The 144,179-nt window shown below is 38.7% G+C and overlaps 4 protein-coding genes and 1 long non-coding RNA gene across 12 annotated transcripts; all 5 read left to right on the forward strand.

Moving 5' to 3' along the window:
* Nucleotides 1-1,299: 1,299 nt before the first annotated feature.
* LOC141349807 (galectin-8-like) lies at nucleotides 1,300-3,329 on the forward strand. Its single transcript, XM_073853977.1, has 6 exons — nucleotides 1,300-1,783; nucleotides 1,893-1,991; nucleotides 2,479-2,567; nucleotides 2,658-2,856; nucleotides 2,943-3,056; nucleotides 3,165-3,329. Exons 1-6 carry the CDS (start codon nucleotides 1,463-1,465, stop codon nucleotides 3,327-3,329), a joined length of 987 nt encoding a protein of 328 aa, XP_073710078.1. The 5' UTR covers nucleotides 1,300-1,462.
* A 116-nt stretch (nucleotides 3,330-3,445) lies between these two features.
* Nucleotides 3,446-10,275, forward strand: LOC141349780 (uncharacterized). Its single transcript, XM_073853955.1, has 4 exons — nucleotides 3,446-3,528; nucleotides 5,000-5,198; nucleotides 8,867-8,980; nucleotides 9,149-10,275. Exons 1-4 carry the CDS (start codon nucleotides 3,452-3,454, stop codon nucleotides 9,878-9,880), a joined length of 1,122 nt encoding a protein of 373 aa, XP_073710056.1. The 5' UTR covers nucleotides 3,446-3,451; the 3' UTR covers nucleotides 9,881-10,275.
* Nucleotides 10,276-34,371: 24,096 nt separating this feature from the next.
* On the forward strand, nucleotides 34,372-117,493 carry lgals4 (galectin 4). Of its 8 annotated transcripts, none has more exons than XM_073853450.1 (81): nucleotides 34,372-34,511; nucleotides 34,686-34,774; nucleotides 34,857-35,055; nucleotides 35,149-35,262; nucleotides 37,644-37,853; nucleotides 37,976-38,064; nucleotides 40,310-40,506; nucleotides 40,593-40,708; nucleotides 40,831-40,944; nucleotides 41,150-41,238; nucleotides 41,579-41,777; nucleotides 41,854-41,967; nucleotides 42,096-42,386; nucleotides 42,738-42,826; nucleotides 46,366-46,559; nucleotides 46,649-46,767; nucleotides 46,881-46,958; nucleotides 47,178-47,266; nucleotides 48,462-48,660; nucleotides 48,751-48,864; nucleotides 48,990-49,088; nucleotides 49,520-49,608; nucleotides 50,096-50,294; nucleotides 50,384-50,497; nucleotides 50,611-50,688; nucleotides 50,916-51,004; nucleotides 51,236-51,434; nucleotides 51,525-51,638; nucleotides 51,764-51,862; nucleotides 52,300-52,388; nucleotides 52,876-53,074; nucleotides 53,164-53,277; nucleotides 53,391-53,468; nucleotides 53,886-53,974; nucleotides 54,208-54,406; nucleotides 54,497-54,610; nucleotides 54,736-54,834; nucleotides 55,276-55,364; nucleotides 55,848-56,046; nucleotides 56,136-56,249; nucleotides 56,363-56,440; nucleotides 58,000-58,088; nucleotides 58,331-58,529; nucleotides 58,619-58,732; nucleotides 58,859-58,957; nucleotides 59,788-59,876; nucleotides 60,355-60,553; nucleotides 60,643-60,756; nucleotides 60,870-60,947; nucleotides 61,175-61,263; nucleotides 61,506-61,704; nucleotides 61,795-61,908; nucleotides 62,036-62,134; nucleotides 62,573-62,661; nucleotides 63,148-63,346; nucleotides 63,436-63,549; nucleotides 63,664-63,741; nucleotides 63,955-64,043; nucleotides 64,275-64,473; nucleotides 64,564-64,677; nucleotides 64,803-64,901; nucleotides 65,325-65,413; nucleotides 65,899-66,097; nucleotides 66,187-66,300; nucleotides 66,415-66,492; nucleotides 66,714-66,802; nucleotides 67,038-67,236; nucleotides 67,327-67,440; nucleotides 67,567-67,665; nucleotides 68,103-68,191; nucleotides 68,545-68,741; nucleotides 68,831-68,949; nucleotides 69,054-69,131; nucleotides 69,353-69,441; nucleotides 70,801-70,999; nucleotides 71,080-71,193; nucleotides 71,302-71,400; nucleotides 71,581-71,669; nucleotides 115,953-116,151; nucleotides 116,885-116,998; nucleotides 117,123-117,493. In XM_073853450.1, the coding sequence occupies exons 1-81, from the start codon at nucleotides 34,467-34,469 to the stop codon at nucleotides 117,483-117,485; spliced, it is 10,482 nt and encodes a 3,493-aa protein (XP_073709551.1). In that variant the 5' UTR covers nucleotides 34,372-34,466; the 3' UTR covers nucleotides 117,486-117,493. The 8 variants fall into 8 exon arrangements, with proteins under 8 accessions (XP_073709551.1, XP_073709552.1, XP_073709553.1 ...); XM_073853451.1 differs by lacking the exons at nucleotides 115,953-116,151; nucleotides 116,885-116,998; nucleotides 117,123-117,493 and adding exons at nucleotides 73,677-73,872; nucleotides 74,259-74,372; nucleotides 74,571-74,910; XM_073853452.1 differs by lacking the exons at nucleotides 46,649-46,767; nucleotides 46,881-46,958; nucleotides 47,178-47,266; ... (3 more) ...; nucleotides 49,520-49,608; nucleotides 50,096-50,294 and having other exon boundaries at nucleotides 46,366-46,564.
* Nucleotides 117,494-125,929: 8,436 nt separating this feature from the next.
* LOC129419718 (uncharacterized) lies at nucleotides 125,930-127,277 on the forward strand. The gene is made up of 2 exons (XR_008636634.2): nucleotides 125,930-126,456; nucleotides 126,722-127,277. It is a non-coding gene; the product is annotated as an uncharacterized lncRNA (long non-coding RNA).
* Nucleotides 127,278-138,884: 11,607 nt separating this feature from the next.
* p2ry1 (purinergic receptor P2Y1) lies at nucleotides 138,885-142,925 on the forward strand. Its single transcript, XM_055174636.2, has 2 exons — nucleotides 138,885-139,103; nucleotides 139,222-142,925. Exon 2 carries the CDS (start codon nucleotides 139,365-139,367, stop codon nucleotides 140,430-140,432), a length of 1,068 nt encoding a protein of 355 aa, XP_055030611.2. The 5' UTR covers nucleotides 138,885-139,103; nucleotides 139,222-139,364; the 3' UTR covers nucleotides 140,433-142,925.
* Nucleotides 142,926-144,179: the final 1,254 nt, after the last annotated feature.

Raw genomic sequence — 144,179 nt, forward strand, 5'->3', positions numbered from 1 at the left:
AGTGTTATATGTAATGACTGTGCACAAGAAGTCCTATAGAACATGAATGTGTACGTAGAACGTAGTCAGGGAAAGATGCCACGCATCAACACAGTGGAACAGTGAACCATTTATGGTTTGAAGTGTTGTAGTTTCAGGCGGTAGGAATACATCATGAAACTTAAAAGTTTGAAAAAAACAACAAAGTTCTAGTCATTCGGAGTTAGTTGATTTGACACGCGTTAACTTCTCGGCAGGTTTGCAATAAACTTCAAGACTGGGCAGTCTGACAGTGATGACATTGCTTTCCACTTCAACCCGCGACACAACTCGAACGTGGTCATGAACACCTTCAGAAATGGAGAATGGGAGGCCGAGGAATTTGGCTCTGACAACCCCTTCAAAATGGGAGAAGCATTTGAGATGATTGTTGTGTTCAAATCTGAAGGATACCTGGTATGTGACTCGTGACACGAAATTCACGGAATGCCTAAAACATAGTAATGAAGTTGTCTTCTTGGTTTCGATTCATCAGGTATACGTGAATGGCAAGGAGCACTACCTGTTCCAACACCGTATTCCGCTGGAAAAAGTGTCCGTTCTGAATATCTCTGGTGATGTTGTCGTGAACGTTGCTGGCTTCATACAAGTATGTCAAAAACGCTTCCGGATGCTACGATAATATTGAAGTGTGAAAAATCCTGTTTCACAATCCAATGAGAACAACGTGGAGAGTAAAGATCGTTGTAAATAAACCTTTTTTTCCCCCTCTTTAGAACTGGTATAGTCTTGGCTTTTTGCGATGGGGCCTTTCCACCATACAGTCAGAGTTCTCACTTCCGGTCCAAAATCCTGTGAGTCACGCATGATTTTCTAAAACTTCACACCTTACAATAACATGCAAGCACTTCAAATAACAGTTGTGCCCGACAACGGCATTTTAACAAAGAAGCCATAGTCACATCGCAGTGTCCGATGCCTAAAGAAATTCTGAATTTCCCATGTCAATGACTTGAAAACCTGCCACAAGGTTCTGTTTGACATAGGACTAATGCCTATTTATTCTGCTTACTGCAGTCTCTTCCCTATGTGGGCAAAATTCCAGAGGGTCTGAAACCAGGACTGGCCTTGTACTTTCAGGGAGTGGCTGGCACCACAGGTGACCGGTAAGTAGTACTTTTGGTAGCTGGGTATCTGTGATCATATCGACAGTGCATGTAATCCTGAAATGTAGTCAGGATAACACTGTATCCTTCAACACACACAGAATTTTAAACTAGTTGTGATCTAAGGTGAAGTGCTTGTGGGATGTAAGAATTCATCATGGGCCTTGAAAGATTGATAAAGCCTTTTGTCGTTTATATGTAGATGCCTTAATGTGTTCCAACTTTCATGCAGGTTTGCAATAAACTTCAAGACTGGGCCATCTGACAAGGATGACGTTGCTTTTCACTTCAATCCACGATACAACTCGAATGTAGCTATGAACAGCTTCAGAAATGGAGGATGGGAAGATGAGGAATCCGGCCCCGACAACCCCTTCAATGTGGGACAAGCTTTTGAGATGTTCATTGTCATCAAGTCTGAAGGATATCAGGTACACGCTTTGTCACCCAAATTAAAATCAAAACTGCTCAAGAGACAGCTGAGAGCTTTTCTTCACACTGACCTTTTGGCTTCGATTCATCAGGTGTACGTGAATGGCAAGGAGCACTACCTCTTCAAACACCGCATACCGCTGGAAAAAGTGTCAGTGATAAACATTGAAGGACATGTTGCTGTGAACCTGTTTGCTTTCATACAAGTAATTAAAATGTTTTTGACAGTTCTGGAAACATTGAAATATGAATGATGTTCGTGACAAGCCAGTGGCAATCATGTGTTGAGTAAAAAATACCCTCTTTTCCCTCTAGAACTGGGACAAATCCTCATTTGCCAAGCATCTGAATGTCTTTTTGCAGTCTGCCTCATCTAACATAATCTCAGAACTCTCACTGCCAGTCAAAAATCCTGTGAGTGAACCTGCAGATCCTGTGTAATAAGTTCTTTGAGACGTTTCACATTTTGCATAATTTTTGCACGTACAAATACGTTATTTTGAATGTACAGTACTGTGCAAAAGTCTTACGCCACCATGCTACCAAGATGTGTTGTTTTTACAATTGTATAGTGATCACATATATATTTATTTCTCTGTCTCGTTATTAAAATACAACCATAAAATACAGGAAATAAGTATGTAGTATTAAAAACAGTATAAAAGTATAAGCTGAAGTTTCAAGTATTTAGGGTAAACTCCTGTTCCACTTGAGCAATAGCAGGCAGCTGCAAGATTCAGTATTTCAGGTTTTAGACGCAAAATGTGAACCGCCCCTTAGTGTGCAATAAAGTGGTAGCACCTAAAGATGTTTTTTAATATGATATTGTAAAAAATAAAAAATCTTATTCAGATTCTAATTTTAGCTATTATAGATCTGATGTTTGTTTGTTTTATGACAGTCCCTTCCATATGTGGGCCCGATTTCTGGGGGATTAAGACCAGGCATGGCCATGTACTTGCAGGGTGTTGTTGGTAGTGAAACTGACCCGTAAGTGAATCTTATCATATATACAATTAATATTTTTCAAGAATTTATCAAATTACAAACGGTTTGTCATAATTTTTAACGTCACTGTAGATTTGCAATAAACCTCAAGACTGGGCAGTCAGACAAGGATGACATTGCTTTTCACTTTCACTTCCAAAATAACGTCAAGGCGGTCATGAATAGCTTCAGGGGAGAAAAATGGGAAGCTGAAGAATTTGCTCCTGTTCCCCCCTTCAAAATGGGAGAACCTTTGGAGTTAATAATTGTTATCAAAACTGAAGGATATCAGGTATGTGCCTTGTGACATGAAACAAGACATCTAAAAAATAGCCAAGAACTTGTCATTATATAAATCATTTAATTCTGATTCATCAGGTTTCTGTAAATGGCTACGAGATTTACTTGTTCAGGCACCGTATACCTGTGGAAAAAGTTTCAGCTTTGAATATTGTTGGAAATGTTGCTGTAAATCTTTGTGGCTTCATTCAAGTGAGTAAAACATTTTTATCATTATTTTATCAGTTGCAAAATCCAGTAAGAATTAAGTGGAAGATAAAAACTTTTATGAACTTTTCTGTCTTTATTTTGCCTTAATAGAACTGGAGCCAGAGTTCATTTGCTGTGAAAGGCATGCAAATCTTAGATGTGGGCAGCCTGCAGTGTGAACTTCCCAGCATACAATCAGACCTCTTGCTTCCAGTTCAAAATCCTATAAGTTACATACAGTACAGGTTGAAGCGGTTGGTTCTTTCAAGAGGTTGAAAGAAACATGAGTCATTATAGAAATTTAAGATTTTCTACAGTAATAAGTTTTAAACCCACCATAACCTTCTAGATGACATAGGGCTGATAGCTGTTTGTTTTTACTGCAGATAATTCCCTATATGGGCCCAATTCCTGGGGGAGTGAAACCAGGCATGTCCTTGTTTATGCATGGAATTGTTGCTAGTAATGCTGACTGGTAAGCATTTATTTAGATGGATGTGTGTTTGCAACTATATACAATGCATTATTACAATTATTTATCTAATATGCACAGAATTGAGGTTGTTTAGCTTATTATACAATGCACTGCTAGATTTAGTTATTCATTTAATGGCACTGAAAAGGTATCAGTACAGTAATTGAAATGTCTTGTTTACAAAAATGTAACTTTAATCATTTCATTGATATTTAAAGTCCCCTTGTAGGGAAAATCAGGGTTTTATTGTTGATTATATTTCTATGTGGTGTTTTTAATAAGCTTTAAGACATGTCGTGTGCAAATTTATCATTCAACATCATTGCTAAGTACTTTCTCCATAGAATTGCAAGTCTCATTCCAGCGGTTTAAAATTGCTTTGTTTTCTATTGTCACAAACATGTAAGCAATCTTAACAATTGAATGCTTGGATCAGTTGTTCGAGTTAATGATTGCAGCAAAGCTGCTTTACTTCTGCTTCTGTGATGTTCACACCTGTTAACATCAGTGCTAAAAAATTAGTGCTGCAAACGTGTAGTTCACGTATACATTGGGTGAAACCAAACTTAGCAGTTACTTATCTGAAACTGCCAAATGTAGCATCTATGCGAAAGAGCTCGGACCATAGGTTTGAATATGCGGATTAGTCCCCACCACCACTGTGTTATTGAGTAGAGACAAATTCACACATTCATAGATTACTGGGACAGGTAAAACTTTTATATGTGCAAATATGATGTTCAAAGATGAGTTTTAACTGATATAACTATTGACTACAGGGAGACTTTAACAAATTTGAGTGTTTTGATGCAAAACCACATGTTCTTTTTTTTGCAAAAAACTCAACTTCTTTGGACAAGACGTAGTAAGCAGTTGCAAATCACTAAAGGTGCAGCTGAAAACATTGAAAAATAATTCAGAATGTAAAAATAAAGAAACTGAACCATACATTAGGGGGCGCTGTGATCCATGTGACTACCACATTTGATATTCAGGTCAATGTATTCACAAGGGACCCAATTTTGAATCGTATCCTTTTGCATGCTGACATTGATCCAGTTAATCTTCTGTGCACTTAATAGATTCTGCCAAGAAACCACTATTTCTAAATGGCCATAGGCTGAGATTAAGCTGATTTAAGGCGAAGGTATTTGATGAACGTATAGTACGTGCCGAGAGCATTTGGTCAACATCTTTATCTCATATTTGATCGAGGTGTCATTCAGTGGCTTTTGCATCTGAGCTCCTCATGTATTGCACAGTATATGTACAATGCTTTATAGAGAATTTATGTTCCTAGAATCTAGTCTGAAAAGAAACAATCCATCAATACACACGGACTAATTAAACATTAGTGATTTGAGGTGTAGTAGTTTTAGGCTTTTGGAATTCAATATGGAACTTAAAAAATTTACACTGTTGTCATTTGCATTTACTGTAGTTACTTTGACACGTCTCAACTTCCATTCAGGTTTTCTATAAACTTCTTGAGTGGGCAGTCTGACAAGGATGACATTGCTTTCCAGTTGAAGCCGCAACTGAACTCGAAGGTAGTCATGAACACGCGTAGAAATGGAGAATGGGAGACTGAGGAATATGCTTCAATCAACCCCTTTAAACAGGGAGAAGCTTTTGAGTTGTTTATTTTCTTCACACCCCATGGATACCAGGTGTGTTACCTATGTCAATATAAACAAATGTATAAGTGGTCTGTGTGCTGTGTGCCTAATAGAATATGTCTGTATAAAAAATAAATATATCAAATATTTTTGAAATCAATACCAAGATGATAAATGTAACCATTAAAATATATATATATATATTTTATAATAGGTTTTGTAGCAAGGGCACCACCACCTTGTAGTACCACAACCTTTACAAGGTTGTCTTGCCTGAGTTCAACAGATACAATGATAGACAAACCATTAAAACAGACATTGGAAGACAGGGAAGATGGGAATGTTTTAGCTTTGTTTTTGTTTTAGCTTTTACTTAGATTAAGTAATCTTATGTGATCCCTCCCGGCAAATTGAGTCGGAATGAACAAATAAAAAAAATTTTTTTTACAGTCTGTATTTTGAAAAACCTTAAAAATTATGTATGATTTCTTTGAATCTAGCAAAATCTTTCAATTTTGAGAACAATTGAGTTTAAGTTTTTTTAAAGGTTCTGAAACAAAATTACTGCTATTACTTATAGGTTTGGCACACATAGGGTGGGTTGCACCAACAAGAATTAGGTATACATTTGGTTTAAATCAAAGCTTATTTAATAATTCTGTTGCACCAAACTTTAACCCTGTTTAAAAATAATCTGGGTTACATTTAAACTGTCATTTTGATCCAGTTTTAAATTTTACAGTAAAACTAGATTATCTTTAATTACCGTAAAACTTCAAATAATAGCCCGGGCTTTTATTTTCCCAAACCTATCATCACACCAGGCGTCTAAAAGAGACAGGCGTCTATAAGAGACAGGCTTTTAATTTAATTGTTCCAGCATGACAGCAGGAGGTTACCACATATTACGTTTTATTTTTAATTTGAATGTGTTTAACAAATTAGTTAGTGTAATAACAACAGTCTTAAATTATTGGCAGTATAAATAAAGCAAACAAGGATATGCTTTTTATTGGTTGTTGCGTGAAATCTTACCCAGATACAACAGTGCTATTTTCTGATTGGCTATTGTGTAGCCTCTTTCTCTTTTTTTGTATTGGCTCGCTCGACTAGAACTCTAGGGAAGACGGGCTTGATAGAGAGAGAGAGCAGTGCGGCCAGATACATTTTAGGCGCTGCAGCATATTAAATATGATAAATAGTGTTTCCGCGCGGGAAATACAATGTGTGGCGGGAGTGCATGCATGACAAAAGACTGAAAGCCCGTCTATTATCAGCTGCCTCAAAACACTACCGGCCCACGGGGAAAAGTCCCGACTCTCTCAATTGCCACTTCGCTACTGTCATCATCACTTCAATCCTGCGACGAAGCTTGTTGTGTTGTCATAGTGATGAGTAACGGAATGACTGTGTCTGTCACGTGACATCTACCGGTAAGCAAAAAAAAAAACTTTAGCGTGTTCAATCTGCACCATAGAACTGTCTTAAACAGACTATCTGACGGGTTTTAGAAGATTAAATACAACCCGAAACTAAAAAACAGACCAGGCCTTTATTTAAGACAGGCGTTTATTTACCCAAACCTGTCGTCACACCAGGCGTCTAAAAGAGACAGGCGTCTATTTGGGACTCGGCTATTATTTGAAGTTTTACGGTATGTTGCTCCATTACTTTAAACTCTGTTTAGGGATTTAGGGATCTCAGATAGGGATTAACTTTAAACTTGCATATGAGGAGGTTTAAATTTTTTTTTTACAATTAAATGTGTGGCTAAATCATCAGAAACCGACACCGCAAACATTGTGGCGCTATTCAAAGATGCGTTTATTATAACATCTCAACAGAGTAAGTTTGGCGGCTTAAAAAGATTAACAGCACCGGTGACAGCTATCGATGCTCGTATGCGCTTCTCCTCTGTCACGCACTCCAGTTAGAAACTTAAGGGCAGTGAATGAACAGACACATGGCGGTGCCTTATGGCAAATGCTTCAGCACATGTTGTTTATTATATCACAATATCTGAGCTTCGCAATATTTCCTGCCAATTGCTCCGTTAAATCTATACAATAGATTGTTTTAAAAGATCGTCAAATGTTTTTATTTAAATAAAATCTTTAGATTACCCATGTATGTAGGTAGGGATTTCTAATCACTGATCTATATTAATGACTGGATTGCACATAGAATGCTTAATGTAGCAGCGTGAGGTGAAGCCAGCACATAGATATATACACTAGATGTCGCCTTGGGGTTCTGAGCATGCGTCACAACCGCCACCATCTTGGAATAGGGGTCTTGTCATAGGACGTAGCAAGGTAAAGCTGCTATCCCCGCCTTTACTTCGAATACATGGATGCCAGACATTTGTGCTGCCTATGGATGTAAGGCCTACTAGCACTATGCATTATAGTTAGAAAAAGTAGATTTTCATATTATCAAAACTTTAATTTTTTTCTGGACATGGCTAAATACATGTCTGACTGTTGAAACGAACCAAAAGAAAACCTAGAAAATCGCATTCATGACGATTTATTGTGATTTTTTACACCATTGTCTACAATGACGCTGATGGCGGCTCTATTTGACGCATTAGGTTCAATAAACTGCTGTAGCCAAGGCGACATCTGGTGTACATTTCTATGAAGCCAGCACAGAGTTTGAGTAGCCATTTTGGTATGCCCAACCTGCAGTAGGCGTCATTGACTTACATTAAAAAGCATGATCTATCTTTCGGTTTACAGCGTATCAATCACACAAGATTAGTTTTATGTGTATGTAAATTAATTGTTACTTTTGATGTTATTTGCAATGTTTATGTTTTAATCGGGCAGTATAAGGGATTTATAAAAACTGTTAAGGTGAGTGTGTCTGCATTCTGTTAATAACACGGTATAAATACAGTTTTTCGACATTTAGCTACACAGTCAGTGTTGTTTCTCTGAATAAGTTTAGGTAACTTGTATAGGTAACATAATTACAAAACCAGCAAATTATTGAAAAACAGAGACTAGTAAAGTGATATTTTATCATTAAAATCTGATGACGTCCATTGATTTAAAAGAATGTTTGGGCATACCAATATGGCGTCGCAGTGGCTTCAGAATTGTGACATCATGAACAATCTAGTCATTTATATAGATCAGTGTTTATAATACAAAAATTACAATACCTTTGCCAGCATAAACTGTTAATTTCCTTTTTGAATGACAACGGACATCATGGCGGACAAAACAAATTGCAGATGTAGGGTTTAATACAGGTTCAAGTTTTAATCTAAGATTTGTTAATCTGTGTTTAAATTTAAGTGGTGCTACACAACTCGAATTAAAATTAAACTGAGATCAACAAACCATAGATAAGCTCTAAACTCTGCTTAATTTAATCCTTGTTGGTGCAACCCACCCATAAAGTCAAAACCAATATCTATATGAAATATATGTTCATCTTTTGTCTTTCTTTTATTGTTTGATTATTGTGTTGGCACTTTTACTACTAGTCTCTGAACTGTTGTATTTTGTCATATACTGCAGACTTTGCAGACACTTCCGCAACACATGCAACCACAAAAAATATCAGTGGGGATAATTGCTCATCTTACCGACAATAGTTATTTGTGCCATTTAAAAACAAACCAACCTCAAAATAATATAAACTCCTAGCCCGACCAGGCTTGCCCTAAAAATGTTTACTTTTATTATTCTTTAAACTTGTTCTTGTAGGTACATGTGAAAGGCCAAGAACTCTTCATGTACAAGCACCGCATGCCTTTGGACAAAGTAACTGCACTTTTTATTGAAGGTGGAGTCTCTGTCGGCATCTTTAGTTTTATGATGGTGAGTAATAAAGAAAAATGTCGACAATATGTTAAATATTCTTAAAGTGTACATCCACTACCTTTAAAGTTTAAACAGTTACCATACTCTTCACAAATGCTGTTAAATATATTGCTCATAAACATATACAAAATTCAGACCACCTCTTTTGGTTATGCTTTTTTACAGGGTATGGAAGTCAGTTTCGTTTCTCCTCCAACTGTTCATTACACTCATCATGGTATGGGAGGTGGTTTTATTTCTCTTCCCAAAGTTCGTCACACTCATCATGGTATGGAAGGTGGTCTTATTTCTCTTCCCACTGTTCATCACACTCGTTTGGAAGGTGGTCTTATTTCTTCTCCCACTGTTCATCACACTCGTATGGAAGGCGGTCTTATTTCTCTTCCCACTGTTCGGCACACTCATCATAGTATGGAAGGTGGTCTTATTTCTTCTTCCACTGTTCATCATACTCGTATGGAAGGTGGTCTTATTTCTTCTCCCACTGTTCATCACACTCGTATGGAAGGTGGTCTTATTTCTCTTCCCACTGTTCAGCACACTCATCATAGTATGGAAGGTGGTCTTATTTCTTCTTCCACTGTTCATCATACTCGTATGGAAGGTGGTCTTATTTCTTCTTCCACTGTTCAGCACACTCATCATAGTATGGAAGGTGGTCTTATTTCTTCTCCCACTGTTCATCACACTCGTATGGAAGGTGGTCTTATTCCTCCTTCCACTGGTCATCACCATCGTCATGGTATGGAAGGTGGTCGTATTCCTCCTTCCACTGGTCATCACCATCGTCATGGTATGGAAGGTGGTCGTATTCCTCCTACTGCTCATCACCCTCATCATGGAAGAGGAGGCGGTTGCATCCCTCCTCCTCATGGTCAAACTCATAAAAAGTGCTAAAGTTTACAAAAGTTGTGCATCCCTCCTCCATGCATATAAATATTCACACATTAAGCATGATGATGGTCGTAGTCTAAGTCCATGACATCACTGTTATTGATGTTATTACAGTCAAATAAAAAAACACATCTGAGTTCTGAGTTTTGTTCCACAGCACACACCTGTATACTGGTACTGCCACTATAAAGCTATATAGAAACTGTTATACAATGTTCATTACAGAAATTGAGAAGTTCAGATGCAAAACTCTCTTGTTTTTACTTATTGGGTTATAAAACATCTTACCAAAGTATTGCAGTTAAAAATTAGCTAGCTGGCTAACACTGGCACATTTACAGTACTGTCGATTAATGTGTATTGTGCTAATAAATAAAATAAACAAACAAACAAAAAAGCCCTCTAAGTGTGTCTGACATGTTTTCAGTAATTTAGGTTCAGTAATTTCACTTTAATGTCAATAAAAATGTTATTAGACAGTAAAATGCACAAATCTCAATTTAGTTGTTTCATTGGTACAGTATTTAACCATATTGACTGCCTTTAGCTGCAAAACCCTCTAAGTACATGCAAAAAATATCTAGTCTCTCTTCGCTGTCCTTTCTAAATAAAGGTAAAAGGCTCAAAAATTTTGTCAATATCCTAATATATTTGGTAAACCTCCTTTTACCTGGTGAAAAGCTCTTGCATCGTTTATCCAATTCTTCTACCGTGCACACAGAAGACAGAAGAAATTGTCATAGCATTTAACTGATTCTGCCAACAAAGCGATATTTCTGAATGGCCTGAGGCCAGAATTAAGTGAATTTAAATCGAAAGTTTTTGATGAATGTTTAATACACAAACAAAATTCGATTCATATCATTATCTAATTTTTGATGGAGGTAGCGTTTAGCGGCTTTTGCATCTGTGCTCCCCAATTGTGAAAGTGGTTTAAAGACATATAAAAAATTTATTTATGTATTTATTTCCTAATGATGGTTGCTCCTAGCCTAACGTTGTCATACTCAATTCTAGTCAGAATTTGAGTCTGATATCGCTCCATTGAGCTATAATTATGAGGCGTGTCTCAACCGAAAAATGCATCTGCACTCAATTGGATAGACCTACGACCAATCAGAGAAACGGAGTGTGTGACGTATGTTGAAATGACGTCTTTGCAGCCTGACCAAACTGCTAGTTATTTCGCTACAATGACACTAACATTGTGATTATACTGAGTTAGCGAATGTACATCAACACCTACTATGTTTACAACATTTCGTTTATATCACAACATGAAGTGTTTACTAAGTCATAGAGTAAGACTATCTCTTACCATTTGTACGTTAGGTGAACTTCATCCACGACGATACACATTACGTTGGCTTGAAAATATTGGAGCCTAGCATGTCCCTCCACTTATTCAGCAACCATGATTCCGGGCTTCCGAAAAGAAGCTGGCAACGACCGCTGATTATATCCATCTCGTCATGCACGCTGAGTCGCATCGCCGTGATAACGTTACCCATTTCAGTTGCGACCAACTTTTGCCGAATAGGAAGGACGGCAAAAACATCAACAAATGCTCGCGTTTCTCTGTTGCTCTTTTAAAATCAATGCTCTGTCGATATCTTTTAGAACAGACTCAATGTCAGAATCCACACAGCTGAACTCTACAGCGGCAGCCATTCAACACACGCGCTCTTTGGTGACGTGGTTCATTACGTTACTGTTGATTATCTGTCCATCATCGTATAAAGCCCGCCCTGACAATTTGATTGGTTCGACCAGCATTTGTCCAAGCATAGTAGCTCCTCTACGGAGAAACCCCAGACCGATATTCCCGTTTTCAAAATCTTGTGGCCGGGGGTAAGATCGGCTGGCACCCAGGCTAGGTTGCTCCTAGCACAACAAATATCAGATGAAGTGAGTCATACTGTTTTAAGTTTGGTGTTGTAAATATGGAAAAGCTGATGTGTTTATGTGATTCTGCACATGCCTTTTTTTCTCCAAAAATTTTACTTTACTTGCTTTTTTTCCACGTGTTTCGGGTTTTTGTTGCCATTTTAAAGCATTCAAGATAAAGTTTTCTTAAATGTGTTGCATTTATATATTTTCCCCTTTCAGATTAACTTTTTAATCAAATTGCGTTGATCCTCTGTTTGGAACTGATTAAACTTAACACTGCTATTATTTTGATCATGTCACTTTTAATAAATGAGTCAATAACTCAGAACAAGTAGTCGGGATATCATTACCAATGGTCTATTGGATTATTCTATTTAAAACCTTTTCACGCAAAATTATGTATTTCTTTTACTCCTGAGAATTCTGCTGATTGAACAAACCATTTGAATACCAAATCTGCCCTCTGGCTTCTTTAAAAAACGAAACAGGTTTAGTTTTAATTGCACAACATTCTAAAATTACATGTCACACTGTTCTGACAATGTTACAGTGGCTGCATGAATAAACATTACAATACTATACACTCTTGAAGGGGGATTCATTTAAACAGGAGAGATTGATATTTCTGTGCATTGCAGGAACATTGACAACAATTCTGACAAGTAAAAGAAAATGATCCCTGCTTTGGCTGGTTAATTTTACTATTAAACAAAAATAAAGATAAGCCTCAAAAAATAGTTAGTATTTTTTAAATATATTCACCGTTGGAATCTGTTTTGCATCAACATTTACATTTAGCAGAGACTTTAATCCAAAGTGACTTACAATAGCAAGTAAGGGTGCTTTCACACATACACTGGCCGGCCCAAATGACGTTTTGGTCCGAGTACGGTTTGTTTGGGTCAGTGTGAACACAACAGCCGCACTGTGGTGCGCACTAAACGGCATCTGCCCCCTTGGTTTTTTCGAGCCAATGGATTTTGCATCCAACCTCAAAATCCAATAAGCGTCCATGAATCTGTTATTTGACTTTTAATCTGTTTAATATGCACAATATTATACATTCTGTGCTGCATCCTTGTCACTTTTCGGAGATTTTCGCCGTTTTGATAGTGTTTTGATCATGTTACATTACTTTTATTCTGGCGGCAGCTGGCGCTGCAGTCAGAGCAGTCGCAGACGTCATCAGTGTCTGGGCGCGCTCAAGAGCTCTCTGCTGTTGCTGGCTTGCTGCTGCATTTGGCTATCTGAGGAATTAAAACGTGTTAGAAACGCTCACAACATTTCCAAACCCCAGTACGGTAATGTGCAGTTAACCTCCTCTGTGTAGAAAATGTATGGTTTTAAATGTGACCGTCTCAACGCCATTAGTAGAGACTCATCTTCTTGGCACAACGCCAAAGTTCGCCAGAGTTCACGCGTGCGCGGAATCTCACATGCTCACATGAGGTAAAATTTAATGCAAAAATCCGTTCCTCTAATAATTTTATCTAAACATATTTTTTAAAATCATTATTGAACATTAAAATCAATCACGTGGCTATAGCTTGTGTCATTTTCGTTGTTTATATACTTTATGGATTTAAAATTACATTAATTTTATATGATAATGTAGTTGTTGTGCAAAATGCATTAATGACACAATTAAACAAGCCATTAAGACTTAAATAAAACATGCAGTTTCAGATGTAAATATGACAACCCAGGCTCATTGGAAATACGTTACTCTGCCTACATTTTTGCAAAACCTACCGTGTGTCTCAATCAGCTCCCTTGTTCAGTAGTCAGGGCACTGATCAGGGAGTCGGCCATTTTAAGGGATGTCTCAATCGCAAAATCCGTTCAGTGCACTGGAACGTTCGTTCCCTAAAAATTCCCACAATGCACCGCAAAAACCAGTGAGCATCAATGTTCCCTATGTTCCCTAACTGGAAATCACGTGACCTTTTCTGAAGCTCGCCAACCGAACATCACGTGATCCAACTCAATAAACTGTATGAAATGTTACAGAACTTTTATAAAGACAAACGTTTGTTTTAGTTGTAAATATAAACACACATTGCTACACAGTAAGGAACCACAATCTACTGAATATTTAAAATAATAATATTTATTTAAAATTGTAAATATATTTATTACATTTAAAATGTAATTATATGCCTCCAATTTTATGCACAGATATGTAAGAGAATAATGACAGCGTTTTTCACAATGTACTGTTTTTAAAATTAAGTCAGAGAGATGTTGGGTTTGCCGGTTGTTGATGAGTAACAGCTGTGAGTGATTACAATGCGCTTATAGCCACGTGACAGAAAAATAAGTGAACATTGTCCCAATGTGAAGTGAGCTAGGGTCCTTACCAGTGCCCAAACCTGTGTACACGATATACTGATTCACGACCTCGGGAGCTAGGGAACGAATTGAGACACACGGCTAAAATACGTAGCTGAAAGTACATTTCCCTGTGAAACGTCCACTAGAGGCGCTATGTGGTAGGCTATACAGCGAGTCATACTTGGCCCGTATCAGATGCATGTTTATTAACGTTTATAAAAGGGACAATATTAATAAAGGATGTTCAGACTTGTCAGCATACACTCATTTTGACATCAATTAGTAATTATTTCCATGTTTTTGAGGTGCCAAGAGCACATATCTTCTGGATCACACTTCCTCGAGGTCATCGCACTTACTCGAAGTAAGTTACCGAAAGAGTATGATATTGCCTCGCAAACGGAACAATTTATAATAAAAATGCATTTGTATGTTTTCGTTTTTTGTGTTTTGATGAAATTAAACGGCAGGGAATCGCACAATAATCATATCGCGTTGATTTCGTAATACGTACCAAACCGCACAAAACTAACGTTATATGGCAAACTATTCTTGAACAGCCAGACCAAATATTTTACATGGGTCTACGTGTCTCACTACCGAGCCTCGAGTAGGCTATGAGTTGTAACTGTTAATCCGAATAGATAATATCAAAAGATAATAAAGTTTTGCCAGAACGTAACGATATGTACGTTTCAGTCAGGTGATTGTTTTATGTACTCGGTGAAACGTACAGCAAGTTAGTGAGCAGTGGACACCCGGCTTATGGTATTGCCTCGCAAACGGAACAATTTATAATAAAAATGCATTTGTATGTTTTCGTTTTTTGTACAGAGACTCGAGTAGGCTATGGGTTAACTGTAACTGTTAATCCGAATAGATAATATCAAAAGATAATAAAGTTTTGCCAGAACGTAACGATATGTACGTTTCAGTCATGTGATTGTTTTATGTACTCGGTGAAACGTACAGCAAGTTAGTGAGCAGTGGACACCCGGCTTCAATTACCCTGGTACAAAAAATATATTTAATTGACCCCCATAATCTCAATTGATCTGTTCTTTTATGACCCGGATCATATTTATCTGGCCATTCAACTGGGTTTTAAATATTAATATTCCCTCGCAGTCTGATCTCAAATCAGCTAGCGCGGTCTGCGGTGAGTTAAAGAACGCTGCAGGTTCAGTAACATTCAGCGGTGAGTTTACGCTCAAATGCGGGTAAAACAACATTCAGAGAGGAGTTTTATTAAAACAGCGATCATCTGCAGGTAAAACAACACTCAGAAGTGACTTTAACAACGCTCCACGGCGCGTGAGAGTAGCATTTTAAGCGTTTTCTGCTCATCTAACTGTTAGCTTTGATTACCATGCTGGATGGTAAATAATTTTTATCAGAGGCTCGTTGATGTTAACAAATATAGATATAAATATACATTTTACTATACTTCGATTGTGTTTGATTAATTTATGTTTTATATGATTATTAATTAGTTTATTTAAAATCCTGTAATTTAATAACTCTGACGTCATCGAACGTCATTTTTTTTTATCGTAGTTGACCTTTGCATTGAGTATGAAAGTTAACTTAAGGGGCAGTCTGATGTCTACTCTACTGCTAAAAACTACTAAGACCAGCATAAGCTGGTTTTAGCTGGTCTCCCAGCTTAGTTTTAGCTGGTATTGCTGGTGTAGCAAGCTGTGTTTTGGTCACCTTGACCAGCTGATCCACCAGCTTGTAGGTTTGGACTGGGAGGACCAGCTTAAACCACCTTAAACCAGCTACCAGCTTATGGTGGTCTTAGCTGGCTTTTCCGGTAGGGAATATCAAAATTAGATAACTTAATTCAATAAATTGTGTCGTGTAAAAGGTAATCCTGCAGCAAGATACAGGGAAATGCAAGATTTTCAGTAGTGATATACCTATATTACACTAGCTCGCAACTAAGTTATTATGTTGACTTGTGTGCGTGAGTGCGTGTGTGTATTATTAGTTATTTATTTATTTTCTGTTTATGTCCTTCAAATTTGCAAGCTTCAAACTCTTTATACCCCCACCACCACAAACAAACCAAAAACAAAGGCACTTTTAATAGTCACATGTGTTTTGTTAAACTGTACTTGTCAGTCTCACTGTAGCACTCTCTGTTTACATTTATATTTGTTTTATCTGTTGTTCTCTTTGTTGTGAGTCTTTCTGTCTGTTTATGTTTCTGCCCATCAACATGTCCATCCATTCAGAGCTCCAATATCATCTTATGATCTTGGATAACTTGGTTGATGGTCAAGAACTGAAGGATGAGCTCCAAAGTCCTGATGACACTCTTGGTGAGCTGCAAGAAGAGGAAGCAGCAGCGCCAGTGAAGACACCTGAGCCGAGGGTGCATTAGAGAAAAGAGACATTGATGGGAAATATTGTCCATGCAAGGTCAAGCAGTAATCAACCAAGGAAAGGTCAGTATTGTTTACATTTTAAAATATATTTTTAGGATCTACACTGTTTGGGTACTTGCAGGTGTATAAAATTAATGAATACTTCTACTTCTAAGGGGCCAATCACACCAAAGGTGTTTATGGCAGTTGTAGACGCATTTTTTGAATGATATTCTATGGGCAGTGGGCGTTATGCACACTGTTTATTTGCGCCGAACGCCTTGCGTTTTTTGCTGCTGGCCGCAGCACGTGCTGTTTGAAGGAGCTGAGAGCGGAAAAGCGTCCGACGTCATTCGCATCTTTCCATTCTCCAATCGAATAAGGGGAGAGGCGGGCCTTCCGTTGTAGGTACGGGGTCACTCACTATCTCCTGCATGTTTGTGCACTTTCACCCCGCATCAAGGCCAGAGCAAGTGCCCTCTTTGTAAAGTTTCTGCTAATATCTGTCATAACAGCAAAAGAGCACTCACGCTTCAATATTTGATTGACATGAGAGTTGCATCTGTGGTTGCCTAGCAATTTGCGCCCTTGCGTTTCCACACATTTAAAACGCGTTTGGTGTGATTGACCCCTAAGGCTATTGTCAATAGCCAATCAGATGCTTTCTTTATAATCGGTTCTATTTGAGCATTCTTATTTGCTGTCATCATCTGCATGACGCATAGATATCCATACAGTTATTGGACTGTTAACATAAGGGTTTGGGAAAATAAAGTGTTCTAGTTTTTCTCTCAAGCTATAATGTTAAACAGTGAGCTTGCACCATTACAGACTGTAACCAGACTATGCCACTAGCCTTGGGACAAGTTGGAATTTGTAAATATGTATATTATATTGTATGTTATATATAAATGTTGCTTTGTGTTGTGTTAATCCTCTTAAGCAGATCACATTCGGAACACTGATCCTCCCAATGTTCTTGACATTCATTGTGAGCTGGGCTTTGCTCCAGAGACTGTTGGTGTACTTCAGTGTGTTTAAATGATCATTTATATCTGTACATATACAGAATATGACAGTGGGTTATAATGTAAATAAATACATAGTTTATTTTCTTAAATTAGCTTGAATACTGGACCTTTTACACATGAAGTACAATTAGATGCTGTAAATATATATGTATAAAGAGAAATATAAAAGTATTGTTTTTGTATACTATTTTAACTATTTTAGTGTTTTCTACAAGATCACTGAACAATTTCTCAGAGGCATCACCTCCTGGAACCCCAAGAGATCCTCTTCTGGCTTCCTCAAACTGGAGCACACGTCAAAGTCTCTTTTCAGAGAGGTGGAGGGCATAGAGACCCCGTCTGCTGAACACGGCTGTGGCACAAGAAAATGTTTGTGGGAGAAGTCCAGCTGTTATCCAGTGTTGTGACTGTCGACCTCGCCCCTTCTTCTGTGCTGAATGTGACGTCATCATGCACACCAGACATGTCCTCCATAGCATAGATGCCATGACTGCTGAATTCTTCCAGCCATTGCCTTTAACAACTGTTGTGGTGGATACGGCTCTTTCCCATTGTGGTAAGTTTTGTGTACGTACATCATATATCATTTTCAGAATAGTTAAGCTACAGTAACATGCTTTACTATCTCAATTATACCTTTTTGTTTTATGTTAAATGTATGTGGATACTCCGTGTCAGTCAGCATTTTAAACATGTACATTCTCATGTACTTTTTCAACTATGTGCTTCACCACTATTGATCCATTACAATCTTATGTTACTCAGTCAAAAGAAATGATCTTAATTGTCCTCTACTGTATGATGTTTTTCAGTGCGGCTTGTACCTGTGGAAATGCCTGACAAGATTTGTGGTTGTTCACCAGAGTCATTAAGGGTCTGTCCAGGAAAGACAATTGCTGTGGTCACAATTAATGGTAAGAATGTACAGAACTTTGTTTTGTCCTGTTAAAGCAGAATCTTAAATATCTTTTCATACCTAATTCCCAACAATTTAGCATAGATGTGAGCTCCAACACCTTCTTAACATTCATTTCCTTTTAGTATTTCATACCAAAGCCAATGATTTTAAATGTGAGGTAAGGAAAAGTTGCTGTGTGATAGAAAATAAATTAAACATCTGGTTCTTTCTTTCTTTCCTAATTTTTAACCAGGTGAAATGGAGTATGGCATATCAGGATGTTGCTGGATTAACACTAGGAGAGGAGGTGGAACAGTGCAATGCCTTCCTCTCTAGGATCACAGTGACCACAAAACCCAAGTCAAAAGCAAGTAAAACAACTGCACTAGCAGGTGCAATACTGCACTAGTTATATAATCATATAATAAATAGGGGGAATAATATGGTGACAAAATATTTTCTGTGTTTGCAGGATGCTCAGACCTGCCGACCCTTATGGCCATGAGCTGGAATCAGCAAAAGTTTGACAATTTGGCCATCTCACTGATATCAGAAGGTAATGACATCAGTAGAGTTTGTGGTAGATGTTTTGAATTGTGTGTTAGTAGTGTTTGAAGCTGTGCATTAAAGATTTGGTTTTGTTTCTTGCTATCTGTGATTGTTTGTCATTGTAGACCAAAAAAGCTCTGCAAAACCAGTTACAAAACCTAGAGGCCATGAAAACCCAATGACTTAAGACTTTCTCATAATTGCATTCCAGACTCTGTCGATCTAAGGACTGAGGAGGAGCAGAAGATTCTTGTTGCAGAGATGGACCATCATTGGAAATCTCTTTCAGCTTGTGCTGATGCCCTCGGAGAGCTGCCCTGCTTGTTTTCTAATGAGACAATGAAAAGTATGCATTTGTAATATATGGCATAATGGCAATGGGTATTTTTATTTTGTTGTTAGTAAGAGTATAACCTATTAACTAAAATCTGCTAAAGTGCACATTCACATAACTAACTATATATAGGACATGTCCTCTCTAATCATTGAAGTAACAAGTAGTAAAAACACAGTAAAATATTACAATTTCCTTTAATAAAATAGTAATATTTTACTATGCTCTTACCTTAACTTGGACAAATTAATACGCACATATCTTCTAAGTTGGGATCTAAGGGATTTTTTACCAATAATTAATACCTCTGTTTTGTCAGAATGTATCATATTAGGATGATACTGTAATTTGGTCTAGTAGAGGAGAACAATGATGTTTTCCTTTAAGTACAAGTACCTCAAAGTTGTACTATGTTTTCTAATGACATTATCTGCACTTTGATATTACAGTGGCAAAACCTGTGATGACACCTGGGAGCCTGCCCGCGAATTCCAGCACAAGTCCCCACATCCCAACCAGCTTTCAGCATGACTGCCTACACCTGTACATTATCAAGCACCCTTCAATTGTTTATTTTTGTCTTTGCTTGCTGTTCTTTATTAAAGTTTTTGCACAGTACCCAGTCTCTTTTAGTGTTTTTTTTTTATTTTGTATTTTTTAAAACCCTGTATTTGTCATGAACTACACAGCAGACAAGAAGTGTCCCATGCAAGATCATAAGGTAGAGAGTTAGTGCTGTTTGCCATTATGAAATTCCCAAAGGCATTACATTTAAAGATTTTTGGAGCACTGGTTTAATATAGGTAAGTCTACTTAAACTATGTGGAATGCCAGACATGAATAATACCGCACATATGTTCAATTACAATATTAGATAAGAGTTACTTTAACGTTTATAATTGTTATTAAAAATAATAATAATTTACTTATATTCAGAGTAAAATAATGAAAATGTATTAGTTCATATTTAAAACAGTAATTCAAACATATTTTATTTTTGGATGTTTCTTTAAAGGACAGAAAATATATTTTTGATAGCAGCCTGCATGCTGCAATAACTTTATTTAATATTGTAAGCAAAAATTAAACATTTGGAAATATTGTATTATTTATTTCACATACAGTACATCTGCAACAAGTTACCTTTAGGCTTATACTATTTAAATAAATATTTGCTTAGATTACTGAGAAAACTTTTCTGTTTCAGTTAAGTCTGTGTTTGTGATATAAATAAACATTAAAAATGTACCTATAGCGATTTACAGCCGTGCTGATCATTTACATTCAGGAAGAACGTGCACGTGATAACCATAGACACGTGTGACGTTTCCTTGCCGTACACGCTGTGATTGGACTAACTTTATTCAAAAATAATAAGTGATCCGTTTTGCAAACTTTGTTTTGCCGTTGTTGTGACCTTAATAATACTGTCAGTTATTGCTAGGTATTGCTATGTTAAAAGAAATTACCCGTTTATCGAGATCCCAACCCTAACCCTATAATGTAACTACAGGCTTCAATGAACTACAATTAACAGCGCCATGTTTCCCCGTCCCATCGACAGAATGACAATGGCTTATGGGCAATGTAGTTTTAAAACGTTTAGTAATGGAATTAAATAAATACAATCTTTAATGAACAAAATGGCATGTAAATATGTTCATTGTACAAAAATCTATGACATATTTAAGAGTTAGAATGAAATTTGATATTTTACTGTGAGTACTTTTTAAAATGCTTTTTTAACAGCTTTCCATGTATGTCAGAAATCTCTGTTCAACATTATTTAGTAAACATACCATAAATAGTTGTCCTACCAATTTTCTCTTTAATAAACTAATCAGACTTTGCTATACAGCCATTTGAAATGTGCATTATTTTTGCATTTCCATGGGTTGTTACATGGGCCCCTGGGAGATGAAGGACAGTAAAACCTACACAGATGTACGCTCTTCATCATGGATAACAATCTGTGCTGAGTGACATTTTTATCTGAACAATATTTTTATTTCCCAACTTTTCCAAATTCATATCTTGATTGTGTTAGGTTTTGCTCATATTGTGAGACTATGTAATCAGAATTCAGAACTACAGTAACAGTTGAAGAGAAACCTCTTTTATAAATATTTATTTATAACAAATAAATGCTTGAACATGACATGATTTTTTCATGCAAAGGACAAATGATCAGCAAATTAGTTGCCAATTCATTTATTTTTGCCAATCAATTGTTTCTTTTGAGACTTTTTGTTTATAACAATATTTTATAAGCTCTCGCATGTGATGCCAAGTAATCTAAATGGCAGTGGAATATAAATAGAAAATCAGATGAAAAAAATGAGATACCTAAAATATCTACTACAAAATAGTGGGTGAGAGTGGGGCACAACGCTTTTTGGCTTTGGCTCTATCATTCAAAAAATATTTAAGTTAGATGAATCATTTTTTACACAATCAACACACACACCTCTGCTACAAATGAACACTTAAAGTTTGTTTGTGAGACCTACCATTATCATACAATTACACCGAAAATTACAGGAGGGCAAACATTACCCCCTAGGTGGGGTTCATTGTTACAAACAGAGGGTTTGTTGTAACACCTGCTAAATTTTTTTTTAAAATTCAATAAAATTCTGTCTATATACTAAAGGTGGATATTGTTTATATATCTGCCTATAATAGATATCCACACATTCATCCATCCATCATCCTTCATCTAACCATCCTTGTATTATGCATTAATAAATAGAAATATATATATTTCAAAAGGGCTGCACAATTAAGACAAATTAATCATAATAGTGAGTTATTTCCTCTGATATTGTATTAACAGTTATCATTTTGATGAATAGTATTTACATTGTTTTCATTTCATTATCATCGTATACCTGAGGCTTCATTGTAACACTGTGTGAAAACTAACCCAGCTTTGTAAAATGTTTTTAATCCCAGCTATCAGTTACTAGGACTTGCTGACATGTTTCAAATGCTGTTTTAGGTAAGACGACAGTGATTCAAGTAATATAAGGTTGGATTTGGTGACTTACACACCCAACTCAGAAATGGAAAAAAACTTCCATGCTTCCAAAATCTTAACCAAAACACATCAAATTGGGAATTTCATAATGGCAAACAGCACTAACTCTCTACCTTATGATCTTGCATGGGACACTTCTTGTCTGCTGTGTAGTTCATGACAAATACAGGGTTTTAAAAAATACAAAATAAAAAAAAAACACTAAAAGAGACTGGGTACTGTGCAAAAACTTTAATAAAGAACAGCAAGCAAAGACAAAAATAAACAATTGAAGGGTGCTTGATAATGTACAGGTGTAGGCAGTCATGCTGAAAGCTGGTTGGGATGTGGGGACTTGTGCTGGAATTCGCGGGCAGGCTCCCAGGTGTCATCACAGGTTTTGCCACTGTAATATCAAAGTGCAGATAATGTCATTAGAAAACATAGTACAACTTTGAGGTACTTGTACTTAAAGGAAAACATCATTGTTCTCCTCTACTAGACCAAATTACAGTATCATCCTAATATGATACATTCTGACAAAACAGAGGTATTAATTATTGGTAAAAAATCCCTTAGATCCCAACTTAGAAGATATGTGCGTATTAATTTGTCCAAGTTAAGGTAAGAGCATAGTAAAATATTACTATTTTATTAAAGGAAATTGTAATATTTTACTGTGTTTTTACTACTTGTTACTTCAATGATTAGAGAGGACATGTCCTATATATAGTTAGTTATGTGAATGTGCACTTTAGCAGATTTTAGTTAATAGGTTATACTCTTACTAACAACAAAATAAAAATACCCATTGCCATTATGCCATATATTACAAATGCATACTTTTCATTGTCTCATTAGAAAACAAGCAGGGCAGCTCTCCGAGGGCATCAGCACAAGCTGAAAGAGATTTCCAATGATGGTCCATCTCTGCAACAAGAATCTTCTGCTCCTCCTCAGTCCTTAGATCGACAGAGTCTGGAATGCAATTATGAGAAAGTCTTAAGTCATTGGGTTTTCATGGCCTCTAGGTTTTGTAACTGGTTTTGCAGAGCTTTTTTGGTCTACAATGACAAACAATCACAGATAGCAAGAAACAAAACCAAATCTTTAATGCACAGCTTCAAACACTACTAACACACAATTCAAAACATCTACCACAAACTCTACTGATGTCATTACCTTCTGATATCAGTGAGATGGCCAAATTGTCAAACTTTTGCTGATTCCAGCTCATGGCCATAAGGGTCGGCAGGTCTGAGCATCCTGCAAACACAGAAAATATTTTGTCACCATATTATTCCCCCTATTTATTATATGATTATATAACTAGTGCAGTATTGCACCTGCTAGTGCAGTTGTTTTACTTGCTTTTGACTTGGGTTTTGTGGTCACTGTGATCCTAGAGAGGAAGGCATTGCACTGTTCCACCTCCTCTCCTAGTGTTAATCCAGCAACATCCTGATATGCCATACTCCATTTCACCTGGTTAAAAATTAGGAAAGAAAGAAAGAACCAGATGTTTAATTTATTTTCTATCACACAGCAACTTTTCCTTACCTCACATTTAAAATCATTGGCTTTGGTATGAAATACTAAAAGGAAATGAATGTTAAGAAGGTGTTGGAGCTCACATCTATGCTAAATTGTTGGGAATTAGGTATGAAAAGATATTTAAGATTCTGCTTTAACAGGACAAAACAAAGTTCTGTACATTCTTACCATTAATTGTGACCACAGCAATTGTCTTTCCTGGACAGACCCTTAATGACTCTGGTGAACAACCACAAATCTTGTCAGGCATTTCCACAGGTACAAGCCGCACTGAAAAACATCATACAGTAGAGGACAATTAAGATCATTTCTTTTGACTGAGTAACATAAGATTGTAATGGATCAATAGTGGTGAAGCACATAGTTGAAAAAGTACATGAGAATGTACATGTTTAAAATGCTGACTGACACGGAGTATCCACATACATTTAACATAAAACAAAAAGGTATAATTGAGATAGTAAAGCATGTTACTGTAGCTTAACTATTCTGAAAATGATATATGATGTACGTACACAAAACTTACCACAATGGGAAAGAGCCGTATCCACCACAACAGTTGTTAAAGGCAATGGCTGGAAGAATTCAGCAGTCATGGCATCTATGCTATGGAGGACATGTCTGGTGTGCATGATGACGTCACATTCAGCACAGAAGAAGGGGCGAGGTCGACAGTCACAACACTGGATAACAGCTGGACTTCTCCCACAAACATTTTCTTGTGCCACAGCCGTGTTCAGCAGACGGGGTCTCTATGCCCTCCACCTCTCTGAAAAGAGACTTTGACGTGTGCTCCAGTTTGAGGAAGCCAGAAGAGGATCTCTTGGGGTTCCAGGAGGTGATGCCTCTGAGAAATTGTTCAGTGATCTTGTAGAAAACACTAAAATAGTTAAAATAGTATACAAAAACAATACTTTTATATTTCTCTTTATACATATATATTTACAGCATCTAATTGTACTTGATGTGTAAAAGGTCCAGTATTCAAGCTAATTTAAGAAAATAAACTATGTATTTATTTACATTATAACCCACTGTCATATTCTGTATATGTACAGATATAAATGATCATTTAAACACACTGAAGTACACCAACAGTCTCTGGAGCAAAGCCCAGCTCACAATGAATGTCAAGAACATTGGGAGGATCAGTGTTCCGAATGTGATCTGCTTAAGAGGATTAAAACAACACAAAGCAACATTTATATATAACATACAATATAATATACATATTTACAAATTCCAACTTGTCCCAAGGCTAGTGGCACAGTCTGGTTACAGTCTGTAATGGTGCAAGCTCACTGTTTAACATTATAGCTTGAGAGAAAAACTAGAACACTTTATTTTCCCAAACCCTTATGTTAACAGTCCAATAACTGTATGGATATCTATGCGTCATGCAGATGATGACAGCAAATAAGAATGCTCAAATAGAACCGATTATAAAGAAAGCATCTGATTGGCTATTGACAATAGCCTTAGGGGTCAATCACACCAAACGCGTTTTAAATGTGTGGAAACGCAAGGGCGCAAATTGCTAGGCAACCACAGATGCAACTCTCATGTCAATCAAATATTGAAGCGTGAGCGCTCTTTTGCTGTTATGACAGATATTAGCAGAAACTTTACAAAGAGGGCACTTGCTCTGGCCTTGATGCGGGGTGAGAGTGCACAAACATGCAGGAGATAGTGAGTGACCCCGTACCTACAACGGAAGAGAATGGAAGATTGGAGAATGGAAAGATGCGAATGACGTCGGACGCTTTTCCGCTCTCAGCTCCTTCAAACAGCACGTGCTGCGGCCAGCAGCAAAAAACGCAAGGCGTTCGGCGCAAATAAACACTGTGCATAACGCTCACTGCCCATAGAATATCATTCAAAAAATGCGTCTACAACTGCCATAAACACGTTTGGTGTGATTGGCCCCTTAGAAGTCGAAGTATTCATTAATTTTATACACCTGCAAGTACCCAAACAGTGTAGATCCTAAAAATATATTTTAAAATGTAAACAATACTGACCTTTCCTTGGTTGATTACTGCTTGACCTTGCATGGACAATATTTCCCATCAATGTCTCTTTTCTCTAATGCACCCTCGGCTCAGGTGTCTTCACTGGCGCTGCTGCTTCCTCTTCTTGCAGCTCACCAAGAGTGTCATCAGGACTTTGGAGCTCATCCTTCAGTTCTTGACCATCAACCAAGTTATCCAAGATCATGAGATGATATTGGAGCTCTGAATGGATGGACATGTTGATGGGCAGAAACATAAACAGACAGAAAGACTCACAACAAAGAGAACAACAGATAAAACAAATATAAATGTAAACAGAGAGTGCTACAGTGAGACTGACAAGTACAGTTTAACAAAACACATGTGACTATTAAAAGTGCCTTTGTTTTTGGTTTGTTTGTGGTGGTGGGGGTATAAAGAGTTTGAAGCTTGCAAATTTGAAGGACATAAACAGAAAATAAATAAATAACTAATAATACACACACGCACTCACGCACACAAGTCAACATAATAACTTAGTTGCGAGCTAGTGTAATATAGGTATATCACTACTGAAAATCTTGCATTTCCCTGTATCTTGCTGCAGGATTACCTTTTACACGACACAATTTATTGAATTAAGTTATCTAATTTTGATATTCCCTACCGGAAAAGCCAGCTAAGACCACCATAAGCTGGTAGCTGGTTTAAGGTGGTTTAAGCTGGTCCTCCCAGCCTGGCAAACCTACAAGCTGGTGGATCAGCTGGTCAAGGTGACCAAAACACAGCTTGCTACACCAGCAATACCAGCTAAAACTAAGCTGGGAGACCAGCTAAAACCAGCTAATGCTGGTCTTAGTAGTTTTTAGCAGTAGAGTAGACATCAGACTGCCCCTTAACTTTCATACTCAATGCAAAGGTCAACTACGATAAAAAAAATGACGTTCAATGACGTCAGAGTTATTAAATTACAGGATTTTAAATAAACAAATTAATAATCATATAAAACATAAATTAATCAAACACAATCGAAGTATAGTAAAATGTATATTTATATCTATATTTGTTAACATCAACGATAAAAATTATTTACCATCCAGCATGGTAATCAAAGCTAACAGTTAGATGAGCAGAAAACGCTTAAAATGCTACTCTCACGCGCCGTGGAGCGTTGTTAAAGTCACTTCTGAGTGTTGTTTTACCTGCAGATGATCGCTGTTTTAATAAAACTCCTCTCTGAATGTTGTTTTACCCGCATTTGAGCGTAAACTCACCGCTGAATGTTACTGAACCTGCAGCGTTCTTTAACTCACCGCAGACCGCGCTAGCTGATTTGAGATCAGACTGCGAGGGAATATTAATATTTAAAACCCAGTTGAATGGCCAGATAAATATGATCCGGGTCATAAAAGAACAGATCAATTGAGATTATGGGGGTCAATTAAATATATTTTTTGTACCAGGGTAATTGAAGCCGGGTGTCCACTGCTCACTAACTTGCTGTACGTTTCACCGAGTACATAAAACAATCACATGACTGAAACGTACATATCGTTACGTTCTGGCAAAACTTTATTATCTTTTGATATTATCTATTCGGATTAACAGTTACAGTTAACCCATAGCCTACTCGAGTCTCTGTACAAAAAACGAAAACATACAAATGCATTTTTATTATAAATTGTTCCGTTTGCGAGGCAATACCATAAGCCGGGTGTCCACTGCTCACTAACTTGCTGTACGTTTCACCGAGTACATAAAACAATCACCTGACTGAAACGTACATATCGTTACGTTCTGGCAAAACTTTATTATCTTTTGATATTATCTATTCGGATTAACAGTTACAACTCATAGCCTACTCGAGGCTCGGTAGTGAGACACGTAGACCCATGTAAAATATTTGGTCTGGCTGTTCAAGAATAGTTTGCCATATAACGTTAGTTTTGTGCGGTTTGGTACGTATTACGAAATCAACGCGATATCATTATTGTGCGATTCCCTGCCGTTTAATTTCATCAAAACACAAAAAACGAAAACATACAAATGCATTTTTATTATAAATTGTTCCGTTTGCGAGGCAATACCATACTCTTTCGGTAACTTACTTCGAGTAAGTGCGATGACCTCGAGGAAGTGTGATCCAGAAGATATGTGCTCTTGGCACCTCAAAAACATGGAAAAATTACTAATTGATTTCAAAATGAGTGTATGATGACAAGTCTGAACATCCTTTATTAATATTGTCCCTGTTATAAACGTTTATAAACATGCATCTGATACGGGCCAAGTATGACTCGCTGTATACCACATAGCGCCTCTAGTGGACGTTTCACAGGGAAATGTACTTTCAGCTACGTATTTTAGGTTTTGCAAAAATGTAGGCAGAGTAACGTATTTCCAATGAGCCTGGGTTGAAATATGATGCAAATGTGTAATTATTCCGATTGAATAGTATTTGATTTTAAAGTTAGTCATCACTCTTATTTTGGAGGTTTTTGCATGAAAGCAGGGGTTTTCAGATTGTTAGAAATGTTAGTGCCATGGAAAAGACTGAAAGCTCTATAATATTTCGTTTGATGTCTGTGTATGCACAAATTTCTGTGAGCTGTTGACACTGTGCCCCCTTAAAAAAAATTGGTGCATGACGCCCCTGCTCGGAGTGGCTGTAGCCGAACTCTGGTGGGACCCATCTGTGGTGTGAAAGCTGCTCGGCCTCGAGCCGAACCAAATACAGGAAGTTCTCCACAAGTTTGAGCCACTGGGCTTCCGTCGTGATGTGAGCCGGGTGTTTTAACAACAAACAGGGCAATCTTGGTCCGTTGCAGAGATTCGCTGTCTCGTGGACGTTTGAGCTGATGATTTTATAAATGCATAGCTGTCCTCCACACACACAAATAGTGACATTACAGGATTTTTAACAAACGTCTCTGTGAGAAGGAATAGAACAGTTGTGTCATTAATAGAACAGTTGTGCAATTTCACATTAAAGCAGAGAAACTTCTCAAAGATGGCATCATTTATTTTCATTTTTTGCTAGCTTCGCTCTTACTGTCAGGCTGGTTGTCATGGAAACATGGGGGGTGGTCATGAGATGGTAAGAGCTGCCAGAGACCAATGACATCGCTGACTGTTGTCACATGGTGTACGATGCGACATTTCGAGTATGGTAAAAACAACATATGTGAACACGGACCACACTAACTGAAAAATTATTCAATGTAATTTGGTGCGCTTCGGAGCCGCACCATGGTACGCACCAACATGTGTGAAAAACAAACTAAAAAAAAGTAAGTGAATGATGTTAGTTTTAAAAAAAATTGTGACAACACTGCATGATATCTAATTAATCATGCTGTGTAGACTATGCCAGTAATTAAGATTTTATTTTAAATTAGATTATTTGAAACCTACATTAAACATTTAACAATGCTTTGTGCAAGTGTGATTGTGGCTTTGGGCTAAACTGTTATAAAACATGCAAATAATTTAATTAGGTTTTCATGCTTTAAAATTGCCTATGGGTTGCTAAGCAAAATCTAGTCCACACAATTTAAATTTGGATTACATTTATTTCATAATTGCACCTACATCCTCTGAAAAGATTCACTTTAGGGTAACAAAATTGGGAAAAACTAAAATTACTAGGGATGCACCGATAGGATTTTTTTGGGCCGATACCGATACCGATTTAAACAGACAACTTCTGGCCGATACCGATGCCGATACCGATATTAAACACTTGTATACAATACTATACAGTTCGTCTATTAGCTAGTTTATTTCTGCATAAAATTATTTTTACTGAACATGGATTGGATCTAATTAACATTCAACTGACCAACATAATAAGAGTGGCACAAATTAAGCTAAAACAAATATAATAAGACAGCATGACAACCTTCAAAGGTGGTTTTAGCTATTCAGCATTTATTTTATTAACAACATTAACTAATTTTTTACATATAATTTATGCAGTTAATTAATAAACAATCGGTATCGGCCTTTCACGTGCTATTGCCGATATGCCGATGGTTTCAAATTCATCAAATATCGGCCGATTAATATCGGCGGCCGATACATCGGTGCATCACTAAAAATTACTAAAATTTTGTGTTTGTGTGTTATAAGTGGTAAAATTGCTATGTATGGTTATTATTTGTAGCAATCTTTTTTGCAGAATTTATTAATCTTTATGTTTAACGTGTGATGTGTTTTTTATTATTTTATGTTTTCTGAGGTGTACTTATAATATTTGTTGCTGAAAAACACAGAAATTTAAGTAATTTATTACAATTTCTAACCTGTTTTTCACCCTCTGATTGAAACAGTCTGATTTGTGTACTACCCCTTTAAGAGCATTCCGCCTGGCTCATTATCCCAATTTTATGATTGTCAGCCTACATGATGCTAGCTGATACAGCTTCATTGTTAGTAATAAAGCTTCTCAAACTGCCTTTTAAACACATTTGTGTTTATTTGTGTTGCAGACACCCTAAAAATATCACATATTTTTTACTTCTGTACGATGTACGATCAATAAAGGAAAAATCCCATAATGTACAATAATTTCCAGGAGAACTTGATGCAAATCAGTTCCAATTACACTTATACATTTCAAAAGATTTGTCCATTCCACAGAATTCACACAATATTGTCTAGCGAGCTTATTGTTCTCTATTTATAATGCTAATAGCACCTGTACCCCCCACCCCACATTACAAAACATTATCACCTGACCCTCATGCAGCAAACAGATATTTTGGCAAACACAGCCAAGACAAGAAAACAGGACCAGCTAAGTATATTTTATGAATAATAAGATACAGATAGTTTCAAATATTGCTACACAAATACTTTCAAATTCTCAAATAATGAATTTCCTAAAAACGTATTTAATCATCTTAAAACGTTGATTAAAACTTAAAATAGTATCAAAGATATTTAAAATCAATATTATATTTTGTTGCCAAAGTAGATTTTTAACAGATTAGAAAGACAGTAAATTCATGTAATGTGCAAGGTGCACAGGTACATTTTGGTAACCTTCAGACCAAACGTTGTAAAATTACAACATTGACATAACAAGCTCAAAATCTAATATAATCAAAACATTTGGCTGTATATTTATATGTATTGTAGGCATTTTACTTTATTGTTGATTAATTTATTCTAGTAAAAAAGGTCATGTTCTTTAAGGCAGGTTTGCAGGTTTTGTAAGTTTATGGCCAGGAAAACAAACCTATTTACAAAGTCTACCATTCAAAATCATTGCAGGGTTAAACAATAGGATATTTTACTTGTGTGAATGTGGTTTTAAAGAGAAAACAACATATATGGGTATATTTAATTACACCTTAAACTGATTGGCTTTACAGGTTAAGAGGAAGATCTAGTTTTATAACTTTTCCAACCCAGTCCAGCTTTTTCTTATTTCTCAGTAACGCTCAGTGGAAATGTTTGCCTCTCTGGTGGCTTCCCATTGCCCACTTTAGTACCTGCTGTCTATGGTTTCCCTCTGCATGTATGCCCTTGTGCACAGATGGCCGTGGGATCTGCCGAGGACTTAGTGGGTCTATAACTGGCTGTTACAGACACCATTGGTCAGACTAATGCTACCTATAGCCGGCACTAAGCCTTAAAATATTTTGCTTTTTTGCTTTCTCTTTAATTTTCCCTTTAAATTTATATTTTTAGATCAACATCTGTCTCCCTCCACCCTCAAGGTTTACATGGTGACTATTGCTGCTCACCGATTACTCTCACATTATCCTGAGACAATTGCCTGACAACTCTTTACAGATTCTAGTGGTGAACCTGCAATAGCTTAAATATGGGAAGATATGGTATGGGGACCATTTTGTGCCTGTGTTCAGTACACACCCTTCGTTTATACAGGGAGTTTGGATGTTGTAATATAAATGTTGCATTAGCAAAATGTACTTTTGGAGTAAGTTATAATGACATGTAGGGGCAGTTTCCCGGACAGGGATTAGACTAGTCCTAAACTAAAATAAACATAACTTTATTTTAAAGATTAAAAGAGTCCAAAATGAAACTTATATCTTAAAATACATCAGTGCCCTTTGTTTTGCACGACAAAGCACACAAGTAATGTTTTTAGTAAGGCATGTTTGTTAAAACATTAGTTATATTTCCTAATTAAACTAAGGCCTTGTCCTGGTTTAAGCTAACCCCTGTCCAGGAAATCACCCCCTAAATATTGCAACCATTTAACCTTAATGGCATTGTTAATATGAGTTTGAAACCATTAAATGTGCTGGGGCGTCGGACTGGGGATAAAACCAGTACTGATTACCAGGGCCCCAAAGGAAGAGAGGGCCCTTGAAAAGTCTAAAATATATTATAGGGTGGGGCATGGGGGCCCATCAGGACTGCCTATGCATAGGGCCCGAGATCTTGTCCAACGCCCCTGTTAATGTGTAATGTTGAATGTTTTTTTCCTCTTGAGAATTCTGCTGACTGCACAAAATATTTGGATATCAAAGTAAAAGCTCTGGCTCCCATAAAATAAATCAAGAACAGGTATTTTTACTTTTAATTGCATAACATACCAAAATTACCTTACATGTCACACTGCTGCTTCTGAAAATAGCTTCTTTTACACAGTAATTTTGATAAATTACCATGAATTTATCAGAATGAAAATACAAAAATCTGCTGTTCATACACTAAGGGGGCATGCACACCAAAGCTTTTACGCCCGCGGCCGGCGCATGTTTTTAATTGTTTTCAATGGAAGCTCTGCTTTTTTCAAATAAGCCAGCAGCGAGCGGTTTTCTTCTGCGCTGAAAACTGGCGCTCAGCGTTTTTTCCGCACTCAGTGCTGAGCGCCGAGAGTTAAAAAATATTCAACTTTGAGTGAAAAGCTCCGCTCGTCAATGTCAGTTCTCACGCGGCCGTCCAATCACAGTGGAGGAGGGGCGGGACAAGTATCACAGCAACCAACCTTCTGACAGCTGACGTATCAGAGCTACCAAAGTGCTTAGCTGAAGAAAGCTGTCACTCAGCTGAAAAACAGCTGGCATTTGGCGTTGTCCAGGCATTTTCAGCCACATTTAAAAGTTTTGGTGTGCACAATCCATCAGTGATGTTTTGCCTTTTTACCAGTAAGATTCACACATCAGTAACAAAATACTGGTAAACTCTGTGAGATGTATATTTAGGTGTCACTTCTAATCTTTTATTGTCTAAAGGTGTTTTAATCATCGTATACCACTGGAAAGGTCAGTGATGTATTCGTAAACAATGGTGGTATGTATGACAACATCATATCCATGGTCACACAGTCACGCAGTTGCTTGTGACCAAACATCACTTTTCTCAGTACTCAAAGGGTATGAACAGGGGAACCTCCTCAACCACCACCAATGTGCAGCATCCACCTGGATGATGCGACGGCAGCCTTATTGCACCAGAACACCCACTACACACCAGCTTATTAGTGGAGAGGAGAGTGATATAGCCAATTAGTATGAGGGGATGATTAGTAGGCCAATGAACAAGTTTGGCCAGGATGCCGGGGCACATTCCCTACTCTTTTTCGAAGGACATCCTGGGATTTTTAATGACCACAGAGAGTAAGGACCTCGGTTTAACATCTCATCCTAAGGACGGTGCTTTTTTGACAGTATAGTGTCCCCGTCACTATACTGGGGTGTTAGGACCCACACAGACCACAGGGTGAGCACCCCTTGCTCGTCTCACTAATACCACTACCAGCAGCAACCTGGTTTTCCCAGGTGGTCTCCCATCCAAGTACTGACCAGGCTTAGCCCTGCTTAGCTTCAGTGGGCAAGCTATCTTGGGCTACAGGGTGATATGGCTGCACTTTGATGAACATTTTTAAACAGTCTTGGCTATGTATTAATCAACAGGAGAGATCAATCTTGGGGATTGCAGCAATATTGGCTCCTAAGAGAAAAAACTGGTCACTGCTTTAGCTGAACAACTTTACAGTAAAAACAAATACTGATATTAAAAATATTAAAAATAAATAGATCCTACAGTTCAATTCACAAAGCAGTTAGAATCTTTATTATATTTACATCTTTGCATTTAACAGACGCTTTTATCCAAAGTGACATACAACAGTGATGACTGTTGAGAAAAGCAAAATTATCTTTGTATAGCACTCCATATATTATTGTCTACCTAAGTTATAACAATTTTTAGAGGTAACACTGCATGATATCAAATTATGCAGTGTAGACTACGGCAATAATTGAGCTAGTTTCATTTTGCATTTGATTATTTTTTAAATTTAATTTGCTTTTAAACCTAGCAGTGTTTAGTGAACCTTATAATTGTGGATTTGGGCTAAACTGTTATAAGAATGCAAATGATTTAATTCGGTTTATTAAAACTTAAAATTTTGCCTGTGGGTTGCTAAGCAAAATCTACTCCACAGAAAGTAAAACCCCTTGAAACTCCAAAATATTTAAACTATATAAAATCCCTTTTGGCTAAAGTACCCTGGGGTCTGGACCACACCCACTCATCAAAACTATAAAACTAAGATTGTCAAACCACAAAGTTCATTCAGATTCTAGGATCTACCCGTCCATCAAGACACTTTTTCTGAGTGATCGACAACATGAGCAGTGTTGTGTTTCAGACAGGCTTCCAGGCCACCAGCTTTGTGAGTTACTTTGCCTTTCGCTCCTCACCAATATTCATGTCTATAATATTTCTTGTCAGAATTGTTGTGTTAAAAGTTTGTCAAGCCATTTGAACATTGTCAACATTTATGTGCATCAAAACACTATTAGACATCTGAAAATGTGCAGCTTCTGTTGATATTTTTACTATGCAGACTGTCCCATATGTCAGTCCCATCGCTGAAGGACTACAAGCTGGAAAAGCCATTTTCATTCAGGGAGCTATTCCCCTTGAGTCTGATAGGTAAATACTTTCTATTCAATATGTTAAACTTAAAATGCAGATGTCACCGATTCATTCTTTAACATGTCTTTTATTTCTTTAGCTTTGTGGTAAATCTGAAGTGTGGGGAGGCTGATGGAGACGACATTGCCTTTCAGCTCAAGCCTGTGTTCAGCAGCAACAGCTTGGTCCTTAACAGCCGCCAAAAAGGATCATGGGGGAAAGAGGAGAAACTGCCCTTACCCGTACAAAAAGGGGGCAGCTTTGATCTGATTATTGCTGTCCATTCTGAAAACTATCAGGTGTGTTTCAAAGATGTACTGAACTATGCAACATTGAAAAATATAATTTGTATGTATATTTATGTGTCACTTCTAATCTTTTATTGTCTAAAGGTTTTTCTGAGTGGAGGAGAGGTTGGGAAATTTAATCATCGTATACCACTGGAAAAGGTCACTGTTCTTGATATTGGAGGACAGGTTACATTAACAAACGTAGTGTTCATTGGGGTGAGTGATGCATTCTATTAAATTCAACCACATTCCTGTTTATTTTTACTTTAAACTCTTAAAAATAGATCTAGCTTATAAACCATTTAGCACCAGAAGCACTTCCTGTTGTTTTTAGATTTTTTAGTTCACATTTATTTAACATTTTTATTCACTTCTAAATTGTCTGTTGGTTGTATTTTGTTCTAATATTAATTAAGATTAATATTTTGTTAAGTGTTAAAAAACTTTAACAGGAAGTGCTTCTGGACCAGTGTTGTTTATATCCTGCAAAATGGTCTTTTGGAATAATTAATTTCTTACCTTTTTATTTACCAGTACCACTTTAGTAAAACTGTGACCCTCTGTGACCACAAATTGTATTCATAAGTGAGCAACAGACAAAAAATATACATTTGACTTAAAATGCACATCATGGGCCCTATTTTAATGATCTAAGCGCATTGTCTAAAGCGCACAGCGCAACGTCTAAATGGGCGTGTCCGAATCTTTTGCTAATTTAACGACGGAAAAATGGTTTGTGCGCCGAGCGCATGGTCGAAAAGGGTTAGTCCTATTTTTTAATGATTAATGGGAGTATTTTGGGCGTAATGTGCAATAAACCAATGAGAGTCACAGCTCTCATCCCCTTTAAAAGCCAGTTGCGCTGGCGCTATGTCTAATCCCTATTTAGATGACGGACTTTGTAAACTGAAAAACTAAGCAGAGGACGAAGACCACCAGTTTAAGATTAATGTTAAATAATTGTGTTGTTTTTCACTTGTATTGAAATTGTTATTTTTTCATTAAAAAAGAATTTACAAGTATGTAAGAAAAGGTTTGCACTGTAAAAATACTTTATTTGTAACAAACAGGAGATACAGAATTTACAAACGGCTCTCCGCAAAGTTCAGCACTTGGACAGCGTCAGTTTTTTTTAAGCATTACTTAAAATTGTTTCTCATCTCACCATATCCACAGGTACAGAGTCATCATATACAATAAATCCGTAAATCCATTTAAAAACAGATGCATTTGTTTAAAGCAAAGCATTTATTTACTTACCAGGCTGCAGGTGAAGCAGCTCTTTGCGCCTTCTAACGTCTCATAATTAGTCCTCATTTATGTCCAAGAGACTCAATAATAATCTTTTACATTCAATGCTTTAATCTTTCATATTTAAAAGTGTTTTTGTGCTGCTGCGCATTCATGTATGTGTTAAGCAAACCCGCGTTGTCATCCCGTTTAGGCGCATATTACTAATGCGCTCTTTAAATAACAAAAAAAAACATATTGCGCCATTGACTTTAGACTTTAGCCCAGGTTTTTGTTGGTCAATGGCGTAGTCTATTTTAGTTGCCTCAAAATAGCAATGCGCCTGAACACACCTCGTTTTCAGACCAGAACGCCCATGGGCGCAAAAGGGGGCGCAAATGCATTTGCTATTTAAACAACGCGGCGCTACACGTGAAAATTATATTTGCGCCGGGTGGAAACTAGCAAAAGACACTTGCGGCGCGCATTGCGCTGCATTGTGCTGGGTGTAAGATAGAGCCCCATGTGTCACTTGTTTCTTAAGTTGACATCTTAGGTTTTTGCCGGGCACACATCCATCTTAATAAACATGCCTTGCTGTGTCTTTAACAGTTATTGGTTGAAATATTTTAAGTAATTTTTATTAACGCAAGTCTGTATTTATCAGATTCCATCCAGTTATCATTCAAATGTCAATAAGACATGTATATAGAGATGGATGTGCATCAGGGGAATACAAATCAAATGGAGCATGAAGTGCCTTTTAAAATGTGGCAACAATGAAAACATTGCCTCAAAAAAAACTAAACAAAATTTAACAAACCGATTAACTGGCGGTGTTTACGTTTTTATTCACACCTGATGTCTGTCAAAAACTGACATAATCGAGCATTTTTCAAAACTTTAAATAGCCCCAATTTTAAAAAAAAAATTATACTTTCAAGACCTTGTATAAACGCTGACACTGCAAGTATTTTAGTTTTTAGTATTTTGCAAGCATGATTAATGTGTGCTTAAATCATTTCACTGATTCATCTTTTTATGAACTTAACAAATTAGGGGCTGGACAAAAAAATCAAATCTACAGATAAAAAACAGAACAGTGTGTACACTGAATATTCAGGCTCAAACAATATTTACTTACCAACAGTGCAATTGTTTGTAGGCTAACAATATTCAGTGTGAGGACATTTTTTCTCTTTTTCAGCCATAATTTAAATAACACATTAAATATTCAAAATGGGTTAAATTAGGGAACACCTTAAAATAGCGAGGACAAATAAGTAACTGAAATTGGGGACATTTTGATTGTGTGTGTGTGTAAAACTTTTACAGTATTTGTAAAGTCTGTTTAACTACTTTTACAGAGCTGGGCTGGCTCTAACATCTTTGGGCAGGGCACAATGACACAGGAGGGCATGACGTTTGTACAAGGTCCAGTTGAAATGAATCAATCCTGGTCTTTTGGGGGTGGGATTGGAACACCACAGACAACACAAGTGATTGAAACCCAATGGAATGTACAACCTGTTCAAGGAGAATTTGAATTTTCAATCCTCAATCCAGTACAAAACCCTGTGAGTAATAATTTTTTTATCATATTTCACAAAGTACAAAATATTTCACAAAATGTACTTTTATAAAGCAACATAAACAACATTCCAAATTTCCCGAGCCTTTTCTGTTGCACTCTTTACAGACCCTTCCGTATACGGCCCCAATTGATGGGGGACTGAAAGCAGGAAAGGCCTTGTTCTTGCAGGGCAGTGTTGCTAGCAATGCTGACAAGTAAGCAATTATTTTGTAGGCCCTGAATATGCAATGTATATGAATAATATATACACAATTGGTCTCATTCATGAAATAATCGTAAATATATGAGTAAATATGTAAATGATTTGCGCGTAAACAGACCTTTCCGAAAACTCTCCTCCTGATTCACAAATACTTTGTTAACGTAAGATTTGATAGTGAAATGTGGTTAATGAATTCCAATTATTCGTAAACAGGACGCGGATGCACACTCATTCACAATTGATCTATGGCTAAGCCACGCCCCTCCACTCACTCGGACAAACAATCAACATTCGGTGACAGGGGCTATAGCAGCTGTCACAGGAGGAGACATTTCACAGGAGGCAATTGATGATTTTTTGAGACAGAAAGACTATATATGAAGAGTTTCGTTGCAAAACGAGATAACTCAGTTCAGAAATTGTTCAGAAATCGTATTTTTTGGTTGTGCATTCAAATTAATATCAATTCAACTGCAGTTGGTTTGTTTTGATTTTAACCTTCATAACTTAAAAAATACAGCTAAGTAGCACCATAAAACAAAATAATAACATGATAAAATAATAATAAACATGTTTTGACAAAAATGTTAAAAAATGGATTTATCTCGTTTTGCAACTAAACTCTTCATATCATCTCAAAGTCACCAAAACGGAATTAACTATGCATTTGAGGGTTATCCCTGATAGCACACAAACATCTCGAAGACGTCTATTTGATGTCTGCGTTTACATCTGCAAGACGTATTATTTAGATTGTTTGCTCATCTGCAATACGTCTCTGAGACGTTTCCTAAAAGATGTCATATAGACATATTGAAGACATCTGCAAGACGTTTTTGATTTAGAATGTATGTAAAGCAGATCTTTCTAAGACCTTTATAAGACGTTTTTACACACCAGATGTATTCCAGATCTCCAGATCTTTACCAGACATCTTGCAGACGTACCTGTGCTATCTGGGATATTAATTTTATTATTGAGAAAGTCGATGAAAAGCTTCAGCTCCACGCAAAAATTTACAGGTCACAGTGTAAACATGATAAATCGAATCTCGTTGCCATCATGATCAAATTTAATATGTACAGGTCAAAGCTGCATGCATTTTCAGGTCAAGCCTTTTTACCATCATTACCAAGAGTACCTATTCGTTAGTTTGTTGCTACAGTATTTACATGAATCATTCAGCACAACATTGCTATTACAAATAACATATTGGTTATTTACAGATACGTTAATGAAGCTAAGTGACATGATGTACAACGCAGCTAGAAGCTAACGTTATTGTTTTCTAATGTTAGGCTAACGTTACGTTAGAGATGTTAAAGATAACGTTCAAATACATTGTTGACTTAGCTTAGAACAGATGTAGACATCCTTGTTTAATTTATCCACGTTTAGTTGGTATTGTGGTTTACCACATAACTTAATCCAGAGCAAACACCTATTTCGGTTAAGATGTGGCTTGGAAAGGGGTAAAAAATACACAACATCACCCAGTATCTCGGATACGTAGTGTCAGAGTTGCATGTACACATGCACGACCATTTTAAACTTAAAATTAAACATATAAAAATTAACTATGCATACTGCAATGCACTTCAATGGACATGAAAGCAGAAAATGTCCAAGTGTATTGGGATAGCTAGCACACTGTGATTGGCTCATCACGTTTGGGGGCATGGTTTAGCCATTGGTCAATTAGCACTGCACGTTTTTTGGAGATGCATTTGTTGCTTTGATTTGGAATATCCACAACATGTTACTAGTATCTTATTTTAAACAATATTACTGAATATCGAAATGCAGTACCAAGTAATATTAACTTCTCCATTGTTGAGTTGTACAAGTATGTTTGGATGGCTGTGTAAAAAAGGACAGTGATGAACTCTTAAGTTTTTCCAAAGTTAAAGAGTAAAAAAGACTTGTGACATGTCATTATGATACATAGTTCATCAACATGTCTAATTAGTTTGTCTAAAAGAATTGTTAATGGTGGAATTTTAGGTAGCATTAACACGTGGTGAGAAGCCGGTGTAAATTTCTTTCATACCAACTAACATCTTGAAAATACAAACATTTTCATAAATCTGAAAATTTACACCAGAACGACTTTACGAACGATTTACACAGAAATTCTTTCTGCTCGTGTTTTATGAATGAGACTCTTTGTAAATAAATGAATCTGTAAAAGTAAATGAACTTTGCATTCAGATAGACATGTCTAAACTTCCACACAGGTTTACAATAAATTTCAAGACGGGGCAGTCAGACAAGGATGACATTGCTTTTAGCTTCACACCCACAATGAAGGGGAAAGTGGTCATGAACAGCTTTAGGGCTGGAAAATGGGAAACTGAGGAATATGGCCCTGATAATCCTTTTAAAATGGGAGAACCTATTCAACTGTTCATTGTCACCAAATCTGAGGGTTATGAGTTATATGTTAACACAAAGGTAAGAGCATCATTGAAACAAAACTAAGATTTTGTCTTTACATTTACCTTTTTACTTTGGTTCCTCAGTTATATGTTAATGGAAGACAATTTTACACATTCAAGCATCGTATCCCGCTGGACAAAGTTACAGCGTTGAATATTGATGGAAACGTTAATGTGAACATTCTTGGCTTCATAGAAGTAAGTCAAAAATATTTAATCAGTTATAGTACTGTTAAAGTGTAAATGTTATTTTATCAGACTCCAGTAAGGTTCATATTGAGAGTAAAAATCTTACACACTCACCCTTTTCTCCTTATAAGAACTGGACCACATTTTCACTATCTCCGCAATTCACATCAATAACCGGTGGGATCAGCTGCTTTGGTCCTCCTACCATAATACAAACAGAGCTCTTACTTCCACTACAAAAACCTGTGAGTGACATTAACTTTCCATTGAAACCTCTGTGATTAATGAAGTGCAAGTCATAAAAAGTAGTGCAAAAAACAGTTTTAACCAAGACGTAATTCCCACGGCAAAGTGTAATAAATAATATTCTACCAGACATTTCTGTAAAAAAATCTGTATTAAGGTTTTGGTTAAGATAGGACTGATGCTTATTTCTGGTGCTAATTGCAGGCCCTTCCCTATGTGGGCCCAATATCTGGAGGACTAAAAGCCGGCATGGCCTTTTACGTGCAGGGAGTTGCTGGTACTACAGGTGACCGGTAAGCAATGCTTTGTAATCATTTACATTTAGCAGACATTTTTATCCAAAGCGACTTACAAAGATAAGGAAAAAAATCAAGCGATTTGTCATAAGGAGACAATAAAACAAGAGGTACTCATATATCAACTTACAAGTGTTCACAATTCCGAAACAATACCTGAAGTGTATTCAAACATTGTGAATGTTTTGTGCAGTGTGGTTGATAGCATTTACAAGCACTAAATAATAAATAGTTTATAATTCTATGTTAGGACGTTACAGGACAAAATAATTCATAATGGGACTGAAAAGAAAATGGAGGCATTTACTTGCTTTAACATGTCTTATCTTCCATGCAGGTTTTCAATAAACTTCAAGACTGGGAAGGGTGACAATGATGACATTGCTTTCCATTTCAACCCCCGATACAACTCAAATGTGGTCATGAACACATTCAGAAATGGAGTATGGGAGGCTGAGGAATTTGGCCCTGACAACCCCTTCCAGATGGGACAAGCTTTTGAGATATTCTTTGTAATGAAACCTGAAGGATATCAAGTAGGTGCTTTGTGACACAAAATTCACAAGTCTCCTCAGTTGTCTTCACGCTAACCCTTTGGCTTTGGTTCATTAGGTATATGTGAATGGCAAGGAGTACTACCTGTTCAAACACCGTATGCCACTGGACAAAGTGTCAACTTTATATCTTATAGGAGATGTTGCTTTTAACATTGGTGGCTTTATACAAGTATGTAAAATATTTAAAGTTTTGTTTATATTGGTGTTATTGAAGCATAATTTACACTGTGTCAGACTCCAGTGAGACTCATCTATATTAGAATTTGATTTTTAATACACTCTCTTTACCCTCATTAGTCCTGGAGCACATCTTCATTTGCTGCAAACATCCAGACTACACCAGTCATCCAGACTACAACAATCATACAGCCTACACCCACAATCCAGCCTACACCCACAATCCAGCCTACACCCACAATCCAGCCTACACCCACAATCCAGCCTACACCCACAATCCAGCCTACACCCACCATCCAGCCTACACCCACCATCCAACCTACACCAACCATCACAAAGACCAGTCTGGATTTTTCAACCTGGTCTCCTTCCACTATACATTCACAACTCTTGACTCCAGTCCAAAATCCTGTAAGTGACAGAGTACCGTAAGATATATTAAAATTATTGAAAATATCACAAATGTCCATATCACAATATGCATATACCAATTGCTTGCAATAATTGAAAAAAAATATCACCACATATTTTGCATATAAAATTTAAAGTCTAAAAATATTATAATTTTATTTGATTTTACAAACTTGCATTATCATATTGCATATCACAGTATTAGCAAGTTATCACATATTGCATGTTTTTTACACATAAAATGTGATACCCCCCTGCCCCAAAATAGAAATTGCTATTTCAATAAGTTTCAATAACCATTTACAAGGTTTTGGTTAACATATGACTGCTTTTTCTTTCTGCTCACTGCAGGCTCTTCCCTATGTGGGCCCAATTTCTGGGGGGTTGAAAGCGGGACTTGCATTGTACTTGAAGGGAGTTGCAGGTACTAAAGGTGATAGGTAAGCAATACTTGTATGCAATCTACTGTACATTTAATCATTTAAAAAGTTATATATTACTAGAAAAAATTTACTAAAATTAAGTCAATGAACTAACTTTTCCACTGGTACGACCAACTTTTTTAGTTGGTCGCACCAGCACATGGAATTAGTCAGTGCATGCTGATAAATAGTTGTCTTATTCTTGCATCCCCCAGTGGTAAAACAGATGGACAGTGACACATGACCTCATGCTGGCAAAATTTTTTAATCTTTAAATATCAACAGAAAATGTGGTAAAACATTAGGACACATAACAGCTCTTAAAACGACATATTGTGATACAGAAAGAGTGATCTTTTAAGTATGTGGTTTTCTGCTCAGTTGACGTTGAGGCGAAATACATTCTAATTATGTTAAATATTGGCCGCTACGAAGTCCCCAGCACTTTTTTAGTGCTTCATGTGCTTTAACTTCATGAATGCTATTAAAACCAACCCAATTCATATGCTTGATAACTAAATAGATCTGCAGTGCATTAAGAAACAAATATTGTATGAATCCACTCATGTTACCTTCAGTTTTATTCTTTACAAAATTAAAGGAATAGTCTACTCATTTTCAATATTAAAATATGTTATTACCTTAACCTAGAATTGTTGATACATCCCTCTATCATCGGTGTGCGTGCACGTAAGCGCTGGAGCGCGCTGCGACGCTTCGATAGCATTTAGCTTAGCCCCATTCATTCAATGGTACCATTTAGAGATAAAGTTAGAAGTGACCAAACACATCAATGTTTACCATTACATTTAAACAACATTTCCTATTTAAGACGAGTAGTTATACGAGCAAGTTTGGTGGTACAAAATAAAACGTAGCGCTTTTCTAAGCGAATTTAAAAGAGGAACTATATTTTTGGCGTAATAGCACTTTTGGGAGTACTTCGACTCGGCGCAGTAACACCCTCCCTCTCCCATTATGAGAGTGAGAAGGGGAGCAGACTTTTCAGGCGAGTCGAAGCACTCCCAAAAGTGCCATCACGCCATAAAATATAGTTCCTCTTTTAAATCCGCTTAGAAAAGCCCTACGTTTTATTTTGTACCACCAAACTTGCTCGTATAACTTCTTGTCTTAAATAGGAAAAACGTTGATGTGTTTGGTCACTTCTAACTTTATCTCTAAATGGTACCATTGAATGAATGGGGCCAAGCCAAATGCCATCGAAGCGTCGCAGCGCGCTCCAGCGCCTACGTGCACGCACACAGATGATAGAGGGATGTATCAACAATTCCCAGCCAAAGTAACAACATATTTTAATATTGAAAATGAGTAGACTATTCCTTTAACAATTAAACAATATATGTTTTTATTGAGATTTAAGTATGTATTTTTATTTGGCAATTCAGCTTAGTGCAACATTATAGTACAAGTACTAAAGTGTACAAAACATAAACAACAGAAATCTCCATCATAGCCCGTTTCTACATATTGAAGTAGTAGCATAGTACATAGTACATAAGCATAGTAAAACCTGAAAACAACCTACAATGGCCACGGCTTTAAGGTAACTATTTATTTCAGGAGTGCTTGTGCAAAAAATGCAGAAGAGAGACAACGCAATATGCCACAATATTTCATGAACAAATATGGGAAAACATGAGAAACAGAGCTTAGAATTATGAGAGAATTCAGGAAAATGATGTGAGACAGAAGTTTACTTTAATATTTTCAGTATAAAACTGTTCGACAGTCTTACATTTACATTTCTTCATTTATTGAAAAGTGACTTAAAAGTGATAGGCTAGAGCAATTAACTTTTCTAAATGTTGAAAGGCTCTCCTAAAAAAACAAAAACAATAGACGCGATACCTGTTTCATATCCACAAATACACTTATAAACGTATAAACATTATGAATCAAAACAAAATAGCACCGAAGTTTAAAGTCATTTTCATGCTGTTAAAAGGAGTAAGGTTAATTTTTTATGTGATATCACAGGATCATCATCCCCGAAAGATCAATCACTCTACCGCAGATTCACATGTTTGTAGATCTACACCAAATGCAATGTATTTTTATATCCAGTCAGGGTTGCCAGAGTTAAAATATCCTTTGCACCAATTAGGATGAAAACCAGTTTTTATTATTTCATGTCTAAATGTAACAATCTAAATGTTATTTAGGTTTTTGATGTTTTCATAACTTTAATAATATTATCTCATTATAAAGGCAAAACTAAAACACTAAAACACGGATTGAAAAAAAAACCTGTCAGGGACTACACTACAAAAAGGTGCTAAATAGCACAAAAAGTGGTTCATTGGCTCGTAATCATAGGGGGACCATTTTTAGTGCCAAAAATCACCTATGCAGAACCTGTGTACCACTTGCGAATCATATTGTTCTATGTTGAACCATAAGTTGTGCTATAGTTGTGCTTTTCCATTGCATAGTACCCCATGGGTCAAGTCAGTTCACTTTTGGGGGCTTTTCCACTGGGTCAGAATTGAGCCCAAACTTTGTAACTATGCAGATCTATGTAATACATGCACAAACAGCTAAATAACCCACTATATAAAAAAATCAAACATGAAATCGTATTATTTGATGCTCATAAACGTATACTGATGAAAGGTGTCAGAGATCATTATCAAGTGTCGTGACTCGTGATCAGCACTGCTGCTGTTGCCGCTTGTGGCACCACAAGGACTGACAGTGGATGATAGCTAATTACCGCAAAAACATTTCGATAGTGCCACTTCTGTATGATTTTTTGAATCCCTCACATGGGATTTTGATGTTATCTGTGTCTTGGTTGTGGCACCACATGAAGTCGAACATGCCTGTTGTATCAGTCACTGGTTAGATTATTTTAACAGTAAAAAAAAAACAGGCCGTGGGACAGTTGGCAACCCTAAGTGTGGCTTATGAATATTATTAAGTTATAAATTTGATACCTCAGATAAACAGTCTGTTATGTACTGTGTTAATACTGTCGTACTAAGTCCAGGGGTTGGTTTTATAAACATATCCATGAAGTTAAGATTGTGTCTTAAGGACTAGTTTGACCAACCAACAATTAGTTTGGGCTAATCACTCTTTGGATTTAAATTAATTCTACTTTTTTCAGGTGACATACTTAAAACTGTTACAATCAGTCATGAAAAAAAACATGAGTAACTTTTATCAGTTATTTGTAATTTACTTAGAGGTTAAAGACCTCTTACTTTGGTCTCTGGTTTGCTGTGTTTTCGTGTCAGAGGTCTCTCTGTATATAAGCCCATCAGGTATCCCCCATTAGGTACACGCATCTTGAATGGTTTAAGTATTCTTGTGTCTGATGTTATCAGCTATCATTGTTGGTTGTCATTCTGTTTTCCAAATTAAATATAATGCATTTATTCTTTTTGTCATCTTTTTAAACACATGCTTGACAAAATGGATGCCTAAAATTTAAACTTTGATAAATTAAAATGGTCTGTTAGGTATTAACTGAAAAGATCTGTGCCTTTTAATCATGCATTCACATTATTTAATATGCAATAACTCTTATGCAGGTTTTCAGTAAACTTCAAAACTGGACAGGGTGACAATGATGACATTGCTTTCCATTTCAACCCCCGATACAACTCGAATGTGGTCATGAACACCTTCAGAAGTGGAGGATGGGAGGCTGAGGAATTTGGCCCTAACAACCCCTTCAAAATGGGAGAACCTTTTGAGATTTTTTTTGTGTTCAAGCCTGAAGGATATCTGGTACGTTCTTTGTGACCCAAACTTACAAGATGCCTCAAACACAGGTTATAAATTCTCTTCACAATGACCCCTTGGTTTCAATCCATCTGGTATATGTGAATGGCAGGGAGTACTTCCTGTTCAAACATCGTATTCCATTGGAAAAAGTGTCAGTGTTGAATATTGTTGGAGATGTTGTGGTGAACCTTGCAGGCTTCATACAAGTATGTCAAAAACTTCCAGAAGCTATGATTATGAAGTGTAAACAATAATTTTTCACAAGTACAATGTGGAGAGTAATGATTCTTCTTAAAATACTGTTTTCCCTCCTCCTTAGAACTGGTATAGTCTTGGCTTTTTGCGCTGGGGCCTTTCCACCATACAGTCAGAGTTCTCACTTCCAGTCCAAAATCCTGTGAGTCACACATGCTTTTTAAAAACGTCTAACTGTGTAAACAATTAAAGTAATGGTTGTGTATGTCAGCGCCATTCAGACAAAAAGCCATAGTCATATGAAAGTGTCTGAAATCTAATGTGTAAAGAAATTCCAAATTTCCCATGTCAGTTATTTTAAAACCTACCACAAGGTTCTGTATGATATATGACAGATGCCTATTTAATTTGCTTACTGCAGTCCCTTCCCTATGTGGGTGCAATTCCTGAAGGGCTGAAAGCAGGACTGGCCTTGTACTTTCATGGAGTTGTTGGCACTACAGGTGACCGGTAAGGAGAACTTTTGAAAGCTGTGTATATGAAATTCTATCAACAGTGTATGTACTCCTGGAGGCGTATTACAGAAACTCTCTATGTTAGGTCTTAACTTAAGATATGATGTTTTAAATTAAGATTTTTCACAAATTCATATTACAGAAGCAAATCTTAAGTTGATTTAGGATTCTCATCTCATCTCACCAAATCTTATCTCATCTCTAGTTAGGAAATCCTAAATCGCTTAATCATGTTCGGCTATCAACTGTCAGGTCTGTTACCAAGCAACCAGCAATGTGTGAGCTGCTGCTACAGTAAACAAAAGATTTGTCCTTTTAATTTCAATGGGACAGAAAAATAAATTGTATTAAATTCATTGTATTCATAGTCTGTGTTTTTTTATTAGTGTTTTAGCACATCTTCTGTGAGTTACCATTACATTTAACCATTAAGCAAATGTGACTTACAAAAATGAGAAAACTATTCTTCCTTAGTGGTAGGATGCTACTGTACATTTCAACATTTGATAGAGACATGAGAAGAAATAGATACTGAGTCAAGTGTGTACTGTATTCACTATAATCCCATCAAGTGTTCACGGATAAGATAACTGTTTTTTAATAAGATGACAGAAATTGAAAGATCGCTCCACTAGTGAGAAACATTGTGATTATGTGAATGTGTGAAGGTAAATATATTCAAAGAGTAATCCAAAAACAAACATTGCTGCACTTTGTTAAAAAATTTAATGTCATTCTCCCGCAGTTCTATCATAATGTGATTGTTTCAGCTGGCTCTCATTAAAGGCTTAAGTTAGGACACCTGTGAGGTTACCCTAAAGTTAAGATCGTTTTTAGGATGTTTGTCAAGTTAAGATGCTTCTGTAATACCACTTTCCTATCTGCAGTTAAGATAAGATAATGCATTTAGGAACATCATTCTGTAATAGCTTTTGTCTTAAATGAGGTCCTAACTGAAATTACCATGGTTACCAAACAGTTAAGATAAGATTTTAAAGTTAGGACTTTTCTGTAATATGCCCCCTGGAATTTAGTCAAGGAAACACTGTATGCCTTCAACACACAAACATAATATTAAACGATTTGTGATCTAAGATGAGAATAGAAATTTATCAAGGGACATGAAAAAATATAAACCACCTGTTGCTATTTAAAAACAGATGCCTTAACTTGCCTCGACTTTGGTGCAGGTTTGCAATAAACTTCAAGACTGGGCGGACTGACAAGGATGACATCGCTTTTCACTTCAATCCACGACACAACTCGATTGTAGCTCTGAATAGCTTTAAAAATGGAGGATGGGAGGCTGAGGAATCTGTCCCTGACAACCCATTTAAAGTGGGACAAGCTTTTGAGATGTTCATTGTCATCCAGCCTGAAGGATATCAGGTACACGCTGTGTCACACAAAACTCACAAAGTGCCTTAAAAACAGCTAACAGCTTATCCTCACTTTGACCTTATGGCTTTGATTTACCAGGTATATGTAAATGGCAAGGAGTTCTACCTGTTCAAACACCGTATACCTCTGGAAAAAGTGTCAGTGATAAACATTGAAGGAGATGTTACAATGAACCTGTTTGCCTTCATACAAGTAATTAAAATGTTTTTCACAGTTCTGATAATATCGAAGCATGAATGATACTGTGTGAGAAGCCAGTGACAATCATGGTGAGTAACGATTTTTCAAAATACACCTTTTCTTTTTATCCTCATTAGAAGTGGAGCACATCTTTATTTGCCACGCAACTAAGGGGCTTCTTGCGCTGGTCTCCTTCCACCATACAGTCGGAGCTCTCGCTTCCCGTCCAAAATCCTGTGAGTGATACAATAGATGTTCTCAAGTGACTGTTCTGTATGCAATTTAAAGTAAACATTAAACGCAACTGTGGTGCATACAAAATCTTGTTTTTACCAAAAAGTCAATTGCATATGGTAGAGCAGGTGTGCCCAACCGTATTGCTGTCAATCGACTATCCTGCAGTGTCCAAATCTCATCCAACACACCTGCTTTTCATTTTTAAGCAACCTTGAAGAAATTAATAAGCTGCTTCAAATACATTTGATTGGGGTGGTGCTAAACTTTTCAGGAGAGTCCATACCCAGGAGTATGGAAGGGCAGGCCTGCAGGAGGGTCATTTGGGATGATGCCTCAAAAAATTCCAAGTGTGCCATTTCAGTTGGTTCAAAACTTGCCGCTATAATCTGCTTAACAAAGAATTGATTCCTATTTTCTGTGCTCACTGCAGGCCCTTCCTTATGTGGGTCCGATTTCCGGGGGACTGAGAGTAGGGACGGCCTTGTACTTAAAGGGAGTTGCTGGTACTACAGGTGATCGGTAAGCAGTATAATAAATGACTGTGAACAAGTAATTTTACTAAAAAAATTTTGTTGCTAGAACATAGTCAGGGAAGGTCGCCATTTGTTAACACATAGTGGAGATTGAACCATTAGTGGTTAAAAGTGTTGTACTTTTAGGCTGGGGGAATACATATGAAGCTTAAAAGAAATGTAAACATAAAAGATAGTATTTGCATTGTGCACTGGGGCTTTTCTAACATACAGTTCGATTTTTAAAGTCCAGTCCAAAATCCTTTGAGTCACACATGCTTTTCTAAAACTTTTCACTTTACAAATATGTGCAAGTACTTAGTAACAGATGTGCATAACAACGGTATTTTAACACATAAGCCATAGTCACATTGCAGTGTCAAAAGCGCAATCCCAAAAGAAATTCTAAATAACATCATGAAACTTAAAAGATTGAAAAACCGTTTGTCATAATTTTCAGTAAGTTGCTTTGATACACCTCGACTTTCATGCAGGTTTTCAGTAAACTTCAAGACTGGGCAGGGTGACAATGATGACATTGCTTTCCACTTCAATCCCCGATACAACTCGAATGTGGTCATGAACACTTTCAGAAATGGAGGATGGGAGGCTGAGGAATTTGGCCCTAACAATCCCTTCAAAATGGGAGAAGCTTTTGAGATTTTTTTTGTGTTCAAACCTGAAGGATATCTGGTACATTTTTTGTGACTCAAACTTACAAGATGCCTCAAACACAGTTAAGAAATTCTCTTCACAATAACCCCTTGGTTTCAATCCATCAGGTATATGTGAATGGCAGGGAGTACTATCTGTTCAAACACCGTATTCCATTGGAAAAAGTGTCAGTGTTGAATATTGATGGAGATGTTGTGGTGAACCTTGCAGGCTTCATACAAGTATGTCAAAAACATCCAGAAGCTATGATTATGAAGTGTAAACAATTATTTTCCACAAGTACAATGTGGAGAGTAATGATTCTTCTTAAAATACTGTTTTCCGTCCTCCTTAGAACTGGTATAGTCTTGGCTTTTTGCGCTGGGGCCTTTCCACCATACAGTCAGAGTTCTCACTTCCAGTTCAAAATCCTGTAAGTCACACATGCTTTTCTAAAACTTCTAATTATCAATAATGTGCAAACATTTAAAGTAAGTTTGTGTATGCCAAGGGCATTTAATCAAAAAGCCATAGTCTAATGAAAGTGTCTGAAACGTAATGCGTAAATAAATTCCAAATTTCCCATGTCAGTGATTTTAAACCCTACCACAAGGTTCTGTATGACATATGACTGATGCCCATTTATTTTGCTTACTGCAGTCCCTTCCCTATGTGGGTGCAATTCCTGAGGGGCTGAAAGCAGGACTGGCCTTATACTTTCAGGGAGTTGTTGGTACTACAGGTGACCGGTAAGCAGTACTTTTGGAAGCTGTGTATATGGAATTCTATCAACAGTGTATGTGCTCCTGGAATTTAGTCAGGGAAAGACTGTATCCTTAACACACACATAATATTAAACCATTTGTGATCTAAGATGAAAGGCTAGTAGGATGTACAAATTTATCACGGGACATGAAGTATATAAACAGCCTGTTGCTTTTTAAATACAGATGCCTTAACTTGCCTTCACTTTGGTGCAGGTTTGCAATAAACTTCAAGACTGGGCGGTCTGACAAGGATGACATCGCTTTTCACTTCAATCCACGACACAACTCGATTGTAGCTCTGAACAGCTTTAAAAATGGAGGATGGGAGGCTGAGGAATCTCCCTCTGACAACCCATTTAATGTGGGACAAGCTTTTGAGATGTTTATTGTCATCAAGCCTGAAGGATATCAGGTACACGCTGTGTCACACAAAACTCACAAAATGCCTTAAAGACAGCTAACAGCTTAACCTAACCTTGACCTTATGGCTTCGATTTACCAGGTATACGTGAATGGCAAGGAGTACTACCTGTTCAAACACCGTATACCTCTGGAAAAAGTGTCAGTGATAAACATTGAAGGAGATGTTACAATGAACCTGTTTGCCTTCATACAAGTAATTTAAATGTTTTTTACATTTCTGATAATATCGAAACATGAATGATACTGTGTGAGAAGCCAGTGACAATCGTGATGAGTAAAGATCTTTCAAAGTACACATTTTCTCTTTATCTTCATTAGAAGTGGAGCACATCTTTATTTGCCACGCAACTAAGGGGCTTATTGCGCTGGTCTCCTTCCACCATACAGTCGGAGCTCTCGCTTCCCGTCCAAAATCCTGTGAGTGATACAGTAGATGTTCTCCAGTGACTGTTATGTGTTCAATGAAAAGGAAACATTAAATGAAACTGTGGTGCATAAAAAATCATGTTTTTACCCAAAAGTCAATTGCATTCGGTAGAGCAGGTCTGCCCAACCGTATTCCTGTCAATCGACTGTCCTGCCATGTTCAGGCCCAACCCTAATCCAACACACCTGCTATTAATTTTCAAGCGCCCCTGAAGAAATTGATAATCTGCTTCAGATAAATTTGATTGGGCTGGAGCTATACTTTGAAGGACAGTCCATACCCAGGAGTATTGAAGGGCCCGCATGCAGTAGGGTCATTTGGGATGATACCCCAAAATATTCCAAGTGTTCCATTTCAGTCGGTTCAAAACCTGCCACTATATTCTGGTTAGCAAAGGATCGAATCCTATTTTCTGTGCTCACTGCAGGCCCTTCCTTATGTGGGTCCGATTTCCGGGGGACTGAGAGCAGGGACGGCCTTGTACTTAAAGGGAGTTGCTGGTACTACAGGTGATCGGTAAGCAGTATAATAAATGACTGTGAACAAGTAGTTTTACTAAAAAAATTTTGTTGCTAGAACATAGTCAGGGAAGGTCGCCATATGTTAACACACAGTGGAGATTGAACCATTAGTGGTTAAAAGTGTTGTACTTTTAGGCTGGGGGAATACATATGAAGCTTAAAAGAAATGTAAACATAAAAGATTGTCTTTGCTTTTTGCACTGGGGCTTTTTTAACATACAGTTTGATTTTTAAAGTCCAGTCCAAAATCCTTTGAGTCACTCATGCTTTTCTAAAACTTTATACTTTACAAATATGTGCAAGTACTTAGTAACAGATGTGCATAACAACGGTATTTTAACACATAAGCCATAGTCACATTGCAGTGTCAAAAGCGCAATCCCAAAAGAAATTCTAAATATCATCATGAAACTTAAAAGATTGAAAAACCGTTTGTCATAATTTTCAGTAAGTTGCTTTGATACACCTCGACTTTCATGCAGGTTTTCAGTAAACTTCAAAACTGGACAGGGTGACAATGATGACATTGCTTTCCACTTCAATCCTCGCCACAACTCGAATGTGGTCATGAACACTTTCAGAAATGGAGGATGGGAGGCTGAGGAATTTGGCCCTAACAATCCCTTCAAAATGGGAGAAGCTTTTGAGATTTTTTTTGTGTTCAAACCTGAAGGATATCTGGTACGTTCTTTGTGACCCAAACTTACAAAATGCCTCAAACAAAGTAAAAAAATTATCTTCACAATAACCCCTTGGTTTCAATCCATCAGGTATATGTGAATGGCAGGGAGTACTATCTGTTCAAACACCGTATTCCACTAGAAAAAGTGTCAGTGTTGAATATTGAGGGAGATGTTGTGGTGAACCTTGCAGGCTTCATACAAGTATGTCAAAAACATCCAGAAGCTATGCTTATGAAGTGTAAACAATTATTTTCCACAAGTACAATGTGGAGAGTAATGATTCTTCTTAAAATACTGTTTTCTCTCCTCCTTAGAACTGGTATAGTCTTGGCTTTTTGCGCTGGGGCCTTTCCACCATACAGTCAGAGTTCTCACTTCCAGTCCAAAATCCTGTAAGTCACACATGCTTTTCTAAAACTTCTAATTTTCAATAATGTGCAAACATTTAAAGTAAGTTTGTGTATGCCAGTGGTTCTCAATCCTGGTCCTGGAGGCCCACTGCTCTGCACATTTTCTATGTCTCTCTTATCTGACGGACAATGAGATCTCTGCTAATGAGCTGATGATTTGAATCAGCTGTGTTAAACAAGGGAGACATACAAAATGTGCAGAGCAGTGGGCCACCAGGACCAGGATTGAGAACCACTGGTGTATGCCAAGGGCATTTAATCAAAAAGCCATTGTCTAATGAAAGTGTCTGAAACATAATGCGTAAATAAATTCCAAATTTCCCATGTCATTGATTTTAAACCCTACCACAAGGTTCTGTTTGACATATGACTGATGCCCATTTATTTTGCTTACTGCAGTCCCTTCCCTATGTGGGTGCAATTCCTGAGGGGCTGAAAGCAGGACTGGCCTTATACTTTCAGGGAGTTGTTGGCACTACAGGTGACCGGTAAGCAGTACTTTTGGAAGCTTTGTATATGGAATTCTACCAACAGTGTATGTGCTCCTGGAATTTAGTCAGGGAAAGACTGTATCCTTTCAACACACACATAATATTAAACCATTTGTGATCAAAGATGAAAGGCTTCTAGGATGTACAAATTTATCATAGGACATGAAGTATATAAACAGCCTGTTGCTTTTTAAATACAGATGCCTTAACTTGCCTTCACTTTGGTGCAGGTTTGCAATAAACTTCAAGACTGGGCGGTCTGACAAGGATGACATCGCTTTTCACTTCAATCCACGACACAACTCGATTGTAGCTCTGAATAGCTTTAAAAATGGAGGATGGGAGGCTGAGGAATCTCCCTCTGACAACCCATTTAAAGTGGGACAAGCTTTTGAGATGTTTATTGTCATCAAGCCTGAAGGATATCAGGTACACGCTGTGTCACACAAAATTCACAAAATGCCTTAAAGACAGCTAACAGCTGAACCTCACCTTGACCTTATGGCTTCGATTTACCAGGTATACGTGAATGGAAAGGAGTACTACCTGTTCAAACACCGTATACCTCTGGAAAAAGTGTCAGTGATAAACATTGAAGGAGATGTTACAATGAACCTGTTTGCCTTCATACAAGTAATTAAAATGTTTTTCACAGTTCTGATAATATCGAAGCATGAATGATACTCTGTGAGAAGCCAGTGACAATCGTGATGAGTAAAGATCTTTCAAAGTACACATTTTCTCTTCTTCCTCATTAGAAGTGGAGCACATCTTTATTTGCCACGCAACTAAGGGGCTTATTGCGCTGGTCTCCTTCCACCATACAGTCGGAGCTCTCGCTTCCCGTCCAAAATCCTGTGAGTGATACAATAGATGTTCTCCAGTGACTGTTATGTGTGCAATGAAAAGGAAACATTAGATGAAACTGTGGTGCGCAAAAAAAATCATGTTTTTACCCAAAAGTCAATTGCATACGGTAGAGCAAGTCTGCCCAACCGTATTGCTGTCAATCAACTGTCCTGCAGTGTTCAGGCCCAACCCTAATCCAACACACCTGCTATTAATTTTCAAGCGCCCCTGAAGAAATTGATAATCTGCTTCAGATAAATTTGACTGGGCTGGAGCTATACTTTGCAGGACAGTCCATACCCAGGAGTATGGAATGGCCCGCATGCAGTAGGGTCAGATTTGGGATGATACCCCAAAAAATTCCAAGTGTTCCATTTCAGTCAGATCAAAACCTGCCACTATATTCTGGTTAACAAAGGATCGAATCCTATTTTCTGTGCTCACTGCAGGCCCTTCCTTATGTGGGTCCGATTACCGGGGGACTGAGAGCAGGAACGGCCTTGTACTTAAAGGGAGTTGCTGGTACTACAGGTGATCGGTAAGCAGTATATTATATGACTGTGAAAAACTAGTTTTACTAAAAATCTGTGTTACTAAAACATAGTCAGGGAAGGTTGCCATATGTTAACACACAGGGGAGATTGAATCATTAGTGATTAAAGTGTTGTACTTTTAGGCTGTGGGAATTCATCTGAAGCTTTCAGAAATGTAAACGTAAAATATAGTTTTTGCTTTTTGCACTGGGGTTTTTCTAAAATAAAGTTAGAGTTTTGAAGTCCAATCCAAAATCATTTGAGTCACTTATGCTTTTCTAAAACTTCTCACTTTACAAATATGTGCAAGTACTTAGTAACAGCTGTGCATAACAACAGTTATTTAACACATAAGCCATAGTCACATTGCAGTGTCCAAAGCGTAATCCCAAAGAAAATCTACATTTCATAGTGAAACTTAAAAAAATGAAAAACCGTTTTTCATAATTTGCGTTCAGTTGCTTTGATCCATCTTGACTTTCATGCAGGTTTTCAGTAAACTTCAAGACTGGGCAGGGTGACAATGATGACATTGCTTTCCACTTCAATCCCCGATACAACTCGAATGTGGTCATGAACACTTTCAGAAATGGAGGATGGGAGGCTGAGGAATTTGGCCCTAACAATCCCTTCAACATGGGAGAAGCTTTTGAGATTTTTTTTGTGTTCAAACCTGAAGGATATCTGGTACGTTCTTTGTGACCCAAACTTACAAGATTCCTCAAACACAGTTAAGAAATTCTCTTCACAATGACCCCTTGGTTTCAATCCATCAGGTATATGTGAATGGCAGGGAGTACTTCCTGTTCAAACACCGTATTCCATTGGAAAAAGTGTCAGTGTTGAATATTGATGGAGATGTTGTGGTGAACCTTGCAGGCTTCATACAAGTATGTCAAAAACATCCAGAAGCTATGATTATGAAGTGTAAACAATTATTTTTCACAAGTACAATGTGGAGAGTAATGATTCTTCTTAAAATACTGTTTTCCCTCCTCCTTAGAACTGGTATAGTCTTGGCTTTTTGCGCTGGGGCCTTTCCACCATACAGTCAGAGTTCTCACTTCCAGTCCAAAATCCTGTGAGTCACAAATGCATTTCTAAGACTTCTAACTTTTAATAATGTGCAAACACTTAAAGTAACGGTTAGAGATGAGTACGTTTCAGCCGAGTATCCGGTACGGATAAAGCACTTCTGCCGAGTACGAGTATTATACGAGTAATACGAGTCAATATCTGTGCTCGGATTAAATGAAAATCATCATTGGATAGCTGATTGTGTCAGCGTTCTGTGATAGGCTAGTAGTAACAGCGCCGCCCCTCCCCTACACAAATACAGATGTATTGTGTTGCTGTGTGTCCCGCTGCTCATTCACACACAGAAAAGCTCTCTGTCTCTCTCCCTCAGTCACTCGGGTTCGCGGTTCTTTTCCGTTAACGTTTAGGGTTTCTTTAGCTTTTTACTTCGGGTTGTAACGTTCAAATACGTACTAACCAGCAGAGTTCTGGTAAACGTGGGTTCGTTCAGACGTGAATGCGACGCGCATCGCGTCTCTGCTTGTCGGAGAATTTTTTTCTTTTTTTAAACCTTCAGCTGGGAGCTGTCTGTGTCCCGCTCTGCACACTCACACACAGAACAACTTTCTTTCTCTCTCTTCCTCAGTCACTCGGGTTCACGGTTCTTTTCCATTAACGTTTAGGGTTTCTTCAGCTTTTTACTTCGGGTTGTAACGTTCAAATACGTACTAACCAGCAGAGTTCTGGTAAACATGGGTTCGTTCAGACGTGAATGCAACTTGCATCGCGTCTCTACCTGTCGGAGAATTTTTTTATTTTTTAAACCTTCAGCTGTCTCTAACCAGTAACCAGACACTGAGTGTCTGGCACGTTTTTGCTGTATTTCATACAAAAATAAAGGTATTAAGCTAGTGTACTCTCTCTCGCTATCTCTCTCTCTCTCTCGTCAGTTTTTTCTCTCTGACACTTTTTTGCTGTATTTCATAAAAAGTAAAGGCAGTAAGTTAGTGTTATAAATATTATAAATTAATTAAGCTACACACACTCTCCCTCTCTCTGCCAGTCATCTGAGTTTTTTTTCGTTTTAACCATCAGCTGGCTCTAACCAGTTTTTTTTAAGTGTCTGACACTTTTTGCTGTATTTCATAAAATATAAAGGTAGTAGTGGTATAAATAATACATAATATTACAAATTAAGCTACACACACAAACAAACACTCCCTCTCTCCCTCTTATGATCAGTGATACAGAAATATAACAATTTCTGATCAACCCATATATTAACTGCATGCTTAAAATAACATACAGGTTAAAGCCCCGCCCATTCCAAGACAACCCCCGCCTACTTCTGGGTTAGGCCACACCCACTCCGAGTACAGATACAGATACAGATAATTCATATGGTTAACAGATACAGATACAGATACAGATAATGCTGTACTCGCTCATCCCTAGTAACGGTTGTGTATGCCAATGGCATTTAGACAAAAAGCCATAATCTCATGAAAGTGTATTAAACGTAATGTGTAAAGAAATTCCAAATTTCCCATGTCAGTGATTTTAAAACCTACCACAAGTTTCTGTTTGACATATGACTGATGCCCATTTATTTGCTTACTGCAGTCCCTTCCCTATGTGGGTGCAATTCCTGAGGGGCTGAAAGCAGGACTGGCCTTGTACTTTCAGGGAATTGTTGGCACTACAGGTGACAGGTAAGCAGTACTTTTGGAAGCTGTGTATATGGAATTCTATCAACAGTGTATGTACTCCTGGAATTTTGTCAGGGAAAGACTGTATCCCTTCAACACACACATAATATTAATATTAAATCATTTGTGATCTAACATAAAAAAGGCTTGAAGGATGTACAAATTCATCAAGGGACATGAAAGAATATAAACAGTATGTTGCTATTTAAATTCAGATGCCTTATCTTGCCTCGACTTTGGTCCAGGTTTGCAATAAATTTCAAGACTGGGCGATCTGACAAGGATGACATAGCTTTTCACTTCAATCCACGACACAACTCGATTGTAGCTCTGAATAGCTTTAAAAATGGAGGATGGGAGGCTGAGGAATCAGTCCCTGACAACCCATTTATAGTGGGACAAGCTTTTGAGATGTTTATTGTCATCAAGCCTGAAGGATATCAGGTACATGCTGTGTCACACAAACTCACAAAATGCCTTAAAAACAGTTAACAGCTTATCCTCACCTTGACCTTATGGCTTTGATTTACCAGGTATACGTGAATGGCAAGGAGTTCTACCTGTTCAAACACCGTATACCTCTGGAAAAAGTGTCAGTGATAAACATTGAAGGAGATGTTACAATGAACATGTTTGCCTTCATACAAGTAATTTAAATGTTTTTTCACAGTTCTGATAATATCGAAGCATGAATGATACTGTGTGAGAAGCCAGTGACAATCGTGGCGAGTAAAGATCTTTTAAAATACACCTTTTCTCTTCTTCCTCGTTAGAAGTGGAGCACATCTTTATTTGCCACCCAACTAAGGGGCTTCTTGCGCTGGTCTCCTTCCACCATACAGTCAGAGCTCTCGCTTCCCGTCCAAAATCCTGTGAGTGATACAATAGATGTTCTCAAGTGACTGTTATATGTGCAATGAAAAGGAAACATTAAATGAAACTGTGGTGCATAAAAAAATAATGTTTTTACCCAAAAGTCAATTGCATACAGTAGAACAGGTCTGCCCAATCATATTGCTGTCAACTGACTGTCCTGCAGTGTTCAGGCCCAACTCTAAAGGGGATCGCACACCGGCCGCGCAGCTCAGCGACGCACAGTGCCGTGCCATTCTAAAAAAATCGAACACATTGTTTTCTATGAGTATACGCACACCGGCGCCGCCAGGTGGAGCCTGTCCGCGCCGCCCAGCTGTGACTCAGGAAGTTGTTCAAATCCCTGACGCGCCACAGAGCGCCAATCACATAGTTTAACATTAAATAACATCATATTTGTCCCACATCATTAATGATTAACATTGGCTTCTAACGTATTTTTTACATTTTGAAGTAGACGCTATCTGACGAAGCTCGCGCTATTTAATGTGCACTTCCCGATTTACAATACCTCCGAGTTCTCCTAGGCGCGACGCGATGCGGCGCGGCGCTGAGCGGCCGGTGTGCGATCCCCTTAATCCAACACACCTGCTTTTAATTTTCAAGCGCCCCGGAAGAAATTGATAAGCTGCTTCAGATAAATTTGATTGGGCTGGAGCTAAATTTTGCAGGACAGTCCATACGCAGGAGTATGGAAGGGCCCGCATGCAGTAGGGTCATTTGGAATGATGCCCCAAAAAATTCCAAGTGTTCCATTTCAGTCGGTTCAAAATCTGCCATTATATTCTGGTTAACAAAGGATCAAACCTATTTTCTGTGCTCACTGCAGGCCCTTCCTTATGTGGGTCCGATTACCGGTGGACTCAGAGCAGGGACGGCCTTGTACTTAAAGGGAGTTGCTGGTACTACAGGTGATCGGTAAGCAGTATATTGAATGACTGTGAAAAAAATAGTTTTACTAAAAATTTGTGTTGCTAAAACATAGTCAGGGAAGGTTGCCATATGTTAACACACAGGGGAGATTGAATCATTAGTGATTAAAGTGTTGTACTTTTAGGCTGTGGGAATTCATCTGAAGCTTTTAGAAATGTAAATGTAAAAGATAGTCTTTGCTTTTTGCACTGGGGCTTTTCTAACATACAGTTAGAGTTTTGAAGTCCAGTCCAAAATCCTTTGAGTCACTCATGCTTTTCTAAAACATCTCACTTTACAAATATGTGCAAGTACTTAGCTGTGCATAACAACGGTATTTGAACACATAACCCATCATCACAATACAGTCTCCAAAAGCGTAATGCCAAAAGAAATTCCACATTTCATTGTGAAACTTAAAAGATTGAAAAAAGTTTGTCCTAATTTGCATTAAGTTGCTTTGATACACCTCGACTTTCTTCAGGTTTTCAGTAAACTTCAAGACTGGCCAGGGTGACAATGATGATATTGCTTTCCACTTCAATCCCCGATACAACTCAAATGTGGTCATGAACACCTTCAGAAATGGAGGATGGGAGGCTGAGGAATTTGGCCCTAACAACCCCTTCAAAATGGGAGAAGCTTTTGAGATTTTTTTTGTGTTCAAACCTGAAGGATATCTGGTACGTTTTTTGTGACTCAAACTTACAAGATGCCTCAAACACAGTTAAAAAATTCTCTTCACAATGACCCCTTGGTTTCAATCCATCAGGTATATGTGAATGGCAAAGAGCACTATCTGTTCAAACACCGTATTCCATTGGAAAAAGTCTCAGTGTTGAATATTGTTGGAGATGTTGTGGTGAACCTTGCAGGCTTCATACAAGTATGTCAAAAACTTCCAGAAGCTATGATAATGAAGTGTAAATAATTATTTTTCACAAGTACAATGTGGAGAGAAATGATTCTTCTTAAAATACTGTTTTCCCTCCTCCTTAGAACTGGTATAGTCTTGGCTTTTTGCGCTGGGGCCTTTCCACCATACAGTCAGAGTTCTCGCTTCCAGTCCAAAATCCTGTGAGTCACACATGCTTTTTTACCACTTCTAACTTTTAATAATGTGCAAACACTTGAAATAATGGTTGTGTATGCCAATGGCATGTAGACAAAAAGCCATAGTCTCATGAAAGTGTATGAAAAGTAATGCGTAAAGAAATTCCAAATTTCCCATGTCAGTGATTTTAAAACCTACCACAAGGTTCTGTTTGACATATGACTGATGCCCATTTATTTGCTTACTGCAGTCCCTTCCCTATGTGGGTGCAATTCCTGAGGGGCTGAAAGCAGGACTGGCCTTGTACTTTCAGGGAATTGTTGGCACTATAGGTGACAGGTAAGCAGTACTTTTGGAAGCTTTGTATATGGAATTCTATCAACAGTGTATGTACTCCTGGAATTTTGTCAGGGAAAGACTGTATCCCTTCAACACACACATAATATTAATATTAAATCATTTGTGTTCTAACATAAAAAAGGCTTGAAGGATGTACAAATTCATCAAGGGACATGAAAGAATATAAACAGTCTGTTGCTATTTAAATTCAGATGCCTTAACTTGCCTCGACTTTGGTCCAGGTTTGCAATAAATTTCAAGACTGGGCGATCTGACAAGGATGACATCGCTTTTCACTTCAATCCAAGACACAACTCGATTGTAGCTCTGAATAGCTTTAAAAATGGAGGATGGGAGGCTGAGGAATCTCCCTCTGACAACCCATTTAATGTGGGACAAGCTTTTGAGATGTTTATTGTCATCAAGCCTGAAGGATATCAGGTACACGCTGTGTCACACAAAACTCACAAAATGCCTTCAAGACAGCTAACAGCTTATCCTCACCTTGACCTTATGGCTTCGATTTACCAGGTATACGTGAATGGCAAGGAGTACTACCTGTTCAAACACCGTATACCTCTGGAAAAAGTGTCAGTGATAAACATTGAAGGAGATGTTACAATGAACATGTTTGCCTTCATACAAGTAATTTAAATGTTTTTTTCACAGTTCTGATAATATCGAAGCATGAATGATACTGTGTGAGAAGCCAGTGACAAACGTAGCGAGTAAAGATCTTTTCAAATACACCTTTTCTCTTCTTCCTTGTTAGAAGTGGAGCACATCTTTATTTGCCACCCAACTAAGGGGCTTCTTGCGCTGGTCTCCTTCCACCATACAGTCAGAGCTCTCGCTTCCCGTCCAAAATCCTGTGAGTGATACAATAGATGTTCTCCAGCGACTGTTATATGTGCAATGAAAAGGAAACATTAAATGAAACTGTGGTGCATACAAAATCATGTTTTTACCCAAAAGTCAATTGCATATGGTAGAGCAGGTCTGCCCAACCGTATTGCTGTCAATCGACTGTCCTGCAGTGTTCAAGTCCAACTCTATTCCAACACACCTGTTTTTAATTTTCAAGCAACCCCGAAGACATTGATAAGGTGCTTCAGATACATTTGATTGGACTTGAGCTAAACTTTGCGGGACAGTCCATACACAGGAGTATGGAAGGGCCGGCCTGTGGTAGGGTCATTTGGGGTGATGCATCAAAAAAATTCCAAGTGTGCCATTTCAGTTGGTTCAAAACTTGCCGGTATATTCTGGTTAACAAAGGATCGATTCCTATTTTCTGTGCTCACTGCAGGCCCTTCCTTATGTGGGTCCGATTTCCGGGGGACTGAGAGCAGGGACGGCCTTGTACTTAAAGGGAGTTGCTGGTACTACAGGTGATCGGTAAGCAGTATAATAAATGACTGTGAACAAGTAGTTTTACTAAAAAATTTTGTTGCTAGAACATAGTTAGGGAAGGTCGCCATTTGTTAACACACAGTGGAGATTGAACCATTAGTGGTTAAAAGTGTTGTAGTTTTAGGCTGTGGGAATACATATGAAGCTTAAAAGAAATGTAAACGTAAAGGATAGTCTTTGCTTTTTGCACTGGGGCTTTTCTAACATACAGTTAGAGTTTTGAAGTCCAGTCCAAAATCCTTTGAGTCACACATGCTTTTCTAAAACTTCTCACTTTACAAATATGTGCAAGTACTTCGTAACAGCTGTGCATAACAATGGTATTTTAACACATAAGCCATAGTCACATTGCAGTGTCCAAAGCATAATGTCAAAAGAAATTCAAAATTTCATCATGAAACTTAAAAGGTTGAAAAACCATTTGTCATAATTTGCATTAAGTTGCTTTGATCCATCTTGACTTTCATGCAGGTTTTCAGTAAACTTCAAGACTGGGCAGGGTGACAATGATGACATTGCTTTCCACTTCAATCCCCGATACAACTCGAATGTGGTCATGAACACTTTCAGAAATGGAGGATGGGAGGCTGAGGAATTTGGCCCTAACAATCCCTTCAACATGGGAGAAGCTTTTGAGATTTTTTTTGTGTTCAAGCCTGACGGATATCTGGTACGTTCTTTGTGACCCAAACTTACAAGATGCCTCAAACACAGTTAAGAAATTCTCTTCACAATAACCCCTTGGTTTCAATCCATCAGGTATATGTGAATGGCAGGGAGTACTATCTGTTCAAACATCGTATTCCATTGGAAAAAGTGTCAGTGTTGAATATTGTTGGAGATGTTGTGGTGAACCTTGCAGGCTTCATACAAGTATGTCAAAAAAATTACAGAAGCTATGATTATGAAGTGTAAACAATAATTTTTCACATGTACAATGTGGAGAGTAATGATTCTTCTTAAAATACTGTTTTCCCTCCTCCTTAGAACTGGTATAGTCTTGGCTTTTTGCGCTGGGGCCTTTCCACCATACAGTCAGAGTTCTCACTTCCAGTTCAAAATCCTGTGAGTCACACATGCTTTTCTAAAACTTCTTTACAAAAACATGCAAGCACTTAAAATAATATTTGAGCATGCCAATGGCTTTAAACAAAAAATTCATAGTCACACAGTGTATGAAACGTAATGCCGGAAAAATTTCCCATGTCAGTGATTTTAAACCTAACAAAAGTTTCTGTTTGACATATGACTGATGCCTATTTATTTTGCTTACTGCAGTCCCTTCCCTATGTGGGTACAATTCCTGAGGGGCTGAAAGCAGGACTGGCCTTATACTTTCAGGGAGTTGTTGGCACTACAGGTGACCGGTAAGCAGTACTTTTGGAAGTGTATATGGAATTCTATCAACAGTGTATGTACTCCTGGAATTTATTCAGGGAAAGACTGTATGCCTTCAAAACAAACATAATTTTAAACCATTTGTGATCTAAGATTAAGGGCTTGTAGGATGTAGAAATTTATCACGGGACATGGAAGAATATAAACAGCCTGTTGCTATTTAAATTAAGATGCCTTAACTTGCCTCCACTTTGGTGCAGCTTTGCAATAAACTTCAAGACTGGGCGGACTGACAAGGATGACATCGCTTTTCACTTCAATCCACGACACAACTCGATTGTAGCTCTGAACAGCTTTAAAAATGGAGGATGGGAGGCTGAGGAATCTCCCTCTGACAACCCATTTAAAGTGGGACAAGCTTTTGAGATGTTTATTGTCATCAAGCCTGAAGGATATCAGGTACATGCTGTGTCACACAAAACTCACAAAATGACTTTAAAACAACTAACAGCTTATCCTCACCTTGACCTTATTGCTTTGATTTACCAGGTTTATGTGAATGGCAAGGAGTTCTACCTGTTCAAACACCGTATACCTCTGGAAAAAGTGTCAGTGATAAACATTGAAGGAGATGTTACAATGAACCTGTTTGCCTTCATACAAGTAATTAAAGTGTTTTTCACAGTTCTGATAATATCGAAGCATGAATTATACTGTGTGAGAAGCCAGTGACAATTGTGGCGAGTAAATATCTTTCAAAATACACCTTTTCTCTTTATCCTCATTAGAAGTGGAGCACATCTTTATTTGCCACGCAACTAAGGGGCTTCTTGCGCTGGTCTCCTTCCACCATACAGTCGGAACTCTCGCTTCCCATCCAAAATCCTGTGAGTGATACAGTAGATGTTCTCCAGTGACTGTTATGTGTGCAATGTAGAGGAAACATAAAATTAAACTGTGGTGCATACAAAATCCTATTTTTACCAAAAAGTAAATTGCATACGGTAGAGCAGGTGTGCCCAAACCTATTGCTGTCAATCAACTGTTCTGCAGTGTTCAGGCCCATCTCTAATCCAACACACCTGCTTTTAATTTTCATTAATAAGCTGCTTCAGATTCATTTGATTGGGCTGGAGCTTAACTTTGCAGGACAATCCATACCACGGAGTATGAAAGAGCCCGTCTGCGGTAGGGTCATTTGGGGTGATGCCCCCCTAAAAAATTCATTTGTGCCTTTTCAGTCAGTTCGAGACCTTCCGCTATATTCTGGTTAACAAAGAATCGATTCCTATTTTCTGTGCTCACTGCAGGCCCTTCCTTATGTGGGTCCGATTACCGGGGGACTGAGAGCAGGAACGGCCTTGTACTTAAAGGGAGTTGCTGGTACTACAGGTGTTCGGTAAGCAGTATGTTTAATGACTGTGAAAAAGTAGTTTTACTAAAAATTTGTGTTGTTAGCACATAGTCAGGGAAGGTCCCCATGTGTTTACACACAAGGAATTTGAACCATTAGTGGTTAAAAGTGTTGTACTTTTAGGCTGTGGGAATACATCTGCAACTTAAAAGAAATGTAAACGTAAAAGATTGTCGTTGCTTTTTGCACTGGGGCTTTTCTAACATACAGTTAGAGTTTTGAAGTCCAGTACAAGATCCTTTGAGTCACACATGCTTTTCTAAAACTTCTCACTTTACAAATATGTTCAAGTACTTAGTAACAGCTGTGCATAACAACGGCATTTTAACACCTAAGCCATAGCCACATTGCAGTGTCCAAAGTGTAATGCCAAAAGAAATTATACATTTTATCATGAAACATAAAAGATCGAAAAACTGTTTATCATAATTTGCATTAAGTTGCTTTGATATACTTTGACTTTCATGCAGGTTTTCCGTAAACTTCAAGACTGGGAAGGGTGACAATGATGACATTGCTTTCCACTTCAATCCCCGATACAACTCAAATGTGGTCATGAACACCTTCAGAAATGGAGGATGGGAGGCTGAGGAATTTGGTCCTAACAACCCCTTCAAAATGGGAGAAGCTTTTGAGATTTTTTTTGTGTTCAAGCCTGAAGGATATCTGGTACGCTCTTTGTGACCCAAACTTACAAGATGCCTTAAACACAGTTTAGAAATTCTCTTCACAATAACCCCTTGGTTTCAATCCATCAGGTATATGTGAATGGCAGGGAGTACTATCTGTTCAAACACCGTATTCCACTAGAAAAAGTGTCAGTGTTGAATATTGAGGGAGATGTTGTGGTGAACCTTGCAGGATTCATACAAGTATGTCAAAAAATTTACAGAAGCTATGATAATGAAGTGTAAATAATTATTTGTCACAAGTACAATGTGGAGAGTAATGATTCTTCTTAAAATACTGTTTTCCCTCCTCATTAGAACTGGTATAGTCTTGGCTTTTTGCGCTGGGGCCTTTCCACCATACAGTCAGAGTTTTCACTTCCAGTCCAAAATCCTGTGAGTCACACATGCTTTTCTAAAACTTCTTTACAATAACATGCACGCACTTAAAGTAACAATTAAGCATGCCAATGGCATTAAACAAAAAAGTCATAATCACACAGTGTCTGAAAGGTAATACCTAAAAAAATCCACATTTCCCATGTCAGTGATTTTAAAACCTAACACAAGGTTTTGTTTGACATATGACTGATGCCTATTTATTTGGCTTACTGCAGTCCCTTCCCTATGTGGGTACAATTCCTGAGGGGCTGAAAGCAGGACTGGCCTTGTACTTTCAGGGAATTGTTGGCACTACAGGTGACAGGTAAGCAGTACTTTTGGAAGCTGTGTATATGGAATTCCATCAACAGTGTATGTACTCCTGGAATTTAGTCAGGGAAAGACTGTATGCCTTCAACACACACATAATATTAAACTATTTGTGATCTAAGATTAAGGGCTTGGAGGATGTACAAATGTATCATGGGACTTAAAGGAATATAAACAGCCTGTTGCTATTTAAATTCAGATGGCTAAACTTGTCTCGACTTTGGTGACAGGTTTGCAATAAACTTCAAGACTGGGCGGTCTGACAAGGATGACATCGCTTTTCACTTTAATCCACGACACAACTCGATTGTAGCTCTGAATAGCTTTAAAAATGGAGGATGGGAGGCTGAGGAATCTCTCTCTGCCAACCCATTTATAGTGGGACAAGCTTTTGAGATGTTTATTGTCATCAAGCCTGAAGGATATCAGGTATATGCGGTGTCACACAAAACTCACAAAATGCCAAAAAGACAGCTAACAGCTTATTCTAACTGTGACCTTATGGCTTTGATTTATCAGGTATATGTGAATGGCAAGGAGTTCTACCTGTTCGAACACCGTATACCTCTGGAAAAAGTGTCAGTGATAAACATTGAAGGAGATGTTACAATGAACCTGTTTGCCTTCATACAAGTAACTAAAATGTTTTTCACAGTTCTGATAATATCGAAGCATGAATGATACTGTGTGAGAAGCCAGTGACAATTACGGTGAGTAAAGCTCTTTTAAAATACACATTTTCTCTTTATCCTCATTTAGAAGTGGAGCACATCTTTATTTGCTACGCAACTAAGGGGCTTCTTGCGTTGGTCTCCTTCCACCATACAGTCAGAGCTCTTGCTTCCCATCCAAAATCCTGTGAGTGATACAGTAGATGTTCTCCAGTGACTGTTCTGTGTGCAATGTAGAGAAAACATTAAATTAAATTGTGGTGAATACAAAATCATGTTTTTACCAAAAGCTCACTTGCATACGGTAGAGAAGGTGTGCCCAACCCTATTGCTGTCAATAGACTGTCCTGCGGTGTTCAGGCCCATCTCAAATTCAACACACCTGCTTTTAATTTTCAAGTGACCCTGAAGACATTGATAAGCTGCTTCAGATGCATTTGATTGGACTGGAGCTAAACTTTGCAGGACAGTCCATACCCAGGAGTATGGAATGGCCCGCATGCAGTAGGGTCATTTGGGGTGATGCCTCAAAAAATTCCAAGTGTTCCATTTGAATCGGTTCAAAACCTGCCACTATATTCTTGTTGACAAAGGATTGAATCCTATTTTCTGTGCTCACTGCAGGCCCTTCCTTATGTGGGTCCGATATCCGGTGGACTCAGAGCAGGAACGGCCTTGTACATAAAGGGAGTTGCTGGTACTACTGGTGATCGGTAAGCAGTATATTAAATAACTTCGAACAAGTCGTTTTACTAAAAATGTGTGCTGCTCGAACATTGTCAGGGAAGGTCGCCATATGTTAACACACAGGGGAGATTGACCATTATTGGTTATCACACAAGTCACAAATGCTTTTCTAAAACATTTCACTATTATTTGCTATTAAGTGCTTAGTCACAGCTGTCCATAACAATGGTATTTTAACACATAAGCCATAGTCACATTGCAGTGTCCAATATGTAATGCCAAAAGAAATTCTACATTTCATCATGAAACTTAAAAGATTGAAAAACCGTTTATCATAATTTGCATTAAGTTGCTTTGATACACCTTGACTTTCATGCAGGTTTTCAGTAAACTTCAAGACTGGGCAGGGTGACAATGATGACATTGCTTTCCACTTCAATCCTCGCTACAACTCGGATGTGGTCATGAACACCTTCAGAAATGGAGGATGGGAGGCAGCTGAGGAACTTGGCCCTGACAACCCCTTTAAAATGGGAGAAGCTTTTGAGATTTTTTTTGTTTTCAAACCTGAAGGATATCTGGTACGTTCTTTGTGACCCGAACCTACAAGATGCCTCAAACACAGTTTAGAAATTCTCTTCACAATGACCCCTTGGTTTCAATCCATCTGGTATATGTGAATGGCAGGGAGTACTTCCTGTTCAAACATCGTATTCCACTAGAAAAAGTGTCAGTGTTGAATATTGTTGGAGATGTTGTGGTGAACCTTGCTGGCTTCATACAAGTATGTCAAAAAACTTCCAGAAGCAATGATAATGAAGTGTAAATAATTAGTACACTGTGGAGAGTAATAATTCTTCTTAAAATACTGTTTTCCCTCTTCCTTAGAACTGGTATAGTTTTGGCTTTTTGCGCTGGGGCATTTCCACCATACAGTCAGAGTTCTTACTTCCAGTCCAAAATCCTGTGAGTCACACATGCTTTTCTAAAACTTCTTTACAATAACATGCAAACACTTAAAGTAACAATTGCGCATGCCAATGGCATTAAACCAAATAAAATCATAATCACACAGTGTCTAAAACATAATGCCTTAAGAAATTTCACATTTCCCATGTCAGTTATTTTAAAACCTAACACAAGGTTCTGTTTGACATGACTGATGCCTATTTTTTTTATTCCTGCAGTCCATTCCTTATGTGAGCAAAATTCCTGAGGGGCTGAAAGCAGGACTGGCCTTGTACTTTCACGGAGTTGCTGGCACTACAGGTGACCGGTAAGCAGTACTTTCGATAGCTGTTTTTGTGCAATCAAATCAACAGTTTATGTATTTCTGGAAGTTAATCAGGGAAAACTGTATCCTTCAACACACACACACACAATATAAACTATTTGCGATCTAAGATTAAGCCTTGTAGGATGTATGGGTTCATCAAGCAACTCAAACAATTAAAAAAAGTTTGTTGCCATTCAGATTAGGGCTGTGCCGATAAACGATATCACATCGAATCGCGATAAAATAAAAAATGATAACGATGATAAGCTCTGGACATTTTTACTCGATATGGATTGATCAGTACTTATGTGTAATGTTGGACTTGCGTCCGTTTCTCGTCATGGATCGCAAACAATGACAAGCGCCTTATTAAAACACAACAGGTTGCATTATGGGGCTGGACACACCAAAACTTTTAAACGCGGCTGAAAACGCCATGAGGACGCCGAATGCCAGCTGTTTTTCAGCCGAGCGCTTTGGTAGCTGTAGCTTTGGTGTGCACACGAGTGTGTGACTATGCGTTTCCACAACGCTACACGCTTGACATCTGTTTACCAGCGTGTATAGCTCATATATGTTACTCCTCTGATACAATTGCTCTCGAGAGCAGTCAACCCATGGATGATCACTAAACTATGTTATCTTTCTAGTTTAAGTGAATGTAAACAGCTATATGTTTATCAGTATATTGAAGCACTGCAGTCGTAAAGCTGCCTTGGGTCTTAAAGTGACAGTAACCTGCTGCTTTCTGTGTCAGAAATGTTCATTACACACAAAAAATGAAAACTCCTCACTAGCATTAGTATTAACTGAATAAATTTTGAGGCTGCACATTTAATTCATTCAGTGAGGACTGTGCAGTGTATTATTTGTATTAGTTGCTATTGTTAAATCATGTTGACAGACAATTTCATAACTAATATATTTACATTTAATACAGATGCCTGAAAAGTAAAGTAAGATGAAAATATAGTCTTATGATTAAGTGGAAAATTAAAGATTTGGTTGCTTGTCAGTAGCATTGTTGTACAGCCAAAATACATCGGCCTATGTGTAATACATAATTATCCAAAGATGATGAAATTGTGTACAAAAAGGTAGCACAAATTCTGTTATATGGAAGTGGTTTGGCTATCTAAAAAAACAGACGAGGCGCAGATTAAAATTTTATTTAATGAACCCTCTTATTTCTGTGGCTTCAGTCATTGTTGGCATATACTTTTAAAGCTGGAAGCATTAGCATCTTATATCGAAATCGTATATCGTTATCGATCAATATGGTTTTTTTTCCGAGATCACATTTTTGCCATATTGCCCAGCCCTAATTCAGATGCCTTAATTTGCCTCAACTTTCGGCAGGTTTTCAATAAACTTCAAGACTGGGCGGTCTGACAAGGATGACATCGCTTTTCACTTCAATCCACGATACAACTCGATTGTAGCTCTGAATAGCTTTAAAAATGGAGGATGGGAGGCTGAGGAATCTGTCCCTGACAACCCCTTCAAAATGGGACAAGCTTTTGAGATGTTTATTGTCATCAAGCCTGAAGGATATCAGGTACAAACTTGTCACATAAAACACCTAAAAGACAGCTAATTGTTTTTCCTCACCTTGACCTTATGGCTTTGATTTACCAGGTATACGTGAATGGCAAGGAGTACTACCTGTTCAAACACCGTATACCTCTGGAAAAAGTGTCAGTGATAAACATTGAAGGATATGTTACAATGAACCTGTTTGCCTTCATACAAGTAAATAAAACGTTTTTCACAGTTCTGATAATATCAAAGTATGTATTATACGGTCTGAAAATGCAGTGGCAGTAATGGTGAGTTAAGATCTTTCCTTTCCCTCTTTAGAACTGGGACAGATCTTCATTTTGTATGAAATTGAAGGTTTTGGTGCGCTCAGCCTCTTCCAACATATTCTCACAACTCTTACATCCAGTCAAAAATCCCGTAAGTGACAAATACTTTGTACTTACTCATCAGCGCACAATTAAATCCAAGCGATCCAAAAATGTGCTTTACCTACAAAAGGTTGAAAGAAACATGAGAATGTGACAGTAATAAAAAAATACCAACCACAACCTTCTACTTGCCATAGAACTGACATGGATTTGTTTGTGCTTACTGCAGAAAATGCCCTATGTGGGCCCAATTCCCGGGGGAGTGAAACCAGGCATGTGCTTCTATTTGCAGGGAACTGTTCCTAGTAACGCTGCTGGGTAAGCATTTCTTTTGCTAGCTGTGTGTTTTCATCTATATAAATGCTTTATTAGAATTTAACCTCTAATATGCACAGAGTTGTGTAGCTCATGATACAATACACACTGCAATCCATACGTCATGATCCACATATACATCGCCATTCCTAAACATTACACTTCTACACGGGCTGTGTATAGAGATTATAGGCCAAGCCACGAGCTCTACCCTGTTAAAACATGATGCATCTGTATAAGTTTGAGAGTAGGGGTGTGCATTTTTATTCATTTTGTGTAATCCATATTCTAATAAAAAGTACTTGATTATTCGGGTATGTGGCATTTTAAAGAGGCAGGGCGTATGCGTCAAGGTGAAAAAATGAATGTTGAAAAAACTATAACACATTGTAGATTATAAATAAACATTCCTCAAAAAAACGTCCTTAGTGTTCATCACAACAAAAAATGGTAACACTTTACAATAAGGTTCATTAGTTAATGTATTACCTAACATGAACAAACCATGAGCAATACATTTGTTACCGTATTTATTAATCTTTGTTAACGTTAGTTAATAGAAATAAAGCTTTTAATTGTTTGTTCATATTCGTTCACAGTGCATTAACTAACGATAACAACATTTTAATAAAGTATTAGTAATTGTTAAAATTAACATTAAAGCTCCACTGTGTAGTTTTTGAGTTAATTCTGAGCAAAAACCCATGTGTTCTTTCAAAAGTATGTGCTCATTCATGTGTAATTACTTCCACCCACTAATCAAAGTATTCTCGTAAGTGTAGAATGTGCTATTTAGAATACATACGGGCGAGTCGCTCGACTGAATCCATGTTGTGCCTCCATCTTTGAAATACATTCGCCGACGAGGGACATTCCTGAAATTCAAGCTCCGCCTTTCGGGCTTTCAGACTACACTCATGCTGACCGCTAGCTGAAGCCTCCCGAGGTTGCATGTGTAGGTGGTATACGTCATCAAGACATCATCAGAATATTAACAATTATAAAGCTGACAATTATTCTTAGTTAATTGTAAATTGATGTAATATGCTTATGACTTGCAAATGTAATTATCAGTTAGCTTAAATAAACCAGGCTTGATGACGTATGCAGCCCGGATATGCGACCTGAGTAGACTGAAATCCTTCGTATTCAACAACAGCCGCACACCGTGATAAACCTGCAATCTAAAGCTTTGATTTGAGGCAGATTTGAAAGCCTGTTGAAGACCTATTTTCGAGGATATTAAAACAAGTCGCCAAGGAAGCGAAAAGGAGATTTAAAATGACAACGCGACAGGAAAAACAACAAGACCAAAGTCAATATTGGAGTAATGTTAGTTTTCCAAGATGCCAAAGTTGCCTACTCTGCTCATTTATTTAATCTGAGGTACTGAGATAAATGTTTTACATCTTTTCTGACCTCTAGCACGAACACACGGTGTACTAAGCGCTATTTTTTAGCCTGTCATTGATAAAACTAAAGCGGTTGTCAAACACATACCCAGTCTTTACTATTGACCACAGGTGCTAGTTAGACCTGCACATGCCACCATGACAACCAGAAAAAAACACAATCATCGTTTTTGTGATCAACCGTCGATGTCACATTCAAGTACTCATGCCCATCCCTACTTGAGAGTGCATCCAAATGTGCACATGTAGCACATCTTACACAGAATTAACGTTTTTTCCATGTCAGACTATACGTGAAATTAGTTTGAGAGAACTTAAAGAAGTAAAAAATCTTTAATCTTTAGAGCAGTGCTTCTCAAATTTTTTGGTGTGCGGCCCACTTGTGTACGGTGAATCCCTTCGTGTCCTACGCTCAAAGAGAATGTATGACATAAAACATTAGAAAGCTTACATTTTGAATTAAGCAAAACATAAATTATACAATGTTCATTCATTTGTAGTGTAGTAGTTGTAGGAATTCATTATGAAACATGAAAGACTAAAAAACTTTTTCCTCATTTGCATTTAGTTGCTTTGACACATCTCAACTTCAATGCAGGTTTTCAATAAACTTCAGCGCTGGGCAGGGTGAGAATGATGACATTGCTTTTCACTTCAACCCACGACTGAACGCGAAGGTAGTCCTGAACACCTTCAGAAAAAAATGGGAGACTGAGGAACATGCCCCAACCAACCCCTTTAAAAAAGGACAGGCATTTGATTTGTACATTTTCTTCACACCCCATGGATACATGGTGGGTTTCATATGTCCATGCATGCACAAGAAATGTACATAGCCTACATTTTTAAAACTTTTTTGCAATTGCAAAATGGGGATGTATCTGTAAGTTTAAAAACATTTAAAATTAACATGATTAAAATTGAGGCTTAACAATTAGGATGAGCTACTGGCACTGGGTTTTATGTACTTTATTTGTTATAAACAGTGGGAAAATTGGTTTCAAACACATTTGCATTTATTTTATTAAACACAGTTCTAGTGCACAAATTTAACCTGACACAGGAAATCTACAAAGATTAAAAAAATTGTAATGACAATCCATAACAAACAGAGAAAAAGAAATGCTAATCGTTGAACCCTTAAAATTTAACTAATAAATCTTAAAACTTATTCTTGTAGGTACATATGAATGGCCAAGAACTCTGCACGTACAAGCACCGCATGCCTTTGGACAAAGTAAATACACTGTCGATCAAGGCTGATATCACTGTTGGCATCTGCGGTTTTTTGATGGTGAGTGATACAAAACAATGTGCACTTTAGCTTTGCTTAGCTGGGCTAGTGTCCTTAAAGTGTATATCAACTGTACCTTTAAACGGTTATCATTCACATGTTGCAATTTTTTTCTCAGTGTATAATATATTGCAAATACACGTGACCACTGTTCTATGTTGTTTGATCTTTAAGTTAATTTTTTCTTATCTTTTTTAGGGTATGGAAGGAGGTTTTATGTCTTTTTCCACTGTTAAACAAACTCAGCCTATTATGGTAGGGGGTTGTATTTCTGGCTCTACTCAGCACTCTCATCAAGTTATGGGAGGTGCTTGTCTTCCTCCACTCACTACTCATCATGGTTCCTTTCCTCATCCTCACGGTCATGGTCACGGTCATGGTCACGGTCGCGGTCATGGTCTTGGACATCATAAAAAGTGAAGTTTACACATCTAAATATTCACAAATTATGCATGACATTGGCCTCAGTCTATGGCCGCGACATCACTGTTATTGATGTTTTGAAAATGTCAAATAAATAAAATAAATCTTAAACACATTGTTTGTGTTGAGTTTTCTTCCACAGTACACACCTGCATTGACACTATAAAGCTATATAGAAACTGTTATACATTGTTCATTACAGAAAAAGCAAACTTTAAAGACAGACAACTCGTAATAGTCAATTCCCTAAAAGGAAAAATATGGAGAAATGTTCACATGGCCACAAGGTGGAAGTCTTTCTACAGAATTACAGTCAAATACTTTTACATAAGCTCTTGTTTAGTAATAATGTAGGATTATAATTTATATTTATTATGCTAAAATGCTAAAAGTGTTACTGTTGAAGTCAACTGTTAAAGCATGAAATAAAGCACTATGGATCTGTGAATTTGAGTTTAATGTAGGTTTATTATCAATAATGAACTAATCATGGTAATCATTCAAAACACACACACACACACACACACACACACACACACACACACACACACACACACACACACACACACACACACACACACTGGTTTTCATAGACGTAATGCATTTTATACCGTACAAACTGTATATTCTATTCCCCTAACCTACCCCATTCCCTAACCCCAACCATCACAGAAACCCTTCTACTACTTCACATTTTCAAGAAACATCATTCCGTTTGATTTATAAGCTTGTTTCCTCATGGGGACATCAAAATGTCCCCACAAGGTCACAAAAACACTGGTATTCCTATCTTTGTGGGGACAATTGGTCCCCACAACGTGATGATTACCAGGTACACACACACAGAGTTGATGATGAGGATGAACAGAGTTGTAAATATCCTGTCATAGTCAATTATTATCCATCATTTAATGTTTTAGTGATAATAATTGTTTTTGTTTACATTTCTAATCATGAACTTACAAGACGGGCATACAAGTCAAAATGTGTTTATTTATTTGTGAAGCAGATGACTGCATCACTTTACATGTTTAAAATCACATAAAGCAGAATTAATTTTTTTTCTCACAGTAACAGTGAAGGCGATTAAACATGCAAAATTTAGAGTTTTGAAACTAATTCAGGTGTGCCTGACCTCAGTAGTCACAACAATAATCAGACACACCTGGATTAATCAGTTTGTCCAATAATGGCAGACAGGAAACAAGGAGCTGTCTGAAGTTCAGGAAGTAGTGCAGCTGGGCATAAAGCCTGTTGTATTGATTAAGGTGTTTACATACGGCTTTTCAATATGATTGAGCCGAATACGGATTATTTATTTGCATGTACCTACTTTGTTCTTTTCCAGCTCGTATTGCAAACGGAGTTGGCTAATGTTAGCTAATGTAAGTCATGTTATGTAGGTCATGACTTTTATTGTTTTCCCTGTTTGCTGTTTCAAAGCCTCCGTTATAGACTGTGCAGAATTTTGTGGCGCATTTGAGCTTCCTTTGCGCGGGCATGATGCTCAGATAATCCGGTATTTTCCGTGGCTTGGTAAACTTTGCTGCAACGTACTGGTCTGTGATTAGGCAACTTTACTGTGTGTGTCCGCATGTGTTCGTGCGTGCGTGCGTGTGTGGCAGATTGCGTTAACCAAAGTTTAAGAGATTTTATTTGTTCATATTTGCCTGTTCAGCAGAAAGTTTGCGTGTTTTATCACCTCCGCTGTCACTAACTGGGTTTCCATCCAAACGTGAAGTGAATCTTTTCAAAATTCACAAATTAAAAAAACCAAAGAAATGTGAATTAGATGCGTTTCCATCAAGTTTTTTGAGAGAATGACGGTGATATTGGGTAACCTAGTAACCAACAGTAAACAAAACAATAGAAAATGGAAACAGGACTGCAGTCACAATGGAGTCACAAAGTTATTAATGTATTTGCCATGCAGCTTGTAATTGAAGAAGGAATGCAGACTTTATGAAGGCACTAGCAGCAAGGACATTGCAACGGCATTGAGCCCCATATACTCAAAGACAACTCCAGAGGAAACAGCTAGATGATCAGTCTCGTGGGTTTAATGTTCTTTTCTGTTTCTAAATGTTTCTAGACAAATTGTGGATATATATTTTAGGAAAGGGGTCCCTTATATGTGGGGGTGCCTGCCATAATCAAGTTTGAACCAGATTACTCTCTTCTAACTACTGCCAGGCAAAAGTTTGCTTTTATCCAGTAACTGGAAATACATTTCACCTCAACCTATTTGTAGTCAACAAGAATTTCTATTACTGCCACAACAAATCCACTTATGTAAAATAAAACAATTTACATGTCAGTTTGTTCATGAAATTAAAACTTTACGGTGTGCTGTACATTAAAACATAACTTTGGCTAAATTAATTATTACATTTAAATAAATATTGCCATGTATTTAAATGTATTCCTAGTTGGAAAAAATGTATATGTATTTGTGACTGGTATGAACTGATTAGTTGCTCATGTGACTATAAAATCTGTTAATCCTTTTACTAGGTAGCATTGACGCTCCAAATTTAATTTTAGGAACACCAACAAAAATTTTAGGAGCATCCATTTTAAGTAATAGGAGCACCACAACTTCATCATCCTGAAAATTAAAAGCTTGAAAAATTAAACTTGATCTTAAATTATTTACCACACAATTGAGCTTTGCCCAGTTTTAAACAAGCTTTTTTGCTGAAGAAGTCCCCCCTGCCCACCCTCGAAGAGAAAACTGATATTTACACTGTTAAGGAGATCCTGGATTCCAGACATCGATTCTGTGAAACTTGCTAGATTGGGAAGGCTATGGACCAGAAAAATGCTCATGGGTACCCCACGATAATATTCTAGATCCCAATCTCCCCAAGGAGTTCCACAAGCTACACCCAGACAGACCCACACCTCGTCCCAGAGGCCGCCCACTTCAGTGCTCTGGTGTTCCACAGTCCTCAGGAGTGTAACGGAGACATCAGGTCCTTCCCTCACTCACCACCGATCGCTCTACCTAAATACTAATCAGCACCACCTGATCCTTATCCACCAATCGCCACAGTATAAATGTCATAGTGATTCACTGTTTGTCTGGTCTTGTAAATTAATTCATGTTTTTGTGCAGACGTGTTCAGCCATGCTCCCCACAATGTCCTCAGGGATCTCCTCCTCATCGGCTTCTTATATCTCCATTCATTCCAAGAACCATCTACAGCAAGAAGGAATATACTCTCACCTGTGACATTCCACTGTGTGTGTGTGTGGGCTGCAACGTTCCCGATCCATTTTATATCTGCTTCAATAAATATCAATACTGTTTTACTTATCTCTATCTCTCTCTGTCATCAGTATTTTATTACAGAAGATAACAAAACTATATACTTAAATATAATCTATAGACACACACATCAGCACCAGTTAAACAATGGGAGAAAGCCATCAATATACACACAGATGAGGACTTTTGGAAAACCTTTGAAAAAATACATAGGACTCCTATCTCAATGCATTTTGGTTACGTCCACCAGTTCTTCGATTCTGGACAGATATCAGAAACAGTTTTTTCAAAACTGTAATCCAAAGGCTCCCTGTACTGTGCCTCTTGGGTGATACCTCTCAAATTAACCCATCTTTTAATCATTCAATACTCTTACTCATGTCTCTAGCTGTTAATAAGAAAACACTGGCTGTTTCTCAATTCCAAGAACGCAAAGAACAGACTTGTGTTCACATGGAGATTAGTCTTGCCAAGAGACCTTGAAAGAACAACTCAGAAGGTCGCGAGTACACAGAACGCAATTGTTAGAATTGAGAAGTGTGCTATCTTCCTGTTGGTCACCTGAACTCCCCAGATTTCAGCGCGCAAGTCTGCACTCGATGCATCCTCAATATCAAGAACACATCCAGGTATTTTCATGCATCCTCTGTACTTGTGTTCTTCAGAATTGGAATTGACCTTTGACTGTTGATGATGACGTATCGCTGAAGAACGCATATTGACAAACAGCCATTATTACTTAAAGGTATAGCGGAAGATTTTCCCGAATGATTTAAAAGAACCGCCCCTCCACATTTTCTAAAAAGTGCACAAGCGCAACACTATACCTCCTCCCGAGAGGGAACGCCTGTTAAATGCGTGCACAAAACCGAGAAGGAGCATGCAGGAGCCTAGTTCTTGTCTTCGCTTTGTTTACAAGTTGCTGTCAGCATGTTTACCGTGTCCGTGCGGTTCGTGACTTGTGCCAGGGCTAGCATCGCTACTCATAGCTTACATCAACTTTTACTAGCAGTGATTTTAAATGGATTTCTCCAAATAGCATGACAAAATGTACCTTTCCAGTAGAAACTTCGCGTGGGAAGCCCAACCTGTCCTATTACCTCACGCCAGCGGCCAGCGTGTGAAATAGTCTCCCATAAACACTCTGGTCTTGTTTCTTTCTTCATAGTCCTTTCTCTTCTTGGCATACAATTCGTAGACACTTTTTCTCTTGCGACCCTCAGACATTTTGAAAAAAATGAGAACGCGAGCTTCAATGAATGGTTGAAACCGTAGCACAACACACCTATACACGTGAAAGTGCGCATGTGCAGAAAGTGAACCTAGGGACGAGCACGTACGATGGTTATACGTCAACATATCATTAGAATGATTAACATCTGGGATGACCAAATAATATAGGTGATCCACCCGGAAAATGAAATTCTTCCGCTATACCTTTAAATGGAAAATTAAAAACCAAGTATCAGTTACACAATGATTACATGTGTTAAGGGAAAAAAAATTAAGATTGCAATACTGCTTTTAACTCTCATATTTTAATAAAGAAGCAATGTTTCGCCCTACTGGGTTGTCTTCAAGCCCACTTTAATAGTTAATTTTGTCCTACTCCTGCCAGAAGGTGGGATGTGCACCCAATTACTTGTTTAACATACGTTAAGGGAACATATCATTCCAGAACAACATGCATCAAAACCACAAAACCAGTTATTAAAATTTAATACAACATTCAGTTTTTAGCATTACTTATTGAATAAATCTGTTTGGTGTGCTGATGTCTTATGATCTATAAACACAAACTGTTTCTAAAATAGAAGAATAAAAAATAAGTACTGTTTAATGTATTATATATAGACTATAAAATTATATCTTGACGATATGATAACTGACTATGAGAATGTCCTTTAATCCTGTTTTTTTACTTTAAATTCTGGATACTGTTAACATTCTTAATACTATTAATAATATTAATGCAGATGTAGGTACTAATGGTGGTTAAAGAATTGATTTTTGTAATGTATATGTGTTTATGTAATTTTCATATAAGTCCACTATCATAGATGATTCATAGACTCTGCTTGTGCACTGCCACTATCGGTTGGCCATGAACCATATTGGCATGGGCACTATCTACAGCCTGCTCCCTGCCTCTGATCCATCTTCTGGAGTTTTCCTATCTCACTTTTTTCAAAACAACAGTATAATCTGGACTGGATGAGGTGTCTCTCGTTGAGGAGCTAGTGAACACCAGGATTACAGCCAAAGATCAACTTCAAAAAGGACTTAATTGATGCAAACAAAAGAACATCTTGAATATATATATATACACAAAACTAATAATGAACAGTCATCCATTGGGATCATACCCAGATTAGGGAAGCCTGATCTGGAGGTGCGGCCGTGATGGGCCAGTGTCTGTAACTTAAGAAAATAAACAACGTATGATTTCCAACAGATATTCTATCAACACTTGTGGTTACCAAAAACTGTATTACGAAATAACACATAAGCATCCAGTTATAGCATTGCATAACCTTTTACAATATGTGATTTTGTTTTCTCTGTCTCCATAATATAACTTAAAGATGCAATTTGTATTATCTGTGCCGCTAGATGGCGCCAGATCAAATCAATAACAATGACGTTGTTTAATGACGCAGCGTGGAATTATGGGATTTGTAGTCTTTAACTCAACCGCTGATGGCCATCAATCAGACGCGAACGAGAAATCACGTTGATGGATAAGGTAATCAAGTCTTATAAATGTTGCGTTTGATGACATAGTTTATTTCATTATGTAAGTTTATATGTGATGTTCGAAACGAAATTGTTAGTCATATATGTTACAGTATTAGTCCAAATTTCTATTGTTAACACAGCACAGAATTAAGTTTTCAACTTACAATCTACAATGATTTTTCACATAATGTATTGACAATACAAATCTTATTGTGAAGTGTCTTAAAATGACCATTTATATTGCTGTACAATACCTCTTGATGTGCATATCGTCCGCGGGAAGACGTACTGTTTACAATCTACACCCTAATGTTGTGATCAATATAATAGCATACGTTTTTTGAAGGGTTACGAATCAAAACAACTCACCCATTGCGTGTTTTGTTCCAAACTCTTCTTGGGTCGTTTGGTTGGCCCGTATGCTTACGGGAGCTGTCTTTGCTGACACAACCAGCGTCAGACTGTAAAGAGTAATCCATAAGTCCATAAGTAAGCGCGTAGCCCGACAGGCGCTAACGCATAGTTCCGCATTTGTCCACGACACTGGCTGTGTCCGAAAACTCAAAGCAGTGACTTGTTGCCTCGCTGCCTCATGAGGAAATGACTTCGGAGGCATGAAGGCAGCTCAGAGAAAGGCTTTTGGAAGCACTTCAAAGGCAGCGTGTTTGAAATATAAACAGAGAGCGCCTTTGTGATAACTAATCACATATTTGAAAACTACAATACTAATTTCTCGCTAGAAATGGAATTAAATTGTGTAAAAGTGAAAATATACCTTTATTTACACTAAATTTGTGCTCCAGTCACTTCCTTGGCCGCCATTTAATTTTTTCGAACTCGACCCTGTTGTCATGTGGTTTTTACATCAGTAAAGGCGGTGACAAAGGGTCACATGGATATTAACGTCATTGACAGGAGACTGCACTGCCCCGTGTCAATGTTTTGAATGGCAATTTTCTCACGGTTTACAAGTAGTTGAAAACATTACAGATATTGATAGTAATCAGCTGGACAAAATATATAACACTGGCCTACACTGTCAAAAATAAAGGTACAAAGCCGCCACTGGGGCAGTACCCTTTAAAAAAGGTCCTAATATGTACCATTTAGGTACAAATATGTACCTTTAAAGGTACATTTTGGCAGTTCAAAGTACTAATATGCCCTCGTTGGGTACAAAGGTGTACCTTTTTGAAAGGGTACTGTCCCAGTGACAACTTTTGTACCTTTATTTCTGAGAGTGTAGTGGTTTTTGGACATTTTATTATCTTACAAATTGCACCTTTAAAGGCACAAAGCAGAACTTTTTGGCCACTAGGGGGCGCTAGACATGTATTTTCACTGTCACAAAGACAAAAAAATGTTGAGTAATTTTCGTCCAATTTCTAATTTACCTTTCATTTAAAATTTTTTAGAAAAAGTTTAGAAAACTTTTGCCTTTTTTAAATGATAACAATATACATGAGAAATTTCAATCTGGTTTTAAACCACAGCACAGAATTTGCTCTCTTAAGAGTTAAGAATGGCATTTTGCTCTCCACTGACACTGGGCAGTCTGTAGCTTTGGTCTTGCTAGACCTCAGCTCAGCATTTGACCTGGTGGATCATAACATTTTATTAACACATCTTGAAGCATGTGTGGGTTTTCGGGGTATGGTACTCCAGTGGTTTCGCTCTTATTTATCAAATAGGAGTTACTCGGTCTGCCTTGGTCACCATTCTTCTTCTGTTAAAAAGTACTGTTCAATCTCTATATGTTACCTTTGGGTTCTATTTTATCTAGCTATGGAGTATCTTTTCATTTATATGCTGATGACACAAATCTATTTGCCTATAAAGTCTATATTAGAGTGTTGGGCTGCTAATACAGAAACCTTCTCGTGGTGCAGCCTGGGAAACGCTGACTGGTACAATCTGATATTTTTCCTGATATTACTACCACCAGTAGGCCAATATCTGTATACCAACCCGAGCAATTTAACAGATGACGATGCCGAAGCGCAACAGATACTCGCCCCTCTGGGGCCTGCACTGTCAATCGCCTCAATTAATATTGAAGGTTTCTCCAGATGTAAGGCAGACATTCTAGCAACAGTAGTCAGACCCTTCGACATAGTGTGTATGCAAGAAACTCACATCGGCCTGGCACAACATCGACCACCCATCCCTGGAATGAAGCTGGTGGCTGAGATCCGTCACAGACAGTATGGGTTAGCTGTATTGGGCAGACCAAACCTTGTTATCGAAGAGGCCTGCACCAACATTACCGAAGGACAAATGGAGACCATCACAGTTGCCCTCCCGAATGTCTGTCTCATCAGTGTATAAACCCCCCCAAAGTCCGTTCCTTCATCCTGAACTGCCAGATAGATGCAAAAGGAAATACCACATCAGCATTGGGGATTTCAATGCCAATAGCACACTGTGGGGTTATGAAGTGAACAATCAAGATGGAGATGAAGTCGAAACCTGACTTGAGTCGAAACACCTGACCCTGATCCACACCGCTAAACTGCCAAAATCTTTTTATAGCGCCAGATGGAAACGAGGATATAACCCAGATCTTGTCTGTGAAAGGTGTCCTGGATCCTATTCCCCACACGCAACACCGGCCAATCACCATAACCATCCAATCCGTTCTCCATGCAACTAACGTCCCCTTCCGCAGAAGGTTTAACCAGCGGAGAGCAGACTGGCTGTCGTTCCAACAGGAGATTTGAAAACTCCATCCTCAGCATTCCATCACACCCCAACAACTACAACATGTTTATAGACTTGTTGAAAAGGTCAACCAGGTGACACATACCAAGAGGATGCCAGACCGAGTACATCCCCGGGCTGTCGGAAACATCTAGTGACTTATTGAAAGCCTACCATGAGGCATATCACGAGGACCCCTTCTCCCTTATCACCAAGCCTTTCGACCCACAAGAACTAGAAGCTGCAATGAACGTGCTGAAACCTGGGAAAGCAGCAGGAATTGACGATGTACTGACAGAAATGATACAGCACCTGGGACCTAAAGCAAAGACCTGGCTCCTAGAAATGCTGAACTCATGCATGGCAGAAAAAATAATTCCATCGGCATGGAGAAAGGCCAAGATAGTCGCAGTTCTTAAACCTGAAAAGGATCCATCATCCCCAAAGAGCTACAGACCAATTTCACTCTTCTGCATTACTTACAAGCTCTATGAGAGGCTTTTACTCCAACGCCTTATGCCAGCTATAGACAGCTGGTTTCCATCCTGGCCGCTCTTGCGCTGGGCAGCTATTGAACCTCACCCAACATATCGAAGATGGCTTTGAGTGTAAACTCATCACTGGAGCAGCTTTCATAGATCTTACTGCTGCCTACGATACTGTCCAGCACCGCACCATGATTAGTAAACTTTTTGACATGACTGGTTACCTCGACCTGTGCCAAATCATCAAATGCATCCTTAACAACAGACGCTTCTTTGTCCAACTAAATGACAAGAAGAGCAAATGGAAAGTCCAAAAGAACAGCCTACCGCAAGGCAGTGTACTGGCCCCCCTCCTCTTCAATATATATACTCATGACCAACTACTTCCCTCACAATGCCGCGGCTTTATCTACGCGGACGATCTCTGCATCACCACCCAACAGGAGAACTTCCAGAAGATTGAGGTTGTTCTGGAAAGTGCCCTCCGAGAGATGACAACCTACTACAAGAATAACCATCTGAAACCCAATCCATCAAAAACCCAACTATGCAGTTTCCATTTAAAAAACTGAGATGCGAAAGAAGAACAGTGCATCTTATGGGATGGCTACAAACTCTCCAACCACCCTCACCCTGTGTACTTGGGAGTCACACTCGACAGGAAACTCTCTTTCAAAACCCACCTCCTGAACACCAAAGCCAAGATATACACTCGCAATAACATCCTGCGCAAATTGGTAAACTCAAAATGGGGTGCCAATCCATCAACCATCCGTGCAACTGTGTGTTTCTGTGTTTCTCCACAGCCAAATATGCATGCTCAAGCTGGAGCCGCTCTCACCATACCAAACTGATTGACACAGCTCTCAACGACACCTGCCGCATTATTACGGGATGCAGAAAAACAACGGCTCTACCATGTCTCTATGCTCTAGCTGGCTTTGCCCCCCCTTTCATCAGACGATCCATCATCGCCCAAGACGAGCGGAGAACACTGGAGTACGACACCAGACATCCCCACCGCCGGAAATCAAGAGCCAGTTTTCTGCTGACAGTCCCACCTCTCCAGACAACCAAAAAAATAGCAAGAACCAACATTTGGAAAAATGAATGGAACCAGCTAACCACACGAGCCCAAGACTGGATGGAGAGAGGAATTACTCCAACTGAATGTCTCGCCAGCGGGCACGATCTCCCATGGCCAACCTGGAAGACCCTCAACAGACAACGAGTGGAACAGGGGAGGTGCAAAGCACTTATGAAGATATGGAACCTCCAGACAGATGACACATGTAACTGCGGAGCAGTACAGACAATGTCCCGAAGTTATGGAACAGTCTCCCGGCCCACACAAAAACTGCCCAAACTCGTTCTATTTTTAAATCTGCCCTGAAAACTTATTTTTCTCATTGGCCTTTAATGTCATTTGATTCTTACTGTTATTTTTATTTCATATTTTTTATTTTAAATTGTTTTATCTATTTTGTTTCTTGTTTTTTACCATTGTAAAGCACTTTGGTCAATTTCTAATTGTTTTTAATGTGCTTTACGAATAAACTTGTATTGTATTGTAACTCAGTGATCAAAACGCACAATCAGATCTCATTTAAACATAAACCAGCATGACGAAGTTGTTCACAAGAGACAAGAGCGCTTCAAATTCTTAGCTGACGTAATGATGCAATCGGTCACGAGACACACGAAAGCCAATGCCTTTTCACAATCATAAATTAGTATCATCACTTCTTCTGGCGGCAGTTTTTGAATCAGTGTACACCGGATTTGATATTTACAGCGGATTGTTATCACTGTTGCATCTTTTCTTCAAATAAATCAATTGTTTGACGTCAATACAATTGGTATATTTTAAGTACATTTTTAAAAAGTTATGACTGTTTTGTATGTAGTGTTTATATCATATAATAAATAAATGGGTACGTTATTTGCCATAAATGCCTGAATAGTGTAATGTGCAATAAAATACAATTAATCCTGGCAGATTTAATTGAAAATGTTATCCCAGTACATGTCATCATATGACACTTTACTACTAACCAAGGAACCAGCTGTACTCATGGTGTTTGAATTATGGTTTCGTAGTAAATTCTTTAAATAGAAAACATAGACTGCTAACAGGGCCATATTTCAGAAACGGGGAGCAGAATTATGATAATGACTGCAGGGGTGGATTTAGTGATTTGGGGGCTAAAGGCAAATCCATGTATTGGGGCCCCAACCTATGCCCCCTTTTACTTTGTATTCAAATGATCATAATCCAACAAGACGAAACATAATATGGTTTTTAAAGAATGCATTCATGGGTTTTAAGAACTCTATCTGGATATAAACAAGGGGTAAACATTTGACTTCATTCAGTGGATGTTAAAGCGTCATGTATTGCTTCTGCATTACATTACGTAAACTGTTTTTTATAAATGAACTTCACAGATCTCATCTTTCAGTTAATCTACACTTTAACTTGTACTTTGAAGTACTTTGACGTTAAAGGGCTTAATAATATAGTAAAATACACCGCAGAGCCAAAGCATGCTGCCATTTTCATATGAGATTTAAATGAGACTAAAGCGATCACAAATTCGTGTACAGATTGGGGAATAAATTACAATCTTAAGTGGGGTTGAGCAGAAATTTCGGATGAATAAAGCCTACCCTAAGAGCTACTGTACCTGAGGTTCTAATATACAATCTGTATTATTTGCGGAGCATACTCACCGGCACAGATCACTGTTCGTGGCTGGGAGGGAGCAGTGTTTTGTGTGATTACTAAGAGCAGCGGAGACAGACGGTGGTGGTGTTTGTGTGGAGAAAAGCGGAGACTTTGACTTTTGTTTGAATCATCTTTTCTGCTTCATGGATGTAGATACATTTCATGGTAAGTTTATTTCGATGCAGCTTCATGCTTTTGTTAATGTACCACACCCACTGGCAGCAGCTCTGCTTGCTATAAAACTTTCAGTGTTGAGCTACGCGCGCATAAGCATTAGTGCATGGAAAGATCCACTCTAAACTATAATGGGGGGCTCATTCATGCAGATGTAATAATAAGGATAGCACTTTTATGGGGATATACTGAAAACACAAAAAATTATTAAATAAAATATCTAATTAAACCAAATTTAAACCGAATTTAGCTTTTGGAAACCTTGATGATTATCAAAGGCAAAAAGTAGCAGCTCACTAAGTACACCCCTACGTTTTGGGGCCCCTTGGTAGCTCGGGGCCTAGCTTTGCCTAGGCACAGGAAGTAAAATGTTGCTGTCACAAGCCAGGGGCTGGCCGCTAAGGGTTAAGCCACGCCCCTTCTAACTTCCACCTCGAGGAGGTCCCCAAAACCAACCCAATGACCAGACAACAACGAGTACAGGTAAGTATAAAATATTCTTTATTGATTTAAATATCTAAAATATATGGGGACTCGGGGAAAGGGGATTTAAAACTAGGATCAGGATCTGTCCTTCAGGGGGGGGGGGGTTTACATCGGGGAACGGGCTCCCGCCTCTGGTTCCCTCTGCCCGTGGCGCACTCCTCTTCCTTCCTGGAGGCAGAATAAAATCACAATGAATATGGGCATGTACTATTTCCTGTCCGTGTACCTGCGTGTAGTTCGCGGCACTCCGCCGTCTTCCCACGCAGCTCCTTAGTTGTCGACTCACTCTCCTTTCCTGTTTCTCTTCCTCTCTACAGGCTACCACTAGGGCACGAAGACACAGCGGATCGTCCTCACGAGGGTCTCCACCGACTACAGCTGCTGGGTAAGTATGAATCTTCCTCCTCAACTCGTCACTTTAGTACTCACACTGTTTTTCTCTCTCTTCCTCCACAGACGACAGCTGGGACACAAAGGCACAGTGAATCGTTCTCAGTTAATTCTCTCACCTCGTCGCTGGTTTCCGCTTCTGGTACGTATGGTTCTCCTCCACAACGGGTCTCCTTAGAGCTCACACTGTTTCTCTCTCTCTTCCTCCACAGACGACAGCTGGGACACAAAGGCACAGTGAATCGTTCTCAGTTAATTCTCTCACCTCGTCGCTGGTTTCCGCTTCTGGTACGTATGGTTCTCCTCCACAACGGGTCTCCTTAGAGCTCACACTGTTTCTCTCTCTCTTCCTCCACAGACGACAGCTGGGACACAAAGGCACAGTGAATCGTTCTCAGTTAATTCTCTCACCTCGTCGCTGATTACAGCTTCTGGTACGTATAGTTCTCCTTCACAACGGGTCTCCTTGGAGCTCACACTGTTTCTCTCTTTCCTCCTCCACAGACGACAGCTGGGACACAAAAGCTCAGTGAATCGCTCTCAGGGTAGCGGACTCACGATAACGGCTAGGCGTACTGCATCGACCGGCAGTGGTTTCCAAGATAGCGCCGGGGACCAAACCCTCTCGGCTGACTCGTTGATTCTACAGAGGGGCGGAAGTGTCACGCCGTCACACCCGGGTCGAGCGCTGCCCTTTCCTCGACGCCTGTTGGCAATCGACAACCGGACCGGGGCGCCCCTTTGTAGAGACCTCGGGGCAGCGGATCTCCTTCGCCTCTGACTCTGTGATGATAGACAACACACAGGTAAAGTAGCAATGTAACTGGTAATACTCACACCGCCAGCCGTACAGATCTTCACCGCCACTCCTAACACAAGTCCGCCAAGCGTCTGGCTACGAAAATACTTCAGGAACTACTCCGAAATTTCCAATGCTGAAACACACTCACAGCATAATCATACACAGGGTTATTCTAGGATCCGTCTTCCTCTTCAGCGCCCCTAGCGAGTGACTGGAGGCGGGGTACGTCTGACACGACACAGCAATCTCACTGCAATATACACGGCACCACTTCAAAGTGAAATTTCTACATCCAAGACTCACCCACCACGCTCAGTGCACACAATAGACGCCCGTCTTCCTTCACCTCGCTCTGGGCAAGAATGTGGAGATGGTAACACGGCCTAGCAGTTGGTTTCCGTCGCTGCGGCGGTCTCACACAAAGATCCTGTGGCTCACCCACCACGCTGACTCAGGGGCGGGGCCACTCACTCTCGCTGGAAAGCACTTAAAAGATATCCAGGTAAAATACATGCAAGGTATATTCAATGAATGAGTTCGTGTACTCACAACTGCGGTGCTTCTGTTATCTCACGCTTCCTTAGGTTAACTTCTCCTGTGATAATTCCAACTACACAGATGGGTGCTCACAATAGCACGTTCCTTCTTCCTTCACTTCGTTTATACAAAGTCGGTCTCCACTTACTTTCCAACCCGTAAGGTCTTTAATATCTGCCTCCGCCGAAATCCCACGATGCACAAAGAGAGAGAGAGAGTCCAATAATCCAACTGGCGTACCCGGTGAGTTTAACTCAGCGCTACAGCACACACCAACACTGGTCATAACAACAACACAAACTGTGATTTAAGCTGCTCTTAAGTATTCGCCCGGGTGTTGCCTTCGTCCAATCACCCGGCGTTCTTGTTAATTACCCGCAGCTGTCCGTAGTTTGGCTGATTACAGCCCTCGCGGTGATACCGGATGTCCGGTGTTTTCTCTTTCCGGTCCGGGCGGAAACATCCGGGCGGAACCAAACTTTCCCAACTTTTGGTTCCGCCCAAAAGATCGTCACTCCTGTGACATCCTCCCCCGCCAATGCATTCTAGTCCCTAGAATGCCTCGGTGTCGTCCACTCACCGTACCGGGCCGGGGGGCGTCCTCGGTTCTCCCGTTGGGAGCGTCTCACGGGTGAATCGGGTTCAACGGGCTCGGGTGCTACCTCTGGTTGCATCTGGGCAGCTAGAGGTTCAGCCGGTTCGGGTGCTAGCTCTGGCTGCATCTGGGCAGCTGGAGGTTCAGCCGGTTCGGGTGCTAGCTCTGGCTGCATCTGGGCAGCTGGAGGTTCAGCCGGTTCGGGTGCCAGCGCTGGTTGCATCTGGGCAGCTGGAGGCAGCGCCACCACAGGCCGACCCGGTACCACAGCCCATCCCTCCGTCCAGGGGGCCGCCGGTACTGGTTCCATGTGCCCTTCCTTCACAGCCTCGGGGTAGTTCGGACAGGGGCGAAGCATGTTTCGGTGTACCACCCGTTCGGGGCCAGGTTTTCCCTCGGGCCGGATGGTATACACTGGTTGTCCCGGCCTCTGCTGCTTACAGATCACATACGGGATAGCCTCCCAGCGGTCGCTCAGCTTTCCTTTTCCCTGTCGCCGGTTATCCCTCGCCAGGACTCTCTCACCTGGTAACAGGGGGGCATCTCGAGCAGTCCGATCGTACAACCGTTTGTTCCTTTCTCCCGCTGTCTGTATTTTCTTTGACACCTGCTCATATGCAAAATGTAAACGCTGGTGGTGGCGCCCCACCCACTCCGTCACACTCACTTCTTCCCGGTCTGCAGCCACTCCCAAGACCAGGTCAGTGGGCATCCGGACGTGCCTGCCGAACATCAGGTAAGTAGGGGCATACCCCGTTGTGCTATGGACACTGTTATTGTATGCTTGCAGAAGATTTGGTAAAGCACTCACCCAGTCGCTCTGCTGTCGTTGATCCAACGTCCCCAGTAGTCCCAATAGGGTCTGATTAAACCTCTCACAGCTCCAATTTCCCTGGGGATGATATGATGTCGTATGGGTTTTAGTGCATCCATACAACTGGCACAACTCACGGATTACTTTTGATTCGAAATTGGCCCCTTGGTCGGAGTGCAGAAACTCGGGACATCCAAATGTCTGGAACACATTTCGCCATAGAGCTGTGGCGGTGGTGTTGGCCGTCTGATCAAGTGTCGGGACCGCCCAGGCGTACTTAGTAAACAGGTCTGTGATTACCAGGATGTTCTGATAGCGGTCCTGGGGGCGGCCCAGCGTCAGGAAATCCATTGCCATTATGTGGAGGGGGGCCTTTGCATGGATGGGTACCATCGGCGCTCGGGCTTCTCGTCTAGATTTAAACAGTGTGCACCGGGGGCAGGCTTGAATTGAGTCATGCACAGACGCCTCCAGCCCAGGCCAGTAAAAGAATCTCCGTAGTAGGGATACGGTCCTCTCCTGTCCCTGGTGTCCCAACTGGTCATGATAGGCTGTGACTAATGCGTTTACCTGGTCGGCGGGTACCACGATCTGGCTCACTTCCTCACCCGACTTCGGGTCGCGGGTCTTCCTGCAAAGCACCCCTTCCTGCAGCTAAAACTTCTCCCACTGCCCCAGTAATCTTCTCCCAGTCTCCGTCTGGGCCAATCTTTCCGCCGACGTTGGCCGTTTCCTCTGCTCTACCCACATTTTCACCTGGCACACGTCCCGGTCCTGGGCCTGCCTCTCTATCCAGCGGCGGGGGTCCCACCCCCAGTTTCCTGGCACGGCCTCCCGCTGGCCTCCTGGCGCCTCCACGGCCCCGATCATGTAGCCTTCCTCCTGGCTATCTTCCTTCCAATACCCCCGGCGTCTGGGGCTCTTTCCCTCTGGTAGTCTCGAGAGAACATCTGCGTTCGTATGCTCTCGCCCGGGCCGATACTGCAGTTGATAATCGAAGTTAGCCAGCTGAGCCACCCACCGCTGTTCCACGGCCCCCAACTTCGCCGTCTGTAAGTGCACCAGAGGGTTGTTATCTGTAATGATCGTTACCTTGGCTCCCCAAAGATAGTCTTTGAACTTCTCGCTCAAGGCCCACTTTAGGGCCAGTAGTTCCAGTTTGAAGGAGCTGTAGTTGGCATCATTCCTCTCTGCCGGGTGGAGGCTTCGGCTCGCATAAGCGATCACCCGCTCTGTTCCTTCTTGCCGTTGGGCCAGTACTGCTCCCAGTCCCAGGTTGCTCGCGTCTGTATACAAGACAAAAGGTTTAGAAAAGTCGGCATACGCCAAGATGGGGGCCTGTAGCAATTCCTGCTTCAGCCTCTGAAAAGCCAACTCACAATCATTATCCCAGTTAATAGAGGGTGACCCACGGCCCCGGCTTCGGCCCGTGCCAACCAGCAATTGGTTAAGGGGCTTGGCGATCTTCGAGAAGTCTTTAATAAATCTCCGATAATACCCCACGAACCCCAGAAAGGATCGTACTTGCCTTACAGTCTTCGGTGCGGCCCAATCCTTTACCGCAGAGACCTTCTCGGGGTCCACGGCCACCCCTGCTGCGCTTACCACATGTCCCAGGAACCTCACTTCTCGCCGCAGCAGATGGCATTTGTCCGGCTGTAGCTTCAGCCCATATCTCTCCATGGCTCGAAAGACTTCCTCTAGGTGTCGGAGGTGTGAGTCGAAATCTGGGGAATACACAATCACATCATCCAAATATACCAATACTGACTCCATCAACTGACCTCCAAGGCAGCGTTGCATCAAGCGTTGGAACGTGGCCGGAGCGTTGCAGAGCCCGAAAGGCATCCGGTCCCATTCAAATAGTCCGAACGGGGTCGTGAAGGCGGTCTTCTCCCTGTCTGCCTCGGCCACCTGCACCTGCCAATATCCGCTGGCCAGATCTAAGGTCGAGTACCAGGCTGACTGCGTGAGACTAGCAAGGGAGTCTTCAATTCGTGGTAGGGGGAATGCGTCCTTCTTTGTTACCAGGTTCAGCTTACGATAGTCTACACAGAACCTCCAGGCCCCCGTCTTCTTCTGCACGAGCACGATGGGGGCCGCCCAGGGGCTACTACTCTCCCTGACGATGCCCCTGCCCAACAGGCCCTGCAGAAGCGTGCGTACCTCCGCATACAAAGTGGGTGGGATGGGTCGGTATCTCTCCCTACTTGGCCCTGCGTCCCCAGTGGGGATGTGGTGCTCCACCACCCCGGTGCATCCGTAGTCTTCATCGTGCCTTGCAAACACATGTTGCCACTTCCGGAGGAGCACCTGCAATTTCTGTGCCTGTACCTGTCCCAAGTCGTCCCCTTGTAATGACTCACCCGCTAGGTGGTTTGGCACACTTCTTCCGAGATTATTCGAGGGGGCATCCATTTGAGTCAGGGCCACCTCAATCACAGTGGGGTACACCTGACGAAAGCTGACGTCCCTTTCCTCCCTCACCTGGTGGGGCGTGACCATCGTTAGCCGAGCCAGTCGTTGATGTCGGTATAGCTGTACTGCGTAGGGGTGTTCATTTCGCACCCTCACAGGAATCCTCCCCCGGCGGATCGCCGCTAGTCCCCGTGCTACCTCCACCTGCGGGCAGTCTGTATGTGGTTCGACCAATACCCACTCCTCTGGGTTCGCTTCCCGAAGGGGCACTCTTGCCCACACGATAGCCTCACTCCTAGGGGGAATAGACAAAGCAAAACGACATGTTACTCTCCCCACTTCCTCCCGATCTCTACGCACCTGGTTCATCTGGACCCGGCGGCAGTCAGCCACTACGCGCTCCCACTTGGGCCTCTCAGCAGGTGAGATCCTTGGACCAGGCCTAGCCTGGAATATCTCTTCCCAGCACTCGGAGAGGACATTCATGCCCAATAGGGCTCGGTGGGTACCCAAACACTTATCTTCGACGATAATCACCCCTTTTTGGGAGACAACGACTCCATGTACTTCCAGATCCGTCAGGCGATAGCCAATGTAGGGGATTTCCAGGCCATTAGCGCCCTTCAACGTCAGCCAGGGGGCCTCCGCTCCTTGTGTTCCTCCCCGTCCGAATATCTCCTTGGAGAGGCTTTCTGCAAACATCGTTACCTGTGAGCCCGTATCTACCAGGCACTGAATCCACTTGCCACACACTTTTACCTCTGCCACCGGGCTGTGCCCGATCATCTGTTGCCTTGAACTATCCCTTCTTCCCGGGTCTTCTCGAGGGGCCCCGGCCACACGACCCACTGTGGCCGGTCGTCCTAAAAACCCCCTTCAGATGCCCTGCGGGGCCCACACTGACGGCTGATATGTCCTGGCTCACCACAACGGTTGCAAATCGGTCGCCCCTTGTCATCCCATTCGAACCGGGGCCGATTATAACGGTTTGGTCGTCCCGGCGGCTCTCGGCTCCTCTCCGAGTACACTCGCTCTCGGGGTGCCGGCCTTGGTTCCTCCCGCGCCCTACTTTGGCGCAGCTCTCCCAGGAGGGTCTTAGACATTTCTGACATGTGTTCCCGGACGTCTTTCAAGAGTTCCGCCTTCAGAGTCTGTTTCCAATCCGTGCGCTCAGGTGGTGGCGGCACGCTTTCATTCACAGCCGCACACACTGGAGTCTCACTCACCTCAACCTCGTCGCCCTCCAACGCTAGCGCCTCCTTCCTTAGATCTTCAAATGTGAGGTCGGGGTCTCTCCGAAACTGTACCCTCAGACTCTGTCTCACGGGGCCCTCTTTCATCCCCAAAAGGAATTGGTCGCGCAGCAAGGTCTCTCCATCTCCCAATCCATGATCACGGCGGGTCTGTAACCGGGTGAACTGCTCTCGCAGTCTCAGGGCAAAAGCTCTAATGGGTTGTCGGGGGCCTTGCTTACTATTAAAGAATTGGGAACGGAGGACGGCTACGGGGGTGTGATCACCATATTGCTCGGTGAGAAACTGGAATATAGTTTGGGCGCTGGTTCGGACAGCTTCAGGGGCGGCCTGTACTTCCCGCCGCGCTTCTCCCTCTAGGGAGTTCAGTACGAACTGGAGCCGCTGGGCTACACTAAGGCCCTGCAGGTCGGCCAGATACTCCAACTGAGCTTTCCATTCTGTAAGTCGCACCCCTGACTCTGTCCCTCCATACTTTTGGACCCAAGGGCTGCCCATAAAGACAGGCACCGCACGGGGTTGTGCTGCGGGTCCCGCGTTGTCGGTCATTGGGCTAGTCTGGTTACTCAACTCGAGGTGGAATCCTGCCGACTACGCCAAAATCTGTCACAAGCCAGGGGCTGGCCGCTAAGGGTTAAGCCACGCCCCTTCTAACTTCCACCTCGAGGAGGTCCCCAAAACCAACCCAATGACCAGACAACAACGAGTACAGGTAAGTATAAAAATATTCTTTATTGATTTAAATATCTAAAATATATGGGGACTCGGGGAAAGGGGATTTAAAACTAGGATCAGGATCTGTCCTCCAGGGGGGGGGGTTTACGTCGGGGAACGGGCTCCCGCCTCTGGTTCCCTCTGCCCGTGGCGCACTCCTCTTCCTTCCTGGAGGCAGAATAAAATCACAATTAATATGGGCATGTACTATTTCCTGTCCGTGTACCTGCGTGTAGTTCGCGGCACTCCGCCGTCTTCCCACGCAGCTCCTTAGTTGTCGACTCACTCTCCTTTCCTGTTTCTCTTCCTCTCTACAGGCTACCACTAGGGCACGAAGACACAGCGGATCGTCCTCACGAGGGTCTCCACCGACTACAGCTGCTGGGTAAGTATGAATCTTCCTCCTCAACTCGTCACTTTAGTACTCACACTGTTTTTCTCTCTCTTCCTCCACAGACGACAGCTGGGACACAAAGGCACAGTGAATCGTTCTCAGTTAATTCTCTCACCTCGTCGCTGGTTTCCGCTTCTGGTACGTATGGTTCTCCTCCACAACGGGTCTCCTTAGAGCTCACACTGTTTCTCTCTCTCTTCCTCCACAGACGACAGCTGGGACACAAAGGCACAGTGAATCGTTCTCAGTTAATTCTCTCACCTCGTCGCTGGTTTCCGCTTCTGGTACGTATGGTTCTCCTCCACAACGGGTCTCCTTAGAGCTCACACTGTTTCTCTCTCTCTTCCTCCACAGACGACAGCTGGGACACAAAGGCACAGTGAATCGTTCTCAGTTAATTCTCTCACCTCGTCGCTGATTACAGCTTCTGGTACGTATAGTTCTCCTTCACAACGGGTCTCCTTGGAGCTCACACTGTTTCTCTCTTTCCTCCTCCACAGACGACAGCTGGGACACAAAAGCTCAGTGAATCGCTCTCAGGGTAGCGGACTCACGATAACGGCTAGGCGTGCTGCATCGACCGGCAGTGGTTCCCAAGATAGCGCCGGGGACCAAACCCTCTCGGCTGACTCGTTGATTTAACAGAGGGGCGGAAGTGTCACGCCGTCACACCCGGGTCGAGCGCTGCCCTTTCCTCGACGCCTGTTGGCAATCGACAACCGGACCGGGGCGCCCCTTTGTAGAGACCTCGGGGCAGCGGATCTCCTTCGCCTCTGACTCTGTGATGATAGACAACACACCGGTAAAGTAGCAATGTAACTGGTGATACTCACACCGCCAGCCGTACAGATCTTCACCGCCACTCCTAACACAAGTCCGCCAAGCGTCTGGCTACGAAAATACTTCAGGAACTACTCCGAAATTTCCAATGCTGAAACACACTCACAGCATAATCATACACAGGGTTATTCTAGGATCCGTCTTCCTCTTCAGCGCCCCTAGCGAGTGACTGGAGGCGGGGTACGTCTGACACGACACAGCAATCTCACTGCAATATACACGGCACCACTTCAAAGTGAAATTTCTACATCCAAGACTCACCCACCACGCTCAGTGCACACAATAGACGCCCGTCTTCCTTCACCTCGCTCTGGGCAAGAATGTGGAGATGGTAACACGGCCTAGCAGTTGGTTTCCGTCGCTGCGGCTGTCTCACACAAAGATCCTGTGGCTCACCCACCACGCTGACTCAGGGGCGGGGCCACTCACTCTCGCTGGAAAGCACTTAAAAGATATCCAGGTAAAATACATGCAAGGTATATTCAATGAATGAGTTTGTGTACTCACAACTGCGGTGCTTCTGTTATCTCACGCTTCCTTAGGTTAACTTCTCCTGTGATAATTCCAACTACACAGATGGGTGCTCACAATAGCACGTTCCTTCTTCCTTCACTTCGTTTATACAAAGTCGGTCTCCACTTACTTTCCAACCCGTAAGGTCTTTAATATCTGCCTCCGCCGAAATCCCACGATGCACAAAGAGAGAGAGAGAGTCCAGTAATCCAACTGGCGTACCCGGTGAGTTTAACTCAGCGCTACAGCACACACCAACACTGGTCATAACAACAACACAAACTGTGATTTAAGCTGCTCTTAAGTATTCGCCCGGGTGTTGCCTTCGTCCAATCACCCGGCGTTCTTGTTAATTACCCGCAGCTGTCCGTAGTTTGGCTGATTACAGCCCTCGCGGTGCTACCGGATGTCCGGTGTTTTCTCTTCCCGGTCCGGGCGGAAACATCCGGGCGGAACCAAACTTTCCCAACTTTTGGTTCCGCCCAAAAGATCGTCACTCCTGTGACATTGCCTACAGGAAGTAAACTGTTACCTATAGGACTTATTCGATCTACGTCATCAATGTTCGCGGCGGCCATATTGTTGACATAAAACTGTCAGTCTGTCAATTGACAAGCGAGGCAGCATGGGTATTATGCATGGTATTATCGGTGTAATTTTTTTGTGTGTGGTGTAATACACGGATGTTCTAACAACAGCACAAAAAAACCCGGAATTAGTTTTTATGCGATCAGAAAACATGAAAGTCTGTCCCCATAATTTGATCATAATTTGATATTGGGTCTATTTGATATTGTTCCACAATAATCAAGCTCATCTTCTCTTAATACGGACGAGATGAAGCCATTAGGCTACTGCTCCCCTCGACTCAAATCTACGTGCGGCTAGGGGCAGGACAGATGTCATGTCAACAAGATGGCCGCGGCTAGCGACTTCCAGTGTTTGCGAATAAGCCCTATTGTGTGTTTGTTTGTAGTCCAAGAAAATAGATTTATGCTGGAAACAATAACTCACGTCATTGTTTACTTTAGGATTTGTACCTTTTGCATACCATTAATAAGTACTAACACACACTTACACACCAAAGGAAATAAACCGTGAATCGTTGCGCTTTAACTCGGGTCCCAGGTGTGCTGGACTTTGAGCAGCATTCTAGTGGTAAGAAACATCCGTAAACATTGCACAGGTAAACACGTCATCTGTATCAAAATGTTATAATTGGCCCTCTATTTGCACTCTGACATTGTCTGTTGTAAAGGCGGTAATCCTTATTCACCGATCACACATAGTGCTTACCAGTAAATTACAAGTTATCTTGCAATCTCTCTTGCGGGTTAATTGGCAGCACTTATTTACCAGAAATGTTCTGTTCACACATGATCTGTTAACTGCAATTTACCAGTTATTTACAAGTAAAGACTGTATGTGTGAAAGGGACTAATGTCAACAACACATAAACAGACTATACACTCTTGGCTATAATTAGCAGGAGAGATCAAACTTGGACCTTGCAGCAATATTGGCTATTAATAGAGAAATATGATCACTTGACAACTTTACAGTTGTCAGTTTACAGTTTAAACAAAGATAAGTCTAAAAATACTTCAGTCCTACAGTTCAACTCGAAAGCAGATAAAATCTGTATTATATTTACATTTATATCTTTGCATTTAACAGATGCTTTTATCCAAATTGACGTACAACAGTGATGACTGTTGAGAAAAACAAAATTATCTTAGGTAGACAATAATATTTGAAGTGCTATACAAAGTTGTAACAATTTTTAGAGGTAACAATGCATGATATCAAATGATGCAGTGTAGACTACTGCAATAATTGAGCTAGTTTTATTTTGCATTTGATTGTTTTTTTGTTTTTTTTTTTGCATTTAAACATAGCAGTGTTTAGTGAACAGTATAATTGTGGATTTGGGCTAAACTGGTGCAGAAATGCAAAACATTTTATTCAGTTTATTAAAACTTAAAATTTTGCCCGTGGGTTGCTAAGCAAAATCTAGCCCACAGAATTTAATACCACTTAAAATAACTATAAAACTATAAAATATCTAAACTATATAAAATCCCTTGTGGCTAAAAGTACCCTGGGGTCTGGACCGCACCCACTCATCAAAACTATATAACTAAGATTGTCCAACCGCAACTTTTCTCTAGATTCTAGTATCTACGTGTCCATCAAAGCACTTTTCTGATTGATCGACAACATGAGCAGTTTTGTGTTTCAGTCAGGATCCAGGCAACCAGCATGACCTCTGTGTTCAGCAAAATATGGTAGGTAATTTGAGAGGAATTTTTACTTTACAAATTACAGACATGGCAGATTCGCACAGGATTAAGATCACAGAGAACCTCCGCAATCATTAAATGATATCAAATGATGCAGTGTAGACTACGGCAATAATTGAGTTTGTTTTATTTTGCATTTGATTTATTTATTCTTTTGCATTTAAACCTAGCATTGTTTAGTGAACAGTAATTGTGGATTTGGGCTAAACTGTTGTAAGAATGCAAATTATTTAATTGGGTTTATTAAAACGTTAAACTTTGCTTGTGGGTTGCTAAGCAAAATCTGACCCACAAAATTTAAAACCCCTTGAAAGTCCAAACAATTTAAACTATTTAAAATCAATTGTGGCTAAAGATACCCTGGGGTCTGGACCATACCCACTCATCAATTCATGATTTTACACTTACAAATAAGTCGGATGGTAAACGTATTTGGCGTGCTGTCTGAGGAGAGGGCTCTGAGCTTGGTAATTGGCCCAAACACAGAGTACCCCCACCCAAGTTTAGGAAGTGACTTGGTGAGTCGAGGTAGAGGGATTCTGAAGACTGTAGAGAATCCTTAGGTGAGTTTGACTGTGATTATATATGAGCTTGCCTTCGTGTGATTGAGTAGATATGTTGATTACTGATTGTAGACAGCTGGTGGTGACAATTGAGTAGCTTATTTTGATGTGTTCCTCACGAAATACGTTAATAAAATATAATTTAACAAGTTCACACTTATAAATAAGTAGGAAATATAAATTGGTAAACGTATTTGGCGTGCTGTCTGGGGAGAGGGCTCTGAGCTTGGTATGCCATTCTGGGCAACAGCTGTGGACAATATGCAGTCAGAGTAATTGTGGATTTGGGCTAATTATAAGAATGCAAATTATTTACTTCGGTTTATTAAAACTTAAAATTTTGACTGTGGGTTGCTAAGCAAAATCTGGCCAACAAAATTTTAAACTTTAAATTTAAAAGCCAGTCAGTTGTGTGCCCCTAAAAACTATTCATTGCTTCCCTAATAATAAACCCTGGGTAACCAAGGACATTAAGAGTGCTCTCAATAATAAAAGACGGCTTTTAGAACAGGTGATAACCCTGCTGAAAAACCAGCATCAAACCAGCATGGACCAGCATGGGAATTATGCTGGTCCATGCTGTTTTAGCTGGTAGTCATCAGCATACCAGCACCAGAACACAACATATGCTGGTCTTGCTGGTATGACCAGCATGAGATGCTGGTGCTAATGCTGGTTTGGTGCTGGTTTAGCTGGTGCTAATGCTGTTGCTGATGTTGGTTTAGCTGGTGTTCACTAGCAAACCAGCACCAAAACACAACATATGCTGGTCTTGCTGGTATGCTGTTTTTTTCAGCAGGGAAGGAGAAAGTTAAAAGGGCTCAAATACTTCTGTCTGTTAAAATAAGAGAGGGAAATGAACAATATAGGAGGAAATTGTAAAGAAATATGCAACAAAATAACTCAAGGGAGGTATGGAGAGGCATGAGGGCCATAACTGGCTACGAGACTGATAGCCATCTGCTGGAGGACAGTGTAGATCATGTCAATGAGCTTAATCTTTTCTTTAATAGATTTGATGTGAAGTCTCTGCTATTATGTCAGATTCTTCAAAAAAAAATCAATATCTCAGAGGATCAAGTCAAAAGGGAATTGATTAGGCTTAGACCCACAAAAGCTGCAGGCCCTGATGGATTCAGTCCAATACTGAAAGCCTGTGCCTCTGAACTTTCTAGTGTGCTGCAATACATCTATAATATGAGTTTACATCTGGAAAGGGTTCCAGTGCTATGAAAAACATCCTGTGTAATACTGGTACCTAAAGTAGCACGTCAAGGTGTCTCTAATGAACATAGGCCACTGGTACTGACCTCTCATTTAATGAAAGTTTTCAAGAGACTGATACTCAGATTTATTCGACCACTTGTCAAACCCTTTCTTCGTCTGTTACAGTTTGCAGACCAGCCACATTGGAGTTGATGATGCCATTGTCCACCTGCTTCACCGAACCTATACTCACCTAGAGAAACCCAGGAGTTCAGTGAGGTTTATGTTTTTCACCTTCGTGAACACCATAAGGCCCACTATATTGGAGGAGAAGTTGCAAGTATATAACCCCCTGGTGTCTTGTATTGGGGATTACCTTACTGACTGACCCCAGTACGTCCGCATCCAGAACTGTGTGTCCAATACTGTGATTTGAAGTACTGGGGTTCTTCAGTGGACAGTTCTTTCTCCCTTCCTTTCACCCTGTATACATCAGATTTCAGATACAACTCTGAATTTTGCCATCTCCAGAAGTTTTCTGATGATTCTGTGGTTGTTGGAAGCATTCAGGGTGGTGACACTTCAGAGTATCGGAAAGTAGTGAACAATTTTGTTACCTGGAGTGAGCTAAATATCAGGAAAACAAAGGAACTTGTAGTGGACTTTAAGAAATCCAAGACCCCTGTCAGTCCTTTGTCTGTCCATGGTGAGAAAGTGAAAATTGTTCTGGATTATAAATATCTGGGAGTCCACATAGACAACAAACTGGACTGGACTTCAAATTCAACATCCCACTTTAAGAAAATTCAGTGTAGGTTGTATTTTCTAAGGAGGCTCAAATCTTTTAATGTATATGCAATACCATACTGCACATGTTTTATAAGTCTGCGGTGTCTAGTGTCATTTTTATGCGGTGGTCTGTTGGGGTACTGATATGAAGGTGGCAGACAGAAATAAACTGGACAAATTAATAAGGAGATCCGGGTCTGTAGTCAGTATGGCTGAGAGAAGAATACCATTGAAAATTAATTAAATCTTGGACAATCCTTATATAGGGTCGACCAGAGAAGCACATTCAGTCAGAGACTGATCACTGTTAAGGGTTCCACAGAGCGTTTTAGAAGATGGCCATTAAGCTGTACAACTCCTCTTTATAAGTGCGGGGACAATTCTAAATTAAAGTTAACTATTGATAGAGTATTTTATTTTTTAATAGTTTAATTATAAATTTTTAAATCATGTTCAATTTTTGAGGGCTATATTTGTACTTAATTTTATCTACTGTCATATATTTTTCTGTGACTGTAACATGAAAGCAAATTCCCTCTGGGATTAATAAAGTATTTTTGAAAGTTTAAAAGTTGAAATTTGATATATATTTTCTTTAAATGCACACACTGTTAAAAATTTGCTGTAATTTTGCAGCTGGTTGCCAGTAACTTATTGTAGAAGATAAAGTCTGAAAATGTTTCATGTTCATTTAACTTTGAACGAAATGTTGCCAGTAAATAACATAAATGTAAAATCTACAGTAAGTTACTGGCAGCTAGTTGCCAGTAATACCCATTAATACTGTAATTTCTACAGACATTTTTTACAGTGCATTTATTCACAGTTCAGTAGGACAGTAAATTATCTGAAGGTGAAATCATTATTGAAGGTGAAATCATTAAGAAAGGTAATATCATTGTCACTGCATTCATTGTTACATGATTTTAAACAGTGGAAATCATTGTGTAAGTTTCTTAACAATATCAAATTTTGTCTTGCTGTTTCTAGACCTGAAAATAAGATTTCCAGTTTGAAAGTGAAGAAAATGAATCATTTTTAACAGCAATTGCACAAGTGTAAGTAAACTTTAAAGAAAATACAACTGTTGAATATTAGATTTTTTTATTTGAGTATTTTTCAGCATTGAGAAGCCAGGTGAAACTATAAGGTCACTATGATGTAATTTCATATTATCATTATTTTCAGATTTTTTTCCAGGTTCTTTGTTTGATGAGGAGCAACCAGTAAGAAAAAGCAAAAAGATATTGCCTTGGGCACCTTATTGTGAGTACATTTTAATTTTATTTGTCATTTAAATTGTTATACTTCTGTGGAATTAAAAAAAACATAAATTTTAAACATAAATTTAATCTCAGTCTACAGTATTTGTAGTATTACTTGATTTATATTTATTTATTTTCATATGCCTAGAGTGACTTACAAATTATAGAGCATTCAACATTTTACAACATTTACTACAATGCTTACATTATCAATTTTTAAATCCAATTAATTGTTTTTTTAATTGGTTTTGTAATCTGAAATGTGTTAACAGTTCCATCTCCTTCAGTCAATTTCTTCCAACCGGCGAATCAAGGTACACTATTTAGTTATCTTAAATTATTGATTATGATAGGCATTCACTTGCAGACTTATTGCTCATTTATTATATATATATATATATATATGAATGTATATGAGAATGTACATTGTAAATGTAAAAGTTAATAGCACATAAACTTTAATAGCAATTAAAGGCGGAGTCCACGATGTTTGAAAAACGCTTTGGAAAAGGAGACGGGCCGACTACCAAAACACACTTATAGCCAATCAGCAGTAAGGAGCGTGTCTACTAACCGCCATCCTTGCCGGGTTGCGTATGTGTGGGGCGGGTCTATCAACAGAAGGTCCAGATTCTATTGGGGTAGGGGCATGTTTGTTTAGGTGATTTCAAATATCAACATTGGCTTTCAAAGATCGTGGACTCCGCCTTTAATGGTCTATTTTTAAAACAAGAATAGGCTAATGTTTGATGCTTTGGAATAGAACTATGCATCTATATACTATCTACATACTGTACATATAGTATCATATACTATAGTACACTTCAAGATGCCTTGAACACCAAAACCTACAATAATATCAAAGATCAATATATAAGACAACTTATATTATTTTATCTCATAGTTAATATTTTTATACCCTATGTGACCTATGCATTTGATTATTTTTTATTTAATTTGCTTTTAAACCTAGCGTGTTTAGTGAACAGCGTAATTGTGGATTTGGGCTAAACTGTTATAAGAATGCAAATGATTTAATTTGGTTTATCCAAACAATTTTGCCTGTGGGCTGCCAAGCAAAATCTAGTTCACAGAATTTAAAACCCCTTGAAACTTGAAAATATTTATATAAAATCCCCAGTGGCAAAAAGTACCCTGGGGTCTGGACCGCACCCACTCATCAAAACTATAAAACCAAGATTGTCAAACCGCAAAGTTGATTCAGATTCTAGGATCTACCCAACCATCAATACACAATACAGTGATGGACAACATGAGCACTATTGTGTTTCAGACAGGCTTCCAAACCACCGGCTTTGTGAGTTACTTTGCCTTTCGCTCCTCACTATATTCATGTCTATTACTCGTTTGTTAGAAATGTTGTGTTGTCACGTTTTATGTAGCAAAATCCATTTATACATTGTCAACATTTATGTGCATCAAAAAAGTATCAAACATTTAGAAATATTCAGCTTCTTTTGATATTTTTACTATGCAGAGTGTCCCATATGTCACTCTCCTCGAGGGAGGTATACAAGCTGGAAAAGCCATTTACCTTCAGGGAGCTTTTCAGTCTGATAGGTAAATACTTTCTATTCAATATTTAAAACTTAAAACGCAGGTGTCACTGATTCACTCTTTAACATGTCTTTTATTTCTTTAGCTTTGTGGTAAACCTGAAATGTGGGCATACTGATGGAGATGACATTGCCTTTCATATCAAGCCTGTGAAAAGCATCAACAGTGTGGTCCTTAACAGCTGCCAGAATGGGTCATGGGGGAAAGAGGAGAAACTGCCCTTACCCTTAAAACATGATGGCAGCTTTGATCTGTTTATTGTTGCAAATTACGAAAACTTTCAGCTGTGTTCTGAAGATGCACTGCAAAATGTACAAATATATATTTTGATGTACATTTAGGTGTCACCTTTAATATTTTATTGTCTAAAGCTGTTTGTGAATGGAGCGGAGGTTGGCAAATTTAACCATCGTATACCACTGGAAAGGATCAGTGTTCTTGATATTGGAGGACAGGTTACATTAGCAAACGTAGTGTTAATCGAGGTGAGTAATGCTTTGTTTTTAATTCAACCACATTCCGGTTTATTTTGACTTTAAACTCCTAAAATTTACTGTAAAGGGTTCCTTGCATCGATGCTATAGTAGAAATTATTTTGTTCCCTAAAAAACAAGAATAATTTATTTCTTACCTTTTTATTTAACAACACCCCTTAAGTAAAACTGTGACCCTCTATATTACCACAACTTATATGCATAAGTGAGCAACAGACAAAAGAATATAGATTTGATTTTAAATTAAAAAGCACATCATGTGTCACTTGCTTTTTAAGTTTATCCAGTGCCAAGCGAATCATCCATCTATCTCAATTAAATGCCTTGCTGTCTCTTTAATAGTAACTGGCTGAAATATGACTGTCAGTCTGCTAAATAGCGCAGTGAATGTTTTCTATGGGCAACCCGTTTCTCATCATTGTGCATGCACATAGTATGCTTTATTAATAAGTTGTGTACTGATTTAGTTTTTTTTAATAACACTGTATAAAGCCACATTAAAGGGGACAGAGAATGAAAAACCATTTTTACCTTGTCTTTGTTGAATAATGGTAGTCTACCCACATTCACAAACATACAAAAAGTGCTAAACATGCTAAACATCTCAGTCTCATAAAAAATTCCTCTTTTAGAAATGTCAGCCAGAAAACAGCCCAATCTGAAAAACTGATGCTTATGACATCACAGGCATCTAACTGCCCCTCCAAAAATAATTGGCTACATTTTTTGAGTGGCAGCAAAGTCAGCCAATCAGTAATGAGATTGCAAGTTAAGCCAGTAGGGGGATCCAAATAGGTGCAAAACCACTTGTTTAAAATCCCCCACCCTAATAGAGCTATCTGAGAGAGGTTTTTAGAAAGCTTCTAAGGCATTACAGACCCAAACAAAAAATGTTTTGTCTACATGTCACATCACAGAACAAGGATAAATACTCCGTTCAATCATTCTATGTCACCTTTAAGTGTTTTAGCTGCTTAAGTGCTTATCTCCCAGCCAATGCAAAAATGCAAACAAGCTGTTTTAAGTAATACGTCATAGGGCTGATTCTCCCATAGCACACACATCAAATGCATATGAAAGAAAATGTTTTCTGTCTATTAATCCTACAAGCAAGCAAGCAATACAAATTGAATGGTGCAAACACTGCCTCATGAAATTAAACAAAATTAAATGAAATGACTAACTGCTAGTGGTGTTTACGTTTTTTATTTACAACAAAAACTGACAAAATCAAGCATATTAGGGCTTTTAAAATTCAAGACCATTTCAAATCCTAAAATCTTGTGAATGTCAAGGAGAACTACCTGTTCAAACACTATATACAACTGGACAACAATGTGTCAACTTTATATCTTGTTGGAGATGTTGTTGTTAACCTTGGTGGCTTCATACATTGTCAAATATTTTTAGTTTTGTTTATATTGGAAATATTGAAGCGTAATTGACACCAGTGACACCCATCTATATTAGAATTTGATTTTAAATACACTATCTTTACCCTCATTAGTCCTGGAGCACATCTTCATATGCTGCAAACATCCAGCCTACACCAGTCATCCAGACTACAACAATCATCCAGCCTGCACCCACCATCCAAACGATCAGTCTTTCGAAATGGTCTCCTTCCACTATACACTCACAACTTTTGATGTCAATCCAAAAACCTGTGAGTCATACAGTAGATGCTGTCTAGTGACTGTTGCAATGCAGCGGAAACATTTAATCAAACTTTTGTGCATAAAAATTGTGTATTTATTAAGTCACCCGGATATGGTAGGGTCATCATTGTGATGCCTTCCCCAAAAAAACCAAGTGTTCCATTTAAACCTGGTTTTGGTTAACATAGGACCAATTCCTATTTTTCTGTGCTCTTCAGGCCCTTCCTTATGTGGGTTCAGTTGCCGGGGTACTGGGAGTAGGAGCGGCTTTGTACATGCAAGGAGTTGCTTTTGCTACAGGGCCAGGGTAAGCAGCATTAATGACTGTGAACAAGTAGAACTACAAGAAATTGTTGTGTTACTTGAACATAGTCAAGCAAGGTTGCCGTGTGTTAACACAAAGTTAAAATTGAACCATTACTGGTTTAAATTCTTGTTCTTTAAGGCTGTAGCATATTAGAGCGTTGTACAGTGACAGCTAAAGTTTTGCATACCAGCGCGTGTTCCCCACCCCCAAATCAAGCGAAAGGTACCTGAGACCATCTCTACAAAGCATACTCTACTACGCTTAAGCGTACCACACCCTGGTACAGTACGAGCAATCACACTAACCAAATGAACCATACTTTAAGGTCAAATGTACTCGTATATGGTACAGTTTACATAGTGTGAAGACACCCTTAAGGGAGTCACACACCCGACGCGCAGCTCAGCGTCGCGATGCACTATGAACCTAAAAACAGAATACATTATTTTCTATGAATGTAAGAGATAAATAAAATAAAATTAAATAACATTAAATAACATCCAAATCATTAGCGATCAACATTGGCTGCTAATAAAGCAATAAACCCCGCAAAGCAGTGGGTTACCAGTGCATTTTATAACAGCTAAGGGGCGTTGTTAGGCATGACGCAAAGCGGAGGAAACCCCCTTAGCTGTTATAAAATGCACTGGTAACCCACTGCTTTGCGGGGTTTATGGTGTTTATAAAACCGTTACATCATATGCATGGCAGGGTTTCACAAAATAAAACACAAATAAGTTGTAATTATAGTACAAATATTACTCTTCCGCCAAACAAAGTAGTTCCTCAGAATCAAGTGTGACTGAAACAGTGCGCAGTTCCCAACCAACACAGACGCAGCAAAGACACAATGAAAATATGATTTAAGACTGTGGTGTTTAGTTTTATATATCAACATTCATCTAAAATATACATTAACATTTATATCGTGCAACTGTTGAAGTGATGATCAAATATGCTTGGAAGCATGATTAACTCTTTCCCCGTCAGCGTTTTTTTTTGTCACCCAGTTTTAGTTTTATGCCTTACAGAAAAATTATCTTCTTTAAATAAACATAAAATATCAAATGAAAGAACAGTCCAACAGTCCGCTTTCCAACAACAAAAAAACGTTTCATCCTACCTTCATTTGTCATTTTATCAGTTATCACCTCTCAAATTTTCAGCTGAAAGCGGAGATAATTCCATTTTTGTGAAGAACTTTGTAAGAGATCAGATTCAACGCTGTTGTGTCGAGTGGATGCGTCAGTGTTTAAGTTGGGTAAGATTGCCATCTAGTGGATAATAGCGGAAATATCAATAAGATGAAAACAACTCAGAGAACGTTTTCTCTTTATTGACGAAATGACTCAACAATATTTATTGACATTTATCTGGATATCGCCATAATTGTGCAAAGGTAGAAAAATAAAAAAATGATTAAAGACTGTGGTGTTTATTTTCATAAATCAGTACACAGCAACAGTGGCGCAGTGATACTAGTGATGCGGTCTGAACCGTGGGTTTACCGGTGTATTTTATCACGGCTTAGAACGCGTTTCAACCAATCAGAATGAAGAACCAGAACGAGCCGTTTTATAATGTATATTTTTTATTCAGAAGTAGACGCTATCTGAATAAGCTCCCGCTATTTAATGTGCATTTCCAGTGTACAGTCCGAGTTGTCCTCGACCCCCTTTAATGCGCTACATTCACTTCATTTCCTGTTAATCGAATCTTTTTATTTCGACTTTGTTGCAAAGTTACAGTAGTCAGTCAGGAGCAGTGAGTGATTTTTATTTTATTTTGACAGTTTAATCAATATTTACTTTAAAACAGTGAAAACTATGCAATGTTATTTTATATTTAATGGGGATTTTATATGAATGGGGTTTTAAATTTTCAGTCAAAGTTTTTTGCTTAACCCCTGCAGTTGTGCATGACAATTGCATTTTATCACACAAGCCATAGTCACAATGACACTGTGCGAAAAACAAAATGCCTAAAGAAATTCAAAATTTCATCAAAAAATGTAAAGCTCCCGTTCTTTGTGTGTTTTTAAAGCTTTGATTGTGTTTACAGTGCGCAATATAACATGTGTTCATGTTTCACATGTAAAATACACATACATTTTTACACAATTTACTTATCTTTATAGCTCTGTTTTCACTGTCCTCAAAACGGGCTGATGTCTTCCTTGTTCTATGAAGTCCCTCCTTTAGAAATATGTAACGAGTTCTGATTGTGTAGTTTGTTTAGTGTGTTGTGATTCGATAGCAGCTTAGCTTGCCGTTAGCTTAGCTGGCGACTGATGTATTTCTGTGGGCGGAGTTTAGTCAAAAACTGTTCTACTGACATCATTAAAGCAGGAAGTAGAGGGCTGTAGTCCAAACCTGCCGTTCGCTGTAGGCTTTGAAAGACGAATTCTGTTAAATAAAATATATCCCCTGGCAGGGAACTTTGAGCTTTATCATTTTACACATATTTTTTATGCTATTATAGAAACATTACACACTAACTAGAGTTTAAAAAATGGGATCAGAAAGAACGTGACCTTTAAAAGATTGGAAAACAGTTTTTCAATTGCATTTAGATGCTTTGACATGCCTTGACTTTCATGCAGGTTTTCAGTAGACTTCAAGACTGGGAAGGGTGACAGTGATGACATTGCTTTCCACTTCAACCCCCGACTTAACTCGAATGTGGTCATGAACACCTTCAGAAATGGAGGATGGGAGGCTGAGGAATTTGGCCCTGACAACCCCTTCAAAACGGGAGAAGCTTTTGAGATTTTTTTTGTTTTCAGATCTGATGGATATCTGGTATGTTCTTTGTGACACAAAACTTACAAGATGCCTCAAACACTATTAAGAAATTCTCTTCACAATGACCTCTTGGTTTCAATCCTTCTGGTATATGTCAATGGCAGAGAGTACTATCTGTTCCAACACCGTATTCCGCTGGGAAATGTGTCAGCGTTGAACATTGCTGGAAATGTTGTGATGAACGTCGCTGGCTTCATAAAAGTATGTGAACACATTTCCAGAAGCTATGATAATGAAGTGTAAATAATTCTGTTTCACAATCCAGTAAGAAAATTATGTAGAGGTGCTTCTTAAATAACTGTTTTCCCTCTTCCTTAGAACTGGTATAGTCTTGGCTTTCTGCGCTGGGGCCTTTCCACCATACAGTCAGAGTTCTCACATACAGTCCAGTATCCTGTGAGTCACACATGCTTTTATAAAACTTTTTTTGCAATAACGTGCAAACACAGTAACAGTTATATGACACATGACTGATGCCTATTTATTTTGCTTACTGCAGTCCCTTCCCTATGTGGGTAAACTTGCTTTGGCTTTGAGAGCTGGACTGGCCTTGTACTTTCACGGAGTTGCTGGCACTACAGGTGAACGGTAAGCAGTACTTTGCTCGCTGTGTCTATGCAATTTTTATCAACAGTGTATTTACTCCTTAGTCAGGGAAAAACATACCAAATATTAAACTATTTGTGATCTAAGATGAAGGGCTTGTAGGATGTACAAATTTATCATGGTACTAGAAAAATATAAATGGCCTGTTGTCACTCATATTCAGATGCCTTAACTTGCCCCAAACTTCACGCAGGTTTGCAATAAACTTCAGGACTGGGCCAACTTACAAGGATGACATCGCTTTTCACTTCAATCCACGATACAACTCGATTGTAGCTCTGAATAGCTTTAGAAATGGAGGATGGGAGGCCGAGGAATCTGGCCCTGACAACCCCTTCAAATTGGGACAAGCTTTTGAGATGTTTATTGTCATCAAGTCTGAAGGATATCAGGTACACACTTGTCAAACAAAACTCACAAAACACCTTAAAGACAGCTAACAGCTTATCCTCACCTTGAACTTATGGCTTTGATTTATCAGGTTTACGTGAATGGCAAGGAGTACTGCTTGTTCAGACACCGTATAGATCTGGGAAAAGTGTCAGCGATAAACATTGAAGGAGATGTTACAATGAACCTGTTTGCCTTCATACAAGTAAATAAAACGTTTTTCACAGTTCTGATAATATCAAAGTATTTATGGTACTGTCTGAAAATGCAGTGGCAGTAATGGTGAGTTAAGATTTTTGCTTTCCCTTTTTAGAACTGGGACAAATAAAATTTTATGTCTTACCTTTACCAGCACCCCTTTAGTAAAACTGTGACACTATATTACCACAACTTATATGCATAAGTGAGCAACAGACAAAAGAATATATATTTGACTTTAAATTAAAAAGCAAGTCATGTGTCACTAAATCCTAAAATCTTGTGAATGTCAAGGAGCACTACATGTTCAAACACCATATACAACTGGACAACAATGTGTCAACTTTATATCTTGTTGGAGATTTTGTTGTTGTTAACCTTGGTGGTTTCATACATTGTCAAAAATTTTTAGTTTTGTTTATATTGGAAATATTGAAGTGTTACTGCTCCTGTGTCAGACTTCAGTGACACCCATCTATATTAGAATTTGATTTTAAATACACTCTCTTTACCCTCATTAGTCCTGGAGCACATCTTCATTTGCTGCAAAAATCCGGCCTATACCAACCATCAAGCCTACACCCACCATCCAACCTACACCAACCATCCAGCCTACACCCACCATCCAGCCTACACCAACCATCCCAACGATCAGTCTTTCGAAATGGTCTCCTTCCACTGTACACTCACAACTCCTGATGCCAATCCAAAAACCCGTGAGTCATACAGTAGATGCTTTCCAGTGACTGTTGCAATGTAGCTGAAACATTTAATCAAACTGTTGTGCATAAAAATTGTGTATTTATTAAGTCACCTGGATATGGTAGGATCATCATTGTGATGCCTCCCCCCAAAAAAACCAAGTGTTCCATTTAAACCTGCCATAATATTTTGGTTAACATAGGACCAATTCCTTTTTTTTCTGTGCTCTTCAGGCCCTTCCTTATGTGGGTTCAGTTGCCGGGGTACTGGGAGTAGGGGTGGCCTTGTACGTGCAAGGAGTTGCTTTTGCTACAGGGCCAGGGTAAGCAGCATTAATGACTGTAAACAAGTAGTCCTACAAGAAATTGTTGTGTTACTTGAACATAGTCAAGCAAGGTTGCTGTGTGTTAACACAAAGTTAAAATTGATCCATTACTGGTTTAAATTGTTGTTCTTTAAGGCTGTAGCATATTAGAGCGTTGTACAGTGACAGCTAAAGTTTTGCATACCAGCGCGCGTTCCCCACCCCGCAAATCAAGCGAAAGGTACCTGAGACCATCTCTACAAGCATACTCTACTTTGCTCAAGCGTACCACACCCTGGTACAGTACGAGCAGTCACACTTACCAAATGAACCATACACTGAGGTCAAATGTACTCGTATATGGTACAGTTTACATAGTGTGAAGACTTCCTTAAGGGAGTCGCACACCGGACACGCAGCTCAGCGTCGCGCCGCACTATGAACCTAAAAACAGAATACATTATTTTCTATGAATGTAACAGATAAATAAAATACAATTAATGACATTAAATAACATCCAAATCATTAGCAATTAACATAGGCTGCTAACGTTTCTATTTTATTTTGAAGTAGACGCTATCTGACTAAGCTTGCGCTACTTAATGTGAAATAAAATGCTTCGATTAACAGGAAATGAAGTGAAAGTAGCATGGCGCTTCTCGTCTGGTGTGCAAGCCCTTTTAATGTGCTACTTTTACTTAATTTCCTTTTAATCGAAGCGTTTTATCTCGACTTTGTTACAAAGTTACAGTAGTCAGTCAGTTGCAGTGAGTGATTTTTCTCTTTTTTGACAGTTTAATCAATATTAACTTTAAAACAGTGAAAACTATGCAATGTTATTTTATATTTAATGGGGATTTTATATGAATGGGATTTGAAATTTTCAATCAAAGATTTTTTTTTTGCTTAACCCCTGCAGATTTGCATGACAATGGCATTTCAACACACAAGCCATAGTCACAAAACACTGTGCAAAAAACAAAATGCCTAAAGAAATTCCAAATTTGATAAAAAATATTAAAAGATTGGAAAACAGTTTTTCAATTGCATTTACTTTCTTTGACATGCCTTGACTTTCATGCAGGTTTTCAATAAACTTCAAGACTGGGAAGGGTGACAGTGATGACATTGCTTTCCACTTCAACCCCCGACTCAACTCGAATGTGGTCATGAACACCTTCAGAAATGGAGGATGGGAGGCTGAGGAATTTGGCCCTGACAACCCCTTCAAAACGGGAGAAGCTTTTGAGATTTTTTTTGTTTTCAGATCTGATGGATATCTGGTACGTTCTTAGTGACACAAAACTCACAAGATGCCTCAAACACCGTTAGAAAGTTGTCTTCACAATGACCCCTTTGGTTTCAATCTTCAGGTATATGTGAATGGCAAAGAGTACTATCTGTTCCAACACCGTATTCCATTGGAAAAAGTGTCAGTGTTGAACATTGCTGGAAATGTTGTGGTGAACGTCGCTGGCTTCATAAAGGTATGTAAATACATTTCCAGAAGCTATGAAAATGAAGTGTAAATAATTCTGATGTAGAGGTACTTCTTAAAAAACTGTTTTCCCTCCTCATTAGAACTGGTATAGTCTTGGCTTTCTGCGCTGGGGCCTTTCCACCATACAGTCAGAGTTCAAACATGCAGTCCAGTATCCTGTAAGTCACACATGCTTTTCTAAAACTTCTTTACAATAACGTGCAAACACAGTAACAGTTATGCATGCCAACGGCATTACACAAAAAAGTCACAGTCACACAGTGTCTGAAACATAATGCCTAAAGAAATTTCACATTTCCCATGTCAGTGACTTTAAAACCTACTACAAGGTTCTGTTTGACATATGACTGATGCCTATTTATTTTGCTTACTGCAGTCCATTCCTTATGTGGGTAAACTTGCTTTGGCTTTGAGAGCTGGACTGGCCTTGTACTTTCACGGAGTTGCTGGTGCCACAGGTGAACGGTAAGCAGTACTTTGCTAGCTGTGTATATGCAATTTTTATCAACAGCGTATTTACTCCTTAGTCAGGGAAAAACATACCAAATATTAAACTATTTGTGATCTAAGATGAAGGGCTTGTAGGATGTACAAATTTATCATGGTACTAGAAAAATATAAATGGCCTGTTGTCATTCATATTCGGATGCCTTAAATTGCCCCAAACTTCACGCAGGTTTGCAATAAACTTCAGGACTGGGCCAACTTACAAGGATGACATCGCTTTTCACTTCAATCCACGATACAACTCGATTGTAGCTCTGAATAGCTTTAGAAATGGAGGATGGGAGGCCGAGGAATCTGTCTCTGACAACCCCTTCATATTGGGACAAGCTTTTGAGATGTTCATTGTCATCAAGGCTGAAGGATACCAGGTACACACTTGTCACACAAAACTCACAAAATGCCTTCAAGACAGCTAACAGCTTAGCTCACTTTGAATTTATGGCTTCGATTTATCAGGTGTACATGAATGGCAAGGAGTACTGCTTGTTCAAACACCGTATAGATCTGGGAAAAGTGTCAGCGATAAGCATTGAAGGAGATGTTACAATGAACCTGTTTGCCTTCATACAAGTAAATAAAACGTTTTTCACAGTTCTGATAATATCAAAGTATTTATGGTACTGTCTGAAAGTGCAGTGGCAGTAATGGAGAGTTAAGATCTTTGCTTTCCCTTTTTAGAACTGGGACAAATCTCCATTTTGTACGAAAATGAAGGGCTTGTTGCGCTCATTCCTTTCCAGCTTACTCTCAAAACTCTTACATGCAGTCAAAAGTCCCGTAAGTGACAAATACTTTGTACTTACTCATCAGTGCACAATTAAATGCAGGCAATCAAAAAATGTGTTTAACCTACAAAAGGTTAAAAGAAACATGACAATGTGACAAAAAAAAATCTACAGCCTTCTACTTGCCATAGAGCTGACATCTTTTTGTTTGTGCTTACTGCAGAAAATGCCCTATCTGAGCGCAATTCCCGGGGGAGTGAAACCAGGCATGTGCTTCTATTTGCAGGGAACTGTTCCTATTAATGCTGCCGGGTAAGCATTTATTTTGCTAGCTGTGTGTTTGCAACTATATAAAATGCTTTATTAGTATAAAACCTACAGAATTGAGGTTGTGTAGCTCATGATATAACACACACTACCATATGTTATGATTCAGTACATCGCCATTTTCAAACATTCAACTTCTAAACCACCCCAGTGTGAATGTAAATTGTTGTTTATTTTTCTTACGGGCTATGCATAGAGATTATAGGCCAAGCCATAAACTCTATAGCCTGTTTGTACATGATGCATCTGCAAGGGCTTAAGAGTGGGGATACAGATTTTTATGTTGTTGTTGTTGTTGTTTGTTTCAAGTAATACATATTCTGAAAAATGAGTACTCAGAGTACTCTGCATATGCTTAATGGTGAAAAATACAATTTTAATTGAAAACACTTTAACAAAAAATAATGTTGAAAATACTATAACAACAAAAATAACACACATTAGATTATAAATGAAAAAAAGTTGGGAAACTAAAGGGTTAATAAACACAGAAAACCATAACATCACTTTTTAAACACTTCAAAGCACAGATGACCAGTCAAAGCACAAAGAATTCAAAACATTTAAAGCACCCCTAACACAAGCTGTTTCTGTGTATCTGATGTTAATCTGGAGTAACTATAGAGTCTTTAGTTTTATAAAATTTGTAAAAGATAGATTAGCTTTACTGATGCTTTCCGATAACGTACAAAAACAATTGAACGGCGAGAGGAGCGAGTCACAAGTCAACACTTTATACAACACTGATTGGATATCTTATGATTATTCACTAGATGTTCGTGTCGTTTATATAATTTTTTTTATATATATTAATATTTCCAATAAAATGACCCAATCAGCTCAATCCTTTGGTGTGTAGAAAACGCCTCAATACTAGTGTAAGTACCAGGCACGAGCAGTCAAGTAATCTGTAACTAGAATGTAGTCAGAAAAAGAGATTATATATCAATACACAGTAAATACCATTTGTAATTTGAAGTGTAGTAGTTGTAGGAATTCATTATGAAACATGAAAGACTGACAAACTTTTTTCTCATTTGCATTTAATTGCTTTGACACATCTCAACTTCAATGCAGGTTTTCAGTAAACTTCAAGCTTGGGCAGGGTGAGAATGATGACAATGCTTTTCACTTCAACCCACGAATGAACTCAAATCTAGTCCTCAACACCTTCAGAAATGGAGGATGGGAGACTGAGGAATTTGCCCCAACCAACCCCTTTACAGGCGGACAGACATTTGATTTGTTCATCTGCTTCACACCCAATGGATACAAGGTGTGTTTCATATGTCAATGCATGCACAATAAATTTCCATCCATTGTAAAAGCTTTTTTGCAATTGGTAAATGAGGATGTGATAAGAATGAAAACATTTAAAATTTACATTATTAAAATTGAGGCTTAACGATTAGGATGAGCTACGGGCTGGGTTTTTATTATAAACAGTGGGGGAAATTGTTATCAAACACATTTTTTTATTAAATGGTACCTATTATGCAAAATCCACTTTTACAAGGTGTTTGGACATAACCACCCTACATTTTTTAACCGAAGTAGTCTCATTAGCAAGCCATTTTGGTTCCTCAAATGTGGTTTCCTTGGTTTTCTTGGTGACCTCACATTGATTAAACCCCGCCCACTTACAGTCCTACCTTATAACGCAGGACGAAAGTAAGCGTTTATCTCTGAGTCCCTGATTACATTTGCATTCCGAACTATGACAGCATCTTTAGCACAGAACCCTTGACAGAGCTGGAGCTAAACTCTGTAGGACATCGGCACTCCAGGACCGACGTTGCCTACCACTGATCTATTTTGAGCTTAAACTTTACAGCCACATTCTGGGCACACTGGAGACTTATATTACATATTGAAAAAGACTGGAAAACTCAGGAAATACACAAAGAAAAAAAAAATTGAATATAACAATATAAAAAACAAAGACAAAGAATTGCTAATCGTTGAACCCTGTAAATGTAACTAATACATCTTAAATCTTGTTCTTTTAGGTACATGTGAATGGACAAGAACACTGCTTTTTCAAGCACCGCATACCTTTGAACAGAGTAAATACACTTAACATCAAGGGTGATATCTCTGTAGTCCAATGCGGTTTTTTGATGGTAAGTTATACAGAATACTGCACAAAATTTGCACAGGTATCATTCACATATTGCACTTTTTTTCTCACAATGTACAATATTTTGTAGTTTGAAATTTAGGTTAATTTTTTCTTATCTGTTGTAGGGTACGGGAGCTGGTTACTATGAACACACTCATTATGGTACTTCAGGGGGTTATGCTTCTGGTTACACTACTCCTCAAACTCATCACGGTTGCATTCCTCCTTCTCATGGTCACGGTCATGGTCACGGTCATGGTCATGGTCATGGTCATGGTCATTGTCATGGTACTGGTCTTGGTCTTGGTCATGGTCTGGTCATGGTCATGGTCATGGTCATGGTCACGGTCATGGTCATGGTCATGGTCATCATAAAAAGTGCTGAAGTTCAGAAATCTGCAAAGTTCAGAATATGCATGACATTGGTCTCAGTCTATGGCCATGACATCACTGTTATTGATGTTATGAAAATGTCAAATAAATCTTAAACACCTTGTTTTGGGTTGACAGTTTTGTTCCACAATACAAACCTGTATACTGGCACTGCCACTATAAAGCTATATAGAAACTGTTATACATTGTTTATTACAGAAATTGTTTAAAGGAATTTTAACGATAGCGAAATGAAATGACTACTAAAGAGGGGTTTAAATTGGACACATCATGAAAAATCTAACTTTTTCCATGTTTAAGTGCTATAATTGGGTCCGCAGTGCTTCTATCAACCTAGAAAATGCGAAAAAGTTCAACCCAGTAACTTAGTTTTTATAAACCGTTCTCTGCAAGCATTTGAAAAAAAAATAGGTAATTAAAATTTGGCTCCCCTTGTGATGTCAGAAGGGGATAATACCGACCCTCAATCTGCACTATCCAACCACAGCACTGCTATTTAGTGAAGAGATCAACTCATTTGCATTTAACCCTCTGGGGTCCGACCATTTTGGGACACTGTCAGAGGTTCTGACATGCTCTTACATTTGGTCTTTTTTCAGTTACTTTAAAACATAATAAGGGCAAGTGTCTCATACCACTGCGTTCAGCACAAACTTGGCTAAAATATTATATGAGCTACATGTATGTACATGTTTGTATTTTTGAGAGAAACATTTTTATGCGTGGTTTTTAAAAAAAGCAAAATTTTTACAGTTTTTTTTTTCGATTGCTAAACTACAGTGGGCACAACTGGAGTCACATGTGCAAAACTCTAACTACAGTCTGCACAGCAGCAGTTCATGTGGACCAAACTCTAGTTCATTTTTCATTGGTTAAACACAGTTTTCAAAACTCTACACACTTTTCCCATGACTTTAACCACAACCTGCACAACACTGTGGATTTACAGCACTTTATTCAAATGCTAACACACTGCTGTCAAAACTGTGAACCACACATTCAAAACAGAATTGATTTCAGCCTTGTGCCTTTCAAACACTGCTGATTGCAATTTCATATAAATAAAAATTCCAATTTCATATATATATATATATATATTACTTTTTATATAAATATGATAGGTAGAGCTCAGAAAGACAATTTTTGGAAATTGAACAAGGAAGGGTTCGTGGAGGGAGAAGGGTGGTAGGTATTGGCCTGATGCTAGAGAGAGGCAGGATTAGCCCCTCATTTATTTGTTTGAATTACAGTATGTACTTTTAGTTTCTACCTTTTTTTCTCATTACTGTAATTCCATAAATTACTACAGACTATTGAAGCAAACTGCTAATTTTCATTTACCTTAAAGAATTGTTCTGGTCTAAATATTTCAATAAATCATGTGATAAATCAATCAATAAATAAATAATTATTTGAAGAAAACATTACTTTGTATGAAGTCACTGAAATTGTTCAATCTGTAAAGATAAAAAGTTAGTATTTTGTGTATTGGTCTTTGATGTTAGTGTTTTTTCTCTCAGTGTGTTGTGAGTGACAGTGTGTGTTATCTCAGTGAGAGTTGTGTTTAGTGTTTGGCTGCACTGAGCTGTTTTGAGTCATGTGTTTAGAGTTGTGTTGCTTGAAGTGAGTTTTGCAGGTGATATGTACAGTTAAGCTCAGGTGACTTTTGGACTGTAGTTAGAGTTTTGCACATGTAGCTCCAGTTGTGCCCACTGTCGTTTAGCAATCGAAAAAAACTGTAAGTCACTGATATAAGTCCACAAAACCCATACTAAACATGTTTTAACAAGACTTTTCTAAACAGAATCTAGTAGTCTAGAGTTTTTTTCTTTAAAATGATGTGAAAATCATCCTGCCTACTTATTCACATAAACCAATATATTGATTTAGAAATTGTAAGACACTTTTTGTTTAGAGGGGTCGTATGCGAGAAGGATTGATTGACAGCTAGCAAACAAAGGCTTGCATAATGAGCTGCATAATGAGGCAGGAGGGAACTACAGTAAAGAATGTGAGGACAAATGTATACATGTTTGTTTGAGGTTTATTAAGTTAACAATATAATCAAAATAGAAATGAAGGTCAGTAGGACATTTTCAGTTTATTTAGAAACAAACCCTTTTCAAAAACTTTGTATAAACTAAGAAACTGATACACAATAGAGCTTTAAACTTCATGTGGCTCATGTTACCATATAACTTTATGTCCAAAAAGTGTTTTTCCACTTCATAGTTTTGTACTGATGAGAGAGATGCAGACCTCTAAGAGAGTTATATAACGTTACTTACTTCTAATCCAGCTCCAGTGCGTCCTCCATTGTTCTTCTAAGGTAACATTAAAGATAAATGCTTCATCAATGTGCAGTAGGCTTGCCGCGATAGTCGGTGAAACGGTGATAACCGGTGCTTCAGCCTCTCCCTGGTTATATCACTTGCCCACCGCGTCTTTCACCGTCGTTTTGATATTTTCGAGTAATTAAATCATTTAGTTTCGTTAGAGAGAGCAAACACTTACAACTGAATGTGTCTGTTGTCTGAATTCAGCGGGGCTGAACACGCGTCACGTCACAGAGCAGCCGCAGGTGTCAGATTTCATTTATTTCTGTCAGAGTTTGCAAGGCGAGCTGACTGACCAGATGATGACAGAAGCCGCGTGCTTTGCTCGTTTTTGTTATAATATACATATATGATGTTTAATATAAGCGAGATCGTTTTGTTGTTGTGTTTTTCATCAAGAAAAATATTAAACCCATCATTCAAGCAGCGCTTTTATGGAGAAGTAGCCGGTTGCTCTGCTTGAGACTGGCGGGTTCTGTGAGAATTACCTGCGCACATTGACTCAAGCACTTAAGTAAACCAGCTGTTTCACTCGCATTGCACGCAAATTCATAGGCGATTTAACGCAGCTTACGCAAGCGCTGCATTTAAACAGTTGCGTAATTCAAAAGTGAAAGTAAAATGTGCACGTCTGCATGCGCATTTATAAGCCCCTCCCACTCGGTGATACCGGGATCACCGAGTTTGTGACGCGCCGATTAACTGGTGGGAAAATTACGTCACCGCGGCAACCCTAATGTGCAGACATAAATGAAGATATCACGTGTGTGTATAAAGTTTATAATCCAAACATGCGGTAAAGTCTTTAATCTGATAAACTTTACGCTTTGTTTATTATGGTTTGAATCGCTCGTCTGTTGATTTCCATGTCAACAGCAGGTACCGCCTGTGGGCGTGACCGAATTAAAGATAATGAAGTCAGCCAGGAAAAAGTAGACATTTCAGGCTTTCTTTGGATATGTGTATCATGTTTGTGTGACAAGTATTCGCGGAGTTTCAATAGATTTTTGTAACGTGTTTTGAGGGACAGCTGGCGATGACAGAAATGTCTGGATGCACACCCTGTATATTTTCTTTATTTGACAAAAACACAAAGATCTTTTGTTATTGTGAATGGACACATATTAAAGAAGACCATTTACCATTTCAAATGATGTCAAACACGTAAGTGTATGATTATTAATGATGGAGTATTTTAAGTTGATTCTGCCACGATATAAAAAAAAACACGTCAAAACGCGGTGCCGCGTTTTTGGACCCCAGGGGGTTAAAAGTACACACCCAAAAATGGCACATTTCTGCTCACGCTCACAAAGTGGCAATGTTAACATGCTATCAGACATGGGGACTTGTGACTTGGTGACTTAAAGGGAAGACTTTTTTAAGATGTCAAAAAAATCTTTGGTATCCCCAGAGCACACATGTGAAGTTTTAGCTCAAAATACCATATAAATAATTTATTATAGCATGTTAAAATTGCCACTTTGTAGGTGTGTGCAAAAATGTGCGGTTTTGGGTGTGTCCTTTAAAATGCAAATGAGCTGATGAAATTCAAACACTGATACAATGATGATTGCCGCTGAGACAGGAGAAATACAGATTTCAGTGTTGCACTGAAATCATAATTTTGCATCATTGAAAGAAGGAAGTCCAATATCTTTGTTGAGGGAGTGAGACTACAAACACCCCTTTTCTCTGTCAAATAGGCACCAAATTCTAAATGTATGTTACATTTCGACTACAAATATGATGCACTTTCAATAAAGATTAATGTTTCTACAGGTGAAATGCTCCTTTAAGTCAATTCGAGTCGCTATTTTTATGACTTGACTTGACAAAAAATAAAATACTTGAGACTTGACTTGGATTTGGAAGTTAAAGACTCGGGACTTGACTTGAGACTCGATGACTTGAATGACTTGAGTGCAGGGCGTCGCTAGACCCCTTTTACTGGGGCACATGCCCCAGTGTAAATCTTTTGTGCCCCTGTGTAAATCTCAAGTTTACATTTTAGCAATTAACTAGTTTATTCCTTTACAAAGACAATCGCGGCAAAACGGATCTATATGCAAGCGACGCAGCAGTCGCACTGACGCGTGCACGCCTCAATTCATGTCCGCGCCCGCGCACGGACATGAATGGGTGCGCGGACGCGGACATGAATTGAGGCGTGCACGCGACTGTTTTGCCGTGCGCAGCCGCATAGAAAGTACACGCGATTGAGTTGGTTTATGAAAACATGACGAGACTAAAGTAAGTTTCTAAATAATAATGAAAATCTTATTTTCACCCGATCATTGACGCATGTGATGGACATCAGAAATGTTTTGTGCAAAGCAGGAAAAGGGAAGCAAAAATGAGAGATGATGAATTTAAGGGAGTAAAGACACATAACATCTTACCCTGTCAGGGCTTAAACATTAGAGGAAAAATCTCAGGAAAACCTCTGCCAATAGTCTATAAAATTGCATTGTTCACATACAAATACTGTGTTATACTGTTCTGTATTTTCAGATATGAAATTAATATTTAGTTCACTAGCTCTAGGTCATAACATAAACAGTTAGCAGTAACTAAGATAGATTTTTTAGTAGCAGTCATAAAATGAAAATATTCTTAAAAATAAGTTATTAATCATTGTTATGTAGAATGCAAATGTGCATAAAAAAATTTTCTCAGGCCATTATTTCCAAACATTTTATGCCTTTAAACATGTTAATAATGTTGTATATATGTATATATGAAGATGATACCCAAATATTTTTAAATAAATGTTTGTCTTTCCCAGTACTTGTTGCAATGTTGGAATAGTGGGTTAAGCAAAGGAAATTGTATCTTGCACACCGCAGGCATTCAAGAAAAAGTAAAAAAAAAATGGGGGAACCCGTGCCCCAGTAGAGCTTTATGTCCAGCAACGCCCCTGCTTGAGTGTTAATCACATCATGTTTTCAGTTTGAATATAAAATATATATTGGCCCAGCTAAAGCGCAGGCGGAGAATAGCGTTGTCATGACTGGATCACGACACTATCATCAGTCATGCCCTCTTCTACTTTACACACACCACGCCCACTTATCACATCAGCATGTCAGCCGGAGCCCGGAGCGGTACCGAGGGTCATCACTTTCGGCTTCAACAATATTCGCAAAAGATGGCAAAAAATAAACAGCATGTTGCAAGACATGCAACGTTACAGTTTTTTTCGATTGCAAAACGACAGTGAGCACAACTGGAGCTACATGTGCAAAACTCTAACTACAGTCTGCACTACCAACCTGAGCTAAACTGTACATATCACCTGCAAAACTCACTACAAGCAACACAACTCTTAACACATGGCTCAAAACAGCTCAGTGCAGCCAAACATTAAACACAACCCTCACTGAGATAACACACACTGCCACTCAAAACACACTGAGAGGAAAAACACTATCATCAAACACCAATACAGAAAATACAAAATGTTCATATTTACTGTTTGAACAATTTCAGTGACTTCATACAAAGTAATGTTTTCTTCAAATAATGATTTATTTATTGATTGATTTATCACATTATTTATTTACATTTCTAGAACATAATAATTCTTTAAGGTAAATGAAAATTAGCAGTTTGCTTCAATAGTTTGTACTTTGTAGTAATTTATGTAATTATAGTAATGAGAAAAAATGTAGAAACTAAAAGTACATACTGTAATTCGAACAAATAATTGAGGGGCTAATCCTGCCTCTCTCTAGCATCAGGCCACTCCCTGACACACTTCTCCCTCCACGAACCCATCTTCCTTGTTCCATTTCCAAAATTAGTCTTTCTGAGCTCTACCTATATATATTTTTATATATATACATTTATTACGTAATATTTATATTATATATAATTATATTTATATATTTATAGGAAATTGCAATCAGCAGTGTTTGAAAGGCACAAGGCTGAAATCAATTCTGTTTTGAATGTGTGGTTCACAGTTTTGACAGCAGTGTGTTAGCATTTGAACAAAGTGCTGTAAATCCACAGTGTTGTGCAGGTTGTGGTTAAAGTCATGGGATAAGTGTGTAGAGTTTTAAAAACTGTGTTCAAGCAATGAAAAACGAACTAGAGTTTGGTCCACATGAACTGCTGCTGTGCAGACTGTAGTTAGAGTTTTGCACATGTGACTCCAGTTGTGCCCACTGTCGACCACGCGTTAGCGATCGCCTATGGCAGATCCTGAGTGACTCTGGGCAGATCCAATAGTTTTAAACTTCAACAGAGGACCCTCCTTAATGGAAGTAATGCTTTGCAATGGAGCGTGGCCAGACTCTCTGCACAAAAGAAATTAATGAACGAGAGTCTGTGTGGACCAGGCTACAGAAGAAGCGGATAACTAGCAAAAATCTGTTTATTAAAGAGAACTGTTTCATGCGTTTACATGACCCCATGTGTTATCAGTTTATTAAGCATAATAGGCGTTACTATGCATGTAAACACATTCAATGTTGAAAATGTAAAACATTTCAAACACCGTTGGCAGAAGTGAAAAATAAATCATTTTATGAAGCTACAATTTTGTTTTTTACGATGCAAATCCAAATTATTATAATTTACTGACTCTGACAGTTGTCTTTACTCTTGTTTTACTTGTCAACTCTTGTCTTTTCACTTTATTAAGATCAGATTCTGCAGGTAAAATTACAATAATAAGGTGACTTGACTTGACCTACTACAGGACTTGACTTGTCATAGCCTGTGACTTTACTTGCCCTGCCCAAAAAAATTAAAAAATACTTGGGACTTACTTGAGATTTGAATGTTCAGACTTGAGACTTACTTGAGACTTGCATATGTGTGACTTGGTCCCATCTCTGCATGCTGTAATAAAAAAAGAGAAAATTAAGCAAACTTTAAAGACAGACAACTTGTATAATAGTCAATTCCCTAAAAGAAAACAAATATGGAAACATGTTCACATAAATGGCCACAAGGTGGAACTCTTTCTACAGTTTTGTATGAACTAAATACAATGATCTTTTTGTCAATACTTCCACACTTATTACCAAAACACACACACAATAAAAGGAAAGGATTGGTGATTCACCAAAAACATGTCAGTATTGCGGTGTAGAATTACACTGTAGAATTACAAAGAGAGTAGATCATTATTAATCTGTTTCTTCAAGAAACAGTTCTGTTGACATTGGGCTAGATATAACGTGAAGGAAAAAATATAGATTAGAAAATCTTGTGTAAAACCACTGTATTTTCATTATGCACTGTCAAGCTGTAGCTCATTCAGGATGCATAGTTGCAGTGACTATGACGTGAACTTCAAGATGATGTAACTACATACATCATACAAAGCTTTTCTGAGACCTGGATTTGTCCAAACTGGGGTCCCCCAGAAAATTAAGTATCTAGTATCTTGAGACAAATCAATGTCACTGACATATTTTAAGATCTGTCAGTGCAAGTTATTTTCGGTTGAGACAGCTTAAACATGCGTCTTAGGACCAACCTTAAAGGAATAGTCAATTTTCTTAAAAGAAAAATCCAGATAATTTACTCACCACCATGTCATCCAAAATGTTGATGTCTTTCTTTGTTCAGTCGAGAATAAATTATGTTTTTTGAGGAAAACATTCCAGGATTTTTCTCATTTTAATGGACTTTAGTAGAGACCAGCGCTTAATACTTAAAGGAATAGTCTACTCATTTTCAATATTAAAATATGTTATTACCTTAACTAAGAATTGTTGATACATCCCTCTATCATCTGTGTGCGTGCACGTAAGCGCTGGAGCGCGCTGCGACGCTTCGATAGCATTTAGCTTAGCCCCATTTATTCAATGGTACCATTTAGAGATAAAGTTAGAAGTGACCAAACACATCAACGTTTTTCCTATTTAAGACGAGTAGTTATACGAGCAAGTTTGGTGGTACAAAATAAAACGTAGCGCTTTTCTAAGCGGATTTAAAAGAGGAACTATATTTTATGGCGTAATAGCACTTTTGGGAGTACTTCGACTCGCCTGAAAAGTCCGCTCCCCTTCTCCCTCTCATAATGGGAGAGGGAGGGTGTTACTGCGCAGAGTCAAAGTACTCCCAAAAGTGCTATTACGCTATACAATGTAGCTCCTCTTTTAAATCCGCTTAAATCCGCCATGTGTTAAAAGTTGTGTTGCTTGAAGTGAGTTTTGCAGGTGATAGGAACTGTTTAGCTCAGGTGAGAGTTTTGCATGTTACTCCAGTTGTGCTCACTGTCGTTTAGCAATAAAAAAAAATGTAATACATACCTATCTTTTTTCAATGCGTGCACTTAATCTGTCGAAACCCCATTCTCTGTGCCCTCTTGTTTTTCCCCTATATTTACCGTCTGGACTTCATTAACCATGATCCCTCACTCCCCCTCACCTGATCATCATCAGCACACCTGCCAACTATTGTCATTAGTCACCTTATATATACTGTGTTTGTCTTCGTCACCTTGTCGATCACTGTTTATTTACTGTTGTTTATGTTCCTGTAATGTTCCAGTTTTTGTTCCCGTCTTTGTTATATTAACAAAAGTATTATTTAATTTATTACGTCAGTCTCATCTTACCTTCATCATCCACCACAGCCTGACAGAATGATTGACCAAGACATGATTACCAGCAGCTATTCTCCAGAGGACTTTAATAGCTTCACCATCTTCCAGGATCGCCGGCCTCTGGAGAACTACGTGCTGGAAATCACGGACAATGCCCATCAGGTGAGCTGGAGGGATTCAGCTCTAAACAAATGCTTTCGTTTCAGGCTGGATCATGATCTTCAGATGTTGGTTTCACCCAATCTAATTGAAATGTCCTTTATTGATTTCTTAAATTATGTTCTCCAATTAAAATGTTCGAATTATCAGATTGATATTGTTCCTGAGAAAAAAATTTAACTTTAATGATCCAGTCCCAAACCGAAACTGCTCTCCAGTTTACCATACCCATCACCCAGTACCTTCCACCTCATCCTATCTTCACCAGTGTCCGGTTACTACCTCTGAGATCTGCAAACCCCTGCGCCAGATTGCGTCACCATTCCTGCCTCTGTTCCCTGCAAGCCGATGACTCGCCCATCTGATCCCAGTAAGATGAAGACTCTCTCCTCTGATCCCCGCGAGCCGAGGACTCTCTAGGACATTACAAAAATACTCAGACAGACTGGTCTGAGAATTAAAGAAAACTGTTGATCTACTGGGATTTTATGCACAACCATCTCTAGAGTACAGTAAATCCAGTAAATGTTTTGAAAAAGAGAAAATGGAGAGTTTGGTTCCAAAACAAGATAACACTGATTATAAAATGTTTGTCTAACATGTTTATTATTATGTTATCATGTTTTTATCGTTTTTCTAAACAGATTTTTGAAAAATTACAAAAATAATTATCTCGTTTTGGAACCAAACTATTCAAATATAGTGAGTGGTAGTTGTGAAAACAAAAATGCTTTGTTGATGTCAGAGGTCAGATGAGAATGGGCAGACTGTTTTGAGATAATAAAAAGGCAAACGTAACTCATATAACTATCCGTTACAACCAAGGTATGCAGAATATCATCTCTGAATGCACAACACATTGAACCTTAAAGCAAATCTGGGCTACAACAGCAGAAGACTGGTGCCACTTCTGTCAGCCAAGAACAAGAACCTGATGCTACAATTTGCACAGGCTCACCAAAATTGGACAATAGAAGAATGAAATAATTATGCCTGACCTGTTGAGTCTTGATTTCAGCTGCAATATTAAGATGGTTGGGTCAGAGCCCCAGCAGGACAATGCACCATATATGTCACAAAGCTTAAATCATCTCAAACTGTTTTTGTTTACACTTGACAATGAGTTTCCTGTACTCCAGTGTGAAGGAACGGGAGATTTGCATCATGGATGTTCAGTAGGGAAGTTCATTTCAGTTCATTTTCACGAACGACAACTGCAGCTTGTTAACCAAACAATACAGTGCAAAAACAAAACTGATAACATTTTAATTTTAAATTGGCACTTAGTAAAAATACAGTTGATGATTGTCTGTGACCAGGTAAAAACAATACAAACATTTTATTTTATTTTTACTTTCAAACATCAACAACAGAACCAGGATTCATACATTATCAAGTTTTCACCAACATTACATTATTAAGCAGCACACTATCAGTACAGAGGATTAATAGACGTCCAAAGAGAGCGAAGTGTCTCTTTTTCATTCACCACAGCCTTTTCAAAAGCAGGACACATTTCAAAAGTTTTGCTTTTGCCTCTCTTGTTTGTGCAAAAAGAGAGCGGTTTATGGTCAGGGTATAGGACAGAGGCGATCAGTAAAGGTCTGGCAGGATGCCTTCGCGTCTCTGTGCAGTTTCCAAACCATACTCAAGCACATATGCAGTAAAACAAGATTTATCATGCAAATAATTACTTTACCGGACCATCAGGGCAGCAATAATTCACATTATTTACAGGCCATTCACAAACTAAGGACAGAAAAGTGGCGAAATGTTTGTAGGCACGTGTCGACACGCATCATGCGCTAACAAATATTTTTTCTTTTAACCATTAATATTAATCCGTCATCAATTCTAATTTGCGGTTAATGGTTAATCGGTCAATATGAACATCCCTAATGTGCAGTCGACAAATCTGCTATCATTTCAATATGGGCCAAAATCTCTGAGTAGTGTTTCCAACACCTTGCTGAATCTATGCCACGAAGAGTTAAGGCAGTTTTGAAGGCAAAAGGGGGTCCAACTTTGTATTAGCATGGTGTACATAATACAAGTGGCCGTTGAGTGTCATAGATATATACACTAGATGTAGCCTTGGGGTTCAAAGCATGCATCAAAACCGCCGCCATCTTAGAACAGGGGTCTTGTCATTGGATGTAGCTACACTGCTATCCCTGCCTGTACTTCGAATTCATGGATGATGCCGGATTTTGTGCTGCGTATGGATGTTAGGGCTACTAGCACTATGCATTATAGTTAGAAAAAGTAGATTTTCAAAATATCAAAACTTAAATTTTTTCTGTACTCAATGCTAAATACATGTCTGACTGTTGAAACGAACCAAAAAAACCCCAAGAAAATCGCAGTCTTGACGATTAATGGTGATTTTATTTCCGTTACACCATTGCCTACAATAACGCTGATGCGGGGTTCCCTTGTTTCAAGATGGCGGCTCTATTTGACGCCTTCGGTCCAATGAACTGCCGTAGCCAAGGCGACATCTAGTGTACATATCTATAGTTGAGTGTAAACACATTAACTGGCTTTCTTGCAGTTTTGTTCATGTGCGCATGTCTCTTTGTGTAAAAGATGCATGTAACAAATGAAAGTAAGAGTAAAGTAGAGGGCTCGTTATAGTAGTGCGTAGGTACGACGGCGTAGGTTCCACGTCGGTTTTCATTTATACTTTTGCGTCGTCGTCCGCGTCGACGTGCAAACACACGCGCAGGCCGCTGGTGGGCAGTAACCACGAGTGTAACCACAGTCGCAGCGCGAACGCCAAAGAAGAAGAAGCTTTGCAAGTTAAGCCACAAACGAAGAAGAAACGGCAACTTGTGTATAATTTGGGAAGACCAGCAATGATGGATGTAAATAAACAGCGACTTTTGTTGCAGTTTGAGTTAAATCACTCCTCAATTTGGCCATTCTTTGTTTTCACCATCGCAAACGGAAATACTTATGACGCAGTTTTTTTACCTGACGGGAGGGGTTCTGGTGGACCAATCACAGCGCTTGCGGCCCGCGTAGAACTGACGCGCTGTTAAAAATTTTGCGAGATGCCCGTCAGGCTACGCAGAGCTACGCACAGGCTACGGATAGCCTACGGCGTAGAAACTACGCACGACTATAAATCGCCCTTAATGCATACAAGTATGCTCTTGACTCATGCAGTTGGCAAAGAAACTATAAAAAGTTAAATGTTACATTTACTGGTTTTGCAGACATGAGAAGAGATATCTCATCACTGTTGTCTCAGACGACTACATGTTTGTCCTGTGGTGGCTGGCTACCATAGCTTCTCTGTGTGTTTCAAGAAGTAGGGGTGAGAGGTGGACTGAGCCATCGGTTGCAATTCACAATCTCACCACTAGATGCCGGTAAAATCTACACACAACACCTTTAAGATTTGACTTTTTATGTTTGGGTTTCTCCCAGCAGACAGGCCCATTTTAAAGCCATTTCCTTTCCCCTACCCCTGACATGATTGTGTTTTCACAACCAAACATTCTCCCTTTGAGAAGTCATATCACAGGCGCCACTGTAAAGTTTAAGTAGCCTAAAATTAATACTGAACTTTTGAAAGTCACATATCAAATATCGCATCTCATCACAATCAATACTGTGTGTGTGTGTGTGTGTGTGTGTGTGTGTGTGTGTGTGTGTGTGTGTGTGTGTGTGTGTGTGTGTGTGTGTGTGTGTGTGTGTGTGTTTACTGCAAAGAAAGATATTCACAAAAGGAAATTGCCTTTTAAAATTAAAACAAATGGCTCGTTTGAACTACAACATCACTCTCGGGTCTGTGTGAAATCTTGCATGTGGCTGTGTGCACTGCGGTTTATTTTGGTAACTTTGCATGTGGCTCCGCATTCGAAAATGGCTGGCCTGACTGCATATACCCATTTTTCAACTATTTATCTCCATGCTCATTTCAGTTTGTTCTGGCAATAAATATTTAACCACACTCGCTCTATGTCGAGACAACTAACAGTGCATTAAACTTTGATTGTTTAATGTTTTTTTCCATGTCATGCATATCAATTAATACTCTTCATTACTTAATGAAAGCCCTATACTATTAATATACACTATTAACTACTATTTTTATGTCCGGAGCATTATGACTTTGTTGTAAATTAGATGTTCAGAATTAGGTGCCATTGTTCTATCAGGTTGGTGCATGTTAGGACATAGCTCTCTGTGAAAGACAAGTTCTTGCCTGAGCGACAGTCAAAGATGTTGTTGCAGAAAACAAGTCTGATTTCACGTGAATCAGTGGCACACCCAGTGTTCGAAGTGGGCAGGCACTTTCCAATACATCATATTGGCAATTCTGCATTATGCTTTTCACAAAATACTAGGAATAATTATTTCAAACTGACAGCTTCCATAAACTATCTCTGCCCCTACTTGACAAGACAGTCTGCATTCTTGCACACATACTGTTAATCTCTCTAGCTAAAGTTTTGACAAGTTTGCTGAACATTGTAGTTTTTGTCTGGCCAAGAACCAAATGAAGTGGGCTGTCTGACTATTAAACAAGCATTTTCACCTCATTTGTGTTTACATTTAGGGATGGAAATTAATGGAAATTGATGACTTTTATTAAGTGGTAGACTGCAAAGATGTGGGCAAGCAAATTCACATAATCAGTCTATAGACACTATTCTTGAATAAGTTTAAATGATTTTATGCCTTGACCATCATAAACTTTGGCAAATCCAACAGCTCATTTTTATCATCGCTCACTATGGCAGCCTAGAACATGTTTACCTCAGGTAAATAGTCTATATCAAGTCTGTAAACAAATCAGATATATACATTCACAGTCAGTGAAAATATTGGTAACACTTCATATGAAGGTACACATATTAACTACTAACTAGTTGCTTATTAGCATGCATACTACTAGCATATTGGCTGCTTATTAGTACTAAAAATTAATAACTCACGGGTTTCTGGAGTTCATCTCAAAATATGTCCAATTTCTCTTTCTACCATTGAATGTCCAATTACATTGTGAAATAAACACTGTGTACATTTTGTCTTTTTCATTTGCACCCCAGTTCATGCAAAAACTTTATGGCCTGGTGCCAGTATTTTTTATTTTTAACAATGCTGCACCTTCTTTATATTTCTATGGAAAGCCACGAGTTTGCATGTTTTTTTTTTTTTTTTTGTAGATATAAAGTTATGAATCCATTTATCATGAAACATTTCTTAAAATACCATAGTATTCAGTTATCATGGTAAATCTTACAAAATATTGGACAGGGGGTGATGTGGGGGTCAAATTATTTATATATTTGTACAGGGGTCGGTATAGGAAAATCAATTCTAGTTGCTCCAGAAATGAGAGATATAGAGCCCATTAGGACACTTCTTATGCAACTCAGCATTTTAATCTTTCATAACTTGGGATAAAAATCTTTAATGCACATCATTAAGTCATGACTCTAACTATTAACCTGCTTTGTGATGTCAAAAAAGAAAATCAAGGATGCATCATGCAAACAGTAGTTTGTTTTCAAGGTTATTATTGTCATTATAAATAAAAAAGTGGAACATTATTTATTTTTAAATATATGAACTTCTTTAGAAAATTTATAACAATGGGTTTTTATTTACACAAAAACTCAATTTATGCAAGGCACATTTTTTAAATTAGATATTTTGTTTAAATTATCAGCATGTGTCAGACATTTCGGATAAAACATCCGATGTGAGCATGTTTGGTTGTTAACTAAATCAAAATGAGCCTCAGGTGCAATACTTTTGCAAGGTAATTGTGTTGGCATGGCATACCTATTTATTTGCATTCTCACCATCTCTCATTTTATTATTTTGATTTATGATTTTAAGGAACTCAGAGAGACTTACATTTCCTGTCTCCGATAACAATTAAACACACTGAAATTATTTTTTTTAACATCCCAGTGCATTTGTTCAAGCAAATAAATAAATAAATTAATTAATAAATAAATAAAAATAAGCAAGTGAGCACAGATAATACATTTGGATAGAAAAATAAACATGTAAAACACATATAAAAATATAATAGTTTTTATTATTTATTTGTTAAAACAATCAAATATTAATAAAATGTTACATTTTGTACTTTTGCCTCATATTTATCTTACTTTTTTGTCTCCACAGCAAACTGAGCAATTTTGTCTTTATTGTCCTAATACTAGGCTAATTGAGAGACTTCAATTTTTTTATTTTGAATACTTGATTCTGAATACTTGGTAAATTGCAGAATTTTGTGATCGTACAGTGGTGTGAAAAGTGTTGCCCCCTTCCTGATGTTTGTCACACTTTAATGTCTCAGATCATCAAACTATTTTTTTTATTATGAAGGTTAAACAAAATCCAAAAGCACATGCCCCACATAACTGTGGTGTATCACACCTTAGTTCAGTTTCTCCACACCCGGGCCTGATTACTGCCACACCTGTTTCCAATCAAGAAATCACTTACTGTAAATAGGACCTGCCTGACAAAGTGAAGTAGACCAAAAGATCCTCAAAAGCTACACATCATGTTGAGATCCAAAGAAATTCAGGAACAAATGAGAAGTAAAGTAATTGAGATCTATCAGTTTGGAAAAGTTTATATAGCCATTTCTAAAGCTTTTGGACTCCAGCGAACCACAGTGAGAGCCATTACATGGAACAGTGGTAAACCTGCAGGCCTCGCTTGCCTCAGATAAGGTCAGTGTTCATGAGTCCACCATAAGAAAGAGACTGGGCAAAGATGACCTGCATGGCAGAGTTCCACGATGAAAAACACTGCTGAGCAAAAAGAACATAAAGGTTTGTATCAATTTTGGACTGACGAGACAAAAGATTAACTTTTTGGAAGGTGTGTGTCCCATTATGTCTGGCGTAAAAGTAACACAGCATTTACGATAAAGAACAAAATACCAACAGTAAAATAGGGTGGTGGCAGTGTGATGGCCTGGGGCTGTTTTGCTGCTTCAGGACCTGGAAGACTTGCTGTGATAAATAAAACCATAAATTCTGCTTTCTACCAAAAAATCCTGAAGGACAATGTCCAGCCATCTATTCGTGACCTCAAGCTAAAGGAAAGCTAAAGGAAACTTAGGTTCTGCAGCAGGACAATTATCCAATTTTCATAATTACAAATTTTCATAATTACGATTATGAAAATTATACATACCAGCAAGTCCACCTCTGAATGGCTGAAGAAAAACAAAATGAAGACTTTGGGGTGGCCTAGTCAAAGTGCTGACCTCAACCCTGTTGAGCATGACCTTAAAAAGGCAGTTCATGCTCAAAAATCCTCCAATGTGTCTGAATTACAACAATTCTGCGAAAATAAGTGAATAAAAATTCCTCCACAGCACTGTAACAGACTCATCACAAGTTAATGCAAATGCTTAATTGCAATTATAAAGGTTAAAGTCGCAATGAAAAATAAAATAAAAAACTATAATTTGTTTTGTAATATTGTGGCATTTTTTTACAAATGATTTATCTGTGAGCTTCATTCATTTTTAAAAATTCATGTGCCCTCATAATCTTTAATCAAAAATGCTAATCTCCTCCCCTCCTAAAAACTATCTCTTTTTACTTCCAGTCATAATGTATGGCAGGTGGGCGGGGTCCGGGAGAATATCCGTGCCGTGCAATTAGCAATTAGCAACACGACCCAACTTCAAATGATCCAATCAAATCTCGATGGACAAATTCAAATCCAGCCCTGCCTTATTTCATTTCAGAGGCCGGTTTTACTCAGATACACATCACCACTGGGAAAATTAGGCAATTGATACTTCCGTTTCATGGCGACTTTAAGGGGGGAAACACTTTTTTACACGGGGTCATGAGTGTTTGGATTTTGTTTTCCCTTAAAAAACTGCATGCTGTGTTTACTTGTGTTATCTTTGATTAACATTTACATTTTTTTCATGATCTGAAACATTAATGTATGAAAACATGCAAAAACATAAAAAATCAGGAAGAGCCAGAACACTTTTTTGCACCACTGTAGATTTTGTTAAATAATTATGAAGAATTTTAGGTAATAAAAAACCTTGTGATTTATATTGTGATAGTGACACTGCGACGCAGTGAAAAATGGTTTTAAATACTACCAAATAAGGGTTCTTCAGCTTGTAACAATAGCAAAATCCTTTTTGGTAATATATAGAACCCTTTTTGGATGGTTCTATATAGAACCTTGCCTTGTAAAGTGCTATATAGAACCACAGTGGTACTATAAAGAACATTTAATTTATCAACAGGAGGGATGTTTTTATTATTTATCCACTTTTTATTTTCAGCACTTTATAAGGTTTAACAGCTGCAAGACATTAGAAAAATACTTTCATTTTTCATTACATAAGGTGTCATACAATAATAAATGTGAGTATTAAAATCACATTGTTAAGTTAAAAATACATCAAAATAAATATATGAATTATTATGCAAATATAACAGTCATTAAAATCATATGCCACATCAAAACATGCAAATGATAATAAATACTGAATATTAACATATTATGACATTACATTACTAACTGTTAAAATAAAAGTCAATAGGATTGTGTCAATGTTTGTACAAGCTAGCAAAAAAAAATTTGTGCTCTTACAATGTTTTTTTGTTTTTGTTGTTTTGTGGCAATATTTTGAACATTTAGTCAGATAAGAGTAAGATAAGAGATGATCTGCTATTGTCATGTTGATCTTGAGACACAGGCTGCTATTACTACAGCTTCCCATCACCTGGCTGTGGTCATCATTTGGTGAACTGTAAGGTTGAGCATCAGGCTGAAACAAGATTTGGGTCTGTCGGTTCTTATAGTACTAAACATTTATATGCTAAACATGTCATGAACGGCAAGGAACGGGACCCAAGTGAAGGTAATGTTGAACTCATAAAGGGTTATTTAAAACAAAAACCCTCGTGGGGGAAGATGCCATGACATAAACAGAAAACAATAACAGACAAGACTACGACGTGCACACACTATTATGTCAATAGACGTACTTGACTTGACTACGACAACTATCTCTATAATCAAACATAAACAAACTAAAACGATCCAGCAAAGGACAGGACACACTGATGACTTAAACTAAACAAGATAACAAGGAAAGGTCAGGTGAGGGGAGTTAACCAATAATGAATAATTAACGAGAAAACAAGAGGGTGGGGGCAGAGACAAGACACGGCAGCATACAGCCCAAACAAAAGGCCATGTGCACACAAAACAAAAACATGGGTACCGCCACAATCCTGCCACATGAACTATGAATTACTGTGACAGACTGGGAGGATCATGACAAAATATGTACAGAATATTTCACATAACAAAATGTAACACCTGAATGCACTATAAGTACATTAAAATGTAAATAAATAGATGTATTTATTTGATTGCTTCGAATTAAATCTTACATGTTTTGAAGACAATGACAGGGAGAGATGGGCAGGTAAGCAGAAAATTGGACCTGCCTCCAGAGATAAATGAATTCAAAAGCTTCAAGGCTTCAATAATGTCAGCTTTGACAAATATAATGCAACCCAAATGGAAAAAGGAAGCAAGAGATAAATGAACTGAGCTAATGCTCATTTAAAATATCAATACATGTGATCCTTCAGCACATTAGAAACAATTAACACAACAGTGTTATTTTATAATTAAAACTGCTGAGGTGATGATGGTGATAAGGATGATGAAGAAGCACATGATGAAAAGCAACAAGCTTTAAAAAGGAATAAGTTTTAATGCATGAATTCAGTATAATCATTCCTATTTTCCTGTTATAAAAACGGATAGACATGTTTTTCTAAAAAAGTCAGAAAGGCTCATTTTTGTACAATTTAGTCTTAAAATGGTGCACTGTAAACATGCTTAATAGCACTAAAAGTGATTCATTGGCGTGTAATCATAGGGGAACCACTAAGTGATATAGCATGCCGAACCATAAGTGGTGTTATAACAGCACTACAGCACCATTTATGGATCTACATAGCACAATTTGACTAAAGATTGGTGATATATATAGCACTATATACTGTAGGTTCAAACACACACACGCACATACACAATACCTGCATACTCATGCAAATACACACACATACACACTCATATTCAACTTTACATCTGCTACACCTGCAGCCATAAAAATTGTGTTTCGTGTCTCAACATTGTTTTACAACAATTGTTTTAGTGCTGCTGTTTTATGAATTTCCGCACATCACATTTTAGTGCTGTCTTTTGCACATTACATTTTACTATGTACTCCAGAATTATGCTATAAACATATAATTTAACATGTATATGTTACATTTATTCACCCATCCAATTTTTTATGTATTACTGTTATCAGTAACAACAAAACCAATGTTCGTCCTTTCTTACCCTTACTTCAGTTACAGTTCTGCTATGTTTTGGTGTAGGATTCATTTAAATAAATGTATTGAATTGTTTGCTGAATAAAATAAATACATTTCTTTTCAAATTTCAAGTTTTGATTATTTAATGTTTCATTTATTACAAAAATTCAAACACATAGGTTGCACAAATTTATTTGTGGAGACAATATAAAGTAATCACATCTCAATAATTTCTTCTAAATCTCTTCTGAATGTCTAATGTATCCAGTTTCTCTGATGAAAATTATGAAAAATAACAACCCCGGATATACAAAATTAAAAATAAGATGGAAAAATGTCTACACACACTCAATACAATCAGTCAGTTATTGAAATGCTTTTCTCTTTTACAATGAAACAGTGAAAGCATTTTCTCCAGATGCACGCTGACAAACAAATGCAGCCTGTTTCTTTGTCTTTTATCATCTCTCTCTCTCTCTCTCTCTCTCTCTCTCTCTCTCTCTCTCTCTCTCTCTCTCTCTCTCTCTCTCGCTGCCAACTTTGTGGTCTACACAGATGGTCTCTTGGATTTATATGTATACATATGTGTATGTGTACAGAAACACACATCCTAGTATAGAGCAGTTTGTTGTATCCATTTTGCTGCACACATCTGCAGGACTTTACTCACAGCTAAGAAAAGAAAGTGATATAGCAATGGTATAGGAAAATACAAATGCATAACTGTTAAAATACAGATATGTTATAAACAGGAACACAAAATAAAATTCTAATAAAATTCCTGCTAATTATATCCCGAATATTGTATTAATAATTACAAAAAAATACAATATACTGTATTTTGAGGTTATAAAGAGGTTATGTGTAATGGTTATAATTTTTTTCACTTTTCTTTGTATAAGTGTGTGTTCGTGACATATGCTTTTATCCAAAGCAACTTTTACAATGCATTACAAGGTACAATTTTTTTATGAGTATGTGTGTTTCCCTGAACCCATGACTTTTTGTGGTAATGTAATGGTTGACCACTGAGCTATAAAGGAGCATATAGCAAGCACTGAAATTTTCTCAGACTAACAAAATAAAATAGATGGAGCAGGTATGAAATGAAGGAACAATGTGTCACTGTCATATAGCAGAAAACATTTTGGCCTTGTTTCTAAACTCAGCTTTTGTGTGCCATGCACATTCGAAAATGATAAATGAGACGTTTCATCATAACAGGATGAGATTTCCTATTGGATAAGATTGGGGGCACTCATTGTGTTGTTTACAGTATACACATAACTTAAGTGTGTTTAGTTCTTCTTATTAAGGTTCTTTTTTGCTTACACAAACTTGTAAAACCTGTTTTGGTGAACCAAACATGCACAGCCTCTGATCGATAATGTTTTAGATGCAGTAATGTAAGGTGAATACTTTCAAAGTAATAATTAGCAGGCTTTTAGAATTTGTGGATAGAATTGAAAGAAGAAGCGATTTGGTTTCGCTGTTGGTCTGGCCCCTCCTCTTTCCGGTACCAGCACGCAGTCAACAGTAGCTCACCAGACTGTGCTGTCTGTTTCTAAAAAACGACTGCAGAGAGTCGGTTCGTTCGGACGGTTCATTTGCAATGATTCGACTCATTCGAAACGTACACAAGGCAAACACCTATAGATATCACTAAAACATTTTGTATAATAGGCTATATATAATTGTATATCAGTGTATTAAAACGTGTTACTTTTTATTTTTTTATTATTATATAAATTATTATATATAAATTCTTGTATTTTTGTATAACAAAAGTATTTAAAAGGGCTACCCTTATCGACTTAACACATTTTATTATAGTTAAAGTGACCAGGTTTTTGTCTGATTGATTACCATTTGTATTAGCTAAGTTTTAAATTTAGCGCATTACAAATGGATAGATTATTTTGTTTTTCCTTCCTGCATATTAAAAGATTGTGTAAAAATGAATAACTGATCTAAAACAAAGTTCTCCCTTAAATTCAAGTGATTTACAAACGTTTGCGAATCAGTTTGTCCGATTCATTCGAAAGAACCAGTTCAAAAGAACGATTCGAGCATTGGTTCCTACAGCAGAACATTTGACACAGTGCGTCTCGCGCCCGCTGTTGTTAGTGCGAGGCAGTTGGCATAACTTGTCAGGAACGCGCGCATATCCATGAACTTAGACATTTCTCTGGCGGGAAAGTGATTTCACGTGCATGCTGCTGTTTATTCCAAGTCAATTCACTGGAGGAATGTGGGAATGTGGCGTAAAGGCGCGTCTTGACGGTGAGTGCGAGCGACTTTTGCTCTTTCCCTCCAAGCTCCGGAGTTGTTGATTTCGCAATACGTTTTTGCATGGAAAAGGAAACAAATGACACGCTTTGATCTCGTTTTCTTTATTCAGCTCCCATTGAAACAAGTGGAGTGCGCACAAGAGGTTACCAAATAATGCATGTGTTATTGATTGACGGATCTGTCCACGCTCCCGCGCAACCATCATTTCTCTTTTCATAGATTCCATACCTGCTTATTCTTGACTTTGACAAAATGACTGTGGAGTTAAATAACTTGACGTCACTCTTGAATAATGTGACCGAGCTTCAAAACCATACGAGAGGATGCTCGTTAACCAAAACTGGTTTTCAGTTTTACTACTTACCCACCGTGTACATTATCGTGTTCATCACGGGATTTATTGGTAACAGTTTGGCCATATGGATGTTCGTGTGTCACATGAGGCCATGGAGTAGCATCTCCGTATATATGTTCAATTTGGCGCTTGCGGATTTTTGTTACATACTCTCGCTTCCTTTTCTTATTATATATTACTTCAATAAAACGGACTGGATATTTGGAGACGTACTATGCAGACTGCAAAGGTTCATTTTCCACGTGAATCTCTACGGGAGCATCTTGTTCCTGACGTGCATCAGCGTGCACAGGTATACCGGCGTGGTCCATCCTTTGAAATCACTGGGAAGGCTCAAGAAGAAAAACGCGGTGCGCACGGTCGCTCTCGTGTGGCTCGTTGTAGTGCTTGGAATCTCTCCGATCCTCTATTACTCGCGCACGGGTCCCAAGAAAGGATACACGACTTGCTACGACACCACGACGGAGGACGAGCTGCCCGGTTACTTTGTATACAGTATGTGCATGACAGTGTTTGGCTTCTGCATCCCGTTTCTTATAATCCTGTGCTGTTATGGAGGTATCGTCAAGGCGCTCATTTACAACGACATGGACAATGCCCCACTGAGGAAGAAATCCATTTACCTGGTCATCATCGTTCTCACAGTGTTTGCCGTCTCCTATTTGCCCTTTCATGTCATGAAGAACCTGAACATGAGGGCTCGGCTGTACTTCCAGAGTCCAGACATGTGCAGTTTTAATAATAGAGTGTATGCCACTTACCAGGTGACAAGGGGCCTGGCCAGCCTTAATAGCTGTGTGGACCCTATTCTATATTTCCTGGCTGGGGACACATTTAGACGCAAGCTCTCCAGAGTCACCAAAAAGGCCTCCAGAAAAGGAGATTATCCTATCCAGTCCAAGAGCGAGGAGACGGCGCTTAACAGCCTCCCAGAGTACGTCCAGAATGGGGACAATTGTGCCTAAAAGTGTTTAGAGAAACGTGTTTTACATGAAATGCCATCTGTAATACCTGTGTATTGTGAATTAAAAACATTCCCTTAGATTGATGGGATTCTTCATAGATTTAAAATGTGACTCTGCCTGTGAAAACCAGGCTAAAGTTTCATATGAGATAATAAGCATAAAAGTTTGAAAGTTTTATTTCAACCATTAAATTTCCCCGTGATTTCAATCTTTTACATTGCCGTATTCAGTCAATATTAAAGATGTCAAGGATGTCTGTTTGACAGAAAGTTCTTTTCATTATATATGATGATTTTACGTATAAAACAGTAAATCACGACTAGCTGCGTTCTCACAGACAGGGTCACACATATACTAGAAATCAATGTACTGTACTCTTGTCAGTGTTACTCATTTATTACTTTTGCAGAGTATGTTATTTCATCAGCGTGATTTTTTGTGAAAAAAAGAAACAAAACTGACTGCTGTGTAACTTCAAAACTAAAACTGAACAAATGAATGAGCTATATATCACTAACCAACTGTTTAATTTAATATTGACCATTAGATTAAAAACAATAAGCACTGTTTCCTATTTGAGAATGCTTGAATGACACACAGCACATATTAGTCCCTGTGTTGTGTTGGTTCTCAGTGAATAGTTAAGATGCACTATAGGTTAAAAATAAATAACTGTGTAATTGTCTACCTGTGGACTAGTACATTTAAGGCATCCAGGTTTCTTCTGACTTAGATGTATTTATTTAGATTATTGCGCTGTTACTGTATGAATGTACTGTTTAGATCATGTGGATTTCAGCCTATTATGAAGGGACTATTATAATCAAATGATCTGTATAAACTATGTAAATATTGTAAGGGAGAGCAGGGCACAACATCACGCTTTTTGGTTTTGGCTCAATCATTAAAAAACATTGAAGTAAGATTAATCATATTTTTACATAAGCACCACAGACATCTCTACTACAAATGAATAAATTAATTTTAGTCCTGGACTAGACTTAAAGGAATAGTTCACCCAAAAAGGAAAATTCATTCAATAATTACTCTTATGTTGTTGCAGGCCTGTGTCGGTTTCTTTGTTCTGATGAGCACGAGGGAGGATATTTTGAGGTATGTTTGTAACCAAACCATTCATGAGCCCCACTCACTTTCATAGTATTATTTTTCCTAATATGTAAGTGAATGGGGCTCATGGGCCACACTCCATTGCAAAGCGTTACTTCCGTTATGGAGGGTCCTCTGTTGAAGTTAAAAACTATTGGATCAATGTCATCGTTCTTAGCCACCCCCATCTGTTCGCTAATTGGACCTGCAGATTTTTGCAGGAGAAAACGAAACTCTACACAGCAGTCCCAGACATAGTACTGAAGTGAAATGAAAATTAAGTGGAAGCACGTAGGAGGGCGGAGTTGCAAACATTCCTCAAAGTGTCTTCCGTAATGTTCGTCGGAGCAGGGAGGTTGATGCATGTTTGTAACAACATGAGAGTGAGTAAATGATGTCAGAATTTTCACTTTTGGGTGAACTATCCCTTTAAGCCCTGTCCGGGAAACCGCCCCGTAAAGTTTTTTTGTAGAACCTACCATTCTCATACAATTACACTGAAGGTGACAAAAGTGCAAATGTTACAACCTACCCAAAAGGTGGGGTTTAATAGTAACAGACAGATGGTTTGTTGAAACACTTGCTAGAAAATTTTATTTAAACACAAATAATTCAATACTATTCTGTCTAGCCTATATCCACTTATAGGCCTACATCCATCCCTTACTCTTTATCCAAGCATCCTTCCATTATGCATCCATGCATGTTGACATATATTTTTTGAAAGGGCCACACAATTGCCTAGAACGCAGGTAAATGCTTCTTTAAGCGCTTTTATATTTAAATAAACCTGCAAATTTACTAGGAAATGACGCAATTTACGTGTATATTTACAGCTGGTCTATTCGCACTGGATTAGTATTACCTGAGGTAATTTCTCCTGACCTTTTTACAGAAGGTAAAACTCGTCGTAATCTTTACTGACATTGTCCGTAATGATTACTGACATGGAGCATTCAGACTGGACTAAAATCACTGAGAAGCTCTGATAAAAATTGCTTTACCCCACCTCCCTATGTAAAACTAATCTCGTCCGAATAGTACTATAGTTGTAACACAGGAAAAACTGCTGTGTAGAAAGGTTTTTGATCTCAACTAACAGTTATGAATTGTTGACATGTTTTAAAATGGTGTTTTAAGTAAATATATAATATAGATATCTACTTTCATGGCTCCAAAACACTCTTTGTCTAGTATCCTAACAAAAACGCATAAAACTTCACAAATTTACAGGAGATTGTCTTCTAGAGAAAAAGACCAAAAGCACAGATTGTTCAGCCCTGTGTAACTATGTAAAATAGCGTTACGTTGTGCCACGCTCTCCCATATTTCATCTAAATGTCCTGTGCATTGTGGCAAAAAATACAAAGACCTATCTGTAAAATTGTTGTGTGAGTTTTTGTGTGAGTTTTTACTTTTGGCTTCTTTACTGTTGTACAGTTGCAAGTCTGTAAGTACGTTTAGATGACAGTGGTCTACTAAAAACTTTTTAAAAGTCCTTTGGGTTTTTAGCGTACATTAATATTGTTAAAACGATCCCATTCACATGGATTCGGGAAAACAGATTAAGACACTGCATTATGCATTGCTATGGCAAATAATGTCTACATATGTAATACGCGTAAACGTGACCTCACCACCAACTCACTGTTTTGTAATTTACATGAAGATGACAATGGTATCATTTAAAAAAGCTTGCAATATAAAACCCGTTTTCAAAGTATTATGTTTTCAGATCTCTAATACGCTGGAATGACCAAAATGAAAAAAAAAGTTTTCTGTTTGTAGTTGAGAAAAGTGTTATGTTAATGGGCCTGGTCTAAAGTTGTATAGTCCCATCTACAATATAAAGCCTGAAGGCCTGAATTCAGTTAGTAGTTGGATTGGTTTAAAGTAGTGTACTACATTAAAGGCGTGTTTTTCTGTTAATTAGTACAATTCTTGTTTATGAGCAGTATCATTAATTCATTTGGCGGATGATTTTATCAGAATTAACTTGCAACATAATCAAGTGCACAAGAAAGCTCTTAATTATTTTCCTTACTGTTGCCACACAGTTATAGCTCTTTTTTGTTTTCTTACACCCATCTAGTTCAAGCCAATGGGTATCAGGCAGTGGCGCCAGTTTCACATTGCACTGTTCTCAATTGCTTTCCCTTTTCCCTGAGCAGATTGACTCTTTGTCCCTATCACAGGAAAGGACAAGGAAGGAAGGGTAATGAGGGAGGAATAAATAACACTGCATTTTCTTTTCCTGTCCCAGCCACTCTTTGTGCGAGGAACAAAAGCAGAATGGTTACTGATGCTTGGCAGGCTGGAAACAGAGCCCCGGGACCTTAACTGTTAGGCGATTTTATAAAACATAGTTCTAACTCTGGACAGGACTGAATAGAAGAGCCATGTTGAAAGCAGATGCAAAATGGCAATAAATGCACACATGTGGCTGCACATTCTAATGCAGTGGTTGCATAGCAACCGTAAACAGCATGCAGTTAGCCAAATATACTACAGAGCTCAACAGATGATTTTTTTTTCCGATTTGTAATCTTAAAACGATAGTTCACCCGAAAATGAAAATTTATGTCATCCTGTACTCACCCTTAAGTTGTTCCAAACCTGTAAAGATTTCTTTGTTTTGCT

The sequence above is a fragment of the Misgurnus anguillicaudatus genome, chromosome 15 (assembly GCF_027580225.2).
Source record: "Misgurnus anguillicaudatus chromosome 15, ASM2758022v2, whole genome shotgun sequence".
In the NCBI taxonomy this organism is placed as follows: Eukaryota; Metazoa; Chordata; class Actinopteri; order Cypriniformes; family Cobitidae; genus Misgurnus; species Misgurnus anguillicaudatus.

Excerpts from the sequence above, each read along its gene's own strand:
- lgals4 (XM_073853450.1), top strand. The coding sequence starts at position 34,467 with ATGAGCAGTGTTGTGTTTCAGACAGGCTTCCAGGCCACCAGCTTT. Across the intron at positions 56,250-56,362 it reads ACCTTGCAGGCTTCATACAA|AACTGGTATAGTCTTGGCTT; the intron begins GTATGTCAAAAA and ends CCTCCTCCTTAG. Across the intron at positions 63,347-63,435 it reads TCAAGCCTGACGGATATCTG|GTATATGTGAATGGCAGGGA; the intron begins GTACGTTCTTTG and ends TCAATCCATCAG.
- LOC141349780 (XM_073853955.1), top strand. The coding sequence starts at position 3,452 with ATGGGCCCAATTCCTGGGGGAGTGAAACCAGGCATGTCCTTGTTTATG. Across the intron at positions 3,529-4,999 it reads GTTGCTAGTAATGCTGACTG|GTTTTCTATAAACTTCTTGA; the intron begins GTAAGCATTTAT and ends ACTTCCATTCAG. Across the intron at positions 8,981-9,148 it reads GCATCTTTAGTTTTATGATG|GGTATGGAAGTCAGTTTCGT; the intron begins GTGAGTAATAAA and ends GCTTTTTTACAG.
- p2ry1 (XM_055174636.2), top strand. The coding sequence starts at position 139,365 with ATGACTGTGGAGTTAAATAACTTGACGTCACTCTTGAATAATGTGACC.
- LOC141349807 (XM_073853977.1), top strand. The coding sequence starts at position 1,463 with ATGAACAGCTTCAGAAATGGAGGATGGGAAGATGAGGAATCCGGCCCC. Across the intron at positions 1,992-2,478 it reads CACTGCCAGTCAAAAATCCT|TCCCTTCCATATGTGGGCCC; the intron begins GTGAGTGAACCT and ends GTTTTATGACAG. Across the intron at positions 3,057-3,164 it reads ATCTTTGTGGCTTCATTCAA|AACTGGAGCCAGAGTTCATT; the intron begins GTGAGTAAAACA and ends TTGCCTTAATAG.